Genomic DNA, 142,615 nt, shown 5'->3' with positions numbered 1-142,615 from the left:
ATAGCTGGAAGTGTGCAATAGGCTCAAAGCTACCTACTGTGGCTGAAAAACAGCTGCTGAGAGTGGCGAGTGTAAACCATCCATCCATCCATTATCTATCATTGCTTATGGATATGAATAGCCAGAGACACTGGATGAGACGTGGGCTACACCCTGGGCAAGTCACCAGTTCATCACAGGAGTGACATACAGAGACAAACAAACATCCATCAACAACAAACAAACATTCATCCTCACATTCAAACCTATGGGCAGTTTAGACTCACCAATTAACCTAACCTGCATGTCTTTAGAGTGTGGGAGGACCCGAGAACCTCCCTGCTGTGAAGGGACAGTGCTAACCGCTGTACCACCGTCCCGCCTGAGAGTGAACCAAGTACACAGTAAACTGACACTCACTGTAAAGCTCCGTAAAGCCGAGGGGAGTTGCAGATTCAGGTGCTAAGTCTCTGCAGGTTCATCACTATGAGTACCATTTTCTAAGTTGTCCCACTGTTTTCCCTTTATCAGTTGATCCATTATTATTATAAAAATATAGAGAGCAGCATTATTTATTTGTGTCTGTTTCTTAACATAAAATATGTCACTATTAGCAACAAAACGTGTCCTTCTGAACATAAAACACAGCTTCTCTGCGACAGGAAACAGAACTCTGATAAATGCAAAGAGAAATGAACTGTGAGATTTATGGGAGAAGTCACTGTATAATTTCCTCATCGACAAAATAGTTTTGCCTCAGACCAGCATGAAACCTTCAGGATATCTGAAGTGTTTATTTCCATGCAACCTTACTGAGTGAATCCATCATAAATCATTTCTTCTGAAAAACACGTGATGGAAGCTGTGCTGTTGAATATTCTCTTCTGAAGAAATATTTGCATGCAGTCTCCCTTATCGTTCTTGTAAAACCAAACCATAAATGTTCAGCTCAAGGACATGAATATTCTATGAAAAGAAAGCAAGACTGACAAAGCTATTTTCTATTTTTTACATTGTGTTTTCCTGGATTGCCTCAGATCTGTTTTGAGGGATGTGTTGAGCCAGTTAGAGGGACAGATGGATGATGGCTGCTATCTATGAAAACATTCTCATTTTTTTCTATCATCCTGCCACTTAATCTCTGTCTCTCACATGCATGAAGTCAAATTCACACATAAAAATTCCACAACAGTCGTCAGTGAGGTTCTTTTTCTTCAAATTATCAATCCGTTAGACTGTTTGTATTTTTAACTCTCATACGCATTTCTGCTTTATGCTTGCCTCGACTCCACCTGTTCCTCCATCTCATGGTCCATCTTGAGAAATCCTCAGCCATAACGGTCTGATAAGTCAAGGAGTAATGAAGCACTCATGGAGAAAAGTTCACATATTTGCTGTTTATTTGCGTGTGAGAGAAAAATGGAGGCCGAGTGTGAGTCTGTGTTTGTGAACATGTGAATGACTTTTTCCCTCTCCTCTCCTCCTCTTAGGGCTCTGGTTTTTATTGCCCACGGGGCTGGGGAGCACTGCGGACCGTATGATGAGATTGCACAGAGACTGAAGGAACTGTCCCTGCTCGTATTTGCACATGACCATGGTGAGTCATCAAGCACACTTCACATTGCAGTAAAGCATGCATACGTTTACATCTTGATTCGTCGTCGTGATGTTGTATGGGTTCTTTGTGTGACATTGCTCTGTGAGAGGTGCTATACTAAACTGAACTTAACGCACTTACTCATTCACGTTCAGCAGTTGCTCAAAAACTGAACAGCGTGTGCAGAGCTTCAAAGATCCCCCCCCCCATCTGATAGCAGTCTTTGTTAATCGCTGGGGGCTGTTTGTTAGGGAAAACTAATTAAGCTCAGTGGTACATTTCTGTGTTGCTCTGCAGCAGTGCCTCTGTAAGTGTGTAGGTGGTGAGCTTTTAATGCACTCTTCTCAAGTGTCGGTTTACCATGTGTGAATGAAACTTCCTGCTTTGCTCAGGTTTCAGTGAAACTTTGGCATGCTGACCCTTCAGCACTGAGAGAACCAGACAGTTCATTCACACATTTACCTGTAGTTTCTCATTTTAAATGGTTCTCATTTCCAAAACATAAAAAAAACATAAACAGGTAAAAATGAAATACAAGAAAAAATTGAGTGCATCATTAGCACAGATAGATTCAAAGGGGGCTTGAACACCACCTTTTGCCCCCAGACTCAACAGGTGCCCTCTTGGCTGGTGTTCATTTTTTAATGTGATTACTGTAGCGTTCTCATACAGGCTTACAACCCTTCTCGGGCTCTACGTTCAGCAAACGAACGTCGTCTGGCTCTGCCATCCCTTCACACAATGCACTCCCAAGCCAGACTTTTCTCCCACAACGTTCCACGCTGGTGGAGCAGCCTACCAGCCACAGTAAGAGCGGTGGCATCCCCCTCTTCCTTTAAAAAGCACATGAAAACTCATCTCTTCCAACTGCGCCTTCTCTTCTAACAACCCTAACCCTTTAACACCCCTTCACTCTCTCGTGTTCTCCTGCTTTCTTGCTCTTCTACTTAAGCACTTTTAGTTATGTTTTAACTCTATTTTTGCTTTTGTCTAATTCTATCTTACTGAAACTTGTGATTCTGTAAGTTGCTTTCTGTTAGCTTTGGAGCATTTCCACCCGTTTGGGATTTTTGCCTAAAGTAAATATGCCAGCGACCAGTGGAGTGTGTGTGTCATGCATATCAGTGACTCTGTCCAGTTTTGGTACCACCTCGGTGTTGAACTGGCACTAGATAAGTTTTTAGGAAGTAATTAATTAGCGCTCCTTCTATACTCATGGAGAACTTCTGTTGTGTTGACTGGATATGCAGTATTTTTCTGTTGCATTTGCTCCAGGCTGCTGTAGCCTATTGGTTAGCTACTGTAAATACAAAACTAATGATGTTTACATCAGCCTGCTGCTTGTTGAGTCGTCACATTAGAATTTACTGCAGCAGGGTGTGTTTTTCCATTGATATAATTAAGAAAACCTGCTGTGTTTCTCTGTTTCCCAACAACATGTGCACTTTGAGCAGAAAATGTGCGGTCAGAAAGAGGGATTAGATAGAAACTGAATAGGATACAGAGGCCTCAGACAAAGCTAGCTTGATAGTAAATAGTAATCAGGTAATGGCATGTATTTTCTGATACACACTCACACCTGCGCTGTTTTATTAAACAGAGCAAGTCTTAGATATAGCAGGAATATGTGAACTCATTTGACTATGCAGCAGGGCCTCACTTGTAAAAGAGCACCATGTGTGTTCACTAAAAGCTTCTACTGACAAACAGGAGAGACGGACACAGAGGAGGATGAGAAGACAAAGAAGTCAAGCCAGCTGTGAGTGGGGAAATATTTTCAGAAGCGAATATCTCAATAAAGAGATGGCAGAGATAATATAAAAGGGTGAAAAGCTCTCAGTAAAATGTCACACTGAATTGGAACAAGTCCCTGTAGACACTCATTTTTCATCTGTCTGTCACACACACACACAAACACACACACACACAAACACACACACACACAGCTCCAGGGTTTAACAGTTGAGCTCTTTCATTTATTCTTCCTCGCTCACACTTTCTTTCTTTTGTCTCTTGTGTATTTCTTTCTATCGATAGGACATTTAAGTCTTTTTCATTCACAGCCTGCAAAGACTGGAAGTTTCTTCCAGCTGGCGCACACTGAATCTGTTTACCAGAGAACAATCTCCAAATTTGGCTCAATGGCTGGTTAACTTCCAGCTGCTTAAAAGCTTATAGCTAACACACATAAACAATTGTGTGTTTTGTGCAATGTGGATGCACAAATATATGCATATCTCTTGATGTATATAAAAAGCATCCTGCATCAGTACTGACATTTTATCATCAGGCAGTGGTGAAATATTCATAAAGGACTTTTTGTGAGAGCAGCAGACAGGAATAACCTCATGCTGTTTGGTGCTCAAAGCATGTTTGCCTTGTCATTACTATAGAAAAATAATGGAATTTGGATATTTAATTACTTATCATCCCCAAAGTCAGAAAGGTCATTATCAGGAAAATTATTTGTTTTGTACTGTTTGTTTGAGGTTTTTTTTTTTTCCAGACATTAAAAATTCAACAAAAGATGAAAGATAAAATTGCATACACCATAAAACGGCCTTAATTTGAGACATTATGTACATCAAGTGCTCGAAACATCATGAAACACATTCCCTAACACACCTATTAAAAACACAGACTCCTGTGTCACAACTCTGAAGTGTATCCGGTGCAACATTTGTTAGGATTCAGCCGTGTTTCTGTGCCTGCAGGTTCAAGATGTTTGTGCAGCATCCATGTTTTAGAATTTGTAGTTTCTTTGCAGCAACATCCATATTTGAAGCAATGTAGTCTACCACAAACTCATTGGTTTTGATGATGTTTAGCTTCAGGTGCTTGTGGTCTACTGTGTCATGAAGCTCTCTATCAGTCACTTCATATACACAACATATACAAGCCTATAGACAAACACCTGACATGTGGTCACATCATGGTGAGTCTTTATAGTTCTATGAGATGTCGTGTTGCTCTGGCATCAGCCCACTTGTATGTAATTAGCAAGCACAACTGGTATTAGTCCTGCATGAGATAATACTGGATGAGTCAACTTTTAAAATTACCAAAAAAAAAAAGCAAAAAACAAAAACACTGATTAGTGTTCTTTCTTTCCACCTTCACCGCTGGCTTTGTGTTATAATCAATTGTCCAAAAAAAAGATTCAAATCACGATGGCTTTTTGCTGTTGCAGCTCTTTGCATGTCTGCTGCCTCAGCGGCTAACTGTGCTCATGTGTGAATATCTGAATACATCTGTGTGTGTGTGTGTGTGTGTGTGTGTGTGTGTTTGATTGAGTGCAATAGCAAAAGATGTGGATTCACTGGAGTGTGAGGTCATTGATCTGACATGGGTGGGAGGGGATACTGCGCTCATCGATTTCAAGTTTGCCGTGCTCCATCACTCGCTGCTGCAGTTATTGGACTTCCACGCTACGTTGATCGCTTCAGTATTGACGAGGAGAAAAACGCAATCCCCTCATTTATACATCACACACTTAATATTAAAGGATGAGAGGAGGAACGTGTGAGCTGTGCATGTGGTGAATGTTTAGGAGCTCAGAGGTGTTATTTGTTCGCTGGTCGCCATGGCAACCCGCCTCACCTCTCAGCCGCTGCTACGGAAAGCTTGAGAAAAACACACACACTACATATGAATGCATGCACACATACACATTCATGTATGTTTTTGTCCTCTGCTGCTGCCAGTCACTTTTTTTGTCCTGTCTTTCTTCTTTTGTGTTTCTCTCATCTTCTTTTGCATTACCTCCATTTTCTCTAAACTTCTCTCCTTATTTGTCTACACTCAGCCTGTCTTCTTCCCATCTCTCTTGACCCAGAAGTTGGTTGTGATTCTCTTATTTCCGCTCTGATGATGGAGAAGCAATCTCTGAGGAGACGCAAATGAGGATAAACTAGTTTGAGGAAATATTTTATCAGAGCGATACACCCAGTTATTGGAGATCTCTTTGTGGAAACTGCAACTGACGGCAGTTTTATATTCAGTTGGCCAGACAAATAAGAGAACCAACTCAGTGGTCCTAGCTTTTAGATGGTATTTGTTTTTGCATCTACTGGTAGTGGATCTAGGTCTGATTGACATAAGCACCAGAGACATCTTCTTTCATTCATTTCCTTTCAGTCACATTGTGTGAGGCTGAAAATCCCTGAGTGTTAGGTAGAGAAATAATTGAAGTAGAGATACGGTAACATAATTCACACTTTGTCCACATGAGACAAAAGACTCACTGAGGGAAAGGTGGAGGCAATTAAGGGAACTGGGATGTACTGGGGTGTATTTTCTCCTCTTTCTAGTTCACATCCCTCTCCTCTCTGCTACTTCTCCCTGCTTATCCTCACTGCTCTCTGTCCCCCCCCCCCCCCCCCCCCCCCCCCCCCCCCTTCGGCCAGGGCTTTAGAGAGGAGGTTGGATCAATGTTTGGAAATTACCACCACTGGGAGAGAATGGCCATTAAGCAGAGTATATCTTGCTAACAGAAGGAAGACACTATTTTTTTGTAATACAGACAAATGCTGGAAATATTGACAAGCTAAGAGTATTTTTTAAAAGCTATCTGGATTTGGCTGAAGGCTAAATAATTGTGTACAATTATTACAATTGTGTCTTTCTATGCAATTTTAAGAAAGTGTTTATGTGCCTGCTTTTTTGATTAATCTGTTTAGTAAACAGTTTCATTTGTTCAAATGTCATGTTTAATGTTTTTTAGGTTACAGAAATGTTTTCAAAGGCCTCTTCTTGTTCTTCCCCCTTTCCTCCACAGTTGGTCATGGTCAGAGTGAAGGCGACAGGATGAACATCAAAGACTTCCAGGTTTACATCAGAGACTCCCTGCAGCACATTGACCTGATTAAGTCCCGCCACCCTGACCTGCCTGTCTTCATTGTGGGTCACTCCATGGTGAGACACTTTCCATGCAGTACTTTGCTGTCAACTGCAAAAACTGTTTGTCTCAGAGCTCGTGGTACAGTATGCTTGACGCACAGGGACAGACAGCTGCAAGAAGCTGAAGGTTAAGTCCTGTTAAAGTGCAGGAAGGAAAAGTTCTGGGAACAATTTGAGGAGGTTTCCTTGAAATGACATGCACTCTTCTTTTAGTATGAAGTAGTTTTTTGTCCCAAAATAACCAGGCATTAATAATGAGGGCACACAGTGTTCTGCTCAGAACTGAATGGCATCTGGATGAGAAAGCCAATAGAATTAGGGTGTTATATTGAACTTTCAAGAAGGCACTGTATAATACCATTTTAATGACATTTTATTTGGATTGTCTTGGTCCTAGCACCTGATACATTACTTCTGCATTATGGACAAATGATCCCTTTCACATGTAAACTGTTCTGGAAGTTTTGCTAAGTTGGCTCTTCACAGAAAACCTCTGCTTACCTTTCACACAGTGACACAGATTCAGCACAACCTGCAGCTGCTCGCCGCTCGCTGAAAACATTCAGCAGAGCAGTTGCAGGTTCAGTGGCCCATTCAAGGGCATTCAAGCTGTATGCTGATGGGGAGAAAAAAGTGTGTTTTTATTCTTTGTCCCTAATATCTCTGAAAATGGCTTTCACAAGTATGAATAATTCTTGTACAAATGTTTTCTTCAGTGACAATAATGCAGCGCTGCAACGGAGGATTATTGTCATCATTCATTAATATGTTGACTACTTTTCACTAAATGGATTCATTATTTAGTCTGAAGGGAATAATTTGACATTATGGGACCTGCATTTATTCACTTTAGAGTTTTTAAGTTAAATACAAAGCAAAGTTCAGCCTATCATACAGGCTGGAAACAGATAGCCTGGCTTTTCACATTCTACATTCTCCTAAACAAATGAAGCAGGTGGGAACTTGTTTAAAAACATTAATCTACAACCCCACCAAAACCTAAAATGACTAAATACAGCTCAACCAGCATAATCCAAGTCTCTGGACACCTTGAGAGTTATTAATATATGTTTTTGCCCTCTCCTGCAGAGTCTGAAGATGTTGTTATTTCGACCATTTTATAAGTCAAAATCTTCACCGTAGCCCCTACACTAAAAGCATTGGCATGCACGTCATCTGAAGTGGGTGCATAAGCTCAAACATAAGTACATGGGGTGTAAGTACTGTTTTCAAATTAATTTGGGATCCCAAGGCTTTTGGAGATTTGGGTTGTGCCACATGACCTGTACGGAGCCATTTTATGTTTTCTTTTCCACACACACGCTGCCTAACATGAATTCTCACTGAGACAAATTACATAACTTCTGGACAGAGAAACATCAAGGCTTTGCAGAGAACTATTAATTCAGTTTTTCACAAAGAGGCTGCATTCAACATCTCTGTCTCTCACTTTTGTACTCTGTGACCCATGAACTCTTAATACAGCTAAGAGAACACAAACAGTAGTGATGAGTTATGCAATGAATGATTACTGTCAGTGTTTTGTAGGTCGAGTCATTGTTTATGCCCAGGCTGGATGAAAAAGAAGCTCAGACTCTTCCACCAAACGCATAAATGTTTGCATGTACGCTAACGTTATTTGCAATGTAATATCTTGTGTCATATAAGAAAGAAGCTGGGCTCATTGTCACAAGGCATGAGATTCTTTGAACAGGGTGCCTTCAGCACCACCTGTGAAAGTCAGAAAAATTTCAGGCCAAACACAAATACCCAGTTTTTAGTCTTGTAGCTCACAGCTGGAAGACTCGTTTCAAACAGGGAACACAGAAAATGAATGCAAGTTCTTTACAGCCTTGTTATCTCGCAGCGCAGCAGTGCTTCAGTGGGCATGTTGGATTCAGCTGAAAAAGCGGGTTGTTACAGAAGATGTGACGGGCTTTGTGGAAAGAAAGAGAGCTTCATTGTTTGAAAATATATATCTCTGTTTACAGTTTTTCAAGAAAAGTTAGAAGCAAAAGTACTTTATGTGCAGTAGGAACACTGTACACTGTACACTGAATCTTTCATGCTTTAAAGACAATGAGCGTTTCAAAGCACTTCAAAGGAATTCATTTGTACGTCGTAATTTGTGTCTTTATTAATATTCATAAATAATTCATGAATGCTTTAGCTTAGTGATAAGTCTTTTGGATTGCGGGAGAAATGCCTTTTTCTCCACATGCCACTAAAACACTAAATCAGCCACCCTGACCTGCCTGAGAGAAAAATGGTTTCTGTCAGAACCTATTTTACTAGTTAAGGTCAAATAAAAATCAAGCCTCCTTCTCCTGGGAGGGACTTTGATGTACTTCTCAAAGTTGCCGAAATCAAATGAGATCCCAGATGGGCTGTCTCAACATTTACATCTGCAGATGTGATGGCATATTTTAGTCAAGAACCCTTCATTGATGAATTATTAATACTTAAAGTTCCAGACCTGATGACTTACTGATAAACCCATAAGAATTCATGAATGATTTGTATCTGCAGAACTGTTGGCTTCTTAGAAAGTGAGAAAACTATGGGTGCTTAATGGATTCACCACGTTATCTTTTAATGATTTATTAAAAGACACTTCATATCGCTGCATATATTTGCTATCGCAGCATCTGTTTTCATGATAGAAAGCTCTCTCTTTGTTTCAGATGATCCAAAACTATGTTCAACATTGTTTTTTAATCCGCAAATGTTATTCAGAGCCCCCAGGCTGTGTGTTTTACATCACACTGTCCTCCATTTAACACAACAGCTTCTACTTATAAATGAGGTCACATTCAACATATTAAACAAGATCAGCTGGGCTTTTAGATTCTTTAAACAAGACCCTATGTAATTCATGGATCTGTTTTTGCACACATTTTATGGCTCATGTTTTAGCGACCGGCACTACTGTATTTATATAACGACTGAGGCAACGTTCAAAACAATGTGAGGATGCAGGAGCACAGACGCAAATAGTTTTGTGTAAATTAAACTGTGGTTTCCCAGACGGGGGCTGAGTGCCTGTTTAGAGAAACAGAGTCTGTAAATATTAAGGCATAGCTGACCAAAGCCAAAGTCTCTCATCCCTCTTCCCTCTTTTCTCTCTCTGAGCCTGTTCAGCCCTAGTATCAACATGCGTCCTGAGTGATCCAGTCACAAGTGGACCACTTTGAGTCTGTCAGTCCAAATTTACAAGAAAACCTAAATCATTAAGAACTTGTAATAGATGGTGTTTCACAAAGTTTATGCAGTTTCTCCGACCTCAATAGTTCACAGCACTGAGCAGTTATAATGGGGATCTGTCCCCAGACTCCCTTAAGAATTGCTTTCCCTTTTGACAACAAGTAGCCTGTATTGATTACTGTTTACTGTATTTATATATACCCAGACCACTTCTGAATGTGGTTTTAGTGATCTGGACTCAAATGTGTCCTCAATGTGTCTTGGGAGCAGTCAGACCTGTGCTTAGAGCTGTCCAAATGTGATTGGGTCATTCAGGACAGATGTTAATACCAGGGCTGAACAGGGTCACTGTTCTTTTTTATCTTCTGTCCATCTTTACATCTTCGATCTCTGCTGTCCTGTAAGCCGGAGCACCTGTGCTACCATTATCTGCTTTAGTTTTCTAAGCATCTCTTTCCTCAACAGCACCTTCTCTTTTCCTTCCTTTCATTTGCTTTGCTTAAATTTAATTTTCTCACTTTCTTTCTCCTTTTTTTGTCATAGCTGTCATAGCAAAAGTATCCAGACACATCTCTTTATGGGGTTGTTTTTCAGGGGCTGGTCTGGACCCCTTACTTTCAGTGAAGGGAAGTCTTAATGCTTCAGCATACCAAGACATTTTGGACAATGCTATGCTTCCAACTTTGTGGCAACAGTTTGGGGAAGGTCCTTTTCTATTCCTACATGACTGTGCCCCAGTGCAAAAAGCAAAGCTCCATAAAGACATGGTTGGATGAGTTTGGTGTGGAAGAACTTGACTGGCCCACACAGAGCCCTGACCTCAACCCCATCAAACACCTTTGGGATGAACTGGGATGGAGGCTATGAACCAGGACTTCATCAGTGCCTGACCTCACAAATGCTCCACTGCATGAATGGCCAAAAAGTCCCACCGAAACACTCCAGAAATCTTGTGGAAAGCCTTCTCAGAAGAGTAGAAGCTCTTATAGCTGCAAAGCTGTCTGTGTATTTAGGATGTGATGTCATTGAAGGTCATGTTGATTTAATGATAACGGGTCCCAATACTTTGGCTATATTGTGTATCTTTTCTTCCTTTTTATTTCCTTTCCTCTACTCTGCTTTCCTTGGAAACAAATAAAACCCAGACCTAAAGTTTGGCAGCCAAATGAAATGTTGTTTTGCTGTGTTTTTACAGGCCTCATTTCTCAGCTTCCCAGTGTTGTGATTCCTCATCCTGTTTCTATTGGCCTGGTCCTCTGTGTCTGTGTTTGTTTGAATCTCTGTTTGATGGGTCAGGGATGACGTAAAAACTACAAAACAATGGAAACCACCTGTGTATTCTACAATATGTGCAGAGACACTTATCTAAACATAACACCCCCAGGTTTCTGTGGAGCAGTTTCCAGAGTCCAGCCACATAGATTTAGTAAATATGTCCCACTCCTCACACATTACCTGCAGAAATCTCCTTTCTCTCCTTCTCCTTCAGAGTTGGTGGCTGAAGCCAATTTGTCCTAATGCCTGAGAGTTGAATTGCAATTGCTGGACTATTTAATTTAACACAGGGAACTGAACATCTTTGTCATAAACAATAAGTGTCTCTCAAACACGTTCGAAACTCCAGTCCAGTGAATTCAACTTTAAACTTTAAGAGACGTGTTGTTTAATCTAAAAATGGATTTTCTGCCTCAACCTGACAGAAATATTTATGTATATTTCCATAAGACCTCGTTCAAATTTTAACTTGGAGGGTTATTTATTTATTAATTTTTTTGGTGCTGACCTGTTGAATGTACTACTAGGTCATATAATGCCAAAGTGCTCACAATTGAGACCTTGCAATGTCAGTATGGTAGCTGCACAGCCTACATAATGTCACTATGTTAGCTCCTCAGGCAGTTTTTGACAGTTGAAGTCCACTGTCAGGGGGCATACAATACCCGCATTCATCCTCTCAAACAAAGTTCAGAGATAGAAAGTGTATTGAGGCCTCTGATCAGCTTCTTAAAGAGCTCCTCTGTCCTCTCTCTCTCTCTGTCTCTCTCTCTGTCTCTCTCTCTCTCTCTCTCTCTCTCTTTCTCTCTCTCTTTCTCTCTCTCTCTCTCTCTCAACCTCCCCCTCTGTGTGTGTGTGTGTGTGTGTTTGTGTGTGTAAGTGACCCACAATGGGCTTTTACATCAAATTGCATTCTGTCATCATGTTCTATTTAACCAGAAAGCAAATGTGTTGAACTGATCAATTAGTGTGAAGAGAATTTTTACCATTTGATTTGCACATGGTTGATTTACACATGGATATTTCAGTTGAGGCTTGCTTTTGAGTATGTGCTAGAGTGAGTGTGTAAGGGAGAGACATGAAAATGAGAAGAAACAAGAGATTGTGCCTTTTTTTTTCCTAACTCTGTGTGGGCATGCATGCAGGCAGCAGCGAGTGAGTGCTTTAGAAAGTGAGATTTTCTGGTGGGAAATGTTTTGTCTTTTAGTTCCCTCTTTCATGAAGCGAGCCTGTCGTTGGCCCCAACCCGATGAATATTCACAAAAGTGACAAAGAATGCTCACATGAGGTTGAAGCTAATTAGCTAGTCTCCAGAGAGAGAGAGAGAGAGAGAGAGAGAAGGAGAGCGAGGGAGAGTGAGAGAGAGAGAGAAGGAGAGCGAGGGAGAGAGAGAGAGATGTGAGGGGAGCAGATTCACCCATTCATAATCACTGTGCTCATGTGTCTGTATGACACTTGCACTTGTTGCATTTTATAAACCATTACAAAATGAACTATAGCCCACCACAGAGCTGCTGATTATTATGGCCCTACATCACAGGATTGAAATCACAGCCCTAAATGTCAGCATGGGTTCCAAGGTGTGGCCTTGCGTTGCTTGTGTAGCTACATGGTGCACGTCGTGTCCTGAAGGGCTCAGGGCTCACATTCACATTTCTCTCCTCCAGCAAAAGAGGAGGGTGGAAATTCACATCCGTCTAAACAAAAGACAGATTGTTTTAGGTTTGTCTTGACCTCTGAGAAGTTTTCCCATTGCTCCTTGTATCGCTACCTCTCACCTACTTTGCTGAGACCGTCCCACATCTGTCAGAGGAGAAATGACACTCCCTGTCTTTGGGTAGACATCATCGTCCTCTCACTGAAACATGTTTTTTATTCTTCTTTCCAACTATTCATGCTTTAATTTGTTTTATCTTTCAAAACTCCACCTCTTATCCATACCTCTTGTTTTAACATGATGTTATTTCTTTCTCCATCATCAGCCTAGATCATTGGAGTACTGTATTTCTGACCAATGGTTGCTTTTACCTGCATATAAATTCCACCAGTGTCCTCATTCCAAGCTGTACTGTCCGAGTGTCAGTTAGATTTTTACCATGTGATAATATAAGGTTAACAAAATTCATGCAGCCTTGTTTTATCAGCCATTAATTGAGTGAAAGGCTGCCAGAAACTTGACACTGAACTATTTGCAACACTATGCAAAATAGTCATGTGATACCAGGTCACATGACTACCAGGAGCAGAGCAGCAGCTATATCCATGGATCCACTGAAAGAATATCTCCATGATCGTAGATTAACTTGTAGATTGTAGATTAACACTCTGTTAAATCAGATTTACTGTTGTCTTCCTTCCAATAGAAAGTGTTTTGTTTGAAATGTTTGGACACACCTGATGCAACCAACATGAACAAAGTTGTGTAATGTCGTCCTGAAGTTTTTCATAATGTAATGTAAATGTGAAATCTCACTGTAATGAAAGTTATCTTCATTACTGGCGCATAGTACACTATACTTCATACTGTATGAAGTATACAGAGTTGTATCAATTTTGTTGTTCTGTGTATTCATGATTTGGCGATTTCAGATTTTCTTTCTTGCTTGCCTCTGAGGGCTTCCATAATTTTTGGTTAATTTCCAAAATATCTATTGCGTGCTTTTTCTTTACTCAGGGTGGTGCAATCTCCATCCTGACGGCCTGTGAGAGGCCCAGTGACTTTGCTGGAGTGGTTCTGATCGCCCCAATGGTTCAGATGAACCCGGACTCGGCCACTCCGTTCAAGGTACCACTTATTCTCTCTTCTGCTCATCAATTTTGCTTTCTGCTTCGCTTCCTAATTGGGTCACACTATTTAGTTAAGTTCTCAGTGAACCCAGCAGTCACTCGTCTCACTACACACAGCCCTGCTGTGTGTGATGACTGTAATACTGACACCTTTTATTCTCTGTGTTTTGAGCACCAGTGCAAGTACCACTTGAGCAGTATTAGCTGTCTCTTACTGAATCACAGATACAAGTGTGTCCAATTTTCATGGCCAAACACTGACAATGCTGCACTGCAAAAAGTCAGAACTCAAAAACAAGAAAATAAATGCAATGAAATGAAGGAACTATTGCTTAAAATAAGCAAAATAATCTGCCAACGGAGCAGGATTTTTTTTAATAGTTAAAATATAAACCCACCGATACCTCAGAACAGCCTTGAAACAAGGCATATATTACTAAATATATGCCCTGTATTACTAAAAGAAGTACATTTGTTTATTGGTTATCTTTAACCACTTATCTCTTGGCGTGTTACAGGTGGGTGGGTGAAAGAAATTAATTTCCGGCAATAATCAACTAATAAAGACTGTGCCTGTTTATGAAAGGATAGCAGTTTTGTACTATAGTACAAAACTGGAATACTGGTAAAAAATAAAATCTAAGTAAATATTAAATCTGCAGAGAAAAGCAGGAAGAAATGTGTTTTCACGGTCCTGCACTGACAATAACATACAATAGAAACACACTGGGTGCAAACAGGTGAATTATACAGTACACACTCAGTTTCAGGGCTGTGTCTCTTTGTAACACTAGGCAGATGGCGTAAAAAAAAATGAGAGCGGGAGAGAGAGAGAGAGAGAAACATTTGTCAGGGACGTGTTGATGTGTGAAAATAAACTGCAATGCTTTGATGTGTTTTTCGCTGTTTGCAGGTTTTCCTGGCGAAGGTCCTGAACCACATGCTGCCCAGCCTCACTCTTGGCTCCATCGAGTCCAAATGGGTCTCAAGGGACAAGAAGCAGGTGGGAGACAAATGTTGGTGGGAGCATGTTTGGCTGGGAGAACTGTATTGTGAATTGTGATTGAACAGCTGAAAATAGAATTTGCACGGTCCCAAAGGGTAAATGTGCGTGTGTGGATTATGTGTGCGTGTGTGAAGTCATGTACTAACTTTTTTTGGACAGTCCCAGGATGGAAGTCCATCCCACAGTACATACTTTGAACACTTTCCAAACTATAAGTAGTTTGTCATATCTCACCAAGTTTGTGCTGAATGGGTTGTATTGTGTTCTTTGTAATTATAAAAGTAGATTAATATAATACCTCACCTACAGATTGGTTGGGGTTTACAGTATTTCAACCAACAAACAAAGCTGTATTGTTTAGTTTGTCTTTTGTTGTGTGTGTGTTATGCATCCATGCACACACATTTCTTGTATAACCTGAAGATGAATCAAAGAAGAAACAAAAACACACACACAAGCAGGCACGTCTGCACATCTCTGTCAACACGTACTTGTGGTTTTCTACTGTTGGGGTTGTATGTGACCGTGCTTTGTATATATGTGTGTGTCTGCACATCAAAGCCAAAAGCCAGTCGTTCAGTCAGTAGCAGCAACAGTTTGTAGCAACAATAAGATCCCACATCCTGCTGCCTCTGCTTCCCACAGTGTGTTGGAGTAAGTAGTGTTCTCACATTACCCAGGTACAGGAATAGAAAGACTTAGTACTTAAAATATTTCTGACGGTAGTTAAAGATGGCATGTGACAAGGGTTGCTGACAGGATTCCTACTGTAGACACCTACAGTACGGTGTAGGTTTTGATTCAGTTCTATACAATACTAGATGGTTATATCATTCTTAAATGGACCAGATCATGTCCTAATTATATTCTGCACAGTAACAGTGTTTACAGTCTTTCATTTGGGATACTAACTACAGTCTAAAGGTTTTCCTTGTTTTATTATTGGATATGAGATTATTCTGGTCAGCCACCTTATTTGCCTTGTTTCATTCACTGTGATAGCAAGCGGGTGCGATTCCATCTCCGATCTTCTACCAAAAGAAGTAAAATCACCCAATATTCTGCAAAAGTGCAAAGATGAAAGTTTGTATTTTAGAATTGTTTCCCTCTCCCATTAATCAACTCACTACCCCTCACAAAACCATATCTCTACTTTTATTTTGATAGCTCAAGTGCAATTTCCTGATAATACTTGCGCTATATAGACAAAAGTATTGGGACACACACATTACACCAGTGGTACTTTTGTTTAAGTAAAGGGCCTGTGTACTATTAACTTCACTGATTAACTACAGGTATCAGAAATTTGTAGAAGAAAATACGAGAAGAACATCACCATCGATCACAGTTTTGTGGTCCTTGTGTGGCAACTTTATATCAATGTTGTCTACTTACTTTTTGAGGAGCAGACCATAGTCAGTCCCTGTCATGGAGAAGTATAAATGAAGCTTCATTGTGCATAAGGATATACTGTGCAACAACATCTATCAAAGCCACTAGGACGCGCAGCTGTCTTTTTATGAGGCAAATCACATATACTCAAATGTGGATGATACCGAAAAAATAACTCATCGCAAGACATTTTTGCAAGGCACTTCTAAACGTTCACTCCATGTTACTTGTATCGTATGTATTAACTTTACCTTTTCTCAAAGGTAAACTGTAAAACCATCAGCCCAGCAAAAAAAGAAAAAAGTTTATCTAAATCATTCCATCTGCCTTTTTATGATACAGTGTTATCTCAGTTTTGAAGGAAATCTCTCACCTCATGTTTTTGAGTGTAATGACTCCTCTGAGCTGCTGAACAGGTTGTGTTGTGTCAGCTCAACTTACAGTCATTCATTATTAAGGCAGAAGCTCGTGTGTGTGGAGAGAAGCTGCTTCTTCTTACATGTACTGGGGATGTGTATGTGACTTGTGTGAGAGCTTGAAAGTATTCATGTTTAATTTCACAGAAAAATAGTATGCCATCAGGCATTTCTGTTCTGATTCATACTAATGTAAACTGTAACATCTATTTTTGTCTTTCCCCTGTCTCTTATTTTTCTTTCCATAAAAGCCTCTCATCAATTTACTTACCATCCTCACTCCAGCTTGCCAACTCTCCTGGTTTTTCCCAGGAGTCTCCTCATTTTCAGTGCCCTCTTTTCTGCCATGGAGTCATTACTTCTCTTGACTTTATTCCATATTTGGGTTAAACTACAAGATTTATTGTGCTTGCTAATTATAGATCATCAAGGCCTTACACTGCCACTTTTTAAATGTTCAACAAAATATGTATGCGAAAATGTAGTTGCTATGGTTACATCATGAAAGAAATGGGACAACATGCAGAGTTTGAAGTAAAAAATATTTTTTTGCAAGTTTCAGATATTATTCAATGATAAGTTAACCTTTCAGACAGCTGTGAAGGAAGGTTTGGCCTTGTCCATTTGATTCTGTGATGAAGAAAAAGTCTGTGAACAACAAACAAACCAAAGAGTAGCAGGACTGAGTTCAAATGGATCAAATGGAGATGAGTGACCAACTTTGGCCCATAACTCTTGTCTTCTTCTCTCTCTCTCTCCTGTCAGGTGGAGGCATATGACACAGATGAGCTGAACTTCCATGGCGGCATGCGGGTGTCCTTTGGGATGCAGCTGATGGGGGCGGCAGCACGTATCGAGAGGGAGATCCCGTCCATCAGCTGGCCCTTCCTGCTGCTGCATGGAGACGCTGACAAGCTCTGCGACATCAGAGGCTCTGTGATGATGTACGAGAACTCTCTGAGCTCAGACAAGAAAATCAAGGTGGGGATGTCCTTTGTCATGTAATTTTTTTTTGGATTTTAAACAATCTTTATTTGAAATTATTTTTTTGTCTGACTAAATGTTACTGAATGGTAATATATGAAAAGGAAAATCAAGACAAAATAGTCTGAAGTAGCCACTCCTTTATTTTGACAGTGTTGTTTGTGTTTTTTTTCTAAACTCCATTTGTTCTGTACAATATTCAAACATTAGGGAATTATGTACTGCACTGCTGCCTTCTGAAATTTGAAAAATGCAGCTTGACCTGACTGTATGGAGATCATAAAAGTTGCTGACAGTTTTATGGCTGACTGATACTGAATCTGCAAGTGTTAAAATCTGAAAACTCAGTTTAACATGCTCAGCTTATGGGGAAAAAAAATAAAATCTATCTGTGTTGACTTGAAGATGAGTTTGGATGTACAGAGCAGTTTGAAATCAACAAACTGTACATTAAAACCTTTCAGCTAAAACTTTCTCACACACACCTAGAACTGACAGCAGGCTGCGTTCACTGAAGAACAGACTAGCTGTTTGACTAAGCTGTTCTATTTGTAAAGAAGGAAGTTCACACGCTGTTTGATCACATAGTTAATCACATGAGAGATGAGCAGGAGAAAAGAAACAAGCAAAGTCAGATGTGAGAGAAGGGAAAAGAAAGAAGATCACGTGGTGATCATGAGGTTCAAGAACCTCTTTTCCACACATCTTATCAAAGATATGTTGGTGTACTAGAACTAGAACAATAGTATCAGGAAATCAGTTGAATTTCTTTCAACTTTGTCTCTTGGTAACAGGAACTACATTGTGTTTAGAAGTGGATTATTATTATTATTTATTTAGTGGATTAGTGAGTTAAATAAAACTGTTTCCAGCAACTTCTTCATTGCATGCATCCTGTTTCTCTGACCCTCTCTCTCATTGTTCCTGATCAGGTCTATGAGGGAGGCTACCATGCCCTTCACCATGACCTTCCAGAGGTGGCTCAGTCCGTATTGAAGGAGGTCACCAGCTGGATCACAGAGCGCCTCCCTGCAGCGACATCACAACAGCTGCAAGACTCTTAGAAACGTGACTTGGTCAATCCCCGTCAACTCGCGCTCCAAGGCAACTCCCAACTTCGACCCAAGAGGCCTGCTCACTTCCAGTAGTCTGTCAGGAATAACAATACTACTATACTCTCTGGTCTGGGAACTACATTTGGCTATATAGACTGAAATTACTATCTTTGTATAAAAGGTTTACTGAATATATCCTCTGGGCATTTACTATACAATATATCCACCTCTGCTCTGTGCTTATCAACCAGTCCAGGTTACACTGATTTAAATTGGATGATGGGGTCAGAAACCACTGCTTACTATAGATAATCAGCAGCAGTGGTCAGTTTCCCTACAAAATTTCCGATCAGGGATGTGTGGGGTTATTTGGTTACCTTCTTCATTAGACCTCAGTTTAAGCTACAGTATGCTGGGGTTCAAAGTGCAATAATTAAGCCTCCATCTCCTTGTTTATATACACAGGCCAGATATTTTCATGACAAAAGTAATGTGATACATTCTTGATCTGCACAGGGCCATTTCCTTTTGCTCATCCATCAGGCAGGTCAGAGGTCAGGATCAGCTAGAGGACAGGGCTTCTGGAGCTGCTGTAGGTTCAGTGCAGGGTCAAAACTTAATAGCAAGGTCCTCACTGCTTCATCATTCCATTTCTGAGCCATCTGATGGCTCAGGAGAAAGTGTCATCTTCTCAAAAAGCATCCTCTCTTCAAAATCTCCACTGCCTCCCCCCGAAATATATGTGACTCTGACTCCCTCTAAGTCCAGTCTGAAATCTACTTTCAAGTCTAGTCCTAATAGTTGTATTAATTTGGCATTTTGTTTTACAAATTAAGTGAATAGTGCAATGGATATTTTAAGTTTTATTTTCTTATTATAGCCAAGGAAAAACTCGATGTATTGACAAAGGGACCAGATGACATAATAACTCTCCATATAAAGTAATGTTCGATGAGCTTACTTATGAGTGTAGGGCAATGAGGCAAACTCCGCAGGTGGGAATTAGAGGTCTCTCTTCTATGTGACCCTTGATCTTTAGGACCACAGATGACTTCACTGTTAGAATCTTTTTCTGGAGCCATAACTTAAGCTGACAGGGGCTGGGCTGGAAAATGGGGAGAACACGTTGCTCTGTGGACAAAAGAGTAGATCTTCTCTGTTTACATCCGCTATTTGGTGGACACATTTCAGCCAGACACACCGTGAAATGATATGGCTGCATGCATTTCTAGCGTGAGTGGACACACTGAGGACTGCACCTAAGCTCATGTTAAAAAATCTTCCAGTTTAAATAATAGATATACTGTATGCAGGATAATTACTGCCTTCTTTAAGGTGATGTGCTTTGCAGCATTTCTGAGACTCAGTATTGAAATTACTTTTGACCTCAGTATCTCGCTACTATTCTGTGTGCAGCAACTAAAATACAGGAATAGTGCATCACAAGCATCCTGATTCCCACCATATCCCACCGTGACTAAAGCAGTGGTCAGGCACACACTGCACTTTTTCACTCTGTCTTCAAAGTACATTCTCACAGTGTTAACAGCTGTGTTCAGTATGTGAGGTCAAGCCTGAATTCAAATAGGTTTTCAGCAAAACAGTAGCAATAATGTCGCAGTAGCATATATTTTTGGTAGCTGTTAATTATAAGCCAGACAGAAGTGCACTGAGCTCACACTTTTATATTGTCAGGTAGACTGTAATTAGCCTGTAATGCTACACACATTAAGCTTTTTCCACCTGTCCCTCAAGCATGAGAAAATTTCAGCAGCAGTCAAGAGTTGCATGTGTTCATCCACCCCCAACATTAAACATGGAAAGGGATCAAACATTGTGATGTTTGTGGCAGTTCAGACATCCAGCATGTTGACTTCAGACATTATTCATGTCCTATATAAAATGCATCTAGTGTGGGGCTCTTGCAAAATTCTCATTATCCGTCAAAGGGACTTGTACAGAGAAGAAGCATGAAGCCTTTTCCACCTTAAGTCACGGGTAACCACAGCAGCAGGCCGGCAGCTCGAACAGTTTTACATGTGTAGTAACCAGGGTGATCTCATTGACTCTGATAGAATGAGATGAACTTCTGGCTTCATGCCTGCTCTGTCTTTCCTTCTAGTATTCTGTTTCCTCTCTCTTACCCTCTCTTATTCTCCCTTTCTCACCCCGTGTCACCCTGTTGCACCACCCTTTTCATTTTTTATTTATTTTTTTTTTTTTTTAGTTGCTGGGGTGACCAGTAGTCTTTGTTCTGTCCATCACAGAGCCTTTTGTTCTGTTACAGATTCAAGCATCTTGTAATGTCAGCCACCCACATTGCCCCAAGTGGTCAATTATCAGAACAGCAACAGTTGCATTACATATGTTGTTTACATACATGGATGTGTTTTTCCCTGATCCATTGGATAGAGCTGCCATTAGCTCTGCTCAGCTTAAGGCTGTATTGTGTCTATGAAATGGCTTCAGGAATGCAAAAAAGCTGACGTTTCTGAATATGTATGCAAGACTGTGACCTAAACTGGCTTGCCTGCTGACAATTTCCAGCGCTGATATGTTTTACTATTTTTATTTTTATAGTCTCTGATGTTTGCAAACTGTTCCCTGATCTTGGTACCGAGGGAACCTGCTGGGTTACATGCAAACATGAGATATTAATGAAGTGAGATCAACAGGGAAAGAACAGCAAGGCAGGTTTAGCAGTTTATTTTATCCCTTAAAAAATGCAATTCATATATATATATATATATATATATATATATATATATAGGAGATATACTATAAGATGAGAAAACATAGAAACACACAGCTCAATCAAATAAAAGAAAACAAAACAGAAATAAATTGAAAGGAGTTCATGATGTAAGTGCATTCTCTGTTTTCTCAGGCATCAAAAATCATTTTCCCTGACCAAATATCAGGTCACATTGCCACTTGTTCACACATAGATTGAGATGTGTTCATCAGTACCAGTGGGAGTCAGACCCTTAAAATCAACCAGAACTGCAGGGGTTTATATCACAAGCACAGCACAATGGACTCCTGATTGGACTGCAGGAGGCACCACACACAGAAGGGCTGCACAGTCCCAGCTGTATTCAGTCTGCTAATAGCACCCCTTCTGCGTAACAGTGAATTTCAAAAGCTTTACCTGACAGACTACATGAGTGCATATTACTGCTATAGCTAGCTATGGGGGTGGAGTGAGGGAAGAGAGAGAAAAAGACAGGAGAGAAGTTGTCAGTAACCATGGCAGCACTTCTTTCAGCCAGTGAAAAGTGTGTATTTGTTAATGTTGTAGGACGTAAAGCAGACGATGCTGCACTTTCAGAGCAGGTTGTCCATTGTGCTGCTCTATGGATTCTCTTTTGTGTGAGCAATGAGATAAGAGAGCAAACAATTATTGTCATCAGTTCACAGTGAATAATAAGATCTACACACACTCACTGAATTCAGATCAGGCTGGTCTGCTGTTTGTATTGAAAACCCACTATTTTTCATTGTGACAAAGTAGGATTTCTCTGAAATTTTAAAGCCAAAATATACATATGTATTTTTTTGTGAGTTTGTACGTATTTGACCCCATCCAGGCCTATCCCTTGTCTTGATTAAAAAGTGATGGAGAAGTGAATGTAATTAAGGAGCAGTCCACCACCTTTTCAAGAGATTTCATTCCTACTCACTTGTCTTAAAGGGGTGTTCTCCCTGGCACAATCCTCATATCGTGTAAAGCCTTGTCCTGTAAGCCTCCCCTGTCTATACCAGTATCCTTCTCTATTGGCTCGTATACTTCTACAAACATGAATTGCATCTGCCATGCTGAGAGATAGCCATGTACCGATGCATTGCTCTGTTAATATGTAATACTCTACTCTGTTCTGACTGTTAATCTTTTTTTTTTATTTAGGACAGAAGTTCTACATTAAGTCAGGGAGAGAAAATAACAGACAACCACTGAATCTAATTGGGTTGTAGCTTTTCTGACAAAGCGAAATTCAGTTGGCTTGTCTTTGTCAGTGGGACCTTTTTTTAAATCTTGACTTTACGACTGTTTATAAGGAAAGAGCTGGTATATGTAATGGTGGACTAATGGGTACCGGCCAGTCTTTCTGAAGTTCTATGAGATTAAAGTGCACTGGAAATATTCAGTGCAGAGTTTGCATGAATGAAGTGTCAAGTCAGTGCTGAAGTGTACAGCAAGAATTGAATAAGTCTCTCCACAATGCTGTAAATGCATGAAAAAAAAAACCTCATTGTACATTAATTCCATCATCCTATCTGTAAAACATAGAAGATCCAGGTTGTTCAAGTTTCACGCTAAAATGTTCTATTGATATTGCATTTTGGAACAAAACCCCAATTCAAATCTTGCTGGTTGCTAATGGTGTTGATTGATTTGATTTATTTCTAATGGCCAGACTGCTTGATTACTGAACATAATTGTAATACACTGTTTAATAGCATAGCATTGCTAACAACACTTGATAGAAATACAAAAATCAGTATTTTACAAATCTTTTATTTATCGTGTTTAGAGTATTTATAGGAATTAATTTTATGTATAGGCTACTATATATTGATTATACATCAAGACAAGGCACTTTTTTTTAACCATAAACCAGTCATATTGTGTAATTTTCACTGTTGATTCTCAGTTACATTAAGCTCCATATTCCTTTTTTGAGATGGAAACTGACTCAAGGTTGTATGTTTGTACAGCAGCCCCAAAAGTGTATGACGATGTTTCTGATATGGTTTTGCACAGAGAGTATCTTACTGCTGTCTGTTTAAGTTGGTATTGTGTTGAAAAAAGTCTTGTTGCAGTTTGTCAGAGAACTATGAATGTTTAAACCACCTGATAATGAAAAGTTCAAGAGATTTAATGAAGCTATTTCCATTCATAAACCCTCTGTTACATTTCAGAAAGACAGTTTGGTTAAAATATGTTGGAGTAGTAAATTGCAGGTATCAGTTTTAATAAGCCTTGGATTCATTTGACTAAGAATGCCACTCAATTTTAGAGATTTTCTATTGAAATATATATGCTTTATTTTTGGATTGTGGTCCAGTGTTGTTTGTGCCTTATTATGACAAATGCGTATCTGAGTGTATTTGTGCATGTGTGCGGGTGATTGATGTAGATGACCTGTGCAGAGCCGCAGATCCGTGATCCTGTTACTCTAATTTCTGGCTGGCTGTCATCACATCTGTTTCTGGTTCAGTAATTGTGTCTATCTGCTTGTCTTCCTCCTGTCTGTCTCTTCCTATTTATGCCTGTCTGTTCGAAATTTATGTCCAATCAGGGCTCTAAGTGGACTTGAGTCAAAAACAGTTTCTAAATCTTAAGGCATTGACAATATGACATATCTACCATCTCTTTTGATTTAGTTTGCCTAAAGACACCCACAATATCAATAAACACAATACATTACATTAGCACTGCTTGGATCACTATAATGGCAGAATGACTGTATAACATTTGGAACTTTTTTCCGAATTGATTTCCAACAGAAAACAGGGAGCTCAGTCCATCACATGATAATAACGGTAGGATTTGTAATACAACAAGAAATAGATGTTTTTTCTGAGTCCACCCAGATTGTTCTGTTGAATGTTTTCATTATTCATCCTTGTTGTTATTTGTGCATGTTGAGATGGTGGGAGGCTTTTGTAAAAATGACAATACATTTCAGACTTCAGAGATAACTTTTTTAAACTACCCAGAAAACAAAAAAAGCTGTATATGTACTTTGTCTGTGGTTATTCAGTTTTGAAACTATGATTTAGATTTCTTCCAAGCAAAAACGATACAATTAACATCCTGAACAATGAGATCTACATCTTATTTGTCTGAGAAAAATCAGAATGCATCGTCATTTAAGGATTTTCAATCAGCTGAAGCAGGAAACTCAGCTATGTGATGTAGAAACTCAGAAAATGCAATGTGAATTATTGTCAGGAAAAGCAATGCTCATGCCAATGCACATATACAGTAAACATGTAATGGAGAAAAGGATGATACTTTTTTCATTATATTATGAGAAAACAATGCATATCAAATTCCAATATGTCAAGTGGAGTGTTTATAGGCAGCACATAATGGACCACATAATGTTTGGTGAAGCATCACATTCTTGAGTCTTCCTTGTAAAGCAATGTGTTGTTCATTTAAACAGTTCACCATATAAACTGTCTGACAGTTGAATAGCCCATTACTGACCCTCAACTGTCAAGTGACGAAAAGGAAATGTTAAATTTAACTCAAATGTGTATATAATAAACATTGTCAGAACACTACATTTTTCACTGATGCATTTCAGTCGCATCATAACAAGCTGACTATTTACTTTGGACAATTAAATTTAAGTATGAGAAAATATTGTTTATAAGATGTATATAAAATGTAATAATGAAATTATGTCCGAATCACTGAAAGTCGAACTACTTGTCACTAGAATGTTCATAATGTCCATAATCTCTTATAGAATAAACTGCGTGACTGTTTAACTGTACAGTCTGACTGGAATACTTTCACATCTTCTAAAAATAAAACAATTAAAAAAGTTATTATTATTTGCAACATCTACCCTGACATTTTTCTTTTCACCATGATTTCCAGCTAATTATTGAAGCACTACCTTTGTGATATTAGAGGAAACTATTAACAGTAATAACAGTCATTAAAACAAACCAGCTGCATACAGTACAGACATACAGACATATCAGCCAGTAGGTGGTGCTATTACATCACAAAACTCATTCAACGTGGCCAAGGTGACACGAATGTGGTGTTTATAGATGAATGCATACACATGGTATGAGACTAATGTGGATTAGATACTAATATTCACAAGGTACACAATATGTACACACATCCACATACAGTACATACTATCATTTTCCACTCTATCTCTGTCTCCCTAGGTTTCTCTTTTCTCTGCCCCATTTTTTCCTCAGCTCCCTCATCTCTTCCTCTCTGAAAATGTAGGCTGACAGCTCTCCTTGAGACATTTTTAGAGATTGCTGGAACCACATTAGTGGCAACTCTCAAAGGATTGCCCTTCTAAGAAAGCTGAGATCAGAGTCTTGACTGTAAATGTGAATATTCATCTGTCACTTTCAGTAACAGTTGTGCTGCCACTTGTTCATGTTCCTGTGGGTCCAGTGGGAAATCCTTCCACAGAAAAATGCACTCCCATGGGGGACACACATGAGTTTTGTTGCGGGGAATGTGGAGTGCAACACATACAGCTGTAATTATTCATGACAAGGGAGAATAGTAAGGTTCACTGCAAATTGATTACAGTAGTGTAACCAATCTCTGTCATACTGATGATGTGTGATAAGTTTTTTAAAAATTGAAGAATGTGTAAAGTTTATGTTCCCAGCAGAGGGAGCCTGGTGGTCTGTTTTCCCTCTGTGATAATTGGACACAAAGACCTAAGCCAATCACAGACTGATTCGAGGAATTAAATCCGGGCTCGCTGTGGCCATGGCAACGGCTTTACCTCTGTGACAGCTGAGGAATGTAAATGGAGGCAAGGAGATGCTACATGGACTGTGGTAGTAAACCTGTCAGAAAAGGTACCTATAGATCCAACCTCAGTGACCCCGCTCCACATTTACCGATTCATTTCTGCAGGGGAAACTGACTATGGACCTGGGTTAAAATAAAGTAGACAAGAGTTGAAAGAAGGATGGATAGTGATGGTAAGAAACTGTGTGTACAAAAATAGAGGAAGAAAAGGAAAAAAGAAAAACAGATTAATGAATTTACTTTGACCAAATTCAAATTAGAGGGTTCCATGAAGATTTGATCTAGAAGCTCAGAGGATAAGAGCAGAGTGTCCTGTTTTATCTTAACAGACCTAAGAGCCTTGAAAGACTGGAAGGAAGGAAGGCATAGATGATGGACAGATGGCATGTAAGGGAAGGGAGTGAGTGAGTGATAAGGGCAAAGAAAGAAACTGGCATAGAAGAAAATCTGAGGTCTTGAGTCTTTTTATACTTAATACCAACATTCTGTCTGTTTGATGTGTGTTATAATGTAATTACAACACATATCAATAATTCAGTCAATATATAAAGGAAACAAAACATCAGTGATGGATTCCCCAGGTTACAGTGCAACAAAGTTGACCATTTTCATTTTATATGTTAGTTATAAAATTTCTCCATATAACTTGACAGGTATATTTTCAAAGAGACATCCCACTAATTGCTGCACAAATGCAACTACTGTGAACACATTTTAGAATTTTGTACTTGGCGGGAATTTGTTTGAGCTCTTATATTTTTCTGACGATTTAAATATACATATATAGATCTCTACCAAATCCACTTTTGTGGGTGTGGTCCTGTCTTGGCTGTACAAATGTGGTTCTTCCTCTACTTACAAAGCTATATCCAATTGGCTTGTATATTCAGAACTTCTATTTTGATTGGACCTGCTTTCTGTCAATCAATGTCAATCGCTTTCTGCCCATTGGGTAACCACGCCTGCTTACGCTTGTTAGAGCCAGGTCCAATCGTGCGTGTAGAATTGGGGAGTACCTCACCGGGCTGGAGTAATCGTGCTTTCGGTTATTATTATTTTTTGCAGGTTTCTTCCGTTTTGTTTAGTAGCAATACTGCTGGAGGAACGTTAAAAGGGGTTTTCGTCGGTACTTCGGGTTTTACTTAACGGCGGTGTGGCGCAACGCTGTAAACGCTGAGTTTAGGATTTGTCACCTTGGCCGCAGCAGCTGACTTAGCTACTTGTGTCTTGAGGAGAGTGGTGTCGCTAGGTAGTTGCCAATCGAAAACAGGCATTTGCTAACAAGTAGTTAGCAAGTCAGTCAGTTAGCCAGTCAGCTAGCCACCTCTCCCTACTGCCACAGCAAGTCCCACCCTCACTAAGTGCGTGGACGTCGTAAGAAGCTGCAGCGGTGAAGTCGAGTGCTTTTTCCTCTTTATTTAGCCAGCATCGCTGTACAGCTGGCTGGCGAGCTAAAATAGCCCTCTAAAACGTTAGCTAGGTGACGCCAACGTAACATTGTTGGCTTTAACGGTGGACGAGTGTGTTCTGTGGCAGGATACGGTCGCTACACTGGCAAAGAGACTGGCTAAAAAGAAGAGACGAAATAAGAGCGAACAAGGAAGACACCGAGAAGGAGGGGACTGGCTAGTTTAGCCGGGGAGACAGAATCTCATGTAAGTGACACACAGTTGGTAACGTTAAGTTAGCTTCCCAAACAGCTTACCGGTACTGTGCAACTTGCATGGCAACGTTTATCCAGCCAGCCACTTAGCGTCATCTGTGGCTTAACGTTAGCTTCCACATCCAGTGCGCCATACTACAGCATAAGCTAACGGTAAAGGCTTCCTTGAAGGTGGCACGCTAGCAAGCAAAATAGCTAATGCCTGATAGGTAGGAAGTGAGACTGCGTTTGAATCACACCTGGACCACGTTTGCTGCGCTCATTCGTTTTTTGTTAAGTTAGATAACTTTAGTTGAGTGGGAAACTCGTCTGTTTGTGGATTGAACAACGCAGCAAAGCAGTTGTCACGAGTATTAGCGTATTAGCTGCTTTGCTTGCTAGTTCCAGCGGCCACCCACCCAAGTTAATAGTTCAGTTTCTGACGATTTCAAGTAGTAACCTTAATGTTACTGAAACTAGTCGCTGGTTATCTTTTTCCCCCATAGCAAATGTTGGGCTCATATCTGTTTAGTAAAGCTGCTGGAACTGTGTGTTCCCTAACTCAGCCCTAGATAAAGTGGCTTCTCACTGACAATGTCACAGCAACACTTCTAGTACGGTGTTACAAGCGGCAGTGTAGTATCTGTTGAGCCGCCAAACCTGATGGTTATTGCTTCAGTTAGCCTGGCCATCCCGGTATTTTTCAGTTGCCATGTAGAGCTGTCATCAGCTGCTTAACATTCTCTGGCTGCACACAGTGTACTACTGTCATAGTAAAAGTCAAAGTCAGCTGTTCAGATCAACAATATAGACAATACTTACATGGCAGCCCATTACTCTCAACACACATACTATTAACATAAGTATGTCTCTTTACCAAAGCAATTTCTGACTCATTTTCTATCTTTCTGCAGACAGACAGCCAACGCCGCCACTGAGCCAGGCACAGCCATGAGTATTGAGATACCGGTGGGGTTGACAGAACTGCTGCAGGGCTATACTGTGGAGGTGCTGCGACAAAGGCCGTCAGACCTGGTGGATTTTGCAGTACAGTACTTCACCCGTTTGCGGGACACCAGAAGTCAGGATGGGGCCGGTGCTGGTGGCAAAGCGGGGAAAGGAGTGATGTTTGATGGGGAGCCAATGCAAACAGAATCTAATGGAGAGGATGATGAAGATGATGATTCCGACTTTGAGCGTAAGTCAATGTTCTTTTCTTATGCTTTTCAGCTGATGTGTTGAACATGCTTGTGTGGATGAGATGGGACAGAATGAAAGACTGTGGGAGTTTCATGTGAAAGGGTTGGACAATGTGATGGTAAGGCTTGGAGGTTTGTCACTGATGTGGTCAGAATCTTTATCATCTCTTCTATAAGGAAAGATTTCTTTTTTGTGTATGGGGACTGTTATATTTGCGTACACACACTCTTATCCAGAAAATCCATTAGAGCAGACAGTTCAGCTAGGCAGCCTTCACCTGCCACTCATCTAATTTAGGTCTTCTCCTTTCTCATTATCTCTCTGCCTGTCAGGGTCTAAAATAGCACTTTACCTATTTGAACTATCAAGTTTCAATGCCTTTTAAAGGTCTCATGTTTTTAAATATAGTTTTTTAGTTGTTTCAGAAACTGTTAAAATATAATACTGTGAAAGGTGAAAATTATGCCCTTACTTTCACTTTTACCCTCAAGTTAAGTAAGCGTCTTACATTCCATCGGCACATACACAGTATAAAAAAGATCAAGGACAGCAAATACACTATCTTCACCACTTGACACATGTACCATCTTTAAAAGACACACAGCCAGAAAAATATAATATTCCCATTATTACAAAATGTCTTTTCTTAGCTGTATATGTAAGTATTTAAATTTACAGTTCAGCGAAAACCATGTGTATGCCTCTTTCACATCACTCTCCTGTGTTTGACAGACTGGCACAAGATGTAAGCTGCTCCACAGCTCGGTTTTTCACTGTGCTGCTGAGAGCAGCGTGGCCTAGATCACATCAGTGTGCTGTGTAGCCAGGGATTGCTATCATCTGAATGGAGGTTCTGTGTTTTCTCAATGAGTTTAGCTATTGTGATGACCTCTCAGTCCACTGTAGGTCTGTCCTCTAAAATTTGCTGATGTACAAATACATTTTTTAAATTTATGACAGAATTTTACAGTGCTTGTGGTGAGTGGGAAAAGAAAAATTACCACAATCAAAGTTATGTTTATGGCACTTACTGTCTTTCTCCCCATTACGTACCAAAGCAGTGGTGGAGTGCCACATCTAGGCCTGCTAGGTAAAATAGTACATGTCCTTGTAAGTTTTGGAATCCATCTGATTTGTTTATAGGTTAACCATATTTATTATGCCCCGCATGCACATGTTCATCTCTGCTGAAAGCAATGTTGGCCAACCTTGTAGACTGGTACAAGCTGGGTCAGGGTAAAAGTGGGATTACAGTTTTTGTTTAGAAGCCCACATTAGAGGAGTTTGTCTGTTGTCAGACAGCTGTGACCTGAGCTGTGGGAGCGGTATGTGTGTGCGCATGCAGATGTTGTGTCTCTGGGTGTGTGAATATCTGCATCCTTGTTAAGGCAATCGGTGTCAAGATTTCATCCCCATTCAAATTCCAGCCTGGTGAAGCAATAATTCATAGCACATTCTGATTAGCAAATAGTTGTTAAGTATTTAACACACCTCAATCAGTGTAGTAATAAAGGACACGGAACTGAATTGTTGAGCTTGAGGGAGAAGGTTTTGCCTGGATGCTTTGGGTCACGCACATGACATCCATGACAGATTATCCAGCCACTCTCGTATTCACTGCCCCCAGGGGACATTCGTTTCTGAGGGAAACAACACAGGCCTGTATGCTGAAAGACATCATGTGCTCATGCCTGACCAGTTTTGTAGCCTATAGGTATAAAGAGTACTATAGAGCTGCTCGTTCAACAACACATGCTCCAAAACAATTTGATCTTGTGAAGAAAACACCAGAATAACTTTTCAAACTCGGGACTGCAAATCTGGGATGGTTAGTCTTAGTTATTTCCACAAGTGACACAACCTAGTTGTGTTAGTTTTAACTCTTGTGACACTGAACAATCTACAGAGAAGAAGGCATCATGGCCACATTATTTGGGCCATTGCTGCTGGAGTGCAAATGGTGTACCTCTGTAACTTAAAGTGAAGCAGAGGACTAATAGTTTTACTAAGTGTTCTGGTTGTGGCTGTGGATTTTAAAATGTTTGATATAATCACAATTTCTCTGGTTTGAGTGCAGCCCTGTGTTGGATGTTATCACAGTCCTGCTCTCAGCTGTCTACTGGACACTACCCTTTAAAGGAAAAAAATGCCCATATGTGCTTAAAATAATTTTGGTTTGAATTATAAAATATTGTTTTATTTTTCAGTATTATACTGTCAAGACCGAGTACATTCTCGATGGTCAGACCTTGGAAAAAAAATTACTTCAGAGAAAATCATTTTATCACTTTTTTAGAGTGCAGCACATTAAAACATAATAATGCAGTAAGTATGCCAATGACTCCTTTTGGGTGTTGATTCCTTGATTAAGAAATACAGCCATTGTGAAATATAGTAGTGACCTGAGAGGTGCAGTCTTTGAACGTGAGAAGTCGTTTTATTGGACCTGTAATAAGGACTGAATTTTTTCAAAAAAGCTAAACAGCTTCAAGGTGAAATGCCAATTGTGTAACTTGAGTATGATCTGTAACTGATGTATCTGTTGTATATATAAAAAAGTTCTTGACACCATTGTCATTGTCTTTTATTATGCTATGTGCAGTTATGATGATTCATCAGTGTGCTCTCAACTTTTCATTTGTGCTGCAGGAAATCACTGTGTATGAGTGGTCCGGCTAAACGCCTAAAATGTAAATGAGTTAGTCGGCAATATATTCCCATGGACAGTACAGTATAGTTCTAAAGCATGACGTCCTATTTTACGTGCCTTGTTTTTCTAATTCTTACTGTCTAAACCCACAGTGGGATCACTACACAGACATAAGCTGCTTAACAAAAGGACATTCTGTTTTGAATACAAACTTGTACCTCCATCATATGGAGTGGTGATGGGACAAAGATTTTTCAGTAACCCTTTCTGTGTTGAGACTGAGCTTCACTGAAGGTCCAGTGTGGGATTTAGTGCCATGTAGCAGTGAGGTTGCCGTTTGCAAAAAACTGAATACCTCTCGACTCAACCTCTCTTTTCTAGCGTGTATGAGAACCTACGATGGGACTCCAAAGCGTTAAAGGAAGTGATTCTCTATGTAGTTATGAAAGGCTGATTCCAAGGTAATCAAAACATGATTCGAATTTTCATGTGATTATACACTAATTAAAAACATACAGTAATTCTAAATATTATATGCTATTTCTGCCACTAGATCCCCTTAAATCCTACACACTGGATTTTTAAGAAATGCTATTTTGATCGATTGAAATAAACATTTAATTCACAGATGCTGTGTCTTGCCAAACAGTTGACTTGGAGGCTACTGTATGTAGGCTGTGCAAGAAACTGAAAATTTAGTACTCTAAACATCAAGATTCCCTGCTCTCTTCTTTAAGTAAGATTAGCCTGTGAATCCATGTGAAATGTGTAAAGCTTTTTTTTTTTTTTTCAAGCAAATATGTCAAACTCTTACTTAAGATTTTGGTGTTTTCCTCATTGTCATTTATGAGTCTTTGGATTTTGGACTGTTGGTTTAACAAAGACGCAATTTGAAGACATCACTTTGGGGAAACTGCAGACCATTTTTCATATTTTTTTATATTTTAAGGATTAAACGCTTAGCCATGAAATCAGTCAGTAGATTAATTATAATCACTGGCTGCTGCCCTATAAATGTGTGATCTTTCCATTTTACTCAGTATTCACTTGAGGAAAGAAGAAGAGATTTAATGCAAAAAAAAAATAAGACAAACATGTCCTAATCTGTTCATGTTTTTTTTTTCTTATTTCAAGCTGGTTGGTCTAGTGTCAGTTTGGTTGCGTGTTTGTGTGTGTTCACAGAGAAAAAGAGGAGGGGATGAATGGCTGCATCTGTGACTGAAATAAGAGGGTCTTTTTATTAAAAGATGGATTGAGGGACAGATGAGTCCCAGAGACGATGATAGAAGTGAACTAGATGTGTTTTTATAGGGAAGACAGGAGGGATTAAGCAGAGGTTATATGAAAAAGTGATTGAAGGAAGAGACTTTTAGAAAAAAATCTGTTCATGCTAACTCAACACAACCTAGCAAGGTTTTGTAACTATATGATAAATCACTTGGATGCGTAACAGGTCTCATGCTCAGCTCTTATTCGTTCTTGATAGGATGGTTTTTACCATGTGACCTAGGCATGTTATTATTTATAGGTGTTAATAATTTGAAAGACATATAACATCAATAGAAGCCAGTGAAGTGTTTCTTTCTTATTACAGCAGTCCTTTTGAGTGCAGTTTTTTCCCAGATAGTGAGTATTCATTTTGGATTTCAGTTGTAAATGCTCCAGTAAATTATGACATAAGACCCGTTCAGTGATTTCCACTGGTTTAGAACTTACTTGTGATAGTAGCAATTTGACATCAGCTTAAAATTAACCTGCTATCATTGACATTTCCTTAATTGTCCATTATTTCCCCATGTTTTCATTGTCAGCCCCGACTATGGTTTTGCTGACCTGTGTTCTGATTGGCTGGGACACTTCCAGGGGTCTCTACACTAATGGTCGCCAGTCATTCATTATCATTTTAAGAAACCAATTATTGGCCATTGGCAACCACTTTTTAGCTTAAACTTAGCTTTGAGCTTAAAGAAAAACATAGGGACGTTGAAAGAAAAACAAAAAGGAAACTCATGAAATTTTGGGGGTGTGATGTCTTTATCCAAACTTATTCATATGCTATGGTTTTCATGTGTAGCTTTCCTCTGGTGACAAATTATGTATGACCTAAGTTGTTTTCTTTTTCCTCATTGATTAAAAATGTTTTTTTTCTTTCAAGTGAACTGAAGAATGGTAGCTTGTGAAATTGTTACCTATGTGCTAACCGCCCCCGTACATGGGTTTATGTACATAAGAGAACACAGAAAAAAACCTGTCTCTGTCTCCATAATGTGTGAGCATGTCCTTGTACACAGATGACAGTGTGTGTGTGTGGAGCAGATGAATATTCTTGCGTGTTCGGTTGTTGTTAAGCTTGGGGTAAATGTGGCTCGGGTCATGATTACAGACAACCTGGTGAAATTCTGCCTCTCTGACCTCTTTGTGTCTCCTTGCTCTTGCTCTATAACCTCCTCATTGTTGTGCTCTCTCAATTTGTTTCTGTTACCCTGACTCCTGCACTCTGTCCCTCCCTTTGCCCTTTGCTTCAGTCTCTTGCTCTCTAAATTTCCTCTTCCTTTCTCTCACTGATATCTGCGTTACCTCCCTAGTTTAGTAATGATTAGGCTGTTAGGTGTTTAGTGGATCATCCCTAACTGTCATAACATAACACAGAAAATTAGTGTGCACTATTTTTTGTGTTGTCTGAAATCATTGTACCTTATTCTTTAATAATTCACATGTGTGCTTTTAAGTTTATTATTCTCTACTACTTTGTTCATCAAACTTTTTTTTTTGTGATATTTTCCTTTCAGTTGGGCTTGATAAATGGACATTATACTGAGCCATTATAGGCACAGGTAATTAGTGCAATAAGCAGAGCTGAGATGTCCGTATTCATTATCCTGTGTGTGTGTGTGTGTGTGTATGTGTGTTCATGGTTGTCTGAGCAATTAAAAGGGAGAGGAAGTGCGTGGTTGCATGGATGCCTCTCACCAAGTGTGTACATTTGTATGTCTGTATAGATGTGTGCGTGTAGCAGGTCTCAGTGCAGTGCTGTGCAACAGGTGACCTGATTAATAGGCTGCAGTGTGTGTCCAGTGTACTTTTAGCCTGCAGGCAAATCTAATGGAGCCTAGCATCCCCACTGAGACCTGCTGGACTGGCTGACTGACAGCACTAAGTGGAAAAGCCCTTAGACGGCTCATGCTAGTCAGTCTGGCTTTCTGACTGTTTTTAATACGGTACCTGTCTGTGGATGCACAGGAGAGTCAGGACAAAGAATAAATCTGTAAAAGTATAAGAAAAATGTTGGATGTAAAGAGGAATAAATTAAATAAAAAAGAAAAAAATAACAACATGTTGTTTAGAAACATTTCTACATTAACTTGTTCATTTAATTCTACATATATGTTTTTATATATTTAAAAAAAGTTTTGTTCAGCTATCACGATGTGCACCCTAAGTAGACTTTTTGCTCTTTATACCATGCGCTAGGTAATACTCAATTCTGACCGGCTGCAGGGTGTCCATTAAATCCTGATAATGGACACCCTTCTAACTTAACCTGTATCTAAAACGAGTAACCATAGCAACAGAGTTGCAGTGAAAGCCTCCATTTACAACTTAGAATACTAAGTGTAGCCCTTTGGTTCCTTATTTTGTGGATGCCACAATATGGTGACTCTTATCACACAAACTGTAATACATTGCCCTTCAGACTTAGTGAAACTTGATCACATAAGTGATTATCTCAAGTTTCATTTGCTGTTAAACTCACTGCTTCAGGCTCTGGCCGACAGAATGTTACACACGGCCTGGTATTTGTTAGTGAAAATCTTGATATTGGTTTGGGGACAATGGAATGACTGAATAGCAGCTAGCCTTTTTTAAAAACATACTGTCAACTTTTATTCACTCTTTTTCCAGTGGTTCACAGTGATACTGACTTTCGATCTTGGTAATGTAACATTATCTTTTGGCTCATAGCTGAGTCAAAGGGCTCTGTGAGCTGAGTAGACAGGAAATATCTCTCTTTGCCAAGTTCTGTTCTTTTCAAGTTCATTCTATTGACTGGATTAATGAACAGTGTTTCTGTTGCATAAGAACCTGATGGAATGGTAGTCATTGTTCCGGGTATTATTCAATCTGACAGGTGGTACCTGGGAAATAGAGTTATGGCTTGTGAAAAAACTTGAGATTTTTTTAAGTGTTTATAATTGCACAGGCCTGGCTGACAGGAAGGAATACTCATTTGTTCCATCCTTTGTTTAGGCATTTTATTTATTAGTTTGTTTTCTTTCCCTCATCCTCTCTGTTATGTGTTTAGCATCATTAGCGATGCAGAAGTAACTGACAGTGTAAATTGTAATGGGACTGCTACAAGATCTCTATATTTCGTGATGGTGCACCGTCTATCGCTGTAATGTCAGTAAAGACTTGCCGAATGGCTTTAGAAAGTCTGGTGCTGTAGAATAAAGAGTGATAGTCTGCCTTAGGAGGCAGTAGGGAAAGCAATAGAGAAAAGAACAAGGAAAAATAAGGAGATTAAAATTATTAAATTACATTATTATGTAAAAATGTAAAGAAAGTTAATTTATTTTTAATTTAATTTTTTTTAAATAATTTATTTGCAAATATATATTTTTAAAAATATATAAATAATGTCCAGAAATAAATGTGAAAATAAATGAAAATGCTTGTATCTATTCTTTTTATTGTGTTTTATGCTAATTTATTTCCACACTTGTTTATCATTCTATTTGATTTGATGAAGCTTTCCTCATTTGGTAATTTAATTATTTATTAATTGACTGTCCTATGTCTCTATACTTACCTTGCTCTCTGTCTTGCTTTGTGTATGTGTTTAGCACTTTTTTTCTGTGTTAAGTACATTTGTCATGTTTTCCTATGCCTGTCATCCTCTATAATAATTGAATATTTTTTTTGCGTCATTCCTGTGAAAGCCAGTCTGCTGGTTTGTCTACTTTCCTGCCTATCTGTCTGCTGTCAACCTCCTTTTTGTTTTTTTATCATTTGGAGTCTTTTTCTTTGAATCTCTCTACAGCCTTATCTTTCTGCTTCTTGGTACTTGGTTGTCCACCCCCTGCCTCTTATTTATATTTTTCTGTCAGATTTTTTTACATCTACATCTTTATGGAAGAACATTTCTATGCATGACTCTGGATTACTTTGTGTTTTTCTGTGTCTAGAAATTATAAAACATTAATAGTAATGGCTAGAGACATTATGTGTATTATGCAACCTAGATACCACTGTAGATAAGGCAAAAACAACTTGAAACAATGCAGTGTAGCAGTTGAGGAAATGTATTTATCAATACTTAGGCCACAGTTCAAGTCACAAAGTCACACGTGTGAGCAAGGCATTGAAAGTTTGTGTCAATATGTGGTCATCATTTTCATGTCTGTGCATCCACTAGTGCATTTTGTGGTTGATGAAAGGATGGAAAACAGAGTGGCAAATATATTTGTTCTATTAGAATGACATAGTGGCATTTTCCTTTGCAGTATAATAGAAAGGGAAAAAATAAAAGGAAGGAAAAAAACAAAAATGCATAAGGATATCTGAGCCAGAGAAACAACAAATAGAAATGGAAAAAATACAAAAAGAGAAAAATGAGAAACTAGGAAAGACAGGTGAAGCAGTGGCAGAGCAGGCTGTTGTACAACCTGGTTTGCTTGCATAACTGATAGACATCATTTGGTACTTCCTCATTCTCTGTCCACCAGCCATCATTAGTGGTACTGGAGAAAAATGAGGAAATGGAGGCCCTAACTGGTGACTGTACATTCTCATCCACTGCCCCTGTTTAGAGTTCACACGCCCTCCCTTTGCTCCAACTCACAGTTATAATGTTGTCTGACCACTGCCTTCCCAGTGCATTTTAATGCCTTTTCTCACATACCACTTACTGGACCAGATGGAGGTCCTGATGACTGTCTGAAAACAATTTCAGCAAGTGACCAACACAATCCAAAACATTGTTGTAAATTTGTTAATATCCTACACTGTTATGTATAGAATAGCTAGGGTATGTTGCGCTGCTTTTCTGCCCTTATGTTTCTGAATTTATAAACGATTGTAAGTTACCTCTCACCTCAGACTGCATTGCTAGTTGGCAACAATAGGGGCATGGGATAAAAGCCAAATGTCCCATACACAGAGGCACCAAATAATACAACTAAAACATTACTGGTCACATGTGAGGCTGAAACCATTGGAGAAAAATATGTGGGAATCAGAGTGCCAAACATCTGAGGCATCCTACATTCAGATAGAAAATTGCAAGTTTGATGTTGATGTGTTAAAACAAGAGGTGACAAAACAAGCAAGTTTAAAGAGAAGCACTCAGTGGTTGTGGACCCAGACTGACCCCTGATCCTCTTTGTGCAGAGAGAGGGACATTTATGGTTGGGGAATGAGAATATGAGGGAACAAGAAGGGTCACGTTGAAAGACATTTTTATAAAGGGAGAGGGCATAATAATTTTACAAACTAATTTTTAATTCTAAAGCGGATATCAGCGTTTGTCAATTCGACCTATTGTTCAAAGTTCAGGTGTTGCTAATTTGAAGACTGCATTAAGTGAAATACTTACAGGCAATAATATTCCAAAAATGCAATTTCCCTGGTTGTCCAAATAGCGGTTGTAAAATGAACACTGGGCCAAAATAACACTGTTACAATCCTGGTACTGGAAGCTATGCCCATGTCTTGATGCTTCTCTTGGGAGTACAGTGTGGGAGTACAGATAGGGTGAAGAGAGAGGGGCATGGGATAGGAACAAAGTCAGGGAGGGAGATGAAGAGAGAACAAATAAGAAAAAACTCAAAACAGAAAAAGAGGAGGAGGAAGAGGACCTGCAGTGAGAGTGGTTAAATTACAGAGGATGTGGGAATCAGTCTTCCAGGGATCAATGTTGAGACTGGCTCCTTATTAAGCTCAGAGGGCTGTAATGGGGACTTCACGAGAGCGAGTTTAGAATCCTTGGTCATTCCTGAGAATGTTTTTTTTTTGTTTACTACCGTGTTTTACAAATGACTTTGTTTACATGTTACACGTTGTGGAAGTTGTGTTTTCATGTATACCAGCTGTAGTAATATCCTAGTATCCAATTAGGCCAATGCATTTGCCAAACTAAGGATGTATTCTGTGTTTGAGGTTTCACAGCATTTTGTCACACATACGGCAGTCTAACTGACATCAATCTGTATATCTTTCCTTGTTTTGTCATTTACAAGCTCTCTTGCCACTACTTCATTCTCTGCAAACATGCTTCCTATGTGGCCATATTCCAAGTGCTGTGTCTCTCTGCAGGGCAACCATGTTAATGCTCCAGCTCCCAGCTGAATCTGCTCCTGTATATATGTGTTTAAATAAGGTGCTTGGAGCAGTGTTTTTGCATAATTTGCATGGGAGGGCATAAATCATAATAGGAAAAAATAATGGGAGCGTAGGGTTTGTAGCTGAATACTGGTTGGAAACTGTACTGTAATGTAGAGATGGTAGCCTCATTCATCAGGCTATACTCATGAGCATGAATATGCATTAAATAGTTCTCCAAGAAAACTATGCAGCTTAAAAACAAGCAGTACGAATATAGGAAGTGATTGGATTCAAACATTCATCAGCCCTATATCCTGCTTTATCAGGCCACTAGATGTTTTCAAATACAACAGTGGTTGGTTACTCAACATGGTGGCTGTAAGAGTAGATAAATCTAGCACCTACAGTTCTTGAACAGTTCTTGCTGTCAGTGTTTCCCAGCATAGCAATGTGAAATAAGGATGATTTGGAACAGTGGTTTACCCAGTGTTCTCTTTTAATCATATTCTATTCTATACTTGCACAAGAAAGCCTCATGCAAACAGGTTGCAGTAACACATTCACTTTGTCCTCCACTGTGGGGTTGGTTTTAAATATGGTCTTAAACTTGGTTAGAATAACAGAATGATGAATTGTGTCATGATTTTGTCTCTCTTTTTCGCTGTCACCCAGATTCAGTTCAATGACCACATCTCATCTTTGGTTTTAATTTGTCTCAGTCTGTCATTATATACCAACTGTCACTCTCTCATCCTGTTTTCTCTGAGCCTACTCTGTCATCCTCTCAATCCCCCTGTCTCCCTCGCTCTGCATGTGTTGGTCTCAGTGCACAGGCCCAATCTCATTAGACAAGATGGCTTAGAGGGGAGAAGGGGTTACAAGGGCAGTTTAGCAGAACTGTCTTTGGCACGGTAAGAAAGAGAATTAACAAGGAGGACAAGTGTAGAGAAAGAGGGAAAACATGAATGAGACAAGACTGAATGAGAGGGAGACTAGTGGGTTAGAGCCAACATTAAATACCAGCCAAATGCAATTGATTTTTGACTATGGCTGCTGGGTCTACCCTTTCAACTACTGCGACAGACGGGATATAGATATTGTTAATGGGTATGCCAAAATAGTTTTGTCTTGTTAACTGTGAGAAGTGGTTGTTATTTTGTGGAATCCTTCTTAACTTGCTTCGATATTCACTCCTTCACTTCAAACATTGCAATAAAAACATGCAGACAGACAGGTGAGAGGCAGTCAACCAGTCACTCCAACCAATTGCGGTTATCCATGTCCCTCAAGTATCTGCAGAGCAAAACATGACAATGTATTGAACTTCTGTGTAAAGAGAAATGTGACTTTGACTTCACCTGTTCAGAGTAACCTTAGACTGTGTGAGTGATAAATGTACTTGAGTATTCACCTGTGATTGTGTTGTGTGAACAAAAGCGGCCTCCTGCCAGAATGAGTTTTAGAAACGGGATGATGGTTGGTTTTCTGCCAAATTGGCTGTTAGAGCAGACAGCTGAACAGACAAAGACCAGACGCTGTCGCTCGTGGCTGCATCACACCCTGCCTTAGGCATTATTCTGTCAACTGAACAGTCAAGCATACATGTGAAAATGAGGTTTATTTTATGAATTATGTGCTGTTGCTGTAATCTTTTTTGTTACTGTCATATGTATATGATTTAGGTCATACAGAAGATCGTAATGAACCTAAATCTGTGTGTGGATCTGGAAAGTAGTGTATGGCCATTTTTTCCAACAAAAATATAGAATTTGTTGGTACATTTTTGAGGTAGATATGTATTTGTTTTGTGTATCTTGATAATAAACAAAAACAAACACAAACATCATAAGTCAGGTATGAGGAATGACTGGGTCTGTCTGTAACTGAAAAGGAGAAACATTGGGAGTGATAATAGCTGATGGTCTTTGATTTAAAAAAAAAAAAAAAAAAACAAATAAAAAGAAAAAAAACAGATTCCCAAACCTACTCGACACATTATTACCCCTGTTGGGTCTGACAGCATATCCACTCTACATGGAAATGTAACCTTTTTGTTGGAGGCAGTGAGAGGTTTCACTTCTTCTCATTTAATTTCATTAATGTGGGTTAGACATAGCAAAGAAAACATCTTTTCAGTTACTGATGGATTCCAAAACAGCTGTTTCCACTGTTAACCAGCCAGCAAACAGGCCAAATAAGATTCATTTGGGGGGCATTTTAATACTGTGTAGATTGTGTGTTGAACATGGTGTCCAAAAGAGGCACTGCCATGGTCACCATAGAAACCACTGACATTGAAACTGCTCTCAGCCAATCGCTGCTTGAAGTGACAGTGATGGGCAGTGGCCTCGCTTAATCGTGAGCCAGATAAAGAAAGTCAGGAGGTCACTAATAGTTCACAACCCTCTGCTTTTTTACAAGTTTATCAGTGTATTTGCATGGCCTTGATATGGCAGACTTCCATATCACTGTCTTGTATTGCAGTACTGATAATGTGTGTTTGTGTAACCCTCTTATTTACCTTCTTAAATGGCAGCTGCACTGTTTGCTGTCCATCGTTGAGGGATAAAATTGAGAGAGAGCTGTCATTTTCTGCCCCTGTTGTTTAGGTTGTATATTTCTAATTGTATAAACTGCCTCTTTTTTCCTGTGCCTAAAACTATTTTTTATGGCAGAGTGCTGAGGATGAATTGAGGCGTCTCACAGCCAAAGGAAAGGAACTGCTCTGTAGTGTGGTAGTACGGCAGCGAAAACTTCTGTATAGCCAGATGACAGAAGGACAACTGACTTATGATGTAAGCCAGCTTTCGTGTTGGCCTTGCCACCATGCTGTATTTTGCTGCTGGCTTTTTATTATAATGACATAACATTGCTGGTAAATGTTGATAACTAAATAAAATTACTGCAACATAATCTGTTATCATTACATTTAACCTAGTTATATGACAGTTTATTTTGTTTCACCATTTTAGTATTCGAGTATCATAGCCACAAATAAATAATTTAGCTCATCTCTGTCCATCTCGCAAAGAGCTGGGTTAAAAAAGAAATATAGTATTAAATATTGTTATTACTTTTTTTTCTCTCCCTTCACAACAAGACACAGAAGGTGGTGGGAACACTGCCGCGTAGGTGCTTAAAGCAAGCGTACAAGTGTATATGTTTAGGTTCCATGGGACTGCAAGTAGTATCACAAGCTCCAAGTCAAATGGTTTTGCATTTAATGACCTAACTCTAAACATAGGCTTGAGAATGTGGCAGTTTGGAGTTCTTTTGTGACTGTAAATGGTCACGTAATGGGAGACCATATTGGCCTTGTTTACGTTACACCCCAGTGATTTGATGAGAGCGTATTGCACTCTCTTACCCGCAAGCTGGCCTCTAATGTTATTCTGCAGTTTGACGTTTTACCACCACACAGGACTACTGGCTGATATTGTGCTGTACTTAAGTGTTAAAGCCATTCTACCCCACTGATTTTTTTTTTGTTGTAAACTTTAACTCAAGAAGCAAAAATAAATAAATCGAGCATTATCCTAGGGATAAGAAAACATGTTGCTGTCGTCATGTGGAGACTTGATGCTTTAGACCCAGATATAAATTATTAATGTCTCTGAGCTTGCCTTTGGAGTACACAGGGTTTGCCACATCCCTAGGTTACTGGGACAATGCTGGTTCATGTTATTTCTCGAGGGTCTCACCTCTCAGACTGTGAGTTAGAAACCCAAATAATTATAGGTCCATCTTATATGGGTTTTCCTCATGGCAAAAAATTTCAATGTGCTTTAATGAAACAAGCTCTATGGGGTTGATCAGAGTCAGTCAGTTATGTATGCATGTACTTTCATAAACTCAGGACCAGATAAGATCAGAAAAAGGATTCCTTTCACCCACATTCTGCAGTGTCACATTCTACAGGTATCATTCCTCAGGTACTGCATGTTTACAATCATACAAACGGTCATTGATAACAGGGTGGACTTTGTAAGCAGAACCTGGGTGAAAATTTAAACTCCATCAAAGGAGTGCATGCTACACATACTAGACCTGCATAGTAACGTTTCAACACATTAGGGTTATTTTCACAGTTTGACTAAAGATCAAGTTTTCTTGTTAAACTGTGCACCATTTTTAATGCAAGCACAAAACAAAAAAAAAAAGACTATCAGTGCCTGCTGGTTCTTTTCACAAATGTGTTGTTTCCAAGCTGCTTACTGCCCACCCTCCAGCTGTAAAAAGAGGTCTGAGAAAGGCAACCCATAAACAATCTAGTGTTATTGAAGTCTGTCTCTCCCACAGTCATAAGTCAGAGCAGTTCTGTCACTTCTGAAGAAATGCATTGTTACCCTCTTTCAGAAATTAAACAGGAATTTTCTCAGAGCTGGTGTACAGTTTTAGAGTTTTTTTTCCCTATTTACACCAAAGTCATGATTACATTTCATTATGTTGTTTTATTTATTTACTTATATTTTATCATTTTATTCTTTTCTTTTTTCATTTTTTGGATAGGATTAAAACTGGATAAGCATACAAAACATTATTTTGTCATAGGCCTATTTTATCAGATGATGTTTAAATGCTGTAGTCTTTAAAATACTCTTTTGAGTAAGATATGTAGTCCTCAGTGAACTGTGACCTTATGTGGTTCACTCTCAGAGCAGTATGTTCTCTATAGGAGAATATAACTGTCAGGTCAGGAATTGACACAGTACAGCACTTTGACACTTAAAAGCTGTTCAGTCATCCTTCCATGCAGCATGGCTTGTCTCTGTGCCTTGTTTTTTGATGTGTCCCATTAATTTAAAAAATATCACACTTGTGGGATTTATAAAACAGTCGCTTATCTTTCTTTCTCTGCAGCTTTCTCTGGCCTGTGTAACTTAGAAAAAAGCAGATTGTTAACTCTGCCAGGGTCATGGGGGATTTCCACAAACACTAAATCAGCTCTTTCTCATGGTGCTCTGAGATACTTTGAAAAAGCGTCTGCTAAATGCCGTATGCATGCATGCACTGCTACTACTAAAGTATCAAACAGTAGCTGCTGGACTGATAATGCATGGGGTGTACAACCTGTGAAAGTTTGTTCGAAAACTGATTCAAGCAAACACTTAAATCGGATTACATTATTCCTAATCAGCATAATCAATATAAACACAAGTTATTTCATTTGGATTTTTAGAAATATAATCATAATTACATTTTCATTAGTGTATTTATGTACTTGAAACAAAGATTCTCTGTGTTTTCATTACCCTGGGGGAGCCTTGTGTCGACATAAGGAGTGAGTCTGTCATGGTTCTGCAGTAGCCCAAAATGTACAAATCAAACACTGGCAGAGAGGGCCTCATTTTTCACAACCATAGTAGTTTTTCCTATATTGTCGTAAAGGGAGGGTAAGGTGAGGAGCATTCAGCTGATTGCAGCCTGAAACCTGCTAGATACCACTAAATCCTATACTCAGGACACATTTGTTGAGCTGAAATTAAGATAAGTTCATCTGTTGATGTTAGTGTGATGTATATCCTTGACAATCAGTAGCTTGGAAACATAAACAGATGGGATATCCACTTTTTAATAATTACCTAGCAAATTATAAATTTATTGGTGGGTTACTTAAGAAGTTGGGTTACTGCAGATACTTTGATTATAGTGCTATTTTTTGTGGTAATTAAGAATTGAACATTATTTCTGCTAATGATGTCACCCTGTGCTTGTAACATGCTGAAGCATAGTCCTTGATAAACATTTGAAAAGTGTTGTAAGGCCATGTCAGGCTTAAAGGGGTGGCGTGAGCAAACCTGGTGATGCTGGCAAAGGGTTAATTCCAGTACAGCTTTAAACAGGACATGGCTACTTCCTTTTAAGGACTTAAGTCCTCTGAAGAGCGCAATAGACAGAGAGAGTTGGGAAAGAGAGAGGGTGAGACACTGGGAGAAGGACAGTCAGACATGGAACAAGGGGAGAAAGAGAATGTGAGCAAAAGTGCAAAGAAAAGAGTGGGAGGGAAATATGGTTAAAGAAGAGTAACAAAAAGTTTTTGTGTTGAAAAGCATTGTTAAATAGGGAAAGACAACATAATGTAGGAGAGGAAAAGCAGGACAGACAGAACCAAAAAAAAGTGCTCCACCAGAAAGACAAGCTGTGACGTGAGAAATCTATCAATCAATCATTTAGAGGCTATTTGTATAGCACTTTTCATATAAGAGCATTGTAGCCCAAAGTGCTTTACAAATCCACTGGACCCCCTGCTTTCCATCGATCACAGAGGAAACCCCAAGTGTGTGTCTCTGTGTGCTTGTTTTGTGGTTTAGGCATATGTGACATGTAAATATTATTTCCCTTCTGCAAGGTTATAGATATCCTGTAAACCCATATCTCCTTTTAGTTTACAACTTCTATCAAATAAATTCAACTTTCAGACAGGTTCTCCGTACCATAAAATACAGCTGGGAAACTGTAAATTGGTACAGCGAACTTGCTAATTCAACTCATGTATGCTCTCTGTGTGTTTACTTACACTCCTTATATCATACTTGGCCTCTGCTTACGGGTTCAGTCGTATATGTCCACATGTTTGTGTCACAGTGAGAGAGTGACAAATTTCTACTCCTATTGGTTAAAGTGATAATTCATGAGGGAGTGTAAGGAATGCAGTAACCTAATAACACGTTAGTCTGTTATTTTATTTGACACTACCAGATCATGTCTATCATGGCTGTCTATAAAACAAAAATGAGTGTCACCATAGGAGAGGTAATGTCCTCTGTTGTAAAATATCTGCACATGTCAAGAAGAATCTTTCCTGATCACAGAGCCTGTTGTGTCTCATGGTCATGCAGTTCACCAGAGGGCTGTTTTCCCCCAATATTGGTTTATTTTGATCAACTTAACAGTATTTGATATGAAATTGTTATCCAGCTACTCAGTATAACCACAAGACTTTAAGAAGCTCCACTGAATGTAGTGTCTTGCTCTAAGCAGCCTCACAGCTAGTTGCCATAATGTGTCCTGCTTGTTTCAGGATTCAGGTCAGAATAAGGTCAGGAGCTTGCTTTCTGTAATCTCTACTCCACTGCAATCCACATTACAATGTATTGTTTCTTAACAGTCGAATCCATTGATATGTCATGTATTTTTCCATCTGATGCTCACATGATACAGTAGCTGGCATGAAACAGCCAGTACTGATGACACAAGAACTCCTTGTGTGTATGATTAAAAATGAATTCCACCATGAAATATAATCTTGTTGGTATTCATATATTCTACAGGTTTAATATTCATTATTTGCAGCTTGTCCCCTATCCATTTGGTTAGGGCCCAATTAGCTGGAAGCAATAATTGACATGTTGTTTCACACTCATAATTTGGCTCTGGTGTGATGCACCACAGCCTGCAGACATGATGCGTCAGCTGCTTTGATACCTGCATTGCACTACATATTTTACCTGGAACTTCACAAAGGATGTCATTATTATGTTAATGTTTATAATTTGCTGTCTGCCTCCTGTCTTTGGTTATAAGCTACATCAGAGTGTTCAGAGTATGTCTCTACCTTATCAAACGAAGAAGTTTGGGTTTGGAAATAAACTTCTTTGTTAGATTCTAGAACGATTTGGTAACACATATGCACATTAGCACCTGATTGATACGTCGAAAGCTGTTGTGCTTGTATCCTTCAACTGTTGTACATGTTGTACTTGGTCAGTAAAACGTGTCTGATAGTGATCCCAGCGTGATAAGTCCTGAATTATTACTATGTAAGATGAAAAAACCAAACCAGAACTAAAATACCATAATGCATCATTTTTTCGAACAGAACTATGGGTTTGAATAGACTCAAAGCAAAATATGTCACTATCAGTTAAACAATGTTTTCGTTTTTGTAATAGTAATTTTGTCTCAGTTGCCGACGTGCCACAACTGTTTTGGGGTGGACAGTCTTGTTTAAAGAAAGAGTTCATACACTGTGATGATATTGTGTGTGTTTATGAATTAGACTGTGGTGCCTCTGCTTTTTATTGTGCGTCTCCTCACATACACTGCAAGTTTGCTTCCTGCATGTGTAATTGTGCAGTTGTGTGCTAATTTATATAACTTGTAATGTATTGCAGATATGTGCTTTTTGATTAGATTTCCGCATTAACCTGGTATTGTGGCTGTTGAGCCTGCAGCTAGTGCTGCTTAAGTCAGCACTTCAGCATGCACTGACTGCTAACATACAGAGCCAGACTGCATATATCTTCTTTAGGGAGGAGGACATGCAGGGTAGGATTTATGTTAGTTCCTCTCACTATGGATCTTGGGGAGAGGAAACATGGCAGAAAAATTAAAGAGAGAGATTTGGAAAGATGAATGATATATTGATAATGGTCATGTTGGAAAAACACTCACTCAAAGACAGGAGAACATAAAGTAGTCGTTAGATTTTGTGTAGCCGTTAGTAGGTGATGCTACATCTGCTAATTTCAACAGTAGTACATAAGCTGTTTTCAGGGGAAGTTATTAATGATCTTATTTTTATTTTTTGTTTGCTATGTTTGTTTATCACTTTCAGCCACTGTTAAATATAGTAGAGGAACCACTTCACAAAATCCTCGCTCCTCTGTACAGGCTGCACGTGTGCATTTTGAAGGCATGATTCTGGAGGGATTTCTGTGTATACGTGGGTGTGCAGTAGGAGACTGGAGCTGATGATGTGCTTTATTGAGTCTGCTTTCGAGCTTGCCAATTGTTGTATGCCTTCCACCTCCTGTGTGTGTGTGTGTGTGTGGATGAGTGAGTGAGTGAGTGTGAGTGCTTGTATGTGACTGTATGAGGTTGTACATGTGGACATGTACTGTACATATGTGTTTGGCTCTTCCTGTCTTATTGTGTGCTCAAATGCATGATTAAGCCTCTGTGTGAGTGCATGCCAGTAGAGGCTGACAATGACGTCTGAGGCTGCTAGCTCTGGAGGAGATGGCAACACGTGAGGGGAAGCTCCCTGCTTCACATCTGACCCTGTTTTTATCAATCAGACCTTGAGAGGAGAAGAGAGTCACAGAGAGGGGAAGAGGCGTAAGTAGGAGGGAGAGGGGCTGAAAATAAAGGAGGGAAAGAAATGGAGAGACAGAGTGGGAGGATAGAAGAGCTGGAACAGATAGTGGGGGCTGTTTTTGAGAAAGAGAAATGTGGGGAAAAAATGGGGAGATACTGTGGGTGAGGGGAGAGAAAGGTGGAGGAAAGGAGAGATAACTTGGTGACTGTTTCCTGCTTCGTTTATCATTTAGTCTTAAAAATGTATGGAATAACATATCAAAATATATGTCTTGAGAAAGCAAAGAAATATTTATAAGAAGAATCAGCTTTATTGGCTTTATTGCCCCCTAAATTGCTATAACAATATGAATTAGGGACAGTAAAAGTTTACATTTATAAAAGTGTAACTTTTTTGTAAACAACTAAAATGGTGATCAATTATAGAAATTTCTGTTGAGCAGAATGTTGGTCAACCTGTTGAATTAATCAACACTAAACTATTTCAAAGCACTATGTTTGTTGTATTCGCTATGAAATTTTCATATTGTACTTAACATGCACAATTTATTTTTCTAAATAAAAATGCCACTGTGCTATAAACTGTGACTTAGAAACAGAAAGATTGAAGAACAATAAATGGCTGGGGATCTTGTCAGCTACTCTCTGATACTTGAAATGGACACAAATTGGCCATTTAAGTGACAGAAGTGTCACTGAGTCAGATGCTATAACAATGGGAGAGTGCTTCACTCATCACAGGCTTGTGTGTAAGATATTTGCCGTTTAAAATGAATTGTTCTCACAAAAGAATCCTCATGTGTACTGAAATTTTAGAATTGGGATGTCTACCTCACCCTCTACATCTTAATGCAGCAAATGAATAGGAAGGAATCAGTCATAGTCATCATGACTATTTTCAGTGATGGGCTGAAACACTGCCAACAGCATACCCATCCCCAAAGATGATCTAGCCCCTGTCACTATTTTATTCTGCCAAATTCATCCTGTCACAGAGATTAAAGACACCAAATGGTGGTTGACTCACTGCCAAAGTGGCTCATGTAATGGACAGACTTGTCCTTTTAAAAGCCAAAATTCTCTGCATTTTTTTCTGTTTCTATTCCAGGAAGCACAATGTTAAGACAAACCAGGAGGTGTTAGCACCAACAGGTGGGCGGACAAAAAACAGACCTGTCCAAGCTTTGTTTATGTCACTTATTTTCATTTAATTCTCCCATTTGAAAGCCAACCTTTGCTTCTGCAGTTTAGGTTGGGGTTCATTTAATCCTTACTGACTGTGTCACCAGATCCGTCTTTCTGTCATGTATTTTTTTCTTTCTGTTTCTCCCTATCTCATCCATCTTACCAGTCTAACCACTCTAGCCATTTTGACGGAGAAACAAAAAAGCCAGTGAAAATGTTAAAATTTGAAATGTCTGAGACAGAGTGGCCCCATTGATGCTTTGGCCTCCCCTCCAGCTAACTGGCTGATGTATTGATGGGCTAGGCAGACAGTCGCATACTGAGAATGGCTGTTAGCAAAATCAATGGAAAACACCAGACTGGGATGGATGAATTGCTCCTTTTTCTCCTTCTTATTCACTCAATGGGCACTCTCTGCCCCTTTGTCTGCCTCACTGATTATCTCTCTCTCTCTCATCCTTTTTATTGTTTCTCCACGTGATTTTCTGAATTACCAGTTATCACATGCTATCGTCAGCCTCTCATCTTCTAATCCTTTGTTTATCCACCTCTTTCTGTATATATACACACACATAACAAATCTGTAGCTAGTTTGCTTCCTGTTCATTTTTTTTCTTCTCCTCTTTCCTTTTTCACTATATCAGCAAGTCTGTACAGAAGGTTACTGCTCATTACTGCCATCATATTCATATTTGCTATCATGTCTTTGTTTTTTCCTCCTCTATATTTCTCACTGTATCTGTCTGCTGCTTTTATCACATCACAGTAGACCTGTCCCTGTCACCCATTCTGGTCTGTGTTTTTGTTTGTTCCCCTCTGGTTCTCCCTCTGTCAACCCCCTTGCCCGCCCGCCCTGCCCGCCCGCCCGCCCATCCCATCTCTCTCCTCTCTCCATCTGTTAATACTGTTATGGCAATGAGTGGGTGTATAAGGAGGGATGGAGAGAGATCGAAAGAGAATGTGAAAGGGGGGGAGGGGGGGTTCTGCCACTTGGATAGAGGAGAAGGGATCGCAGTTTAGGAGGGAGGGAAGAAGGGTGAAGGGGGTAGAGTTGTTATGGTGATGAGATCTTCTTTGTGTTAGGTTGCCAAGGCAACTTCAGGCGTATACTTGATACAGCCACCATCACCACCACCATCAACCCCCACCCCCCCAAGCCACATGACTGTAGGGAGAGCACTTCACACATTGTACACTCAGACTTACGCACCCACGCATCGGAACACACATAAGCACGTGCACGCACACACACTTTTTTTATTATGTGCACCTGCTCTTGACAGACAAAACCACATTTCATCTGACCATTTTAGACAATACATGATTCATTTTCAAATTGTTCAAAACACTGGGATTAAACACGTGATGATCAAGCTGCTTTATTTGTCCTTTTGATTTAAAAAGACCCCAAAAAACTGCTGCCCAAACAAGTACACTGGTGTTAATCCTATTTTAATGACTTTATTTATTAATTGATTGATTGATTTCCTACAGATGTGGGGCTAATATGTCAGGTAATTCACTAGTTGTATAATATGTGCTTAAGTAAAATGTGAGAACTACAAATTGTAAGCTAACTTGTTCAAATGGAACCAAAGAATGTTGCCACAAATAGTAATACTTCAGATATAAAGAAGTAGGGTCCATAACAGTATAAAGAATAATAAAAAAGGAGCAAACACCAACAGTTGTATACATTGTAGGTACAAAGCAAAACATTAACATGAACCAAGTATAGCAAATAGCAGTAAGATTGGTGGTATTACACCTTTACACTGAATCTTAACAACTTATTGTCCCCATGCATGACCTGCTTTGTTCACATCTATGTGTAGATCTTCAATTCTTTGTGTATGTGTGTGTTTTTGTTGGTCTTTGTGCCTCCTTGCTGCGGTACCTGCAGCGATTTGACCTGTTCATGAGTTTGATTTGGATCAAAACAAATCATTTTAAGCAGTCTGGAATGTGCCCTCCTTGGGAGGTGGTTTTGTTGTACATAATGGAGTTTTGGATGAGAGGGTGGGTTGTGCTGGATGAAACAAAGTGCAATTAGGGGAGAGTAAAAATGAAACAGCTGAAATGATGATTTTTGTTATTTTTCCAGGTGGTATTATGATTTCTGTGAATGAACCTCTGTAAAGGACGTTGGAGGAAGATATAGAATTGATAATTGTGATTTCATACTTTCCAAATTCTCTTTTCAGCTGTTCAGCTAAGCAAAAACTGAAAGATATCAGGCTGGAAAGGTCAAGGTCAAGAAGAGGATGACATATACACAAAAATACGATGATTGATATCAGTTTCATGATATCAGCTCATGCGAATGAATACACAATATAAATAAAATTTCTGGCAGTGAAAGAGGAAGAAGGAATTAGGTTTAAACGGGAGTCATGGGGAATAGGCATCAGGGAATAGATAGTGGATGATTAATATGTGAAAAGTTTGGTAATGCTGTATATGTTTTAGAACACATGACTCATTCATTTTCCCATGGAAATCATAGCTATATCAATATTTGTCTGTTGCTGCTTTTTTTGTGCTAAACACAGATCAAGTCAAATGTGAGACATTTAGGGTGTGGTTTAAACAAACTTACTACCTCTTTTATTATTTTGTTCTGTCCGTTTTATAATTTCTCTTGTTAAGTGCCAGGTTTAGGAAGGTCAGAGGTCAGAGCTATAACCTGGTGACAGAGGCTCTGGCTAAATCTGATGTTTGTTCCATGAAAATGTGTAAATAGAATTTACTTTACCAGACATAACAGTCACAATTTTGGCACCACATAGCTCAGCTGGGCATTAACATAGAGCACAACAAAACACATGGGAGGAAAGCTGTATAAAGATAGATGATTTGATTGCGATTTGGGAAGAAGCTTTGGTTCAATCTTCATTCAAAGACCTAAACTATCATTAGAAATAAAAGAAGTGATTTTTCTGTAATTGTTGCTCTAGTCATTGCTTTGTTGTTGTTCATTCCTATTGATGTCCCATCATCACATAAGTAAATAACACAGTGTCACCTGAGAAAATATGTGAGTACCATTTTGTAGTGTTTAGCAGAGTAATCAACCTTTGTATGCATTAAAAACAAGAACAGTATCAGTTAACCACTGCTATTTGGATGTTGACCTTTGTCTCTATCATAAACTGGTCAAAACAGCCAGGAAATACGCCACAGCCTCTATTTTGCATCAGTCATATTGTTACCTTCCCCAACCACCAACTTCAAAGGGCCCACCTATGTTTTGAGGTTGAGAAGATCAAGTAAGAAACCAAACTCAATGCAAAACAGGAGGTGGAGGAGGGGAGCAGAGTCAAGAAGATTTGGGAGCAATACGGGGGAGGAAGGTCTGTTTCTTTGAGACAGCTGAGGGGGCGAGGTATATAATAAATGACAGAATGTAGGAGGCTAAAGAAACTGAGAATAGTGTTGTACTCATGGGAGTGTGTTACTACAATTGTATTTCTTTGTAGAAAGAGGATTGAAATTGACACATTAGTGGAAAGAAGAAGCTGAGATTTTCGATATTTCGATACTCTGTTGTCATGTTGGATTCCTCTCGGCTAGTCTCCAGGGAGAGATTATGTATGAAATTAGTGTAGATCCAAATGAAAAAAAGGGAGGGGAGGAAGTAGGGTATTGTGGGCTGTAACAGTCCTACTGCCAGGTGATAGGTAGCTGATTTGTAAAGGTGCATACTGTCTACTGGGATTTAACCTACTATGGCATCTGTACTTATAGCGCACCATCATTGATCTTACACCATGCTGGTTTTGCTCCACTGCATGTGTTATGAATGAATCATGTTTTTAAGCCAGCCATATCGGTGTTTCACCTATGAGTGTTACAGGCCTGGTGTGCCAACAACCTTTGGCAGGCTAAAAACTTTTTTTTTTTTTTGTTAAGAATAATTAAAAATTCATTCATTCATTCATTCAGTCCTTTTCTTTATTTTGAAACAAATGTTGAAGTTTGTTTCTACTTCCTTCTTAGCAGTGCAAAGATGTATACAACACAATAACTTGAATCTCTCTCTGTATTTCATACTGTTGCACTATTTAGTTAATGCCCTATGTATTTATTGTACCAATGCAATGTTGTTAAAGATTTCTTTCCAATTTTGGCTGTGGCTTGTCTGTCTGCCCTGTCTTGTTGGCAGGCACCCAAACATAGTTCTGAGGTTGTTTCTATCCTTAAAAATCAGTTGAATAGTTGAAAGTGAGGATAACAAACCTGTTTCTTGAGACATGGTTTATAGATGCATAGTTATAGACACCATGCAGATGAATGGACTGTTGTGAATGAAAATATCTCATTAGAAGAGCTCCTGTAAGTAGAGACGGTCAAGCAAAGTGAAGAAGAAACTAGTGTGTACAAGTGTACTTAATTGAAGTGACACTCGTATCTTTGTGCCATGATTTTATGTCCATCTTATATTGACTATATAATTCACTGCACACTTGCAGCATCCAGTACTGACAGGATTAGAATGCTTCCTCTGTTTCTTTTTTTCAACTGTTCATTAACATTAACCATCCACCTTCTGAAACACAGAGACATCAAATGCCACTACTTTCTATAAAGCAATTCTAACAGGCTTCCATGTTGGACCTTGTTTAATAAAGCCATGGTTTTGCTTTGTTCTGATTGGTTAATAGCCAGAATGTACCCGTTCCTGCAAGGAAATCATTATCTGCTGAGGACAAGTTTAGCTGCTGTATAGGACCTTTATGGGACTCATTATTGCATGTCATGTTGTGAATTGTGACCCTGTGCTTAAAGATCATTAAAACCTAATATGTGGGCAGGCAGAATGACAGCAGTTTAGTTTGGTGCTGCAGATGAACTATGGTTTTTATGTACATGTAAAACGGAGTGTTTGGGAAGTCTTCATTCATATGAAGCAACAATAACTGTGGATTGCTGGATTTTTATTTATTTATTTTTTTTAAGTTTGATTAGCAATGCTAGGCCACATATCAGAAAGGTGTTAAACAAATAAAGGCAAAGGTACAAGTCTCATGTAACTATAATTAAAGACAAAAAATATCTGCTTGTGTTTGTGTATATGTATATATTAGACAGAGGGGGAAATATCCATGTAGAAAAATATATGTATACATATAAACAAGACCCCTGAATGTATGGTATGTATGTGAGAGTTAACCCGTGCATACAGATAGAGTTGAAATGCAGAAGTCATTCTTCATGCAGTTTTCCTGTGTGCTGAAAAAAACAAAAAGCAAAATTCCTTTCAAACAATTGCTGGACTATTGTAAGTAATTCCCTAAATTGAGACAAATGTTTTTTTGTAAAATATTCCCTTGTAGACCCTATAAATATCAGTGTGGCATTAGCTGAGATCATCATGATAGCAAGAGTGGTTTCCACAGAGAGTAGAGTGTTGAACTCTGTCCATCTCCCCAGGTGACCATGCGAAAGTGGCGTATATGTGTGAGTTTCCCCAGGCTCCCATCTTCACAGTTTAGATCTAATGGACTCTGACGGGGTGGTAATAAGGTAGCAATGGACGCATACTGTGTGTGTGTGTGTGTGTGTGTGTGTGTGTGTGTGTGTGTGTGTGTGTGAGTAGTGAGCCATGTCCATGCTGGTAAGTAACAACTCAGCGTTAGAAAGCAGGTGTTTAGAACCCTGACCTCACCCTCTGTGTGCGTAAATTATAACACCCTATTATACACATTCGCATTTCACACACATTCACGGGGAGACCCATAGATGTGTGCGAATGTAGCACAAGGCCAGAATCCATACCCAAAGAATGCAGACATACACTGATAATTGTACAATCACATCGCACATACACACTCACTCATGGTATGCACACACATTCTTTTTTTCCCTTGTGCCCATGGTTTGTTCCCTCTTGCCCTGTAACTTTATCAGGCCTGATGCATTATCACACGCCATCACACTGTACAATAACAGCTGAACTCTGGTCATAACATACAGTCACTAGGCACTTTATATGTTTTACTCACTCACCTTACATTCTACTGGCACCTTACACTCTACCTCTACGTTATTTTGCACTACATTACACTGTTTACTGTTGTATATATACTTTTCTTATATTGCCTTGTATATATATTTTATATATGCCACTTTTTATTTTGCTATTTTTAACATTTTGTTTAGCTTGTTGTGTGTATTGCCACTGCTGCACTGCAATTCCCCAGCCTGAGATCAATAAAGTATATCTATCTATATTTCCAGATTACTTTGATGAATACTGCCTAGTGTTCAATGCACAGCACTGAAATCATGACCAGAAATTAAACTCGATTACAGTTGCTGTTTAAACATTTCCAGGAAGCATCCTCTGCCTTGGACAGGATGTTTTTCCTGTGTTTGCTTTGATGTTGTTACGAACGTTAGTTGTAGCTGGGTTCTGTCATCGTCATCATCATCTGGCAAAATGTTGCATCAATAAAAAATATTAAACTATTTAAAAAAAACCTATGAAACACAAAATGACTGCTGACATAAACATTACCATTGTATATCCCCAGCTCCTGCCTGGAGTTAAGTATGCAGAAAGCTTGCAGGCAGACACCTGGCGGCTTGACCTGTACTCATGGGGCTCAGTTGGTCAAAGCTTGAAAAAAAACAAAATAGAACTGAAGCCATGTGGGCCCAACATCAACAAAAGAAAGTGGTAGCCCTGCATTAGCCTGGAAAAGCAAGAAGAAATGGGTGGATGGAACTAGACCTTTTAACAACACAGGATTGGTTGCCCACTAACATAAATAAAAATGCATATGCCAGCAAACATTTGCATTGGGTGTGGGTATTTTTACCTTTTAATGCTTATGTTGGGTTAGGCTGTTAATCAGCTTAATATACTTACAAACTTCCCTGTGTTTTGTATATTTCCATAGAACCATTGCTCTGTTAATAGGATAATAAATTTAGGGTATGTGCTGTACCCTCCTCGCTAATATAAATGTTTCTCACCAGTTACATTTTTACATCACATCACATAATCTCACCCCTCTGGCCTGGTGAGGCACGTGGCGTTCTCATGGGCCAACTCTTAAATGGATTAGAATCTCAAACAATATGTGTGTGTTAATGGGAACACAAACACATTCATTGACACAATGTTTGCATTCTGAACTAGCTGAACAGTGTGAGTGTCTATGGTCTATAGTTAGAAAAGACATTTAATTTTTTAATTACAGGATCTGACCTAGATAAAAGGTGTCAAATGTAGCAGGGCTCAGTAATGACAGGCAAACACATGATGCCTCTGTGTAAAAAACACAGAGGCATCATGTGTGACAATATTTTACTTCATATGAATGTATTTGTAATACTAGTAATCTCTGGCCAAAAATCTACAAAAGGGGTCAGAGATATGGGTCAGCCACTCAGCGGCTCTCCAGGTTACATGTTTTGCGAAAAGAAAGTCTTGGACAGGTGCCTGCTGTTGTGACTCATTGAATGGTGAATTTTAAAGCTGAGAGACATCAGATGCACCATCCTTGTGGTTCAGGAACCTTAACAGTTTCTCAACAGCATCTGTGTATCCAAAAAGTGCCTTGCAACAGCTCGAGGCTGGCAGATCTGCTTGTTGAATCGCAGTTGACACTGGCATAATGGCAAATGAAGACAGGGTTTCTGTCAATATTTGGTGAAAGAAATGTGTTGCTGTTTCAGACAGCCTAGTGGATTGTATGTAATTGGAGTTGTTGAATCATAACTGTCATTACCCTTTCAGCCTTTCTCTCTCCTAATACATTATTCCTTATATCATACTTGTAAACATGTAACAGTGAGGGTTCTTATGAAGTTATTTGTTAATCCCCTCATATCTGTCTGGCTTCAGGCAATCATTGTGTGACTATTGCTGCTGAGTTTTATCTCATTTTGTTTGATTAGCTTTGGATTAATAATCATGAAAAACATATGCCACAATTTGTTGGAGAGAATGTGTGTGTGTGTCTCATGATAATGCTGGAGGCTGTAGCTACCACTCACAATAGAATTAATGTGTATAAAGAAAATATTAACTTTGCAATACTGAAAAAACTCTTTAGGGATGCACAAAATGGATTTTTTTCAGCCACTACCAATAACCAATAAATAACCAGTTCTCATAGCCGATAATCAACAATAATTTCACATTTTTGTATTTTAAAAAGAAGTTTATAAACTGTAATTTATGCACACTTAAGAGTAAGAATGATTGTGAATTAGGATGATTTAATATTCCATAGCTTTGCTGTGTTAAGTCTCAGACTTCTTCTGCCTGAACCCTTATAGAACTTGTACTTCAATTACAGTTGTGTTGTCTTACTCTGAAACTGTAAAATGTGTCTATACTAGTGACATGTTTGTGTCTGTAGTCTACACTGTGTGGATCTGCACAGGTACAGCAATTAGGCTTTGTGAGCACAACAACAGCATGTTGCAGTTGTTGTTATTGTTGTTCTCCTTCTGTGTTTATTGATAGATTGCAAACTGACTGCTATACTGGAGTGTGTAGACTCTGTCTTTGTTCAGTCAATTAAAGAAATTTGATTTTGTTTTGCTGGCTCCATTTATCATTTATTTTTTCATTTTTCAATAATATAAATTTCCCATTGCTGGGCATATCATTTATCAATGATATGATTTGTAATATGCATCTCCACTTTTTTTCTTTTTCAATTCATCTCTTAGTTCATGTCCTCTTTCCTGCTTATGTGTCTCTGTCTGTTTTTTTTTATATCTTTGAGCATGTCCTACTTTTTATCTTTTCACCTCTTGTTGCCTTTATCCGTCTGTCTGTATCTTTCTCCAATGCTGTCACTCTGACTCACTGTCTGCCCTTTTGTCCCTTCTTCCACTTCAAAATCCACTTCTTTTAATTCAGTTATTGATACGAACACCATCTGTTTAGAGCAAATAATGATAATGAGGATTTCAAAGCAATGCCAAAATCATATTAAACCTCTGTATGTACAAACACCGATGTTAATTTCACCTCTGTCTCTCTGTCCACAGCACCACCACCACCCAGCAGATTCAACAGGAGAGTGTCAGGTAAGGGGTGTGTGTGTGTGTGTGTGTGTGTGTGTTTGTGCGTGCAGGTGCGGGTGCGTGCGCGCCTTTGACGTCATGCTCCTTAAGTGTAATCCACACCAGGCAAAACATTACATACATCACTACCTAAGTGTCTCACCAGCAGCTTGTATGTGCGTTGTTGTGTGTGTCATACACATTGAGGCTAAGTGGTAGACTGACTGATTTGTGTCTGTCTGTGTCATTGATGTCAAACACTGTTCATGCAGTGTTCATAATGAGTGTATTTGTGTATGTCAAGCATGTAAAACAGCGTTAAGAAGCATCACTGCGGTGTGTTTTGGTTTGGTGTGCGTCTGTGTTCTCTGTTTCTGTGTTGGCGTCTGTGGTCTTGGGTGTACTGTGCTCTTGTTTTCTCACGCTTGGTTTTACCCGTGTAGTGTTTACATATGAGTAATTGAATGTCGTCAGCCGTCACAGAGCACTGCACTTTGATTAGGCTCTGGGTGTGTCAACCGATGTTTATCTTTACTGCTGTCCTACTGTCGTGTTGATCCTGCTGTCCAAACTACAGCGCCTTAAAGGTTTGATGTGGAGGATGTGGTGTTAATCTGTTTTTGTTTTTTGTGGTTTGTTTTTTTTTTTTAACTTTGTTATACTGTTTTATAGCTTCAACATCCAGTTGTATGGAGTTCCTTGTTGTTCCAATGTGGTAAAAAGTTGACAAAAATGTTGTATGGTAGTCCTTCTTTGTAGTGGTAATGTTGTAAGACATAATGATCCATTTTGAGCCCTGAAAAGAAATTGTGTTAATACAACAACAAAGATAGAGAAACACTCTGATGCTCTTTCTTTCCCAGAGATGTTTCTACAAAGGGCCTTTTTCATTTATTTTGAAAAAGATTCTCGTTTGTAACTTGTAAGTTGTAGCACTTATGCAGGTGTTTTGTGTGTGTGTGTGGTGTTTGATCAGGGATAAACATTTAAACCTCTCCAGAGAAGAACAGGCTTATTAAAGGTTAAAAAATTAGCTTGCGTTTTGGGGACATAAAGACGTAAACTATCATGCATGGCATGATGGGAAATGACAGCTCTAACTTTGATCAAACTTGGCGCAAAAGTGACTGTCGAGAGAGCCTCACACTTTGATCTGTCTGGTTTGCTAAATGTTGACAAATACATTTATTCAGTTATAAGGCATCAAAATTAAATTATGTTATGCAAACTATGTGTGCATAGTCAAAAATAAAAACAGATGTGAAGCAAAAATAAGCACTCCAGGTTGCAGTTAGGTTGCCTATCAGACACAGACAGACACAGTTGAATGAGACACAGGTAAAATGCAAGCCCACATGGAGTCTGGTGCTAACAGCTGCATAGATTAAAATGAGAGCAGATCTGTTGCATTAAAAAACACAATATCATAATCAAGATCATATCCATAATGCTAACTATGCTAAATGAAGAGCAGTGTTTTGGTGAGCAGGTATGTGGAGAACAGAGATGCAGGGTGTCAGATATCATTATTATTGATATTATTATTATCATTAATTATTTCTTCTTACTATTATGCATTTTATTTAAAGGTGCCTTTCAAATTGCTCAAGGTCACCGTAAATCAACAACAATAGATAACAATTCCAATAAACATTGGAAAATTAAAACAACAGATTAAAACATGACAGCAGTAAGTAGAACAAGAGAACAGAAATTAAGGATAAACTAGATTAGAGTGCAGGCAGTAGTCACAAGGAATAACTTGCTCTGAATGAATTTGGCTGTAAATTAGGCTAAAGATTCTGAGTTATGGATGACAACTAGGAGAGAATTCCAGAGGGGAAGAGCAGTACAATCCATGAAAAAGATATGACAAACTGGTTTGTAATTACGGATTTACAATTCACTCATGCTGATTAATAGGGCTCAGCAGGTGGGCGTATCGCTCCAGCAGAAACGTCTCAAAATGCACAATAGACTGCAGATTTTACTTTTACTGTTAAAAAGTAGAACCATCTTTGTTCTGATAGTAAATGCAACTGGGAAAAAAAAGATAATCACATAATTAAATCATGTGCAGACTATTAAAGGAGTATATCACAGTAAACTGAAGCTTTAAAAAAGTTACTCAGCACCGTTTCCATTGCCCTCTCCGACTGAATATTTCGTGCCTCTTTTACCTCAAACCACAGCCATTGTCATTGTTGGGTTGAGTGTCGTCAAAACTGAAAGTGATGTCACAGGATCCTGGAGTACACCTGTACATCACTGCAGTGAGATGAGAGGTTGAAACTTTGGCTGTCAGCAAAAAACAAAATTCTGAGGTGTCTTTAAGTGTCTCTTCAAAGTGGGGTGGTATTAAATGCGGGGCTTCTCTTTTGAATAACATTATTCAGGTTTTTCTGTTTTCTGTTCGCTCAGCAAGAGCAGGACATTTTAAACATCTATGTAACTGTTAAGAATTATGTTCAACAATTATACAAGTTAAAACCTGTTGTATCAAAGACAAAGTGACATGTCAGGTTACTGTTAGAAAGGACAAAATATGGTAGAGGTACACCGATTTTTCTTGGCCAATTCCTTTCTTTTTTGGAGTGTGATCAGATTTTTGCCACTTTGTCTTTCTGAGAACTATAATTGACAGTATATATTAACAAAATCAACTTTTCTTCAATGCAAATTTTTTATTTTCATAATAAAATAAATTATTAAGCCTTACATTTCCCTCTCAAAATCAAGGGAAGGAGCCAAGCATAGCAATTACCTGAAGCTGTTCAACTTTATCTGACATATTTTACTTTACCAAGTAGAAGCAGGTGCAACAGATTTATAAAACAAAACAAATGTCAGTTACTTATCTCATTTTACAGTATGCCGACTGACTGTGACTCGCACTGGACACTTACAGTCAACTCAAACTTTTCGCTAACTCTGCGTACACTTCTGCTTTGTTGCACACGTCATCAAATGGGCTGATAAAGCAGAAAAATTGCTGATTCCGCTCTCTGACCAGATCTGTGCATCTCTAATATATAGCTACTGAAATATGTTTGCTCCTCTCCAATAGCCTTTCAAGAATTTTAGGAAAGCAGTAACTGAATTTATAGACAAGACAAGTTAAGAGAAAGTTTTGTTATGCAGGTATTAATAACAACTGCAGATAGCTCCATGAAATCTTTCAAATTCACGACGCCTTAAAACATCAGCTTATGTTTAGGATATTCCTTTTTTTCCCCCACTGCTCTTGTGGTGTTGTGGCCCACTGGCACAGTTGAGATCCTGATCTATAGTTAAAATCACTTAAGGTGTTGCCAAGGTTACACTAGGTTTTTGGTTTTTCAGGTTTTATATATTTTTTATATTTTTGAGTTATTTGAATGTTAATAGCTAAACTTGAGATTGCTCTTGCGAGGGTAACACAGGACTAATTATTGACACATTTAGAGAATGAATATGTTTACAGTCAAAATATGCATACAGCACCCAGGAAGGAGGACAGCATCAACGTCACTGGGAATCAGTGTTTTCTAACATCAGAAACATAAGACCAAAATCACATCCACAATTTATTTTCTTTGGCCAACTACAGGGTGTAAATGATGACTTGATTACATATTTGCATTAGATTTGATCACTTTGCCCTCTTACAAGACAACTTAGGCTTGTAAACAAAAGCATGCTTTTGGCCAGTGTTTTGATATCCTGTCATCCTGCCAGTTATAGATAGACATTTTGGCAGCATGCAAGAACAACAAATCTGACTCATGCAACTTAAGCATGGTGAACCTGCCTGCACTCCCTGCCTTATCTGATTTTTAGTGGCATTTGCACCAGCAAAGAACATGCTGAATATTAATACTAACATCTATGTTTTCATACTCATAAAACCCTTGTGTTTTGGGGTTGTGGCTTGTCATTGGTTGAAATTATATTCTCGCTCCCAGTTAACCGCATCCCATTCTCGTTGGCAGAGCACTGAGGCTCACAGTTTAACTGCTTTTTGCATGGTTCGTTGTATTTACCTGCCCAGTCAATCTGAACCAAAGGAGTTAAAACACTGACGCTCCTCAGGTCACACTGCTCTCCAAACATGATTGGTATGAATGCTGAGAGATAAGATGTTACACTCATGATTACGCACGCACACAGGCACATATACTTGGAGACTTCCATGCATTTTGTGTCAAATATCATGTGAGAAGTAGAGTACATCTCTGCAGTGTTAGAGGAAATACAGATACGTTGTGACAATTTAAAAATGACCTTGTCAGTGTTTGTCATGCATTGTGGTGAAACATGTCGTTGTGCATGTGTCATTTCCTCACTTCTGGGCTCCTTCAGTGTCCTGTTGTAATGATGTCCTCCCTCCCCTTCTCCTGCAGGCCATCGCCTCATTTTTTGTTATACAATATCTTCTTCTCTGCTTGTGTGTGTCACATCTTACCTTTCACTGTGTGTGTGTGTGTGTGCAGAAACATTTAACAAACATGAAATGAATACAATGTCTTCATTGGCATCTCTGTGGTTCATCTCATCTGCTCATCTGTTCGTGTGTGTTGAAAATGTAACATGACTCCTTGACTCCCTTTTTCACCTTTTGCATCTTGCGCTTACATTGTGTTTAGTTATGATTTAAATTAGAAATGGACAGATTGACAGGCCAGACACCAGCCCAGATGTATCTCCAACTTCGCATGTGCCACACATCATATGCACAGCGGCACAGCAGTAATTTGCAGCTGCATGCTAACAAGTTCTTCACCATAAGTGAGGAAGACTCAAGCAAAGGAAAAGTGGCTAAAACTAAAGCTAGCTAGAGCTCAGTGCCAGACAGCAGCCTCTCCTATCTTTCCTTGGTATGAGCAGTGAAAAGATTAAAGCCATCACAAGGAAAATGATGGATTTCATGACCCTGGATGATCGGCTGTTCCATTGCTGAGAATAGAGCGTTACCAGAGAGGCGAGTCAACTGTTGCTTGTGGCTCTTTCCAGTTGCTTGATTTTGAGAGGGAAATGTAAGGTTTAGTAATTTCTTTTATTATGAAAGTAAAATTTTGCATTGAAGGAAAGCTGATTTTTGTTAATATATGCTGTCAATTATAGCTCTCAGAAAGACAAAGTGGCAAAAATCTGTGAAATCAGATCAAGAAGCAAGTTACTTATATCATTTTACAGTATGCCGACTGACTGTGACTTGCACTGGACACTTACAGTCAACTTCAAGCAAGAAAAATCAGTGCACCTCTACCATATTGTGGTGTCCTTTCTAACAGTAAAGAAACAAAGAAAAGTTTTTTTTTATATATACGCTGTCAGCAAAAATCTGTATCAGCAGATCACACTTCTGAAAGAATTTGAAATCGGAATCGATGCACCTCTAATTTAAATTTCAGGTCTCCACACGTATTGAAATTGTTCATCAGTGTTATGATTATTAGTTGTGCGGAATCAGGAGGAGTGGTATTAATTACAAAATTGTTTGTCGGATGACAAAATATATTGTAAACAGCTACCTAATATCAATTTTAAAGTCATTACTGACTTTGATTCAACATCTGTGTCTGCCTAAGGTGAAGTTAGTAGGGAAAAACACCTTTACCATTACCATTAATGATGTAAGTGCTATGGAAATGAGCATTAGTTTGTGCTTCAACAACTGCAATGAACATTTTGTATTTTGTATTGTAAGTATAATGGTAGTGCAGAGCTAACTGTAATCTTTTTGCTGGCTTGTTTTTTTTTTTCTTTATTCTTTTTGTTAAGGTTATTTGCAGTTTTTCATTACACTCTCTGAATGTTTCAATAGTATACTTTCTTTCCTAGATTACTTGCTTTCTCTAATGGTTACAGTATAATCACACAGGGCATGTTAATGCAATATGTAAAATTAGTTTACATGTCTTCCCTCCAGTGTGTGCCGAGGCGTTCAACCCAGACGAGGACGATGAGGACACGGAGCCCAGGGTGGTTCATCCAAAAACAGATGAACAGCGCTGCAGACTGCAGGAGGCCTGCCGAGACATCCTTCTCTTCAAAACACTAGATCAGGTAAACAAAATGTACACATGTACACATCAACATATCAGTGCACAAAACAATTAGAAAGTTGAGGTTAGCAAGTCATACTATTGGTTTCTGTAACTTAACAGTTAATTACCTAGCCCTCCCCTGCAAAATGTAGTACATGTTTATTATACAGATGGTTTTTACATCTACTTATGGTGGAGAAAAAATATTTGATATGCCTATGAAGCTCCACAAACTACATGTCTAATGTCAAGGGAAAGTTCCATGTTTCATTCAAGTAGTATTTATTGCAGAACTGCTGCATGGAATTTGCTTACAGTTTAAGTACAGTTTCTGTTCTGTTAGCTCAGTATATAAAATCATTTTACTCTCCTCAGGAACCACACACAGAGCAACTGCTGTTGTGGGAGGTCAGATGGTAAATATGTGGTGGAAAAATGAGCAGAAATAGAGTGAAGTACATGAACTGCAGAGAAAAGAGACAAAGAACTAATTGTTAAATATTGTTACATGTGTAAATTATATATCAAATATCAAAACGGTCTCTATTCTGTGCATTTGCTTGATTTTTGTTTGTGTAGTAAAACTGCTTGACTTAAACCGCTCTGTATTAGGGCACTGGTAGTTTCTCTCACCCATTGTCCAGAAATCGTATTTGTGTGATGTCACTTTATTTGATTTATCCATGTTTGTTTTGGCTGAGAAAACACACTTCAAGTAAATTTGATATTTTTAAAACATATTTCTGTTCCCATTGTGAACCATGTAGCACTTGGCATCTACTGTGATAAATCTGTGACATTATGATGTACTCAAACCCCAGAGACAATATTATCCAGATATTTCATATCCTGATAAAACATGGAGAAATTGTCATGATATGAAAAGAAATGTCCCCTCTTCTTTCTGCTGTGCACTTTCTCACAGTTTACCCACTGGGATAACTCATTTTGATTTCATCTTCCTTCAGGAGCTGCACTCACATGAGCTAGATGCCATTTTTAGCCGCTAGTTGAACTCCTCATACAATTCACCATTGTTGCTCATCCACCTCATCCTGTGTCTGACATACTTCGCCTCAACTCCCCATTCAGGAGCAGTTTTCAGAGGTGCTGGACGCCATGTTTGAGTTGAGGGTTCAGCCCCAGGAGCATGTCATCGACCAAGGAGATGACGGAGACAATTTCTACGTCATAGAGAGGTACGAGGCAGACACTTGGGTCATTAAAGAGTAATTAAACGCCTAAGCCTCTTTTTTTCTGCTGAAAATCAATTTAAATAGATATTTAGTTGTGTTACTGGTTGATTCAGGTCCAAATCTTGACATTTAAGTGCATAGTATTTGAATTTTACATTTTGTTTTATAAAAATTTATCGCGACTGCCCTCAGAAGGTTAAAACCCAACTATTGCAGTTGAATTTTGTGAGTGGCTGATTTGGAGGCAGGTGACATTTTGGAGCCAGTCTGCATCACCAAGCACTGCCTGCCCCCACTCCCACCCTCCCTCCCCATCACATAAAACCGATGTCTCACCACTGTGTCAACCGTGGAGAGTCAGAAGCTGTTTAAGCGAATTACGTGAATTTATTATAGTGACTGACTTGTTTCATTGTACTATTTTTGTGTTAATTTTACAGTTAGTTTTATGTTTCTAGTATTTGGTTAGTGATTTTAGACAGTAGTTAGGTTGTTAGATTTTAGTATATGCAGATTCGCTTTAGCTCATAGTTGAACTTTGTGTGTGTTAGAGAGTTGTTTGTTGTAGCATCAGTTAGTTTTAGTTTCAGTATTTATTAGTTAGTGGCCAGAATGGGTCGACACTGTTGCTTTCCCTGCTGAAAAAACACCACTGGACTGCAGAGCTCTCCAACTCCGCACCGCCCATCCAAGTTGATACTTTCACATTCTAGATGCATTTTTGAGTTTTCAGTATAGAGGAAGTCAGTTCAAGACTCTGGTCTTTAGCTTGGTTTAGTGTTTAGTTTCACTACATCAATTCATTAGTCAGCTTAGCTGTTATTTTGGTTGAGGCTGGAGTTGTATAGCATGGGGAGGGTATTTACAGTAATGGAGATAAGTAAAGATATATGAAACAACTACAGCTCATAATACCATACAGTTGCATCTATTAAAAAATATGTTTTTCTTAATTACAGGTCTGTTATATTTAAAAGCAGTAAATAAAGATGGAACAATAGTGTGGATCACTAAAAAGTTTAGGGTTTACAACAGTGCAGCCATTTTGCTGGTCATTACAATTGTGTTTACACTACACTGTTTACGATTCTGGTAGTGTGTAGGTCTGTGTCCATGTATCCATGAAAGGTGAATGTAATTTTCCTGCCGTGTTGCTCATGTAAACTGCTGCTGTGTACACAAGCCTACGTGACAGATTTTGTTGTCTGTGGTTGGGATAAAGGGTTAGGTTGTTGGAACACTGAAATGGGTCAATGTACATGGTGTGATCAATAACACATTTTGACTGGAACACTATTGCTATGCGTCATGCTGCAGGTGGTGGTGTTAATAACTACAATAATATTCTCAGGTCATAGTGAAAAAATGTAACTTGAAACATCTGTGGGTTTGAATGTTGGATTTATCTTTAAATAATAGATGTAACTTTGATTATTTGTGAGACTGTACTGCACTGTGAGATAACCAGATCAGCTACAGTCTTTTACACTGTTTTCCTCGCCCAGGTGATTACTTGGCATAGAAAAATTCCTCACGATGGCAGTGTTTAACCTCTGCCAACAAAGAAAGAACAGACCTGCCAGTGTTTGGCTGGCCATTGTTTACCCGACCCTGGCCTCTATTCATTCTTGACATGGCTCATAATCAGTCCAGCACAGTGGTTTAGTTCTGCTTGTTGTGTGCTATCTTTCCATCCACATACACACGTTTTTTAACACAGTGTGCTTCCTGTACAAGAGACATGTGATGACCTTTAAGAGCAGCACGCCTCCCTGGTCATATACTATCCCGGGGTTTTCCCTGTCCTGTAAAAAGCGTAGGTGGTAGCTAATGGCACCAGCAGGGTGGTGTGTGAGCATGGATACACACAGAGATGGAGGGATAAACAGAAACCAAAAAACAAAAGCAGGAAAGAAAACAGGACAGAGTAACACATTGTTTAAATGTTTCCTAGTAGGGCTGGATGCCATTTTTTTAACATTAACTTCTCTTGAGGTTTTCAAATGAAGCTTCGAATGTCTGTCGTCAACACCCTAAAAAAAACAAAATCCTTAAACAAAATTCTTAATTTGAATAAGGTGATTCTTCACATTAAATGAGCTAGTTTTTTGTAATGTTTTACAAAACATTGTTAGGTAACAACATAGATAAACTTGTTTGTATTTAAGGCTCTGATACAGTGGCCTCTTTCTCTCAGTTTAACGATCTACTGGAAGTTGATTTAGGATGTTAATGTTCATGTTTGAAGTATTCAGGACAGTTGTTTCTTTTTTTTAATTGTTATATTGTGCAACTGAACAGTATGTATTCAGTACATCTCTACTCCGTTCCTGTTAGCATACTGTAGTGCTAGCCATTCATTTACATTGACAAAAATGTCACATCTTGGCCATTTTTGAGGCACAAAATAAGATTTAAAACATAGCTGCAGGGTCTTGTGTGCTACTACATGGATACTATAAGGAGCAGAACTCGTCACAAGCAAATGCTTAACAAACCTGTCTTGAAGCCTTGAAGACAGAAAGTAACTAAACATCTTCCAGCTCTCAGAGATGAGAGGCAAATATATAATTGGAAAATTGATGTTTATGATGTGAACAGGGTCATTGTTGTCTTTAGTTCCGATTGACTGAAACATGTTTGAAGCAACTTTAATTATTGAATTGAATTGTTGCCTGCCATGGTTTAGTTTTACATTCCTTGTGGCCTGGCTACCTCACAGTTTTGTTTACTTGTAATAGTGCACTTTTCAAAGGCTTGGTATAATTTTAATTAGGTGTAAATGTTGCTCCTATGGACTTGAGTTATTAGCTGCCATGATTTATTTTTACTTTACATTTTGTTCACGATACTGCACTTTTAAAAGGTTTGTGTTTGCACTGTTTCAATAAATGAAACAAATTTTCCCATCACATCTTTGATTTATTTTGTCCAACATTTGCAAGCTGTAGACTCTCTGTCCAGTCAGAGCTGTATATTGCGTAATTGATCGATGCTTTCAGTTTGCAGTTCAATTAATTCACTCACACTGTTCCTTCAAAACCTTTCAGAAAATGATGCAAGTGTATCGAATTGTATCAAATCGCAGACTGTCCTCTTCCTGGCTGCTTCCAGGTCGTCTGGGGGGAACACCGAGGCATTCCCAGGCCAGGCAAGAGACATAGTACCTCCACATGTGCTGGGCCTGCCCCCGGGCACTCCTCCCAGATGGACATGCCCGAAACAACTCCCTAGGGAGACGTCTGTGAGGCATTCTAACCAGAACTACCTCAACTGACTCCTCTCGATGCGCAGGAGCAGCGGCTCTACTTTGAGCCCCTCCCAGATGTCCCAGCCCCTCATCCTATCTCTAAGGCTGAGGGAACTCATTTCAGCCCCTTGTATTCATGATCTTATTCTTTCGGTCACTACCCACAGCTCGTGACCATAGGTTAGGTTAGGGTTGGAACGTAGATTGACTGGTAAATCGAGAGCCTTGCCTTTCAGCTCAGCTCTCTCTTCATCACAACAGCAGTACAGCGTCCACATCACAGCGAACCTCCATCTCCCACTCCGTTTTTCCCTTGCTAATGAGCAAGACCCCAAGATACTTGCTGCCCCAAGTGGAGGAGTTCAAGATACAAGATACAAGATAGGTTTATTTGTCACATACACAATCATACACGGTACAATGTGCAGTGAAATTCTTTGTGTCCCTGCTACCAAAAAAAAATAGGTAAATAAAAAAATAAAATAAAATAAAATATAAAATAAGTAATAAAATTAAAATTAAATTTTTTAAAAAAAAAGTGAAAATGTGCATTATTTACATCAGTGGTATTTACAACTAGTGCATGTAGTGCAGGTGGGAGTGAGATTGTCCAGATTAGCGCTCACTGTTGAGCAGACGGATGGCCTGGGGGAAGAAGCTTCTCCTCATCCTCTCAGTGTTGGTTCTCAGGCAGCGGAACCGACGGCCTGATGGCAACAGGGAGAAGAGTGAGTGTCCGGGGTGATGGGGCTGCCTGAGGATCTTCTCGGCTCTCGACCTGCATCGTTTGATGTAAATGTCCTGCAGGTCGGGTAAGGTTGTTCTGATTGTCCGCTCAGCTGAGCGGACTACCCTCCTAAGGGCCGAGAGGTCCTGCTTTGTGCAGCTGCCCATCCATGTGGTGATGCTCCCACTCAAGATGCTCTCAGTGGTGCAGGTGTAAAAGTTCCTGAGCACCTTGAGGGGGAGCCTGAAGTCTCTGAGGCGTCTGAGGTGGAAGAGACGCTGCCTGGCCTTCTTAACAGTCCTATGAATGTGCAGTGACCAGGACAGGTCCCGTGTGATGGTCACACCGAGGTATTTAAAACTGTCCACCCTTTCCACCTCAGACCCGCCGATGCAGAGTGGACGGATGTCCTTCTGCTGCTTCTTCCTGTAGTCCACAATCAGCTCCTTAGTTTTGCTGACGTTCAGCAGGAGGTTATTCTCCTGGCACCAGCTCTCCAGGTGGGTGACCTCCTTCCTGTAGGCCTCCTCCTTGTTGTGGGAGATTAACCCCACGATGGCTGTGTCGTCAGCAAACTTTATAATGGTGTTACTGTCTGATGTGGACACACAGTCGTGTGTTCAACTGTCCTGGAGTGGGCAATCCACCCTCTTCCGGCTGAAAACCATGGCCTCAGACCTAGAAGTGGCTCTTCACACTCGGCTACAAACCGCCCCAGTGCAAGCTGGAGGTCATTGTTCGATGACGCTAATAGAACCACATCATCTGCAAAAAGCAGAGATGGAAACCTAAGGTCACCGCACCCGACACCCTCCACCACTTGGCTGCGCCTAGAACTTCTGTCCATAAAGATTGTGAACAGAGCCGGTGACAAAGGGCAGCCCCGGCAGAGTCCAACCCTAACTGGGAACAAGTTTGACTTATTGCCGGAAACATGAACCAAGCTCTCGCTCTGACAATACAGAGATTGGATGGCCCGTGTAAAAATGGTTATTAGAAGATTCTTGGCTGTTTCTTTTTCATGAGTCCTTTTTGGCTCAAGTAGATTTATTGTGTGAAATTTATCAATGATTACAGCCTCCACACCTGCTTAGTTTGTTTAATAATTAAGTCCAAGCAGGACATTATTTTAGACAGTGCATATATTGGCTTGCTTAACTGTGCTCAGGTAGACGACAACACCAGTGATAATCACCCTCATGGTCATGGTAATCCAGTCAACCCACGTTAATACTCCTCTAGCAACAAGGGTTTTAGCCCCACTACGCAGCCAATGGGAGGACAGGCTATCAGTCAAAATGACTGGTTAATCCTGCCGAGCAACAACGCTGCAAATTACCTTCCCCAGGTTTAATCCTCATACAGAGAGTGGGGTAGGGAGGGAGGGAGGGGGAGACAGAGCTGCTCTTCTGAAGTATTACTGTTTGTTGGAAATACATACAAACCATGTCAAACATTATCTGATACTATACATGCTGATATACAGCAGTGTTCACAGAGAAGAAAAATTTCTCTCACCACTGCGTATTGTTGCAATTAAGCATAAACTAATCACACTCTAAGGGTTGACAACCTGATTTCCCTCCAGGGGTTAATAAATTTATCTTATCTCATCATTCTCAGCAGTTATGAACATTTGAAAAACATTGGCTTAAACACATCTGTACACACCAGTGAACCCACATAAACGCAGTGAGAGGTTTGCTTACCAAAATAACACAGGGCCCTGTCCAGAGGCTACAGATAGTCTGTAATGAGATGTCTATTTAAATCAGTCAGTATGTCAGTTAACAAAACACTGACCACCTCTTAAGTTCTGGCTCAATTAAATAAAACAAAGTCACTCAATTTCATGGATTTCTTTTCTTTTCTCTTTCCACGTTTGCTGTTAATTTGTTTCTCTCTTTCCCTAACGCTGTCTGCCACTGCTCTCTCTCCCTCTGCAGGGGTGTGTATGACATCGTGGTATCGGGAACATGCGTGGGTCAGTATAACAATAAGGGCAGCTTCGGGGAACTGGCACTCATGTACAACACGCCACGTGCCGCCACCATCATCGCCACCCAGGAGGGGGCGCTATGGGGACTGGTAAGAACATTAAAATGGATAATGGGATGGTATGTGTTTTACTTGTGTGCATTCTTTTTTATAATCATCATGAGTTAAAGTTACAACACCATGTAGCCATTTTTGTCAAAGTAATCAATTGCTTAATTACCTGAAGGTGGCTTTCAAATAAAAATTATGATTATAAATGAAAAAATGTGTCAACTAGGTTTATTCAGTTACCTTAAAATCAGTACCATATTTTTAATGTTGCTTTGTCAGTGAGTTTCTAACTGCAGTTGTCACCACTGTTGAAACTTAAAAGCTTACTTTTAAACTCATGTTCCCTGTTGTTTCTAAGAATTGTGTTGCGATCAGCTTACATTTTCTCTTACAAAATACAGTACATTGTGCTGTGACGCTCAGACTTGTTAAGAATGGAGTTGTGTTATCTATGAATGGAACCGGTTTTGTGCTCTTATGGTTTATGCTGCTGCAGCTCCTCCCAGTGGCCAAGCAGAGGAGGACCAGTCTTTGAGAATTTGCCTTCAGGAGATGTTTGTTTACTTGCATATGTTTTCCCTAGGACCGCGCCACTTTCCGTAGACTCATTGTGAAGAACAACGCCAAGAAGAGGAAGATGTACGAGTGTTTCATTGAGTCTGTGCCCTTACTCAAATCACTGGAGGTGAGTTTAGTGGTTGTAGGTCTTTTTGAAAAGCTATTTTTTTTAATTCTTTTCCCTCACCCTCTCTCGTTCAGCTTTACTACACAGTGAAGGCAATAGTATCACCTGTGAAACTAGCTGTCAATCTAAGAGCAGCAAGGCTGTTTTTCATGAGAAATTTGTTCATGGAAAAAGTTTCATTCTACGCTGAATAGTTCACAATAGCTTAAAAAACATTTTTATTGGACATCCTACTTCTACAACACTTCCCCCACAACATTGGCTTTCAGGACAGTCACCCACCCCCAGACTTTAAATGTACAGTTCCCAAAATAAATGAATGAATGGACCATCACTGTAGAGAAGATGAAGTGACTGAGGAAAGGAAGTCTGTTGTAAAGGAGTTTACATGGACATAATCTGCACCAGTCAGTGACTGTTTCTGCCTGCATTTTTCCCCGTCTTTTCTGTCCAGGCAACAGAGAGGATGAAGATAGTGGACGTATTAGGAATGAAGCAGTTCACAGATGGTGAGCGCATCATCACGCAGGTAAGACTGTAGTTGATATGGTTACATATAGTGTGACCGTAGCATTTAGGATTTTATCATACAATCATCATTACAGTATATTAACTACTTTTAAATATATTTAGAGGTGATCTCTTTTCTCTCTCCTCAGGGTGACAAGGCTGACTGCTTCTATATTGTAGAATCTGGGGAGGTCAAGATCATGATGAAGAGTAAAGTAAGACACTCCTGCTCACCTTCTTCATTTTCTGTTTCACTTCTTCAGAGTTTTACTGTGGTTGAATTTACAATATATAGACAAAAGTATCGGGACACACCTCTTTATTACTGAATACAGGTGTGATATGGGACTGTTTTTCGGGGATTGGACAGGGTCCCTCACTTCCAGTGAAGGGAAATTTTAATGCTTCAGCATACCAACACATTTTGGACAATGCTATGCTATGCTTTTGCTTTGTGGCAACAGTTTGGGAAAGGCCCTTTTCTATTCCAGCATGACTGTGTCCCAGTGCACAAAGCAAAGCTCCATAAAGACATGGCTGGGTGAGTTTGGTGTGGAAGAACTTGACTGGCCCACACGTAGCCCTGACCCCATTGAAAACACCTGGGACAAACCGGAACGGAGACTACAATCCAGTCCTCTCATCTAACAACAGCGCCTGACCCCACAAACGCTCCACTTCATTAACAGGCAAAAATCCACAGAGAAACACTTTAAAATGTGGCAGAAAGCCTTCTCAGAATTGCAGAATCTTCCACAGTCACAAACGGGGGGACCAACTCCACACCAGTGTCTATGCGCTTAGAATGTGATATCACCAAAATCCTCTTTGTTACAGTGATCAGTTGGTCCATTATTTTTGTCTTTCAAATGTATTTTACCTTATGTCCCCCAGAGACCCATGTAGGTGGATACATTTTTCCTCTCCAGTTCCACTCGACATGAACCCAGCAGTCACCTTACTAAAGATTCAGCTATAATGTAAAGACCCAGTGTGTTAAAACGAAACGGCAGATCACATTAATGTAATGCAAAAAATGATTCAGCCACTCTCACAGATATTTTTTTACCAGGTAGTTTCTATGCAGAACATTTAGACAGTGACAACCCACACTCCTCAGTAAAAACCACCAGAGTGTTTCCTGGTTTTGCCTAGCAACAGTGGGAATCGTAGTTGTCTTCTGAGGAGCTGAGTGCTTCTGGGGGAGTGGAGGGGGGGACGAGGCGCTCAATGGTTCCAAAGCTTTAATCCTCCTCTCTTCTTTCTTCCTCTCTGTGCTCTCGTTGCCTCCCTGCAGACGAAAGCGGACCATGCAGACAATGCGGAGGTGGAGATAGCGCGCTGTAGCAGGGGTCAGTACTTTGGGGAACTGGCCTTGGTCACCAACAAGCCCCGGGCCGCCTCAGCCTACGCGTTGGGCGATGTCAAGTGTTTGGGTAAGCTGATATGCAATGATGCTAATGCTGCTCACAAGGAAAACAATAACGAAGGCTGCATCTTACTTTTTAATAAATTGTTCTGTGCCATAAGTTTTTCTTGAGTTCCTGTTTTCAGCCATTTCATTGTCAAGGAATTTAATCCCAACTTCTTTATGAAGCTATAATACAAACTATTTAATAAATGCCTGGTATATAGTTTGTAAAAATAAAAGCAGGTTAATAAACAATATATCAGTCACTTGGCCTTACCTCATTGTCTGTGGTATTCATTTTCCCCAAACAAACAGTTTGTCATGAGATATCAAGTGGTGTTTGAGTTTTGTTTCATTCACGATCGGTGTGAGGCACTTCATCCCGGCTGTCGTTATCTTGTATTTTTTGTTGATGTAAAGGCCGTTGAGTAGGTATTTTTGCCTTTCAAGTGGGTTCACTAATTCAGGCTATAAATGGATACACGCAGCTCTTCGCTTTTGAAAATGGACACAGGATTTTTAACAGCTTTAACAACACTCTTCTCGCTGTAGTGAAGGCTACTTAAAGCTTTTTTTAATATAGCACTAATTGCTTTTTCACTGTAGATGCAGTGTCAGTCACTCACACTCTTTGTGCTCCCCCGTGTTGTCCTTTTCATGATTAACTACGCACACACTGTCAGTATTCTCACCTGCCTGTCTGGTCTTTCTGTTTGCTGTACTTGCACTACAACAGCCTGTCTGAAACAGCTGATCAGCTTTGAAGCAGCCAAACCGTAGCCGTAGTAGTGCAAAAACAGATTGTCCGTTCTGCCATCCTTTCCTTCTGTTATGGCTGTAAAAGATGACCGGGACTTTAAATATCCAGTGTGTAGAACTTTAAAAACATCTTACTGTTTATTTATATCGTTGCCTCGATTACCAAATTATCAAAGACCTGGGCAATTGTTCTGACAAAGGACAGATGTTTGGAAGGTGGTGTTATTTTCATATTTCTTGTAACATTTTTAAAGCCATTAACAATGAGTCCAGTGGACTGTTTGAGCAACTGAGATGATGCTAAAACCGCCCCCTCTCTCCCTCCCTCCAGTAATAGATGTGCAGGCGTTTGAGCGCCTCCTGGGCTCCTGTAAGGAGATCATGAAGAGAAACATCGCTCACTATGAGGAGCAGCTGGTGGCCCTGTTCGGCTCGAGCATGGACCTGAGAGACTGAGCCTCCCACACCACCCTCCGTGCCTTCTACCACACACACACACACACACACACACACATACACACATACACACATACACAGACTTACATGTGTCCTCTCTAACATCATGCAGTGGCTTCACAGAGTTGTAGTAAACTTGACACAGGCCGTGCAAACAGTACAAATTGGCTCACCTGCAAGTACTTAAAGGGCCACACAGTATGAACACACACACACATATAGATGAAGACTGACACTTAGGTAGGCACTGAGAGACGGCCACTTCAATTAGTTCGCTCACCCTCGTGCACATACTAGCTCAACACACTCCTTGATAAGCTCACTTTATGGATGCGCACACAGCTAGTCTCATATCTTGTTTGAGCCAGCTTCAACTTCTCAGTATGAATGTCTTTGCTGCACTGACCATAAGACAGGTAATGCAGTGTAAGGACATAAAATACACACACACACACACACAGATACGTGCACGCACTGCATACACATGTTTAAAAACACATCATCGTACTTCATTTGTGCAGGCTTTGCATTCACATGAGCACTTAAACAACTCATAGTTGTTCCAACAAGCCTCAGTAAAGGACAGACACACACATACACACACACACAGAGGAGTACAGATACAGATACAGATAATCACAAACACATAGGTTACCACACTTGCAAAAACAAGACACATTGTGGTAAAATGGAGACGAAAAACTTTAAAATCTCAGAAAAGGAAAATGAATCAAAAATGCAAAAAAAGAGAAAAGTTTAAAGAAGACATACGTTTTAGAAACATTTTATGAAGATAAAAAAAGAGAAGCTTTGATAAAATATTATTTAAATAAAAAAAGTGTTTCCTCTTTGGGAGGCCGGGGTGCAGAACTTTGTGGGCGCGCTCCATTTCTTCCTCTACTGTTGTTGATTGAGTTGAGTTGAGTTAGTGCTGGTGATTATTGCAGTATCGCAGAAGAAGCAGTGAAAACAATAACAACCCTATGTTTTCTGGGCCATTGTTATTCTATCATTGACGCCACACTTCATTGTATTGAATTAATTATTAATGTATTGTTATTATATATTCATTTATTATTTTTTTTTTGTTTTACTTTGACCAATTCTGATAAAATTCACCATCCATCTCTGACAAAATGTAAAAACATAAAAAAATTCTAATAAAAACAGTAGTGCTTATTTCTCCTTGATTATCCTTGAATGAGTTGTCCTGGATTTAAAAATAATAATAAAAAAAAAAAACTGAAAAAAAAATAAAACATTTTGTTAAAAATGTTGTCTTGTCTGCTCAAAATCGGCTAACAACTTTACAGCGACAGTGTAAAATGTTGTGAAACTGTTGACTCTGATGATTCAGCCATATACTGTACACTCATACACAAGGCATGGATAAAACACCTTACCTTGCAGTAAATACAGCTTGCTAGTTTTATTAATGGTGCATATTATGTGTTACAGAGGTGGCAAGGGCAAGCATTGTGAACATCCTCGTTTTTAATACTCTGTTGAAGAAGTTGCAAAGTTTTGATGAGTCAAAAGCGACAATGATAAAATGTCATTCATTAGAAATATTTGCACACGAAATAAGACCCGATAGAATACCACATCATATGGATTATAGATCAGGGAATATGTATGGATACACAGCCAGAAATTAATCAACTTAGTTATTTTTTAAAGTAACTAGTTTCCGCCGTTGTCATACCACGCATGTGCGAAAGAGACCCGACGACAAATCACGTTATTTCAATGAGTGAAATATGTTAAATTCGGAATAACTTTGTCGAAAGAAAAGTATATTGTGATCCGGGGAAATGAACATGACAAATTTCAATCAAATGTGTGCTACTAGTTCGAAAAGAAGTTTTCGCGAATGCGGCAGGGAGGGTGATCACTCTCTTGTTACGTTGTTGTCTTTGGAGCGTTCAACGGTGCTGGTGTCCAGTTTTAGCGCAGTAGAAACGGAAGTGTTATTCTGTCTGGTAACACGTCACATCATTGCTTCATGCAAACGTCACAAGATCAACAATGTTTTTTTTTCTTTAAATCGACAAATGGAGATTTTTAAAACAGAAGAGCCATGTTCACGCTTTGAGGCGTGGCCAAGAGCCTCATGGCCCCACAATGCACAGCATGCGTAAAGTAATTGCCGCATAAGTTAAATTACTTATTCTCATTTTACACTGAAATCTTTATAGTGCGATTTAAATAGTAATAGTAAGTACTAATTGTAAAAGTATGTGTCTGAATTACACAATTTAATTTTTATTTACTTCTTAAGGTGTATCCCTGAACCTTAACCGAGGTAGCTAAGGCGGAGAATGGGTTGGGGCACTCAGCTTGTTGTTAGTCACGCTCCTGTTTCTCTTCATATCGTATAAATCTTTCGCCTTTTACTAAAGATTTCCGTGGAGAGGAGCTGTAAGAGTTTCTACAAATTTTTTGATGCCCTGCAGCAATGTGGGGCTTTCTGAGAATGTGAAAATAAAAATGTCGCTCCTGGGAGTATACAGTATACAGTATGTTCTGTGTAGTACTTTGTGTAATCGCTATGTCGCTAATAACTGTAAGTGGGTAGAATCGTGATTAATTATACCGAAATGCCCGTCTGATGTGACGTTTTGGGAAATGGTTCACCAGACTTTTAAAACACACATAATTCTTAAATGTTGTGTTAGGAAATGAGTAATTAACTAACCTGAATTTCAACTTTTTTTTAAATAAGGAAAGCTTAAAAGTAGTCTATGCTTTACTGAAATAGTAAATGTATGTAACCAGTGTATCTGAAGTGTCAGTTTTTGATTCAGCCATATACTGTACACTCATCCACAAGGCATGGATAAAACACCTTACCTTGCAGTGCAAGAGTCTTGCAGTAAATACAGCTTGTTAATTTTATTAATGGTGCATATTATGTGTTACAGAGGTGATGACTGAACTTATGATATTTGTGATGCGCCAATTTGCAATACTATAAAGCAAATATCCTGTTAAATGTGTTTCATTGTTGGTGAGGGTCAACTATGCTGTTTTATTGTATGTGCTACCAGGTCAGCTGCTCAGACATAGCTCATTGTAGAATACTTATTAATGCAGCTGCACGCGTGACACCTTTTAGTAAAATTGCGTTTGAGCAGTGTGTTTCACCTTTAACAAAGGTCTTATGATTTCCGTGTTTTGTAAATACATAACACTTCACCTCAACATTTACTGCAGGCTGTAATTTATTGTGCAGTATCAACAGGTAGGTAGCGCCATCTTATTTTATGCAATAACACTCCTATCCGCAGGGTGGCACAATGGCTGCTTAGACCAATGAGAAGATCAACAGCAACATTTCCTTCTGTAACATACCAGGCCGTATTGACGTCCAAAACTGATCGGAGAGCAGCTGTCGTTGACGGTCATCAGTATTTATTTCACGTTGTAAGATTTAAACCTGGTCGTAGATCAGCTGTGGTTCAAACACCCCCTCTGTTCAGGAAGACGAGCACCGGCGAGGAACCGCGAGAATAAAAATGTAGGTAACGTAGCAATGTGATAAACGACCAAGAGTGTTGCGTGTTATTCACTAATAAGCAGCAAACTTATGATCTGCCATAACATCTAACAAATGCCACGTGAGTGCATGTATGTCTTATCAACTGTCCGAAACGGAGAAGTAGATGAGCTAGCTAACATGCAGGACCGACTTCAGTCACTTTTCAAGTCTTGCCTTATATAGAATTTGATGCCTAGAAAGGAGGAGGGCTAACGATTTACAAGTGTTGTCTGTTGTGTGCAGAGGATCCTATATATTGTTTTTTTCATCTAGTAAAGGAAGCCTACGAGCCCACACACGAGTACCAATCTCTGAAGAAGATAATTTGATACCCCATACATTCAAAGCCACCAAAATGCATGTGTGCAGCCGAGCAGTTTCTGCCAATCGGAAATACGTTCCCTGACATGCTGGCCATGAACTAAGTAACTATTTAGATCACACCATGCTTGTATCTCACTGACCGCCCACTTAGCACTTGCTTACTACAAAGGTTGTGTGGAAAACTGGCAAGAGCAATCCTCGTTTATAATACTCTGTTGAAGAAGTTGCAAAGTTTTGATGAGTCAAACGCGACAATGACAAAATGTCTTTCATTAGAAATATTTGCACACGAAATAAGACCCGATAGAATACCACATCATATGGATTATAGATCGGGGAATATGTATGGATACACAGCAAGAAATTAATCAACTTAATCAAATTAATCAACAAAATTAGTTTTGAGAGTGTTATTCTGTCTGGTAAGACGTCACATCATTGCTTCATCCAAACGTCACAAGATCAACAATGTTTTTTTTCTTTAAATCGACAAATGGAGGTTTTTAAAACAGAAGAGCCATGTTCACGCTTTGAGGCGTGGCCAAGAGCCTCATGGCCCCACAATGCACAGCATGTGTAAAGTAATTGTCGCATAAGTTAAATTAATTATTCTCATTTTACACTGAAATCTTTATAGTGCGATTTAAATAGTAATAGTAAGTACTAATTGTAAAAGTAGGTGTCTGAATTACACAATTTAATTTTTATTTACTTCTTCAGGTGTATCCCTGAACCTTAACCGAGGTAGCTAAGGCGGAGAATGGGTTGGGGCACTCAGCTTGTTGTTAGTCACGCTCCTGTTTCTCTTCATATCGTATAAATCTTTCGCCTTTTACTAAAGATTTCCGTGGAGAGGAGCTGCAAGAGTTTCTACCAATTTTCTGATGCCCTGCAGCAATGTGGGGCTTTCTGAGAATGTGAAAATCAAAATGTCGCTCCTGGGAGTATACAGTATACAGTATGTTCTGTGTAGTACTTTGTGTAATCGCTATGTCACTAATAACTTTAAGTGGGTAGAATCGTGATTAATTATACCGAAATGCCCGTCTGATGTGACGTTTTGGGAAATGGTTCACCAGACTCCTAAAAGTCTCTTAAAACACACATAATTCTTAAATGTTGTGTTAGGAAATAAGTAATTAATTAACCTGAATTTCAACTTTTTTTTTTATTATTATTATTTTTTTTTTTTAAATAAGGAAAGCTTAAAAGTAGTCTATGCTTTACTGAAATAGTAAATGTATGTAACCAGTGTATCTGAAGTGTCAGTTTTCAAAAAAAAAGTGTCATGGTGAAGTGGCCATTGGACTGTCATTTTCTTTGTGTCTTCTGCGTTATCATCACTGCCAGTTTCCTGTTGCCTCTTTGTAACATCCCTTTTTGTTTGTATGTGAAATTGTACTGAGTGGGCAGTTCATAGCAGTTCATAGCTGTTTGACAGTCGTTTGGCTTTTCGCGCTTGGTGAGTTAGCTTTTTTTAAAATGTTGCTGTGTTTTTCTTTTTTTAAAATTTATTTATTTAATTTTATTCTATTTCTGCTATACTAAAATGAATCCCAGATTATTTGGACCACTGCAATTTTTATAAACATTTTAGACATGCATTGATTCTATTTTTAATTTACAGACACTGAAACTGGATAAACTCTCCTGTGCTTATTCACAGCTTTGAAAAGTAGCTGACCTGTCTGCTGCTGTCTGTTTGATGATTGAAAAGGAAGATGATTTTAATGGCGAATAGAGTCTGAACTTTAATATTAAAAAACGAATGCACTCGTAAACAGCTGCTGACACCTTAGTGATGTATGATAACTTTAACTGCCACAATACAGCTATCTCCTGCCATTTGTTGCTCACTTTGTGATACCAAATGCCTGCTTTCGATTGACATGGTGATATGATGTGAGAGTATGAGGCCACAGTGCAAATCTGTCAGTGTAGACTTTTGAGGGATGCTGTTAATGTACTAAAATTACACAAACAGACATAGATGGAAAACTAGAACACTGATTAAGCCAAATAAGTAGCAGAAAAGCAGTTCAGCTTTTTCAACAAACTGGGTGGCAAGATGTGTCAGCTAAAGGTCCACTTCCCCATTCATGATGGCAGCACTGAAACATTATATGATTGTTCAAGGAACACTCAAAGATCTGTAGGAGACGTCAACTGAACGACACATATAAGAAGAGGTGCGCGACACGGTATATGAGTAAACTTATAATATTACTTTAAATGCAGTGAACTTAAATGTACTGTAAATACAGTACAAGTGTAATACATCAACCAACTGGACATGGTTTCATCAGTTTACTTTAAAGTCTCTCAGTATGTCACTGTGTTAGAAAGGTTTCATTTTCATTCTTGAGTTCGTAGTGGACACCATCTTTCCACCTAATCCATCTAGTCCAGTCCAGTTGAGTCCTGCCAAAGCTAACATGATGCCACAGTGGTCAATGATAGAACTACAAGGGGAAAAATACAGAAAATTCCACTTTAAACTGTTAATTAAGGCACCTTCTGTGCTCACCCTCTCAGTGTACCATCCCGTTGCAGTTACATTGTGAACAACAGGATGGAGCTGTGTGACCGGAGCAAATGATGATTTTCCTTTAGTTTGGACTGTATGAGAGGTGATTAATAACACTGGACGTTGTATCTCCAGTCATCGAGTCTGTCAGTTCTTTCTGCTGTGGCAACACTTGAACATATGCACACCCACACTGTTAAATGTAGCAGCCTGAGAGTGTGAGTGTGAGTTGGTCCTAAAAACAGCTGTGGTTATCAGTAAAGGAAGGATGCTGGTTCACATTAATGAATCAACAGGCAGACAACAAATATCTCACAGACATGTCCCTGTACATGTCCTCATCTCATTACACGCCAGAAAACAACACCGATGGATGAATAAAAATATTAGACCTCTTTGTATAAGTCTGTACCAGTGCTGCAAAAATATAAAATGTTTGGCTTGAGCATGACACCAAAAGAAAGGCCATGTTTTCCTCTAACTGAGTACATCACAAGGGTTTGTCCTCTGTACGGTGGGCACTTTGGGATCAGTCTGAGTAGGCTCAATTTCTACCAGGCTCAGCTTTCTCATTGTTAGCTGCGTTGGACTCAGCGTAATTTTGTTGGCTTGCAGGGTACGTGTACATGCTCACTGTGCGTGAAAATCGATGTGTAAAATGTTTATCAATGATGCACCCAGTGTTTTTCAAAATACTGCTGAATTCTTCTTAATACTCAATAAGAAATCCCTAGAAAGTCGTGACTTGAAGGGATTTGTCAGTTGGGAGAATGCTAATCTACAGTCTAAGGAATTGGTGCCACTACTGTGGTTCTAGCCTCTAAATGGGATTATATGGTCACAACTGAGTGCTTCTTCTTTTGCCACTGATGAAGTGTTCGTGAGCAAGGCGCACAACTCCCAGCAATCTACTCGCCGTCTGCTGCAGAAGCAGGAGAGGCGGGCAGTAAAGGTTGCAGTGGAAACATGGAGTACAGACAGATTACAAAGAGATCAACACTCTCGTTTTATCCTCCTGCATGCTTCTCCTCTGACAGCAGATTACACATCTGATCCCAGTGTGCTCCTTTCAGCATGATGAACGTCTGGCTCTGTGAGATTTGTTGTATCTTAGAGTGCATCTTTGATTAATTAGACTTGTGGGCTCAGACTACCAGGTGTGTAATACAGACTGTGACGTGATTAGACTAACCTCGAAATTCATTAACTGCTTGATGAAAACATTTTCTAATTTCTGTTTTCTAACATTTTACACTCAGCACAAGGAGAATGATTGATGACTGACTTTAGTTAAAAACTGATCACCACAGGTCTGAAATGTTAACATCAACGAATTCCAAACTGGAGAGCGGTGGGGAGCTGAGCGCTGATCTGTGCTTCATCTCGACATCTGACAGTCAGACGCAACATGTTGACAAAGACTCTGAACTCCCAGAGAAGATGCGCGTGGTTCCGATCCATCGGCGTCCGGATCTGTTGGTGCCCTGCGCTGACCTGGTCAACTCTGAGTGGCAGAGGAGCCAGGCCGCTCGGGTTCACTCTCTCCAGAAGTCCTGTCCAGAGTTCCCCATCTGCCTGGTTCTCCTGCAGGGCCACAGAGAGACAGAGCGGCTCCTCGGCCACGCCCGGCTGTCCCGGGTCGTAGGCCACAGCGGCAGCCTGTTTGTCGAGTCTGTGGTTGTATCCAAGGCGGAGAGAGGGAAGGGCTATGGCCGGACTCTGATGGAGGAGACCGAGCGCTATGCAAAAAGCAGAGGGTTCAAGCGCCTGTGCCTGACCACACACGATAAGCAGCACTTCTACGCCCACATCGGCTACGTGCTGTCAACGCCGGTGCAGAACGCAGGTGCCATGACAGCATTTGTTCCCATGGAGATGCTTCTAAGGTTCTCTAGAATGCCAAATGAAGAGGCTGAGACGCAGAAACAAACAGGGACGAAGATGGATGCTCGAGTACCACCAGGAGACAGAAACTCAAGAGTTGCCAGTGTTGAAGGATCAACTCCACCTTCTGGTTTACATCCTCTTTCCATCCCTCCTCCACCACCTCCCTGTATCCCTCCAACTCCTTCCATCCCTCCTCCACCACCACCACCTCCCTCTGTCCCTCCTCCACCAACTCCTCCCTGCATCCCTCCTCCACCTCCTCCGCCTCAACCTGCAGGGCACCTTGTAGTTCAGACTCTGACCGAAACTCCCTACAGAGATGCCAAAGGAGTTCCCATCTATTGGATGCACAAAGACATTTGACGAACCCATATTCAGATACACTTGTGAATGCGTTTGCAAAAGGACAGAGACAAGAAAGCTGTAAAGGACACACTGCATTAGTGGTCTCTTAGAGGATGAGGAATCGAGGAAATACAGAGTGTGGAAAACTTCAGAGAGGGACAGAAAAGTTCGAACCAAAGAGAACCAAACAAAAACTGAAAACATCCATACATTTACACATTCATTCACTGCTGGTACACATTCAGTCACACTCAGTTTCATTCTTTAAAGGCTTTGTAGCTTGGGCTGACATAAGTACAGAATCACTGACGCCAGAAAACAGCACTACGTACAGCCAGAGACATATCATAAGCTTTGAAACAAAGATCATGTAATGCTTCAGTTGACTTGAGCTGGTCTTTTACTGTGGGACATCATTTGTGTTGGATATTCATGAAATGAAGGAGATGAAAGTGCTTGTCAGTGGCAATTTGGATACACCCAAGCTTTGTTTTGACTTCAAACTAAACTGGTTTAGATAATTACATAAAACTGCACATTGAAACAAACTAATGGCTGTCCTGGGCCCAGTGTGTCTCTGTGCAACAAAGCAGTGGGTAAAATAAAAAATGGTGGCCAACACTATGACAGTTAGGAACAGGTTGTGATATGAGAGAGACTTGGTGAAATACCTTAGTGTGAATTTTTTGTATTTATTGTAACTTGAGTGAGATGCTTGACCTTCACTGTGCCGAATGACGTGTGTGCGCTTTGACACCATAAGACGTGTATGTAAGACATGATTCTGTGACATGCAGTTTACCCAAATGTGATGTGTCACAAACACTGAGAATGAACTTGTGTTCAGTGAAGTGGCAGACATCTTGCTCAGTAAGGGAGCAGGAATCGATAAAGAATTTAACCTAGCTAATTGAATATCAGACAAATTATTATCCACAGAAGGGTACATATATTATAATGTCTGGAGCTGAAGATGGTGTTTGACTGAAAGCTCAATAAAGATAATATGGAAACAAACTATTTTGTCTCATCCAAGCAACTCAAGCTGCTAATAAATTACACTATATGGACAAGAGTACTGGGGCTCCATTGCACCAATAGGGATTTTAATGGCATCACAATCTAAATACACAGACAGCTATGTGGCTATAACAGCTTCCACTCTTCTGGAAAGGTTTACAGTTTAAGTTATTAAGACGTGTTATTTAAGGAAAATGTTGCATACTTTTATATCTGATGTTTCGATTCTGAAAAATAGGGAAAATAAAGAGAATCCATTCAAATATTCCTTTGATTTGTGTTCATTTTCATTTTAATAACTATCAGGATTTTTAATAATTAAATATAAGTTACATTGTGGTAGAAATATTCCAGAGTGCAAACAATCAATTAATGGCTGACTTGTAAATGTGTGTATTTCCTGTGACAACACTTTGTGTCCCAGTGCGGAAAACTTCCCCATCAATAAATCTTACCAGCACATTTCTCTCCTGTCTCCTGTCAGGAAAGATACGTCAGAGGGTGAACATCCATGGTGCTATCTCACCTCCCTCTCCCCTTTCTCCCCTTCTTGCTGCTCTCTCACATCCTCTGCTCCTCTCTGTCACAAGTCTCCACCCATGGAGCGGACCTCCCCCACAGCCCCCCACCCGCTGTGTCTGCAGCACCTCCCGTCCTGCAGAGGCAGCCCTTCGTCGTGGTGTGGAACATACCCACGGCACGCTGTCAGAAACGCTACAATGTTGAGCTGGACCTGGGAGACTTTGATATTGTGGAGAACAGACAGCAACGCTTCCAGGGACAGGTGATTGATCTGAGTGCGTCTGTTGTATTTGTGTGTGTTTCAGGTGTATCTCAGCTGTGTTTTAATAATTTCAAATTTGTCACAAGTTTAAAAAATCAAAACAACAAGCTAAAAGAGGAGTTTGGTAATAATTTTTTGATGGGTGAATATTGAAATTTTCCAGAAAATGACCATATTTTACCGAGACCGCCTGGGGAAATATCCATACCTCTCCCGAGAGGGCACCCGGGTGAACGGAGGGATACCACAGCTTGGTGACCTGTCAGCTCACCTTTCCCTTGCTGCGACACAGATGTCCTACTTGCTGCAGCCAAACTTCACCGGTTTAGCTGTTATTGACTGGGAAGAGTGGTGGCCACTGTGGGAGAGGAACTTTGGAACCAAGATGGCGTACCGGAGGCTGTCCAACCTGCTGGTGAGACAGGAGAGGCCAGATTTGTCAGACAGGGACATTACATTGTTGGCAAGGCAAAAGTTTGAGGAGAGCGCTCGAAAGTTCATGGAGGAGACACTGCAGTTGGCGGTCAGAGGTCATCCAAAGGGACTCTGGGGGTTTTATAGTTTTCCTGCCTGCTTAAACGAGCATAAGAGAAAAACAGGTAGGACAAACACTGACTGTGTGTTAAACATTTTGGTTCATAGGCTTTATCCTCCATTCTAGAAAGTGAGCTAATCTCTGTCATAAGATATTTTAAGAGATTACACAAACATGATGAGAAGCTGTAGGTACAGAGCTATAAAGCTCTCAAAGGCCATAAAAAAAATTAAGAGCTATTTAATGTTTAAAATGCAAATTCCTGAGCATAAAATTTGTAATAACTGAAGGTAAAAATTGTCTTGTTTCACGTGTGTAATCAGATAAAAGCTACACGGGATGCTGCAACAAGGGGACCAAAAGGAACAATGACCGGCTGTCCTGGCTTTGGCGTCAGTCAACAGCTCTCTATCCCAGTATCTACCTGCCACAAAGGCTCGCAGGATCCATGGATGCAGCGCTGATGATGAGGTACAAAAAATGAGAAACGCAACGAAATGTTCACCCACGTTAAGCTGCTTCACCCAGAACAACAGAGCACCAAACCTCCATGACACCAAGGACAACACTTACTGTCTATTTTCCACATGGTGGGCACACACGATGTTAAAGGTGTTACTGATGGACATTTCTGTCTCTTCACTCAGACACAGGCTGCTGGAGGCTTTGAGGGTGGCATCAGTTTGGCGCCATAGCAACACCTCCAGCCATGCCACACCAGTCCTTCCTTACGCCAGGATTGCATTCATACACACCCTCACCTTTCTTAATAAGGTGTGCTTCATTGCAAAAAAAGGATACACACTCATACAAACACTGCCAATTTACAATAGGCAAATATGTCATTCAAACCAGCTACTGTGTGTGTGTTGTGTGCAGACAGACCTGGAGCACACACTAGGGGAGAGTGCAGCGCTGGGAGCTGCTGGAGTGGTGCTGTGGGGAGAGCTGAAATTTGCCAAATCCAAGGTCTGTACTGTTTGTGAGCAAGCCTTATTCATGTGTAATGTTTGTGTGTAACCCTCTTCCCTCCTCTCACCCTCTAGCATCAGTGCATCCTTCTCAGAGACTACATACACGCTGTTCTGGGTCCTTACATCCGCTCACTGAGGTCTCACACCGACCGCTGCAGCCTCCAACTTTGCCACAGCAACGGACGCTGCACCAGGCGACGCCGCGGCTCTGGTCATATGGTCTCCTCAGGTCCAGCTATTACCGCCCACCCCAATGAAATCAGCCTCCTCACGTACTCCTCTACTAGCAAACCTTTTCACAACCACTTCATGTGTCAGTGCTACCCAGGCTGGACTGGGCAGGAGTGTCAAGTAAAGGTGGACGAAAACGGACAGAAGAACAAATGACCCAAACTTCAAGTGTTCAAAGTGTTCATGGAGAACAAAGGACATGTTTGTAGATTTGAGGCCTCCTAACATCACAAACAAACTTTAATAGCTGGTCCCAGGGACATTAAATCTGTGGGTTGTTTCATCAAAAAAGAAGAAAATGAGGATACAAAGAGGCTACCTGGTACATGCTTCTAAAACAGTATTATTCCATTTATTTATTTGTGCTTGTGATCAAAAGCAGGTTTACTTTTCGTCAGCGTACTGCACTGACATAATGGTATGGTGTTCCATGTGTTACTTTTACAGTGTTGCACAAAGTTAAATGAATGACAGTGGCACCTTCCCACACAACGTGACTGGCAGTACAAAACAGACTCGAGCCACTCATTACTTTGAGCAGTAATGCTGAATAATCACTTTGCTAAAGACATTCATTATGCCATGTAATGTTAGGAGATGATATACTGCCTGTGTTCATTTAATCTGACCTGTTATGCTGATTTTACGACATTGCTAACAGAGACCAAACATATCTGAGTTCGTTTAAAAGTCCTTTTCAAATCACACAGAGAGTGGAGGAGTTCTCACAAACCTCCAGTCTCTTAACAGCAGGGTTAAGTGACATTTCATTTTGAAACACAGAGAACATTTAAAAACAGTTTGATTCATCTTCATGCAAAAATCCAATGTAAAAAACACAGTTTTACTATACTTTGGTGCATTTTATTTCCAATATTAAAGGTGTATCTGCGTGTATGTGTACATGTGCTATGTGTTATTTTTCTGTGTTCTCATGTCCCTCCTCTCATGGCTGTCAGGTTGTGTCTCAGAGCCTGCAGTTCTTGGATCAGCAGTGACAGCTCTGTGGCTGCGGCCTCTTTCTCCCTCAGTGCCTCAGTCAGCATCCTGACTGTGCCGCCCTGTTGGACTGGAGGAGAAACGGAAACAAAGACATATCGTCTGTCTGTCGGTCAATCTTGAGTTACCTTCAGCAATATTGTTTACAAGTATCTAATGTCTCCATGCCATAGATTGAAGGAGAAATCTGTAAACAAGACATTTGGGAAGAAACGGGCTGAAAAATAGAAAATATCATTGGACACAAACGACAGTGACAGAATATATTATATCTCACCCAAGAAGTAGAAGATGAGTAAGACTGTTAGCAGAAGCAAAGTGATAATAGCACAGCCCATGGCATAGGCGCGTGATGAACTGGGGGTCAACATATCCTGCAGGCGGCTCTGCCATTTCCTGCTGACTGGACGACCTCTTTGATTGGCAGCTGTCACGTCACATGTGAGATTCCCATTCGGGGAGGGTGTGTAAGCAGGTCGGGGAGGCCTTGTCCCTGAATTCAAATACAGCAGAGTCCATCAGTGTCAATATGTGTGTACTTTTGTGACTTTTTTTTTGTGGCTGCGTTTGGGGTGTGTGTACCTTTCTGGCTGTGTTCGTGGTGTGTTCGGTGCAGGTCGTTGATGGAGTCCACAGAGTGGAGTTCGATCTCTGTGAGATCTTTGTCGCTGACCCTGTAGAACTGAGGGGTGGTCTGGGAGGAAGGAGGCCTCGACATCTCGCCTCCTCTTGACAGATGAACAGGTGACTAACAGATGGTTCAAGTACTCCTCAAGTCAAAATCTTCTTTCCAGTGAATATATCCACAGTATTAGTTTGGAGCTCGTGTCAGTAAACAGCACATATGATGATACCAAGAAATGCAAAGGGCCTATGAGTGGCTCTACAAAAGCAATGATGCATTTATCAAGACGTGGTCGTAAAAAGGATGATTGAGCAGTTTGTCACAGGGAGATCAGCCATGCAAAATAACTCGAGAGTCCCTTTGATTTTTGATGTTAGTGCTGTTTTTCATTTTTAGCCATTCTAAGAGCGAGATGCAAAGTAAAGGGAGAGAGTGAGTGATTTGATTTATCAAGAGCTGGCAGCTTTTTATGATGTGTTGATAATACACAGTCAGTCCTGTGGAAATCACTTTCTGTTCAAGCACTTGCTTCATAAGAAGCACCGTGATAGCAACTGCAGATGCTTTTTATCTGTGATTTAAACACCTCAGCTTAGTAAACGGATTTGTTTGTTCTGTTGGGATCTAATTTCAAATATCACTGTGATAATTAATAGGGACAAGGATATGGTGGGTTGTCTGTGAAAGTGAAACTGAATGGAAGAAAGTAACAATAAATAGAGCTGTAGGTCAGCATGTATTGTGTGAGAGGGCAAGAAAACAGATCAGTGTGTGTACGTGAAGACAAAACAAAGAGGCCATACGCGTGGCTGATTTATCAGAGCTATTAATAGAGCTGGTTGTCAAATCCATAAAGTGTTGGTGGAATTTGAATCAAGGACCAAAGGACGCCACAGACTCCTAACTAATGACTGACTGAATGGATGATTAACTTCATTACTGCCTGAGAGCCTTGTTTACAGACCACCTGACTGTACTCCAGACATTGTGCTGCCAGATCAGATGTGTTTTATTGGATAAAAGCCTAAAAAATGCTTTTTTCCTCTGCCCTCTTACCTCCTCAGACCTTGTTATGTCTGCTTGTTTGATCTTGACAATCTGTTGCTCTTCTTGTCCACCCTTACACTCAGACACCTGATTGCCAAAACATGTTTCTACACCCACAGGAACAGCGATGAGCTATGTTGAATATCCACACTGGGTCATCTGGGAGCCATACTGTGAAAAAGTAATCCAGCCAAAATCAAATGAATGAAATGAAATCCCAATGATGAATATGTGATTCTAGCACAATCCTTGACGTGTGAAAACAAACGAGGTCCTACTCTTCCTCTGGAACATGTGCGTGCGAGCGACTGTGGGACACCCCAGTGCCCACCCCTCCTGCCATGTTCCGATTTAGCCCATCATAGCAATGCCATGAGAGGGGTAGAGAGAGAGGGAGTAGAAGTCTTCTCAGCCCTGTCATCCCCCTCCAAATATGCTCACGCACATGCCCAACCCTGCAGGCCCTCAGGGCCGAAAATAGCAGCAGAGACACGGTGGTATTATTAGTTTCTCAGGCCATAGGATGACTTAATGGTCTGCGTGGAGGGCATGAAGGGAATAAATAAGCACAAACAGTCACATGAACAAATATCATTGCGTACACAGTCAAGAGGGCAATGATATCGGACCAAAAACACCTTCTCAGTTGTCAGGACCTTCAAAATCAGCACAGTTTTCTTCAGACCAGACAGAACTGAAATGTCTACATAATAAGAACGGTGCAACTGACAAATTCCAACGCCTATTCATATCATTTCCAATTCACTAAGACAATATTTGAAAAGAAAAAAAAGGTTCAATATGCATAAGACTTATGGTCTTATAGCACTTGTGTTGATGTTAAGTTCCTCTGTGTTCACAGCACAGCTTGACGAAACCACTAAACCACACTCTTTTAGTGGTCTTTGGACAAGTTGTCCAAAAATATAATGTGTGAGGACTGTTTCGGCTCAGCGATCGAAGACACATGATGTTCCCTTTCTCTCCCCACTTTTGAACGGATGCAAAATATCCACAGTGTGCAAAATACTTCTGCTTTTCGTCTGGTAAATTAGCAGCTGGGATGAAGAAGTAATTTGTTGATTGCTATTGCCCTGATGCAGAATACATTACCAAATGAAATAGGACACCTGTGAAATGAAGTACAAAAAAACTTATTGGTCCTATTATTTACTCAGTTTACTTCGTCCATCATCACATACGCAGAAGTCATGATGGAGTCCATCTAATTGCAACCGCGATTTGCTTTCATCCAAAGCACGCAGCCATCCATCTGCTTCCCACCTTTTCCATTTTTTGGTGATGAATTCATACAGCCTTACATTATGAGGAGCTGCCATATTATGCCTGAGAGCAATTTAAAAAAAACACCACATTCGTCTGAGTTGTCTGATATGAAAAGGCACAGATCGAGTTATTGCAGCATCAACCTGTGAACCCCCGCAGGGCAAACCCACTCATCAACTACATTTCCCACAAGTCGTTGCTCCTTCCTCTGTCGCTTTATGTGTTTTTGCCAGGAAAGCAGGAATTCCAGCGGAGTCCTTGGAGTTTTAGTAACAGGGCGGAAGTGTTACCCGTAAGGAGTGTGTGAGAGTGTGTTTGGGGGACTTCAGCGGGGACGCAGGTGACATGATGTGGGCTCGGTTGATGGTTGGGGTCGGGGGGTCGGGGCTCGGGCTGCGGGCTTCCAGGGACACCTGGCTGCGGGTCGCTGGAGCTGGATGTGCGGGGCAGCAGCAGCTGCAGCAGCAGAGGCTCGCTTCAAGCGCAGAGGTAAGCGAGACATGGAGAGCCGCTGCACGGTAAACTTCTGTCGCTACGAGTGAGCCAGAGCGCTGTTGCAAAACTTTTTGCACAGTTTGCTCACTGGACGAGCACTTTTATATTATTCTTTTTACGTCTAAAGTGGTAATTGCCCTCAGTAGGCGGATTAACATAAATGAATCATGTGCTTTCTGTTTTATATTTTCCTGGATCGTATTTGACATCCTGGTAGCACAGAGTTTTCAGGATACAGTCAAGTGTTTTTGGAATCTGTGCGGGAGCTGTTTGGGCCGTCATATTTGAATCACTTTATTGGTGCTACTGCATATTACAATAATAACATCAAAGTGTGTCACAGCAGCCGTCAGTTCATGCAGACATAATTTGCGTCTGTGCCAGCAGACCGACACCCTCCCTCCCTCTGCCCCACTTCACTGAGCTGCACAACGTGGTTTTATTAAAACCACGAGTGACTGACTCTACTGTCCTGTCAGCACCGTCTCAGCCTCTGGCCTTACCCACATTCATCCATTCAAAGGAAGTTATCTATCAAATCATCTTTAATTCATCAGGCTGCTATGGTAAAAACTCTAAGCTGTGGGAACCTCCAGATTAATATGTCCCCTATAAGGTATCAGATTAATGTTTGAGTGTTGCACAAAGTAAAGGGGGTAAAAGACTGAAGTCCTAAACACAGGGAGTGTCCTAATTTGTAGTGGTTCACTCAGTGTATGTACTCAGTGTGTGTATATGCACATATTACAACCAGAACGAGCACCCCTTCTCTGTTCAGGGAAATTAATAGCTTACTTTGGACTTGAGCACTTTTGTCACAAGCAATTGAGTCTTATGTAAAGTGCAGACAAACTCGTGTCCCACAATGCATTTCTGCCGCTGCGCTGATAAGCCCCCTTCACCGTCTGGTTCAAAGGTCAGGCATGAGGGTAGAGAGAACATTCAGCCATTCGACCGTCTGATAGATCAGTCTGGAATCAGAGCTTCATAAAGATGTGTTATTCTGTACATAAACACTGTGGGATTTGCACAACATACTGTTGCTGAATGCCCAGCTTACTGAAGGAGAAAGAAGTCTTTCCAGACATGCTGCCTCTTGTCTGGTACTGGTTTGATTGTTGAAAAGTACTACACAACAATTAGAGAGTCATATCTTTGGAATCACATTTATGAACATCATCCATAATATTTCAACATTGTAATGATATTTCTAATCTTAACTGTAGGACTTTAAGATGCATAATTTCAGGAACCATTTAGTATTTGATAAACCAACTTCACCTGCCACACTTCACCAGTGGTTCTTCCCTTTGTTGCACACTCACTATAGGGTTTTATTTTCTCCAGGCTTCCTTGAAGAAGACTGCGCTGTTTGACTTCCACAGGGGACAGGGTGGAAAGATGGTGGAGTTTGCAGGCTGGAGTATGCCTGTCCAGTACAAAGACAGTCACATCACCTCACACATGCACACCAGAGGGCACTGCTCCATCTTTGATGTCAGCCACATGCTGCAGGTGAGATGAATGTGCAGAAATATGTACAGCAAAGCCCTGAACACGTGTAAACAAACACACAGATACAAACTCACACATGTTGATAGGGAAACATTGCTATTGTTTTGATCCATTAAACAACCCACCAGAAAAACAATATGCTATGCTTTGTTTAAGAACCTCTTTTTCCCTTTTTTTTTCTGTCAGACCAAAGTCCATGGAAGAGACAGGGTGAAGTTCATGGAGTCTCTTGTGGTTGCAGATATTGCAGAACTCAAAGACAACCAGGTGAGATGAAAGGTTGTTCAACCTGCAATAACTGATTTTTGTGTCCACTTATAGGAATGAAACTGATATTATTATCATAATATCGAGTGTAGCTGGTGAACTTATCTGCACTTGCATACTTACACATCTTGTAGTTCTGGGGAAATATAAGAACTAATTTGGAGTCATTCTCGACAGCGCTTGCGATTCCACCAAATACGTTGCATGATGCCTCAGAAGCTTCCCAGAGGCAACTCTTCACTCTGCTCTGTTCAAAAATATGGAATTTTTACTATATTTTTTGGATGGGAGCCTCGTCTTGCTACACATTGCAGATCAAGCTGTGGGGCCGTGGGGGCATAGAGCCACTGCAGGCAGGTGTGGATGACCAGTGCATAAATATGGAGAGTAACAAAGTTGAATCAATATGGTTTATGCAGGGAAAATGAGAAATGGGTTTGCTGATGCTGACACTGAGTGTGTTCATATGGAGCAGCTAAGTGGGAGTAGTTTGACCAAATGAACTGTGTCCCAAACACATATGCAACATTTACCTACAAATCCTCACACACTCATCTTGTTCTCTCCCCTCCCTCACCTTCCAGGGTACATTGACCCTCTTCACCAATGAGAAAGGAGGAATTATTGATGACCTCATAGTGACAAAGACAGACCAGGGCTACCTCTATGTCGTCTCCAACGCTGGCTGCGCCGATAAAGACTCGGCTCATATGAAGGTGAATACACACAGAGAGTGTGTACGGAGGTCGGTAGACTGATAGAAAGTGTCTGATGTGAGTGTGTGTCTGTTTGATCTTTAGGCCAGACTGGCAGAGTTCAAAGCTTCAGGTTCTGATGTGGACCTTGAGTTCCTTGACGAAGCGTTGATTGCTGTGCAAGGTAAGATATTATTCCTCTTACATTCGTCCTTCTTACTCCTGTCCACCGCCAGTCCATTCTGTTGTTCTTTCCTTTTTTCCATTTTTTCTCTTTTTCTGCCTTTCTTCCTTCTGTGTCTTACCTCTTTTTCCTCCTGTGTTCACCCTTCAATCTTTCCCTTTCTTCTTTCATCCTGCTATCCTCTCTCCGTCTTGTTTTCCTCCCTCTATCTTCCTTCTATTTAATTTCTGCCAGTATTTCTCTTATCATTTCATATATCTGTTGCGCTTGGTTTAACTTTCTTCCATCAGTTCTTTTCACTCTTTTTCACTACTTCCTTGTGGCATCCTTTTTTTGACCTTCTTTGACTCCCCACGTCTTAGTTTACATAGATAGTTTATCAGTTGTTGTGATGCGTGTTGTCAGGTCCGTCCATGTCTCGGGTGCTCCAGGAGGGGCTGAAGGACGACCTCAGCAAGTTGACCTTCATGACCTCCACGCTGGCCACTGTATTCGGTATTCCTGGCTGCAGGGTCACCCGCTGTGGATACACTGGAGAGGATGGGGTGGAGGTCAGCATCTCTCACTCTTTCTGTCTTCCTCTTTCGACTTTTTTTTCCCTTTTCCAGCGGTGACCTTGAGCAAAAATTTGTATTCAGGTTTCCAATTTCACACGTTTGTGGCTTTCTCCTGAGGCCATGCAAAACCTTCAGTGACTAGATGTAGAAAGTGGTTAACAACAGTTTTGATGTAGACATGGAAAATCTTAATTTCTGATTGGTTGGTAAGTGTCTTGTAAGGTCATAAAACAGGACACTGATATATAGATAGATGTTATAAACTGGTAATCTTGTCTACACTGTTAAACCAAGTGTTCTGTGTAGTGAGGAACCTGCGGCCTGATAGCAATGGTTTACTACATGGTTTTATCTATTTGTCTCTCTGTCGGGACACTGTGCAGAGCAGCAGTGATGTGGGTGGGTTTTGCTCTTTACAGAGAGAATGTGGGCGTTTGCTTCTTTGTTTTGCTTTTTCTTTCATATCAACTCTTTTCATTACTTTCTCCATCATTGCTAAGACTCACAGAAATACACTACATAAGCTCTGTATAATTCAGTGTTTTCCTCATCTGCTTAATACTAATTAAGCACACACACACAGAAATTTGTATTTTTATTTCAATATAATTAGTTACAATGAGCTGTTTCTCTGTGTCTCTGTTTCCCAGATCTCTGTACCTCAGTCACGAGTGGTGGAGCTGACCGAGAAGCTGCTGGCTAACAGTGAGGTGAAGTTGGCTGGTCTGGGTGCCAGAGACAGTCTGCGGCTGGAGGCGGGGCTTTGTCTCTATGGCAACGACATAGATGAGACCACCACGCCTGTGGAGGCCACCCTAGTCTGGACCATAGGTTAGATTTGACAATGACAGTTTGCCGAAAAATCCAAGAAATACTTTCATAAACAAAGAAATGAGATGTCACATGCTAAATCAAAAATGTTTAAGTTCGACACACTCAGCATTTTTGTAAACAGCATAAATACAAAGTTAGTGAATAGTTGTTGAACTTTGGCAGATAAGAGACCGTAAACAGAGCTAAAACAGACAACAACTTCAAATGAATGATAATGTTGGATCAGACAGGCAGTGATGTATGGGCTGCATGTTGAGAGTCATTTGTAAATTGAACTGAATAACTCCACGGCTTTGTCTTCTAACGCACAGGAAAGCGTCGGCGGCAGACCAAGGATTTCCCAGGAGCTGATATTATTGTACCTCAGATCAAAACCAAGACAGCCAGGAAGAGAGTTGGTCTGGTGTCCACTGGCCCCCCCGTCAGACAACACACACCCATACTCGATCCTGATGGAAAGGTCATAGGTGAGAAAGCAAACTCTGTGGGAGTGGTAGACAGAGTGGTATGTGGTACCACTATACTTCAATTAAGAGATAAATAAATCTGAAGCCAAGAGTAAGACAAGCTCAACATGCCGACCATACAGATTTATTCTGGCTCGTAATCCATTTTTTCCAAAGATGTAGCCATAAACTCTGTCAGACAGAGATTCCCAAGACCTGTTCTTTGCTGTTTTATTTAGGTGAGGTGACCAGTGGCTGCCCCTCTCCCTGTCTGAAAAAGAATGTTGCCATGGGTTACGTGGATGCGGCATTTGCTAAGAATGGAACAGCCATCCAGGTGGAGGTCAGGAAAAAAGCAGTGCCTGCCACCGTCAGCAAGATGCCCTTCGTCCCCACCAACTACTATTCTGGATAGGAGGGGCACACACTGTCATGCACACACATACAGAGTGCACACACTGAGACTGGACCATTTCACTACTCTGTCCCTTAGTTATATGTGCTGCCGCCATTTGTTTACCTTCAGCAATGCAGCACCTGTATAAGAATGAAGACCTAATGATTAGTGAGTCCTCTGAGAGAAAATGAGCAAAAATGATAAGCATTTATACAGTACAATAGGTGTTCTGGTTTAATGTCATCAGTTCATTATTAAGCAGTGCATTTCCTGTGTGTGTTTAAGCACCACAGTGTCCAGTATTGTGGTTTCACCTGTGGATGGGTGTGCATGACATAAATTACAAACAGTATTGTTTAGTCCAGTAATGTGTATTTAATGAGATGGGGCTAGATGCTGTTAACACGGTTCATAGACCAAGTTTTTTCTTTTTCTATTTTGCAAGTGGACAGCAGATTGAACTGAATGAACTTACTGCACGTTCAGTAAGAACAAAAACAGTGAGGGCTGTGTGGATCCATGAGGCAAAAGTATTTAATTAACTTTTTCTTGTAGAATAATTGTTTTGTTAATGAAACATGACGACATTTCCTTTACACTGGACCAAAACAAAGAGATTCCAAATGGTTCTTTTGACATTAAAGCACTACATGTCTTCAGTTTTTTTTTAAGGTCTTTCAAATAACAGAGCCAAATTTCCATTCATATTGTGGTTACTCTTAAACTGCTTTATGAAGGGAGGTCAAAAGGGACCAGCTCATAATGCCTCCAACACAAAAGTGCTAGCTGAAATATGCCATTTAACACAAATTTGCCAGTTTGTAGATTTTTTTTCTTAATCAACAGATTTTTCAACAGAAATTCTTCTCTGGGGGGATTTCGAGGGAGTTCTGGTTCTTTCTGTTGATATGGTCAGTAACCTGATCTCCACATCAGATCATGATGAAGATATTTACACTACATGAGGTGCGATGATGACCTAACTTGAAAGATGTTAAATATCATTATGTTTGTTCGGTCTGGCGACTGATTAAATGAAATTTCCATGTTAAACTAGGACGTTGTCCTTAGTTTTTGTAGAGTTTTGAATGTCTTATTTTACAAAAACAATAACACAAGTAACATAGAACTAAAACTACTGATTAACAGGTTGTCATTTCTTGTCACCTTTGTGCATTACTGTGGATTTTAATTTTTAACTGAATTGCCATGTAAACATTTTAAATAGAATTGTTTATTTGGTTATAAAATATCTTCTCTTTGTTAAAGACAACTTCTTTTTCATTTCCTCACGACTCAGTGTTATTTTGCTATTGAAATGGCTTCAGATTTCTAATTCAAAAGTAAATGTTTTTATTAATTTTGGTTAAATAATTCCTGACTGTACTTCCACTGCTATTATTCTGACATATTTGACAGACCCTTTGGGTTAGAGCCTGATTTAGTAGAGTTTAAGTCTTACACATATACGGGAATCGGGGGATGAGAACAGAAAAAATCTGGCAACCCCCGCTGCCGGTCTGTTCGGCAGTTACTGAGAGGAAGATGGTGGACTTGGCGACAGCGGCGTGCTCCAAACTCCATCCTAAACACTTTGGGAAATACTTACCGTCTCAATTTAGTATTATATATAGATTGCATGGTGACAATTATAGATAATACATTGTGAAAGCCGTTGAAGAAAGATAATTTTTGGCGCCGGACAACTGTTTATTTCACGACAGAAGAAAGCGGGGAGTTGTTGAGCGTGGTTGTAGTGGCTGGTACTCGTAAAGGACGCTAGTCAACATTAGCCAAAGTGTCAACAAAAGTGTGAAAGAAGGTGGAATTGTGGGAATTTTTTACCCAGCTGTCGACATAAACCACGGAGACCATCCAGCCCTTTACTGCTGTTGCCTTCACACCAACTGTCAAATCTGTGAGGAGCGGACTTGACAGTTGGGTTGAAAACAGGCTAACTTTAGCTAGCTAAGCTCAGCTAGCTTTGTTGTGAAGTGTGGATCAAAGAGCTACTCAAAATGCCACGGAGTAAAAAGGGGAAACGTGGCTCCAGCAAGCCGGGTAAGTAGTAGCAGCAGCAGCAGCAGCACCAGCCATGCTAACGCTCTATCCAGCTTCTGGCAAGAAACCAAATGTTATGACTGAATTTGATAGATGAAAGTGTTATTACACAGCCACACCTTAAACGTGTTCTAGATTAACAGTAGCCATTTGGAATAACTTAATGTTCTTCCAGATGGCATGTATGATATCAAAGCGAGACAGTGTGTTGCTCTTTTTGACTTAGACTACCTGACATGTGGTCTATAATTAGTGCTACAGCTGAGCAATTGCAGTCTGCACGTGTTTGTGACATTTTATCTCGTAGCCACTCACTTTTATGCGTCTCTACTATACATGTGTAGAAAGTCAGAAAGAAAGTGTGATTCACTGGTTCACTGAAGAGCTCTGCTAACGTTATGGATCTCGGCTAGCCAAGGCTGTACTTTTAGGGTTAAGGTTAACCGCGTGTTATTTTTAGCAGCAAAGCCATGTCACTTAAAACAGGTAGATGAAAGCTATGTAGAACATACACAACCCGTGTAACAAGTGCAACAGGATTCCTCAGAACTTTTGATGAATTGAGTGCATTTATATGCATTTTATTGGCTGCTGGCAAGACGCAGCCACATGGCTAGTTACATGTACAATAATGGTGCAGACCATACATGTGCTTATAGTAGTGTTACATCCCCCTCACGTTTTATGGAGTGACGTTGCCCTGGAAGCACACACGTGCCAGCACCTAAAAGCACACTCACACTCGTTCTTGTGGAATATTGATATTCGCCTAAGATTAAACAGAGAGAGTGGAGGACAGGGTGATAAAGATAGAGCTCATGTGTTTTATTTCCATTATATTTGCCAGTCTTTGTCAATCGTACTTCATGGCTTCTGAGTTGTGCCTCAGTGTTTTGCAATGCAAAACATAAATGGGAAAATGGAGCTCACTTTTGATTTTTTTTTTTTTCCTTCTTCTCCATCATGGTCAATCCTGCATTTCACCTATTTTATTCATGCATCTGTCTGCCATTCTTCCTTCAATACACACTTCCTTTATTTCATCCATCCATTCCTCCATTCTTACGTCATCTTCAGGCTCTCTTCGTCAGGAGGTTCTTCAGCTGCAGCTGTCGGCTAAAGCTTCGCTGAAAGGTAACTCCTCTGACCCTGACCTCAGCTTCATGTCCCGCTCAAGGCTTGTCCAGAGACTCTTGAACCCTACTACAGTGCATGCAGTAAACCCAGTAGCCATTTTTATGCTGCACTGAAAAGTTTCAACTCCCTCATGTATTACATGCCCAGGCTGTGTACTGTATTGAATGACTGGCAGACTGTACCACAGCCTTTCTCTTTCTTGACTGAGTTTCTTCAGCACTCCATGCATGTCATGCTTGAACACCACAAGTTGATGGCTTTTTAAAAGTCAGACAGCATAGAACTGTGAAGAAGGTTTATCCACATCTGACCTATTCACTCACCTACTGGCTGCTAACATCAGCACTTGCTTCATCACTGTTTGCCTGATTGTGAGTGTGCTTCCATCACGGCATTAATTTATGTGAATTTCCCAATGTGGGACTAATAAAGGTCCATCTCATCTAACTTGGTTGAAACCTCTCTGATCAGCCAATCTCTTCTTCTTTGTTATAACCATGTTTTACCGATGGGTTGATTGAGAGTTGAAATCCACAATTTTCCAGAAGTTTTTACAATCTGATGATAAATTGGTGAGGTTGTAGTGAGGCAACTAGCTTGAGTGCTGTTTGTTTTTTGTTTCACCACAGGAACATCCTATCCCCCAAAGTAAATGGTTTCTCATACAGTAGAACTGTTACCGGTTAAGTTCCTTTATTTCCAAGACCTGTTCAAGGAGTTTTTCCAGTTTCCAATTACAGCATGAAAAAAAGAGCAAATGGCAACAAGAACAATTATTGATGCCAAAATATGAGTTTTGTTGCATAAGTTTCCTATCTATGAGGGTAATATTCATCAGCAGAATACTTGTTGAGAGAAGACAGATTAATTCAGTCTTGCATTTAAAACTTGTACTACCAGGCCAAGGCTAGGGGGATCAAGCACATTCCCACCACTTTGGCTCTGAGTTCTGATTTTCTGGTCAGTTGAGTCTCTTCCTCAGGGATTGACTGACTGCTGGTGCAGTGTTTGAGTTATTGCTATGTAAGCACAAAGTAGCAAAGTGGAGACAACACGTGAGTTGTGGCCGGGAGCTCACACTTGCCTTGAGTTAGCTGAGTGTGAGCAGGCCTGCGTGGGAAGGTGTGTAGCTGTGTGTCTGTGTGTGTGTGTGTGTGCATGTGCATGCGTGTGTGGTTACGGGGGAGTAGATTGAACAGGGGTTCAGGGACGATGACTGGGAAGTAACTCACTGATAAAGGCTCATAAGGTGTGTTGTATCTGCTGTGAACAGGAGCTGTGTGAGCGAGAGAGCCCACAGGCTGTTCTGTCAAAGAAATCAGAATATTACCTAAGGAATACAGGGTTATCAGGGCTGCATACAGAATTGTCTCCTAACAGTGAAATGAAAAGATGGATTTTGTATGAGATTATCTGTTTAATCAGTGAATGTGTTTAACCTCTAAAAAAAAGTCCCTGAATCTCATTCAGACATGTTAGCACAGTACCACTGCCAGTCATCATCCATTATGACTATGAAATCGTTGAAAATATTGATATAAGATGCAAAGTGTCATTTTTATCTACTAGAGTTGTTTATCCATGTAAATGTGACAGAATGTGTTTCTGCGTTGTGACACTTGAACATTTTACTCTGACTGAGGACTTTCAGTTTCCCATATGTCCCCAGTGTGTTTACCTAGAAAGAGCATTTTTTTTTAATGATTTCCAAGTAGGACAGGAGGATTTACTTTGCATTACCAGATCAGCTCTATAAATACTTAAACAACCAGTTTCGCAACGGAGTGTGTAATACATTGACACATTTTTAAAGGTAGCTAATAATAAGAAGGTAACATGCAATTTTTTTTGTTGTTATTGTGAAGCACAGCTTTGATGCTGAATAATTATCCAGCTGTTATATAGTCAGCCTTACTGTAACATTTCAGCAGACCTAAAGTTTACCATATTACTGCTGCTGTCACCATTCTGCCACGAAATAGCAAATTCAGAAAAATGGAGAAAAGCCTTTAAATGACAGTCTGGTACATTGTGGTACATTTGTCAGCCACAGCAGACATTCAGCAACGTGTGGCTGAAGAAGAAGACTTCCACTCTAAATGCGTCATGTCTGCAGTGTTAATAAAAAGCAGAATAGCAGATCAGAAAACAACCATGCTACAATTGGGTCTGTACAGGTCAATTGGCTGAACTTTTCCCCAATATAGTCCTTGATCTAATTACTCATTTAGCTGCATTTGAATTTTCTTATCAGACTGAGCACAGGTGGAAACAGCTGAATTATATCAGAAAATGCTTAATGTACAGTGTAGGCATTGAACACTTAAAAGCAGAGTGGAGTGAACAGAACTTACTTAGATACTGTTGCAGGTAGTCTGCTTATAATAACATAAAAAATTGTAACTACAACTTCCATGTTTTATTTCTGCAACAGTAAATGTGACCTTGAGGTTATCTCGACTGTCCTGGTTGACCTGCACAAGAGCACACACACCCACACACGCAGTCTGACCATTCTGGATCGTACACACTCAATGAATAAATGAATGGCCACTCTGGTCTCCAGTAATCCCACAAACAGTAGAAAGTCCTGAGCCAGCAGGAACCTGAGGGTTAGCTTAGCTTAGCTCGCTGGCTCTTGTTCTGTTCAGGCTCTGTGTTACAAACTGTCCCACTCCTTCACACACACCCAGGGCTGAGCTGTGCTGAAACACTAAAATATTCATTACCTCTTGGTAGTAATAAAGACATAAAAGGTGACCAAGTATTGCAAATTCCTTCTGTTTTCTGCTGTTTTCTATTATTATTTAAGAAAACATCAGCTGCTATGTGGGTGAGATTGGTAATAAAATAGTGACTGTGGCATATTGGAGATTGTGTGTGTGTGCGTCAGAACTGTGTGCAGTTACTTACAGAGAACGACAGCTGAACAGAGTAAGCCTACAGTCGGCCTTCTTAAACCTGCTGGGGAATCCTGACAACTTCTGGTTAATTTTGGGATGCTTCTGGCACTTTTTATTTCCCTTTCACAGTTAACAAGCTGTAATCCTGAGTTGTTGTTTACTATTTATAGAAAAGACAGTATGGAACGAGCCAACACTTTGGGCAATAAAGGAAGGAAGTAGCAGTTGTTGCCCAACTGCAAGTAGTGAACTTGTCATCATACCTGTCACAATCGAAATGCTCAGGATCTTCAAGATCCGTTTACTTTGTTCTGTTGAAGTCACCTTGTACCCAGCAACAGTCACGCAGCACAACGTGGCTGCCACTGAAAACAACATTCAAACTTGTGTTTGTTAATTCATGTCTGTGATGATTCATTCACATTTGCTCCATTGACACATCCCAAAAATATCAGAGCTTACATCCTGAAACTCCCAAGTGCTTTGAGTTGAAGTGTTATGCATATAAATATAACACACCCCTTGCTCTCTCCTTTCTTTTTCATTCATCTCACTATTTCAACATCCATCTTTTTAGGTATCAAAAATGGGGTAAAGGGAGAGTCGGGTGCCAGTGATGATGAGCTGACATCTGATGTTCTCAGCCATTACAGCAGTGCCAGCGAAAGCACCTCTGTGCTGGAAGAGGGCACAGGTATGTACACAAATGCAGACAATAATCCACAGGCTTTTTAAATTTGGTTTTATTTTGGTCAACAGCCTAAGTACTGCTCACATACATTAAAAAAAATTAATGCAGCCAACGTTTTGTTGTCATCACTGTGATTCCCATTCATAATTTATTCCTGTGTGTGTTGACTGGCCAAACACAGGAGGGGAGCAGGTGGATGAGCAGACGGCACAGGAGGAAACAGAAGACAAACTCAAGCAATGTATAGACAACCTGATGGATAAGAGGTGGTTGTTTCTTTTTTTTCCTTTCATTCAGTCGCTAAGTGATGATGAAATACTAGACTATAGTAGATATTGCGGGAAGAGATACAACTACAATACAAATATTAACCTTGTTCACCTCTCTTTCTCCTTGTGTCTGTTTGTGTCACTTTCTCTCAGTGCTAAGACACGTCTTGCAGGTCTCGAGTCATTGCGACAGGCCTTCTCCTCCAGAGTGCTGTTCGACTTCCTGACAGAGAGACGCTTCACAGTCAGCGACTGCCTGGAAAGGAGCCTGAAAAAAGGCAAGACGAAACGGATGACTGATACTCTAATCCCGCTATATTATTTGAATATATGGATCTCATCCTCTGTTTCTCAAGAAGGAATGGAAATGCAGTCAGCAACAGCTGCAGTTACTGATAACCAAATAGTAACTTTGTGTTGCCTCCAGGCAGCGGGGAGGAGCAGGCTGCAGCAGCCACAGTCTTCGCCCTGCTCTGTATTCAGCTGGGAGGTGGAGACCAGGCAGAGGAGGGCTTCAAGATGCTTCGTCCCATCCTCACCTCCATTCTGATGGACAGCAGTGCCAGCATGGGAGCCCGCCAGAGTGTGAGTAACAACATAAACCTTCTGTGATGTTGTGAAAAACTGCAACTTGAAACTCTGTCAGACACGTGACAATAAATGTTGCACAACAACAAATCCATTAACATCTGGCTCAGCAACGAGTTCACTGAGTGCAACGTTTGCAATGCATTTCTCCCGCCCGGTTGACCTCACTCTCACCTCCATTGTTGTACAATAGTCAAGTGAGTCATGGGTCAGACATTAAAGGAAGGCTCCACTTCAAAAATATGACCAATTCCCTTGTTTTGATCTTCAGCAACTTCAGCTGTAAGGTGGGGACAGTACACTGGAGAATTTCACAGCCTGTCAAGGTATTAGCTTTGTTCTAAGTGTCACAACTCCTTTCAGCAGCTTTTCAACCAAACCAGTGGGTTCATTTTGGAAACAAACAGAAGAGAGGAAAACACATGACAGTGTTTAGGGCACTCTTGAGGACTACTCCCACTATGTGCCATTAACAGCATCCATCTTGAACTCTCAGGGTTTTGGAAAATGTTTGGAGAAGTAAATACAGACCAACCACGATTGATATGCCTACAAATACACGTTATACAATTTCAATACCAGGTTATTTACCAGCAGTTTTTCTTAACTGAAAACATTAGGAAACAGTGACAGAATTGTTATTTTGGAAAAAAAAAAACAAAGCCTCATTAGGACCCGAGTGCAATGGTTATTTGACTTGGTGGTTTTGCATTTGTCTCCCATCAGTGTGCCAGAGCTTTGGGGATGTGCTGCTACGTCTCTGCTGCTGAAGACGGAGAGGTGAGAACAGCTTTCTCTGAAAGGCTGTTATACATCTGCAGTCTGTCCTTTCCATATTTCTTTACATTTTCTTGGTTTTTTCCCCTCTAACATCCCCACTGAACCCTCCCAGGACTTGATCAAATCGTTGGCCCTTCTGGAGAGCGTTTTCATGTCTTCGTACCCCAACAGAGAGGGAACACTGCCTGTGCCCAAACCCGGCGGTTCAGGCCTTCACAGTGCTGCCCTGCAGGCCTGGTCACTGCTGGTCACACTCTGTCCTGCATCCAGACTGACTGAGCTGCTTGAACTGTGAGTGAAACAAACTCAAAAAAATCCATCTCAGTGTGGACTAGAGGGTAATCTCCTTCTGTTAATCTCCCTGTAGTCACCTCCCCAAACTGCAGGCCTGTCTGCAGAGCAGTGACGTCAACTACAGAATCGCAGTGGGTGAGACCATCGCCCTGCTGGTGGAGCTGGGACGAGATATAGATGAGGTAAACTCACGCACACAGCTGAAACAAATTCATTAACGCATCTCTCCAGTTTAAAGGTTTTTTTATGGTTTTATGTAATATATTGTGCTGCAATTATGTCACTGGTGTGTGCAGGAATTCGAGGTGGAGGACAGTGAAAGTCTGTGTCAGTGTCTGAAGAGTTTAGCCACAGATGGCAACAAGCACCGAGCCAAGAACGACAGGCGGAAACAACGCTCCATCTTCAGAGAGGTGCTGCATTACATAGAGGTATGTTTTATAGCTGCAACCATAATATTTATTTATGTTCTTTGTAAATTAGTGACTGAACAAGTGGTCTTTTCTTTTTTGAGTTGAGCACATCTGCCCTGATTTTTGTCAGCAGTGTGAACATCACTGGCTTTGACTTTTTGATGCTTCTTCTCCTGCAGAACGAAGACTTCTCGGAGGATACGATCGCATTCGGGGTGGAGAGACTTTACATCGACAGCTGGATGAGGAGAAGAATCTACGATGCCTTCAAAGAGATCATGGAGTCCGGAGTCAGACACCATCTGCAGGTCGGTAAAACACACAGAAGCCAGTTGTGGACTTCAAATAGACTTTGTGTTTGTGTTCTCACAGGAATAACGTTTGAGGCCCAGTAGTGCTGCATGTGGATCAAATTGCCACAGTTTTCTCAGGCAGGCAAAAAGAAGTTGTTTGCACCACCTCGTTCATGACCAGCTGATTTTCTGTTGCTTGCACCCTTTTCAACAGCGATTGCTTTATTGCCACATATTTTCTGTGTTGCTCCTGTAGAATATTACTGCTTGTAGTTTTGCATCTAGTTTACAATGATGGTATTAAGCAAACACCTGAAGCTGAACCTGAGTAAGAAAACTGGAATTTGCCTGCAGTGCCAATGTCAGCAGCAGGCCGTGAGCCCGGCAAATGAAACTCACAATGAACATACCGACTCTTAAGTATAAATAAGCTGAGCAACAATGCACAAACACTCTAAAATGAGACATGGAGTACTTTAGCAAAGTGGTACTTGTGCTGCAAAATGTAACCAATAATGGCTCATTGAAAATGAAATGCTAACTGAGGTCTTTGATAGGTGAGATACTGAATTTAATTCAGTTACTCTACAGATGGACATTCATGTGTTGTCAATTTTGGTGTTTGCTTTTAACTTTGGTGCAGTTCAACTCACTGCTGAGAGACATCTTCGGCCTCGGCCCTCCCCTCATCCTGGATGCTACCGTCAAAGGCAACAAGATCTCTCGCTTTGAGAAGGTAACAGCTTCACATTTGTCTTGCATTTATGCTGCACCCTTGTGGAGAGCTGCTGAAAGTTCAGCTATAAATACTTTCAAAAAATAAAAGGGGGGGAGGGGGGGGGTCATCCCTTGTGATTTCACCTTGAGAAATATTAATATCTAAATTTTGTTGCCTTCATGTCTGTATATTTTTTCTTGGACAGCATCTTTTCAACTCAGCTGCCTTCAAGGCCAGGACTAAACAGAGGAGCAAAGTCAGGGACAAACGGGCAGACGTCATGTGAGAGAAGGACGAGGACGGAGTGAATTTATGAGTAATGGAGGAACTCCTCGGGCTGTGTCGAGATGGATACAAAAGGATGCCTTCAGCTGTCACACACACACAGACTAAAACTCTTTAACAGGGCTTTTTCACTTGTGCTCTTCACCTGCTATTTAATTTACCAAGATTCAAGAGGCCAACATTTATTCTTATTTCCATCAGGCAAAGGCAATCTCACTAAGGAACAGATTTACTGCTCCTCCTCACGGGCATGTGCTTTTCACTTATTTTTACATCAGAATGGACACCAACTGCAGAACAACGCTAAACCTCTTTTATGTGGGATTAAACTGACTCAATCACACAGGAGAGTACATTATTGGTGCACACAAGAAATGTGATTTTCAGATAAAGGTATTTTATTCATTTTATCAATACAAGTACTGAGAAATTGAAGTATTAAGTCTCATTGATGGAGGTAAAGATTTTTAAGGCTTTATTTAAAGCTTCCATGCTATACTCACTAAACCGCTGTTTGGTGCTGATGGGTATTGTTATTGATACTCATTTTGATGCTCTCTGTGGTTTGACAGTCAAGTCTTTTAAATCCTAATTTCAGACTTAAGTTTTCACGTAAAGCCACTTTTTCAGGACGTAACCAGTCCTGGTTAATCTCGAAGTTTCATGTCTGAGCATCCATCTCTGTGACAAAAAGTAAAAATAAACAAGGAGGAGCTGCAGAAATATGCTGGCAGAACTCAGCTCTACTCTGGGATGATGATTCCTTGTTAGTCCCCGTTTTCACCCTGTGTTTCCCCTCCCAGAGTGGAATATTCAGCTGCCAAACCAGAAACTGACTTTACAAACAATGCAACACAAGAGAAAATGCGTGTGGTGTTTTTGCGTGAGTGTGTTTTATTTGAATTTTATTCAACATCATGAAATAAAACACTTAAAATATATAAACAGGAAGATGCCTAATTAAAATATGAAATCAAAGAGTTCATATTGTCAACATTGTATTAATAATTTTGAGAGGAAAAATACATTTTAACCATTTCAGGTGGATAATTGTATTTTACTTTCTAATTTATTAAAAGAGTACTGTGTGATTTCTAAGATAATGAAAATGCTAAGAACTGTTTACAGACAATTACAGGATGACAAGAAGAATTTCTAGTTTTTTTTCCATGCATATTTTTAATGCGGGTTGGTGGGTCATACAGTTTTTCCATGTGTATGTACTGCAGATAGACTGTATATAGGGATTTACAGTCACATGTGTACTTGAATTATTAGATGCATTTGAATGATTTTCCCTCTGATGAGCAGTAAATACGCAAAAGGGCACTAATCAGAACTGGGTGTAAAGGTGATCAGGTTCACATCTAAAGTTCAGTGTTAACTCCTGATCCTGACAGCAGCGTCAGCATTGTAAGTGTTTTTGATTACATTGAAGTTTTAAAGCACTCTTTACTGCTGCCTGTAAATTTCGTTGGTGAAAACTTCTCATCTGCTTACAGTCTCCTGTGGCCTCACCAAACTGTCTTATCTGTGGTTCTCATCTTGCAGCACATGGACAGAAAATGGATCAAATGAAATAAAGATTTGTTGAGCACTCTGTGTCTGATTTGTAATTCCCAAACGTCTAGTGGACGTCTGCTGCCCCCCTGTGGCCACTATCGCCCACTACACCCCTCCAACCTGAACCAAAGTGGTATCGTCCATTCATGAATTCAACATGGAGGCGCTGGTGCTGTACAAAACAATTTTGTGAAATGTTGAATCGGCTCCAGGGGAGGCGGTAAAATCATTGAGAGACTAATGTATTTAATTCATGAACGGAGCTTCAGTAAAACCGAGCCTGTCGACCAGGCCTAATTTAAACTTCCGCTAACAGGAAACGGTTTGCGCGTGTGTAAGAGCAGCTGGTGTTGACCGTACTAGTCTGACAAGTTGACGATTTAAATGTGAGCTCTGTGTGTGTGCGTGTGGCAGCAAGACACACATGGACCCGGGACAAATCACCGGGGTGTACGCAGAGATCAGCGGCCTCCCTGCCCCTGTTTCTGCCCATGTGAGCGGGGAGCAGCTCCCAGAGCTCCGGATCTACACTGTGGCTGCAGGTGAGACACACGATTAGCGGCACTGCTGATGAACGATTTTGCAAAGCGTTCACGAAACAGTAACCGTTCTGTTTGTAAGTTTGCGTGCTCGTCATTATGACCACATATCACTGATGGAAGATCAGCGCGGATTAGGACTGGGACAAGGTGCAGCTGTATGCTAATTCATTGTTTACTATTCTGGAAATCAATGGAAAGCAAAAAATAGACAAATTCGGAAATACGCGCAATACACGATTTAGTTTAGCTTTTTTTTTAGATGTGAGCTTAAACTTTTCTAAATAGTCGATACAAACCTCGAACATGACAAAAGACAAGAATTGTCCACTTTTTTGGGGCGGGGGGCTACAGATGAGAAAATGCCTTAAGGACAAACAGTATTCTTTGAGTCTTGCCAGTAGTGTCCTGAGGGTGGCACTGTAGGAAAGGCCATGGAGTCACTTGAATATCAGTTTGCTCTGATGATCGCACACGAAGAAAACTCATGTCTGACATAAAAAACCAAACAAAACAAAACTGACTCTTTACCTAAGAATGTCCACAGTAAACTTCCGGGACATATTTACATTTGTTTATAAATGTGTGAATTTGTTAATATGTCCATTCAAATGCACATGCGAAGACTTGACCTGAAAAGTCAAACGGTCTTTGGAAATCATCGTTCAAGAACAAAAACCCTCCACATCAAATTTGTTGACAGTCTGGCCAGCAGTCATCGAGGTGTCTCTTTTCTTAGGATGGACTCTGATTGGCTCGTATTATTGTCTCTGTTGGTTAGGTTTAGGCATGAGCAGCAATGATTGGTTAACAATGTCAGGGTAAGCCAATCAGTGGCAGAGTAGGGCAGGTCATTCCTTTGCCATCCTAGGAAAGAAATGGTTACCTGAATCAGCAGGTAAATAAAGCAGAGAATTAAAGCCATCCTGCCAGCATCGAAAAAGGTCTTCCAACAATGGCTGGAGATTTTTTATTTATTTGTTTTTCATTGTATTTGGATTTCCAGCTGGTCAAAGGTTCTCCAGGACTGTCACCAGTGATCTGGGCTTAAGGATTTAAAAAGGTTTACGGACTAAACCCATCTGTGGGTCTGGTAGAATACCTTTCAACCAGACTGTAGTTTAGTGGATGTTGTACGGCGCATCAGATTGCGGGGATAAGAATAAGGGTTGTCATTCAGCTGCTTAAAAGGCCCTTGACATAACACCAACAAAATATTATAATTATATAATATTAAATAATTATGTTAGAATTTTTGCAAGCATTCTCAGGTTATTAAAGAGGTGCCATGATGACACATCTACAGCAAATTATTTTAAAGTTGAACAATAAACATTCTTATCAAAGAAAGCAAATTTAAGTCAGTGTTGCTGAAAGTTTTGTTATTCACAGTAACGCAGTAAAGTGTGCTGCAGTTTCTTTTTGCACGTCTGCCAACACAAATATACTGCATCTGTGATCAGCTAATCGTCTTTTAAACCAGGAAACTTGCATCTTCTGATCAAGATCCCGGAATAGATAAAGGTCCAAGATTTTGTCTTTTCATGTTTGTATTGCACAGATCTGGATAATTGAAATAAATGATTTAAACCAACATTGGAAAACTCATTGTGTTAACATTCAGAGTGGAGTCAGAGCGACTTGGTCCGAGGCTGCAGACGTCGCTACTCACAGCAGTGGACTCTGATCACAGACAACAGCAGCCCCAAGACCATCAAGACCGTCCTCCCACCAGGACCCTGTGTACCTGTGTCTGGAGAGTGAGTACACACACACACACACACTCACGTTTTGTGAGTATGATATAGGAACGTTTGGTCATATCATTGATGACCAAAGCAGTGCTCATGCATCCTCACTCACTGTTTTCGCGCATTGAATTCATCATAAATTTGTAATGTAAAAACACGGTCACCGTTTTCAGAAGTCTGTCAGAAAACATTACATAATAAAATAGTAATCTACTGTCCATTTTGAGGGTTAAAGTAAAGTAAATAACTTTGCTCACCTCGCCGCAGTAATGCCAAAGCGTGACATCACTGTGGGTGTGGTTACAGGTGCAGCAGACTGTTAAACCTTTACTTTCTCTTTAACTGAGAGCTTTTATTTCTCTTCTGCTCTTCAGGTTACTGAGTGGACTGTCTCCCGTCCAAGGCCTGAGGGCCGTTGTCAGGGAAACAGGCGGCCAGCAGTTTCTTGAGGTGAGAAAAGCAGGCTGAATTATCCTCTGTAAGATCAGCGTTTGAGTATTTTGACAGACCGTGTTGTTGTTCAGATATGGGACTGCCACGGCCTCAGAAAATGCCTCAACCTGACTGCTCTCAACAAACACGGCAGAGTGTACGATGACAGTAAGGCGCAATGTTATGTTTTCTTATTTTCTCCTTTCAGCAAAAGTCAGCATCACTGACCCAGTCAAATCTCCCTGTGTGTGCTTGTTGTGCCCTTGTATTGTTGTCTGTTCATGTGCGTGTGTGTGTTTTTAGCTCAGTTTGGCTGTCTGTCGTGGTCGGATTGTGAGAACAAACTGTTGTATGTAGCTGAGAAGAAGAACACGTTATTAGATCCACATGATGGCGAGTCTGCAAGCGGGAAGGTATGGCAGGGCACACACAAAATCCAAGATTCCGTTTATTTTGTGTCATTAATGACACAGAGAAGAGTTTGTGTGTGTGTTTTTGCTCAAACAGGACAGGAGTGTGTACTGCGAGGACTGGGGGGAGGCTCTGAGCAATAAGAGCCTTCCGGTGATTTGTGTGGTGAATCTGCAGAGTGGCTGCGTCAGCGTTCTGCAGGGCGTCCCCCCTGACGTCTCACCTGGACAGGTGAGGACAGACGGGGCTTTCAGTTACCTCATGTGACTCGACACAGCAGGCTTTAGATGTTTTTGGACTGTTAGTGTTTGCAGGTCAAGTGTGAGTTCAGTGTCGCAGTGTGCCTTTGTGATTTATTCGTTGATTGATTGATATCTTTAATTATGCTGCGGGTACAAACTCTTCTTGGCTTTTTACTCACACTAGTTAAACTTTTGATTGTTTTTAACTTCTGTTCTCCAGGCTCTGTGGGCTCCCAGCGGTCAGTCTGTGTTTTTTGTCGGCTGGTATCACGAACCCTTCAGACTCGGACTGAAGTTCTGCTCCAACCGCAGGTGCGGTAGCTGCCTCTGCATGAAGAACATCAGCAGAATTTAGTGAATCTTGTAGAGCTCATTTGTATCAGGGTCAGACTAAACAGTGGAAGTTAAATTCTCTCCAAATTTCGTTTCAGGTCGGCGTTATTCAAGCTGGACCTGGATGGAAACTGTGGTGAGCAGATTGTCTTTGTCTGTTTGTTAATGAGCTAAAGTCCCAGCCTCTGTCTGCTCGGCTCATCCGATCCATGTGCATCCTCCTCCCTGCAAACCAGAGTGCCTGTCTGGGGCTAACCTGTCAGTGTCCTGTCCCAGGCTGAGTCCAGATGGGTCCACACTGATTCACCTGCAGGGTCAAGTGTTTGGTCCTCACAACCAGTGCCTCAGTCTGCAGCAGGTACACACACACACACACACTCACTCTCTCTGTGTTCATGTACTTGTGCATGTGTGTGTATCTGTGTTTTCCTTCTGTTAACTCCGACTGTTGATCCTCCACAGTTGGACCTGAAGAGCAGGAAGACATCCACACTGTTGGATGTTGTTAGCAGACCACAGCCTGGTAAGTTACATACAGCACTGTTAACTTTTAGCCACACTAGCGATGTGGCACGAGGGATGGAAGTGTTTGTTCTTTTTGTTTGTCTTAGATGATCCACTGACTTTTCCTCCAGCATCACCATGAGGTTGAAATTTGCAGGTTTTGGCTGAAATGTAACTATTGGATGGATTGATGTGGAATTTGGTGCAGACATTCATGGTTCCCTCAGAATGGACTGTAATGTCTTTGCTGATCCTCTGAGCTTTCATCATGTGGCATCGTCAGGTCAAAATTTTAATTAGCGTGCTCAGTGGACTACAGTAAATAAAGAAAAAAGTGTATAAAGTGAGTTCTCTCCTTGTTTCTGTTTCAGGTGAGTTTGCAGGTGTGTATGAAGCTTTGGCACCGTGCTGCTGGTCAGCAGACAGTGAGAGAGTGGTGTTCAGCAGCGCTTGCCGAAACTGGAAGGTAACAACCACCCACTTAATGAGTAGTTTGGTATCAGTAATGGACATGTTTTATCACATTTCTGTAATCTGCACACAAGTCAGAGTGCAAACACCACAACTTGTGGTGAGCTGTTCTCTGACCTGCTGGCTTCAAATCTTTATGCTAAGCTAAGACAATCAATACACAGACATGACAGTGGCATCAAACCTAGCAATGTCTCTAAATAAAAACACCAAACAATTTTTGTAAATATTTATTTTGTGCTTGTTGCATCACCCTACAAAGATTTCCATGGCATGTTTACGCTCTCTCTCTCTTTCTCAGGATCTTTTCGTGGTCAACAGAAGATCAAACAAAGTTACTTTCCTCTCCGATAGTAAGAGTCCATCCTCTCCTCCACCTCCTTCTCCTCTCTCTCTTCTGTCCTCATCTCCATCAACTATTTTCCCTCCTCCTCCTTTCTCTCCTCTGCTTCCACCTCCTCCTTCCCCATGTTTGCCTCCCCAGTCTGCTGCTTTTCTTCCTTCTCCTCCTCCTCTTCCTCCTACTCCCCTCTCCCCTCCCCTTCCACCGCCCCCTTCTCCTTTTCCTCTACTTCCTGGTCCTCCTCTTTCTTACTCTCACTTTCCTCTTCCTCCTGCAGACCCTTTTCCTGATCCTCCTCTCTTCCCTCCTCCCCAACCTCTTCATCTTCATCATCAGGAGCAAAAAAGAGAACATGAAGGTATGACAAGACCAGCAGGCTTGATGTTGCCACCATCAACCTATGGGGGAATTTCATAATAAAAGTCAAAAACTGCAGAAGCACCATAGGAGCACTGAGCACCAAAGATGACACAAAAATTAGATTAGATGACACAAAAGATTTGTTTTAAAGAAGTGGTCAGATGAGCATTACTGCAGTGTGATACACTTAACAGTATCATTTCACCATTCAAAATAAAATTACTTCATTTCAAATGCATTTTCTGCATGTTATCTTCATCTCTGAATTGGATAGTCAGGGTGGACATAATATGATCAACACCTGTACATTTTCCTCTTTAATCTTACCTTTGTTGTCTCTCTCTCCTCTGCAGATCTGTCTGATCTCCCTAAACTTTATGGCAGCTGGAAGCTGCTGACGGTCCAGAAGGACCTGATTGTCATCTGCTGCTCCAGCCCCAACACACCTCCCACTCTGGTCAGACAACACACACTCACACACACGAGAGACACAATGCCCAACACAATGGAAAAAAAATGTTTACTGCATTGTTTAAGGAGATAAACTAGATTAAAAACAATTGTTATTTTTTGTATCATGGATCATGTGTGGTTTTCGTGTGTGTATGCAGAGGGTGGGGTTTCTTCCCCCAGCAGGTGAGGCTGTGGCCTGGCAAACCCTGCAGCAGCCCCTTGTGACCTTTGACTTTAACTGGACAGTTCTAGATGTTACACCTCAGCCAGACGAGGACAACACACACTACTGTGAGCATGAGGCACACACACAGACGTTTAGCGGAGAAAAATGATCAAGATCAATCACTTCTTCAATATAAACTCTGCTGTGATCTCTCTCTCTCTTTCATATCAGCTGGTTTAGACTTTGGGGCTGTCCTGGTGAAACCCTCTCGTCCCTTCCATGAAGCCAAGATACCTCTCGTTGTCTTCATCCATGGTCTGTGCTCACCTGTTTGTACAGTCACTGTTTTTTCTATTTAAAGGGTGGAAACATATTGAAACATTTTACTTGACTGTTTTATATATTTCCTGTTTGTTTGCTCCCCCAGGTGGCCCTCACTCACAGTTTCCAGCGGAGTGGAACAGCACCACAGCTGGACTGGTTAAACTGGGCTACGCTGTGCTCATGGGTGAGACACCTCCGTTTGTCTCAGACACACATGCAACACACACAAACACTGACAGACTTACATAGTCAGTTGATGTTTTGTCAATAAGCAGCTGACTCGCCCTGTTGTGTTTCTCCACCTAGTTAACTACAGAGGATCCACAGGGTTCGGCCAGGACAGCATTTTGTCCCTGATCGGTCAGATCGGAAGCCAGGATGTGAAAGATGTGCAGGTACTGACTGGGGCAAAGTCCTGGAGGATGACAACAAACCTTAGAGTAAATTTGAAAAAAGAAAAAGTGAAATGTTTAGTGAAGAAAAATGGAATGGATGCTAATGGAAATGATTTGGCCTGTGTCTTTAACCAGAGGGCCGTGCTTACTGCCCTGCGGACAGATCTCACCCTTGACCCCAAACGCTTGGCTGTGATTGGTGGTTCTCACGGGGGGTTCCTGTCTTGTCATCTGGTTGGTCAGTATCCAGAGTTCTACAGAGCGTGTGCTGTCAGGAACCCTGTCATTAACACTGCAACTTTGTTGGGCACCAGTGACATAGTAGACTGGTGAGACACATGCACGTATGCAGCAGCTCGTCCACACACTGCAACACATCCAAACAACTTTAAAGTTTAAATGCTATCCTCGCTCTGTATCTCCAGGCGTTACACCAGTGTGGGGTTTCAGTACTCGTATGACCAGATTCCCACTGCTGAAGCCCTGACTGCTATGTTGGAGAAGTCACCCATCGCACATGCTGCTCAGGTCAGACATGCAGACTTTAATAAATACAGTCTTTTCATCATAATGCACAAATAACCCGCATATTATTCATTTCTGATAGGCAATTTATAAAGCTGTTTGAAGAGTGATCCCGGAAATCTAAAGGCTAACTGGCAGTTCCTAGCAAATGCAATGCTCATTAGACCCCAACGTTTGAAAGCTAATGTTGGAAAGCTGTTATGACAAACTCTGACATTTCCTACACTGACATGAAACCAAGTATGTGTTGGTGTTTACCTGTTTGTAGATCAGGACTCCCGTGCTGCTGATGCTGGGGGGCAGAGACAGGCGAGTGTCTCCTCACCAAGGTCTGGAGCTCTACAAAGCACTGAAGAGCAGAGCTTTACCTGTCAGGTACAACAGAGCACAACAGAGGTTTTTAGTTCTGTTCAAGAATATCCTGTTATGTTACCCCAAACCTGTATGTCATCAAGACCCATTATTCCGTTTGTCCATGCAGATTGTTATGGTTTCCAGAAGACGGACATTCTCTGTCCAGAGTAGACACACAGGCCGACTGCTTCGTCAACATAGTGCTGTGGCTGCAGCAGCATCTCTGAGAACACACACACACACACACACACTCTGTGAAATGTTGCTGAATGAGATCTGCTGCTGCTGAACACCACATAAAAAGGATAAAGTTGTGTATTGTCTCAGCAGTTGACAACCTTGAACACACCACTGCCTTTTTAGCGATATAAACACATTCTGTATTTTACAGTAAACTTGAATTTGGAAAAACATTTTCAATTCATAGCTTGTAAGAAAGAGAATTATACAAACCCGTATTGATGTACAAGTTTTGTCATGTTTGATTACTTTACTGCACTACCAAAAAAGTGTCTAAAACTGTTTTTGTCACATATATTTATTATTTTTTCCTCACAGTGTTTAAAAATTCACCCCACTTATCTGCCAAACCCAGTAATCATCCTTATGCCTATTGAGAGTCTGCAGTTTTAAAACATTTTTCTTCAAATGTGGTGAATGCATGCAGTAAATGTAATCTGCACAATATCCAGCAGATGGCAGTTTCTGTCTGTCATAAGTTTTCTTTACCTCTGACCACTTCTCCCATTAAAAATTAAACTTTCATCAAACCAACCTTATGACTGTTTTAGATCTCTTTAACAAATATCATGTACATGAATGCATCAGTTTAAATGCATATGATCAACCGCACATCAACCTTTATCATTACTAGCTACTATTCAAAATAGAGTGTAGAAGAAGAATATGAATGTCATCACCAGACAGTTTTTCTGCCCTCCATTTGGCACTGGGCAGGTCAAATTCAAGGGTTAACATTTCAAATTTTAATTCTTTACCAGCTAGCCAACCAACCCCCATAAGAACAAAATGTGCAGACATCTGAGCCAGGACAAAATGATAAGAAGTGCAGCTGCAAATGAAAACACGTCTGTTTGTCGGTACGTTGGTGGCCTTGCTGAGACTTAATCGTGGCCTTGAACAGTCCCACCACTTTCATTTCCTCCGCAACACAAGTGGGCATTCCTTCAGCTAATACTGGCGACAAATGAAATTCACAGATGTAGATTTTGTCTGAGATGATATCTTCCAGGAATTTCCTCTCAGCAGTCTCACCCTGTTGCTGGAGACATGGTGGCGGTATTAATTGTCCGCTCCACCAACACTTTGTTGTGTGGCCTTGAATACAGCTGCGGCCTGATGAAGTCACTGCAATGTGGGTGTTGGGTGAGGTCACCAATTTGAGAGATGGAGGGACAAAGGGATGGGGAGAAATAGACTGTGCCGATGAGGAAGCGTCACACAGAGAAAAGACGAGGGAGACAGAGACGACTGGGTGTCAGTTAGAGGGTTCACGGTGCCCCGTTGTGGTATTCTGGTGTGTGGGCTGGGACACAGAAATGAAGCATTGTTGAAAGCTGAAGACTGGGGAAAGACTCATGCTCATGTTGGGTGTATGTAGGAGGTAGGCAGACAAAGGAAGGAAAGTGTACAAGTGTACTTTCTGCCACTGGGGGACAAAGAGCCTTTTGGAGTTGGTTTGTTCTGCTGCTTCCCCTCAGAGGACAACGGAAAAGAGCAGAACAGAATAAGACACGGGGGAGCCGGGACAGGTTAAACTGGAGTGAAGGCTTCATTCTCGAGAGAGCATGAATTCACTCAGCAAATTTCATGCCAAATCTTTCTATTAGAAGACATTTTGGCCTGGGGATGTTGCTAAAGCGAAGCTTATGAAGAAGTAAATGGAAAGTGTTAAGTCTTTGAACAATATGAAGTGCTTGGAGTATTTTATGACAATCTGTAAATTAGATTTTCATTCCTGTTCAGTGCAATCAGCATTCATCATCTAGTACTAGTATGTATATATCCATTAAACATTGCTTGTCTGTCTGGCTAGTACTTTGGTTGAAGCTCTCATTCCCGTTCATTTAAAGGAATAGTTCGACTCTTTCTTGCCAAGAGCTAGATAAGAAGACTAATACCTCCTGCTCAATGTGAGGCTACTACCAGCAGTCACTTAGCTTAGCACAAAGACTGGAAATGGGGAAAACAACTAGCCAGGCTACATCCAAGTGTCACAAAATCTGATCACCAGCATCGCACATGTCCTCTGTGTCATCGACGCAAACAGAGTGGTAAACATTACAGAGTATGTGTTTTTAACAGGGTATTTTTACATGAGTTTACCTCACAGTGATAAACTTATTTAACTGTCAGCAAAAAAGTGAACAAGTATTTTTTACAACACGCTCAAACCATCTAAAATGACCTTTAAATGCACTGAAGACAGGTTGATAATATTTAATAATTCAATAATTCAATGGAAGTATCCTTTAAAATAAAAGAATGTTTTTGCTGTTGTTTAGCAGACGAAATGAAACAGAGAGACGGACAGTTACGAGTGTACACACTGATACTTACCTTAATCTGAACATTACAATTGTTGATCAGGTTGTTGGAGTGTGATCTTGAGTAGGATGCGGATATGACCTGTAAAAGTAACAGTGGACATTTCTGTCAGTACTTGAGGGCTCAAACCCACAGCAGACAAGGCATGGCTGAGCTTTACTCCTTTGTGTGCTGTCTTGTCAGAGGAAATGGTCCTTGAATACCTCATCATGTTACCAGATTGAGAAAGTAATGCACTGGACTTATGGAGTCTGATGAACTTTAAAGTCCAGAGCATAAAGACAAAAACTGCCCTCTATGTATGACTGGAATGAATTGAACTTGGATTTGGAAGGGCTTTGAGGGTGTATGACTTCTTTTCAAGCTGTAAATGGCTGTTCAAACTTCCATTTCCTGGTTAACAAATGTGAATATTTGTTTTATAGGGCAAATAAATCTAACATTCAACTGTAACATTCAGACGTCTGCATCCCTCCACATTTTGTAATGGCTACTTCCCCTCTTCTCATTCACACCCTTGAGTCATGACCTTCATCTGTGGGTAGTGTGTGTGACGTTGTCTTTACATGAACGTGTGGTTTTGAAAAGACGTAGTATACAAAATGCTTCTTTTACAGTCTGACTTCACTCTATTCATGAAACTGTGGCCCTTACCTTCTTGTAGCTCATTGCATTTTCCCTTTGTCCCCCTGCTCTGTACTCTCTCCCACCCTTCAGCCTCGTTACTTTCTTTGTCTCTGTGTTTTTACTATGAAACAGCATTTGTCTGTGTACAGTGTTCATTCACAAGCTTGTGAACACAGGCCTTAACGGGGGGGAAGCAGCATTTTTACCATCTCCCTTTTGATTCACCCATTGACTGTTAATAGTTGTTTGAATAGCGAGGGCCCCGTTCAGGAAGGGACGGGACGTGCCTTTATGTAAGTGCTACGTGTGCTGTGACCTTTCACTTTTTTCTTCTCATTCTTTCTCTCTGATCCATTCCTTCACTGGTCGTCTGTTTCCCCCACTTCAAATATCTTTTTTTTTTGGAAATCTGCCATTTGCTTTGTTAAATGCTGATGAATCACAACAGACTGGAGGGTTTGTGATTCAAACGGTTTTACATCACAGCTGGTAGTGGCTATGACGACTCTGACTTTGACTTAGTCACCTATAACAGGTGGAGCTATTGTCTGTGTAGTTAGGGAGGTGGAGTGTGTTGGTGGTTATGAGGATGCTGTAAAGCAGGTCTAGTTAACTACTTACTTTCAGAAGGGCTGGATTTGGAAAAGGGAAAAAAAGTGAAGTGGCCATGTATGTAAAGCTAGGGATTTAACACTAAATTCTAACAAGTTGAATTTACTTAAAGAAATTTAGGAAACCGATTACCTTAGTAAAAGTGAGTAAACGAACTTAATTGTGTGAAGTAGTGTGAAATTATTATATTTAAGTGAGCTTTACTTGTTTTTGAAGTTGTAAGAACCAAATGTATCTCAGTACAGTTAAATTCAAATCAAGTTGTTGCAACTCAAATACTCTGTGTCACATTAACTTAATATATTCTGCCAAAACAAGCGGACATCACTTTGTAATATACCTCACTTGAGGTATCTTAGTGTAATCCAAATTTAACAGAAACTCAATAAAGATAAGTCACATTAACTTACGGTAATATACTGCGCCAAAGTAAGTGAGCAGTACTTATTTTTGAGGTTTACCAAATTTGTCCTCTATCAAAAAAATACATATACTGTAATTTGAATAATCAGAATCAGAATCAGAATTCCTTTAATAATAGTACTATAATAGTAAAATCCCTCCTTATAGTTTGCTGATTGCTTCAGATTCCTGCTAAGTTATGCCTTTCTCTAAATTATTTCCTCAATATTGTGTTTGGGAGAGAGACTGAGTGTATGAGCGTGCATATGAGTGAGACAGAAAGTGTATGTCAGTATGAGTGAAAATCAGTATGTGATGTATGAGTGAGACTTAAAAGTGAGAATGAGTGAGGTGTGCTGACTGGTCTGGCTATACGCTAACAGAAGGCCCTTGATTCACAATGGACACTTTTTTGAATGTCTCACAGCAACAACCAGACTTGGCAACATTTAGTCTGTAAAAATTTTAAATCTGAATAAAACCTGATAATTAAAACTGGATTCTTATATAGAATTATACTTGTACATACACCTTCAAAGCAGCAAAATGTAAGTCAGCTCTTTAACAACTTTGATATATTCAACATTTGTTGCAGAAGCACACTACACTCTAATACTAAACATCATATACTGTTCAATAAGGTTCAATAATATCTTCTGGATGAACTCAAAGGTGTTCTTCATACCTTTGGAGTAATCCAGATGGGGTGCATACATTAAGCTGAACAGAAGACAAAGTGCTTGAGAGGTTATGGGAATCTCATCCATGACAATGTTTCCTTCAAGGATGACTGCAATGCTGTTAATCAAGGGTGGCGTGTCCTCAGTCATGATTCTAAGAGCCCCAACAGGCACCTGAGTGAAGTCACATGCAGAGTCTGAATCCTGCATTAAAAATAAGAGAACACAAATAAATTGAGGTAGTTCACTCTTATGATGCACAACATCACATAGAAGAAACAAGCACTCTGGAACACTGTCTTAGAGAGCTCTTTAGATTATGAGCAGGTAGAAATGGCTGCATTTCAGCACCAAGTCTTAACAAAAAGAATAAAAAAAATAAAAAAAGGCTATAAACCTTCAACTGGGAAGCTCAGATTTGGCTCAAACTTTAAATGCACTGAAAATTATATAAAACATAGATGTGTTGTTGCAATTTAGTGATATAACCTTCTAAACACAATTCTGTATTGGGCAGAAATTGAAATGAAACATTTTCACCATAGACTAAGATGGAAAATTACTTTCCTTCAGCATCGCATGTGAGGCATCAAATTCGCTTGTAACTCCCAACTGATTAAAAATATGTCATCAAAAAAATGTCTGTTTAATGTTGTGACATCCCCACTTAAATATGTTTGGTTTGCAAAGTGTGAATACAGGCCTGAGGTCTGATGATATCCTAAAATGTGCACTGTGCGATGGTCAATCATTATCATTATAAATGTACTTACTGAGCAGCTGAGGAAGAATTTCTTTGGAATAATCTCCAAGATACAGGGGCAGACATTGCAGGACAGCAGTGCGTGCTGTGGTGATGTCATTGGTCTCATGGAAAAGATGACAAAAAAAGAATAAGCAGAAGACTATATGAAAGTAAACTTATTTGGAAAAAAGAAATTCTGCGGATATGTGTGCTCAAGTTACAAAGTTGGATTCTAAAGAATTACTTGTACTGTAGTAGCAGCTGGAGGCCTAGTTGAAGTTTGCAAGCACACTACCATAAGGTGGGAATGATGAAGAATCTGAAATAACACTTACTTGTGAGGAGGCGATTGAGCGATTGACACCAAACAGTTGTCTATATTCTATAAGACAATACCAAAAAAGCATCTGTCACATTTATCATCGTTTTTTAAACAAAGGTTTTTAATGTAATAATTTTGCAATGGTGAATCAAACTAAGACACAAAAATAAACATGAAATAAAAATTACTAAGAGTGACAATACCGTTTCGGAAGGATTTTGGTCCAGTCTACTGAGAAAGCTTCTTGGAGCAGCAGTGAGGTCTTGGTGACCGAGGGTACCGCTTTTCCAACTGCCACCAACTTCACTGTCACAGACACCACCTAAGGTAGGGTATATGGAGAAAAAAATAAAAAATGTATTAAATCAGTATAATATTAACCATCATGTGATACCATATTCTCGTGTCATTCATATCTAAGATTAAATGATAAACTGGTTATTGTTTCACTAATGTTTACAGATTAGTGTATTAAAACAGACTGCAGTGTGTATGAAAACGTCCTTATTCAGACAAAATGTATTATTTAAGGATGAGCATCACTAATTAATGTCTAAATGAAAGCAGTACCCACCTTGCCTCCTTTCTTCTGCGTTGGTTTGTTGGTTTTAGTATTTAGGGTCTCACACCACCTGCATGAAATAAACCAAACTGGGTAAAGTCACTAGTCAGCATAAAGTCAGCATTTATCAAAATACTGTAGTTATAAATAAGTGTAAAAATTACTGAGTGTAATGTACGGTTGTGACGGCTATGATAACATGATATTTTAGAAAGTACGACTTCTGTGCTCATCGCGGCTCCAGTTGCCGGCGACGGCCGTGGATCGGCCCGCTGCTCCAGTGCTTCACTCGGCCTCATTTCCCTTTCTCTACTGGGTCAGTTATGACCGCTGTCTGGAGCAGCGGACGTGTACTGAGCCCGAGAAGAAGCGCTCAATTTGAATGTTCTGTTTACAAACTGCGACGAACTAACCTTAACTGACGTTACACACACACACACACGCCGTTTGGACTGACCTTAGCTAATGTTTACGTCCCAGCACGAGCATGACTGCACCCTGACACACTGAAGCACGGAGCCGCCGCCGCCGACCATAGCCTGTTAAGCTAACTGTTTAACTCATACAGCTAAATTAGCAGCTCGTCATAATCCAGCAGCTAACAGACAGAAACCGGCGTAGACATGATAAATGTTAACACTACACTGGGACTCGCTCCAGACAGAGTCAAAACACTTTTAATCGGATTCGCTCATGCTGAACTGCTGCTAACCTCAGCTCTGTGAACCCGCACAGACACACACAAGCTAACATGCCAACAGAAAGTCGGAAAGTCAGAGATGTCAGCTTTCTTTGAACAATTCTCATTCCAAACATTAAATTATACTGACAAGATTACAAACAAAAGCTTTAAACTTACCGAAATCAACGCTGGAGTCAGCCTGCGGTGGGAGCACTGGGGCCTGGTGCACGACTTTGACCTCTTGCGTTTGAATGAGTTTGGCGGTAGCGGTGGGATGCGCGCTAACCGGAAATGGACATGCGCACTGGGGTGCACAGCTCATAAGTCTCATAACACAAACCATGCTACACACTCAGAAAAAAACAAGTTTGTATAACTTAACTTAACAAGGATGCGGGTAAAAAGTGCAGAAAAGTCAATGAGAGAAAGTAAACTTAAAAAACTAGTATGAATTAAGTTAAATACATTATTTCATCTTAAGTCAGGACATTGTTTGCATTTACAGTGAAGTGTTAAAACAATGTACCTTTGTCTTTTTTAATATATTTTTCAGGATTCAGTAGGTGTGTTTCCGTCCACCTATTTTTGTCCACGTTTTCAATTTATGCATAAAAAACAAAAAAAACAAATAAACTATCACACAACTTTTATGCTTACAGAGGTGGAAAAGTTGGTTTATTGCTTTAAGAGAGATGCAACAAAATGCAGACGTAAGAAATCATGAAATTCATGAAGCATAAAGACTGAAAACAGTGGTCAGATCAGACATCCTTATTGGCCCAAACACATCACATATGTGGCTGGGCCAATAAGGGGACCATAATGTCCCTGAATATGTTGATTAATAACATTTCCTGAAATATGTTAAACGTCCAATACACTAAAGTTATGGTAGACATTTCAGTTTTTATTGGTCGAAAACTCTGTATAAACTCTTCAGCGTGCTGTAACTCAAGTGGTGTGAGAGAAAACTTGACTTCTTGGTTGTATCAGAGTTATGTTAGGAGACTTTTGCCAGTCACAGTCACGTCAAATACAAATACTTCCAAAGAAAAGAAGAAGCAACCAGCTCTCCTCTAAAATCTCTTACTGCACCTTTAATCATTATTATTTTCCATTGCAACTACAATAAATAAAGCAGTATAATTAACATGCTTGGCATATTAATTATTGTACTGTATTAATACTTTACTTACTTAAGTCCACAATACACAGCAGATCATGGGAATATTCCCTCTTTTTAGCTGTGGGAACTGAATGCCACCTCTCTCTTTCAAATACACACACACACACACACACACACCTTTCATCTCTGCTTTTGGCTCACCTCCATCTTTCTTTTGTCGCATTTATTTATCTCCCTATTCCCATGCTGTGTCCTAAGCCATTTTTGCACTAGTGCCATGCAGGGTATTATGGTGGGAGACATTTCTTGGCTCCCATTTACAGCTAAAGCTTTAAGCATGACGCTCTTATCCAGAGAACAACTTAGACCACAAGAAGTACAAGACAGCTGCAGACCCCTCACCCTAGTGACCTACTGATATCTTCTGACCTCTTTGTTAATGATCTTGTTGTTGAGGTTACTAGGTGATGCAAATGTAGAATGAGAGAAGGGTGAGAAGAGGTGAGAATTTGTGATAGTCATTTATTTAGATGCAACATTCTCTCAACTTAATTTGACGAGGAGTTATCTATTAGATAGAATTAAAGGTGCACACCACTGAATTTACTCACGTGGATCAGCTTACTCACCTGGGGATCCGGAGGGAATTGTCTTATCCAAGCTTGACTTTCATAACTTGAAGCTGTGTTACAAAGTGAGGGGGTGGAGTTTGAGAGAAGTGTGTTTACTGTACAGAGCTGGTCTGATGACAGATGCTATTGTGCGATGAAAATTGTAGGTTTTTGTTGTTTGACCCGTGCCAGGGACTGAAAGTCATAATATGTCGGAACCTGCTGGTCTGGTGACTGTCGACTGTTACTTTTTCATCTGTTTCACACAAGCTTCCAAACTTTATAGAGGTGCCAGTCTGAATTGCTGGACGGCCCCTTTGACTGCTTGCACATTATAAAAGTGTGTTCTTTGCTAATATGTCTGTTACAACATGGAAAACAGCAGACAAAAGACAATATTGTAACACAGGGTTTCATGTAACTCAGTCTAGTCATATTAGAGACTTAGAGACATCAAAATATTGCTAAGTAGTCCATAAGGTTATTTTATGTCTCAAATGCAAAGATGGTGAGTTCCTTTTTTGTGAGGGAGAGACTCTTTAGGCTTTCCACCAGATTTTGGAGTGTTTCCCGTGGGAATTTTTGACCAGTCGTGCAGTGGAGCATTTGTGAGGTCAGACACTGATGTTGGATAAAAAGGCCTGGCTCGCAATCTCCATTCCTCCGTTCATCTCAAAGGTGTTTGATGGGGTTGAGGTCAGGGCTCTGTGTGAGCCAGTCAAGTTCTTCCACACCAAACTCATCCAGTCATGTCTTTATGGACTTTGCTTTGTGCACTGGAACACAGTCATACTGGAATAAAAAAGAGCCTTCCCTAAACTGTTGCCATAAAGTTGGAAGCATAGCATTGTCCAAAATGTCTTGGTATGCTGAAGCATTAAGACTTTCCTTCACTGGAAATAACACTTGAAAAACAGTCTCATAAAGAGGTGTGTCTGCATACTTTTGTCTATACAGTGTAAAAACAGTAAACAAAGGCAAACAGGGCAGTCATATTCAATAAATCCAAACATAAACCCAACCAAAACTTCAGCTGCAGAACACCTATTTGATTTTACAGCAGGTGCTCTAAGACATTCAAAGTTACCAAATCTTTCTTGACTGTAATGAATTGACCATTTACTGTCATTGCTTTGTCTCTTGTGTTGCAGTTTCTCTGAAAACAAGTGTGACTTGTGACCGCTAGATTTAGAGACTGCAGCCATGATTTTGCTGTTGGGCAATAAATTTGCATCTCCAAAATGTCAGTGTGAGGACTCAGGAATGACAAGAATTCAGATTAACAGCAGTGAGTGTTTTCTGTGGCTCATGGAGTTACTGAGATTCCTTCATCAGTGAAACTTTAAAATCAGAAAATAAAAGAAGTTCTCACCCTTGCTCATCAACAGATAAATCTTTGTCCAATTGATATAGGCACTGTAGGACTCAACATTAACTACAAATACATTTTTTTAATCTCTGACTCATGTTTTACCACAATCGTTTTTCACTTGTAACCTTCCTAATAATAAGGTTTGTCTGCACTCAAACTCTCACCTTCAATCAAACATGCATCTACTGTTTTGAACAAAGTTCACTCCAAACTCATCTGATGTACAATCTAACACAAAGTTCAAACATCATAGCACCTGTAACTGTAGAAAAGCAACACTCCACTTTGAGTTCAGAGAGTCTAACAATGTTTGAGTGATGGAGAAGCCACAGAGTCATTCTGTTCTGACCTTCTGACGTTGTTGTCAGATGTTGCGCCAATAAGCAGAAAACTGTCACTTTGACTAAACAGTTTAAACCCCTATAAACATTGTGAGCCTGGTTTTCCTCTCTGCCACTGTAGTATTTTCCAATGTTATGACCGTTCATTATTACCACAGACAGAAAGCATTCACCTCATGCACATAGCATAGATGGCTGTATGCGTTCTCTGCTCAAAGTCTTTAATTGCTTCAGTGTCTCAACATGTATTTGGCTTTTCTTAAACTCAACCCACGTTGCCATCTGTTGAAAACTACTGAAAACTAATAAACATGTCCCCAAACACTCATAAAAATACTTCACAGCAGCTGTGCAGATGAAGCTGCACTTTATTGTAGAGTTTAAGCTGTCTTACATGACACACTTTGCTGACTGCTTTGTTATTTCATATTATTTTTCATTTCGTCTATCAGTTGAAGTTGACCTGGAGGTGGAATACTTTCCATTAGTCTGTCCATTAGGCTTATCTTCCTGTACTCTCCACTGCAGAGCAGAGTGAATATTCACAAAGTGTATTTACTTACATTAGCTTAGCTCTTCTGGTTAGCAGCTGCTTTGTTGTTACAACTTTGTTGTCCTAATTTTCAGTGGAATTTTGGAGAAATTTAGCTCATTAACGTGTTCCTCTTCTCTTTCCAAGAGGATGTAACATCTCCAGCAGAGAGATTATTGAGGGAAAGATGTTGCTTAAATGTGTAGTATGTGTGTATGGAGATAATAAATAAATCATCTTGTGAGGACACACACAGGCACTTTTTATTGTCCTGTAGATACACACAGAGAGAAATATTAACATTGATCTGTCTTTTGACATTATTTTTACCACTTAATTGCAATGGATTTTGTTATATGTAATTTTACTTCATTTTTATTTAGTGATATTGATTTGGTATATTGTTTGCACAGTTTCGTAACTGTTTTCAAATTCAAACCACATCTGGACATTTTGAATGATATATGTAAACTGCTCTGTGTCTGACTTTATCTTAAAGGATCAATAGAGATGATAAAAATGGTAACAACTCCTGCTCAAGTACTTAAACCTGCTCTGTTTTCATACAAATTATTGCAGGTATTCACTTTCTGTTCTTCTTGAACCCTTCTTATGTCAGCAGGTCAGTGAACATCTGTATAGCATGCTGGGACTCATCACAGATTTTGTACATGAAAACACATCTTTCATGTGTCCCTTCTGACCTTTGTGCTACATAAGAGAAAAGTTGAGTCTTGCTTTCTTCAGCCTAATGATTTATCACAAATTACAATATAGCAACTACAAAATAAAAATAAAAAAAGATAACAAAAAATCAGCAAGCGTTTGGAACAGGTTCAGCAAATGTATGAGCAGCAGAGTGGATTGTGTAGTAGCAGTGGTAAAGTTTTTGATTAGTTGCGGTGGCAGTTGTTTTTTAACTGTGTATCCTGCTCAGCTTAATGTTTTTCCTGCAGTCTGGAGCCTTCAGTGTCATTTGTGTGATGACTGAGAACTGATGTAGTATTTTGAATAAAAACTTTATCTAGTGCAGATATATGAATATAGAAGAAACATTACATCCTGCACAGCATACATATTCATTGTTGTATGATGCAGAGAACCTATGAAATGTGTCTTACTGTAAGTTCAGTTAAATGATGCTTTTTTGTCATCATGTTCATCATCATAGATATTGTCACAATCCCTGCAGTAGCACAATTGGTCCTGTATACAGGAATTACAGATTCCTGTCTCACGGACAGCCTGAACAGTTTGAGAAAAAAAAATGCTGTATGATGTATGGAGTGAAATAATATGTTTTAGCACTGAATGTCTGAAGGATTTGCTGTTGTGGTCAGCACATCTAGTCGTCTTTGATTTGGATGGTTGACCTGGATGACTAAACCCTGAAGTATCTGACCTTCATTTTCTTGTGCAATTTTCTTCAATTTTCAAAGTGTTGTGTAATTATTATTATTATTTTTAGTATTTTTTAGCTTATCCTTGCTTCTAGCCCAGCTAAATAGGTGCAGAACACTCAGAAGTTGAGCAAGCTGTATTTCTAATTATCTCAAACCCTTCATTTTTAAAGGTTTTTTGTTGTTTGTGCATGTTTTCTCATGAGTTTTTTGTTTGTTTCAGCATTTTGTGTCAGCATGTGTGCGTGTCTGTCTATCCATGTTTGCAGAATGTGGGTGTTTTTATTAATAATCTATGCACTGGAGCTTTTGTAATATGCGCAATGCATAATTCATAAGAGATGGGATGCTCTTTCATTAGTCAAACCAATCGGGATACCATCCTGGACACACCTATCATTACACTGCTCAGTGATTTAGAATGTGTGTGTGTGTGTGTGTGTGTGTGTGTGTGTGTGTGTGTTGGGATGTATAGAATTTTGTCTTTAACCATGCAAAAGATGTTAAAAGCATCATAAAAGCTGTTGTTGTTTTAAGGATCATGCAGATACTTTAAATGGTTTATGGCTTTTATCTAATGTACTGTGGTGACGCCAAAAAAGAATCCTAAAATCAATGCCTTGCTCAGAGACTGAGATCACATCATTTTAAATCTAGACAAACATGGATGAAAATAGATTGTGAACATGCATGGGATGCAAAGTGTAACAAAAATTTTCAACCTGTGGACTTGAGGCAATGCCACCCGCCTTTCAGGAGCCCGATGGAGTGCTACACAGCAGCATGCTTGGCAATGCCACAAAATGTAGTTTGTTTTCTTTGCTCACAGCTTTCTCCAGGCCAGAGTCCAGCCACCACTCTAACTGATATCCACTATTGCCTGCAAGGTTGGTGAAGGGGTTAGGCTCTGCAGTACAGACTGATTTTGCTTTCCTAAACTTTGGATTCTGCTACTGTCTCTCTTGCCACCATTTTTTCTACACAATTTTTTTCTCTCTCTCTCTTCTTCTCCCTCTTAGCATAATACATCTTTTGTTTGGTCTGACTGGAGATTAACCTGCTATTGGCTGCTGAAATCCATAACTCTTTATCCATCAGCGCAATGTTTGCCAAAGGCTTCCTCTGCTCCTGATGGAGGTGGAGGGGTGGGATGGGAGAGGGGCATTTATGTGAGTCTGTTAGGGCGTGTGTGTGTGTGTGTGTGTGTGTGCATTTCATTAAGAGGGGCTCAGCTCCTGCCTGTTTGTCTTTGTGCAGAAAGGGGCAACAGGGTAATCCTGCATTTATGAAAGACACACACTCACACACCCTCACTGTCTGAAACCCACCCTGGATGAGCTGACGTACGCCAGACAAAGTGGAGGTACACACACACACACTATGCCTGCCACGTTTCTTATTTTGTTGGCCATTTTTTAAAAATGTGTATAAATGTGCACTGACTGTGACTGTGAATATATCCTAAAATAACATGTTGACCCTTACACTGTATGTGTGTATGTGTGTGTGTGTGTGTATGTATGTGTCTTTTTTCATCACTCTGCACTGCTGTTAAAATTTAGCAGGCAGCACGCGTGCAGCAGAAGCCGCAGCGTTTATGTACTCTCCACTGTTGTTAAAGGGGTGTGTGTATGTGTGCGTTGCATAAATGTCCCTCCACATGTTTATTCATCAGCTGCTGAAACTTCACTGCAGTGTTCGTCATCTCTCCACACTTTGATCTCAGGATCACTCAAACAGCTGAGTCAGAGGAAAAACTAAGGACACACACAAACACACCGCTGAATACATGCGCTTAACATGGACACATTCGACTGCTACCGTTATAATGACACACACACACACACACACACACAGGCACTTACTGTGGAATTTAAAACACACAGCCATGTCCACAAGGCAATGTGCAAATATGTAAAAGTTACACACACACATATGGGGGCACACACAATTCAACACTGACTAGAACTGCTGACTTGTGATAAAGTAAAACTATTCCAAACTGAATATCTAATCTAACTTAAGTGAAAATATCTGGATTTAGAAAATAGAAAATGAAGTTAAAATATTTTCTTTATTTATTTTTTTCTTACATTTAGAGTATTTTTCTTCACATTTTGACTTTTGCTTTGTGTTTCCAGCACTGTCTTAGTAGGTGGATATACTATGGCTTCCTCCTCATGTAAGCGCATGACTGTCATGTGTGTCATTTTTATCAGAGTTTTGGCACGATGAGTCTGTTTGTGGGTCAGTCAGTCAGTCATCCTCACTGAAATATCACTAACTATTTGATGAATACTGACACTGTCAGTGTGAACGTGTTAACATGCTGACGTTATGCACTTAATTCACCGTAGTTTAGTCTTGTTTTTTGAAAGAAGTGCACGCTTGTACTCACATATTACTGCACTAAGTTATTAAATCAGTTGGAGTGGGTGAAAGAATGCATGAAATGTTTTATCTAGGAATTAATAACTCTGGTTCCACAAGCAGTGTGCATTGAAATATGCATAAACTTGCCTATTTTGGCTCAGTAGTAAGACAGGGCTGTAGAAAGGTATTTCACTATGTTTAGTGAGACACTGCCCACACCATTACCTGCAACTTTTGGTGACCTCCTACAAATCATAGTGCTTAAAGAATAATATTTTAATTTTCTTGGAATACTTTCTGAGCTTGAAGTGTTACAGCTCATGGCCTTCCATTACTGTAGTTATGTAACTGACGTATATTTAAGTGAAACTCCCAAGTGGGTATTTCTTCAGTTTTCTCACTATTCCCCTTTTATAATCTGGTAGAGTTGAGTCAATAAAATCATGTGATTTACAAAATATCTTAGAGTGATTTCAGAAGTATATATGTTTATTGTTGAAGAGTTGTTGTCTTGGTGCCTTTCCTCTTCAGTATATTTAATCTTTTTTTTTTTTTTTTTTTTAAGTTTATCCTATTGGTTAAAAATGTTTGAACCAGTATTGCAATGATTTTCTAAATCCCTCCTGTTATTGTTACTGGAATCTGTGTTCTTAACCTTATTCAATATATAAGCAGGGGCGATGTTTTCTCTGAAGGTGGGTTTATCGTGTAAATAAAGATCAGGGTTAGAGGATCAGATAAAGTTCGCTCATGTTCTTGCCTTTGGCGCACCATACTGCTCATAACTTTTTCACTGAATTGGACATGGACTGGACATTTTTGACACACACACATCAATATAAAGACAAAACCAAAGAGAGCAACATTTCTTTGAAAGTAAAGGTGAAATCAAAACTAAAAAAAGGCAGTCTGTCAGTCTGAACGGAGGACACATAAGAGCCAAGAATCTGATAGTAGGGGGAAATAGAAAAATGCAGACAAATTGTGTTTTCTTAACACAACTTCAATCTGAGTTACCGAAAATATTATTAATTTTACCGTTTTTAAAGGCATATAATTGGCAATCTTTAAAGTAATCTTTAAAGTAATTCAATATAACATTATTAAGCATGTTGGATGTCAATACATTTCCCCGTCATCTGAATTTGTGATGTATTTAATTTTTGCCCAGGCTTTTTTTTGCCCAGCCCCCTACGTTGGAATAAATAATAGATTGGAATTCATCCAAGAAAAGAGCCAACCATAACCTTTTACTTATTAAAATTGAGCACGCTTCTCAATTATGTTTAGTATTAAAGGAAATCCCATGCATGCATGAACTTGGGAAATTTGTTAACTCTTTCACCAGTTAATAGAACATAAACCTAGAATTAACATTAATGACAAAAGTCATTAATGTAAATTTTTCTGCACAGACTGTCAAATTGCTGTAAATTAGTAAATGATCCCTGGGAGAAGATCTGATTTAATAATGCAATTTTGCTGTGTGACCTATATCCAGTCTAATAGTAACTTATATTATGAATAACTTGATGTTTGCAATATATATAATTAAATGTTTTTGCACTGTCAAATTTTTTACTTTGACACATGTCCATATGCCTTTCTGGAAAAACTCACATCTGCTATATGGATTCACATCATTTGTACATGTTTTTGGGTGATACAAAAGTGTGCATTCGTGTGTGTGTTTCTCAGCATGCAAGTGTGTTTGTGTGGGAGGACAGTGTTTCTCTGTAGTGGGCCATGTTGGATTTATTTTTAGTCAAAAATTGCATGGTTGTCCAGTCAGCAGGGTGGTCAAAACTAATGAACTAAGAGCAACAGAAGCACTCACTGATGCTGACAACACTGCATGTGTGCTTTTGTGTAGGTGTTTGTCTGTGCTTATTCATGTACAGTCCTTGAAGAAGTGTCCTCTACAGAATGAGAGAGAGACTCCTTACCTGGTCTGCTATTGGACTACAAACTCCATGGGGGCGTTCTGCCATCTTTACCACGTGACAAAAACAAAGTGAAAGTCCTTCATTTATTTATTTATTTATTTGGAAGATTTTGTCAGGTTTGATCACGTGCATGCATGCTCAAGTACTGATTTTGAAAATAAAAAAATGCAAATTTTTGAAACTGACAAACTTGACTGTGGTACAAGATGAAAGGTCAGTTTTATTGGCTGAGATACATGGCAACAATTAGAGAGACATTGGCTTCCCTGCTGTTCTTCCAGAGTGACTCACACAGGCACAATGTGAGAGTGTGCAGCCTTATGTGTCTTCCCTGCCCTCTGAGCCAGCAAGAAGACAGTGAAAATGATTTCTCTTTGCATTTATTGAAATGCCCAACATAATTCCTTCAAGCTTTTATTTGCAGTTGCAGTTGATTTGATGTTACTGTTAGCCATTTGTGCGTACGCATGTCATATGAAACTATGTACGGAGATGGACACACTCAATGGTCGAGGTTATGATAGACCCCTGTCAGCTGGCATGAGAGGCCCTGTGTCGTCAGAATTTTGGTGCGGGTTTCATCTTTTTGGGTGTTCGTTGTGCTTGGCAAACGCTCACGCCAGCACCATCAAATAGACTCTCTTGCTTATTCTTTCTGAAGGAATCTCATGGATCACGGAATTTATGGAATATCATGGGGTTTTCAGTCCAAACATGGAAAGTCGGAGAGTTTAAGAAACATGAGAAAACTAATTAACTTCAAATTTGTAGGGATTTTTTTTATGGTGATTTTTGAGTTGTCATTGAACAAGGTGGTTAACACTCAACTACTCCAGTAGAAAACATCAGCTGCAGCATGTTGATATGTTTTGCTAAATGAATGTGATAGACTCCAGAGAACATATGGTTGTATTCGATGCCCATTTGTGTCACAAATGGATGCGTTGTCCTCTTTTCTCCTGAAAGATGCTTGTTGGTTACACCTGGCAGCACTGTGTCTCTCTGGGCGTCAACTGAAATGAGCAATAAATATTGACACAGGAGAGATTAATGCAGTATAATGGAGAGTTATCAATCTGCTCAAGTTCTTTGTCCCTTTCTTTTTTCTCCCTTTTAAATTGTTATTTCACCCACATTTATAAGTTAGATTTGTGCTTCTAAATCCTGATGTCACATCTGGTTATTATAGTTTCTAAAAGAAATCCCACAACATGAAAACAATAAAGGAGCTTTTACGAGGATTTATCTGGTTTTTGTGTTTCGTTATTCATATTTCTAAGATGGTGGTATTTTACTTACCATTAGAAGCAGCCAACAGTAAGAAGAACAAGGGTCAAAACAACAGGGCTCGCTGTAAAAGAAAAGAAAAAATAAAAACTTTAAAAAAGTACTTCTGTGCCAGGAATATCCTTTTAAGAAGACATAATAAATGGAATGGAAACAAAACCCACAAAGAATATTTTCTTCTCAAACAGTCCAGAGTTATGAAGTTGAACAAATAAGTATGGTATACTCAGGGGCATTTAAGGATGATGATATTATTACAGGTATTAGGCTACTTTTTTTCTTTTGCTGGCACATTCTTCTGGAGCACTGGCCCATGCTTTTGAACGTTCGTCAGGCCTAAAGCGAAATCTGTCCTCTGCTGCTGCACAGACTCTCTGTTCTACAAGTGCGATTGTCCGGTTTTCTGTGCTTTGTTAGTGGGTCTGTGTGTGTGTTTCAAAAAGAGAAAGAAAGAGAGATGAGTAAGTTCACATAACAAGAGATAATAGCCCCTGAGGCAGCCTCTCTTGTAGCTTGTTTAAAAGAATTCTTGTTGAAAGAAACCCGTTTCACATGAAATAACAGGAGTTGTGTTTCAGTCAGCTGATTCAGCCAAAGTCTTCAGTGTCAGGATGTTTCTTTATGTTCATCTGCTTTTTAAAGGGTATCCTTGCAGGTTCTTGCAGATAGCGAAATAAAACATCTAAACATTTGGTAATATGAAAAATTAAAGTGTGAAATCTAATCTGAACTGCTCTCCTGAGAGCTGATGTAGATGAGAAACCTGTGATGGCTCATCTTGATAAGATGCAGGTTTCTTAAAGGGAGACTATAAGTTTGTATCCAACAGTCATTATATCTCAGTAATATTACATCAGCACCGTTCAAGTTAGTTTTTAATTAAGATTCCGCTGGAACTACAGAGTTCCATATTGCATTTTGCCTATTTTAAACAGCAATGTTTTAGCCTTTGATTTGTTTTGCTATATCAAAAATAAAATATTTTAATGAACCTCATGAGGTGTGACCTGGGTTTTTCAGAGACTCCTGTCAACACTTAAGACTTGGGCTGGGTGACTTACTCAAGTGTGATTGCGTCTCCCAGTGATTATGTAAACAATATATTCGAGATAAAACCATAATTGTGTAGCATTCTGCTTATCAGTATCCACTGCAAACCTCTTCTTTAATTCAGCATACTGCGGTTAAGTGAGCTGCTGTTTGTGAAAGGCTGGTCAAGCCAGCTGTCACTTGGATTTTGATGCACGTTTATCCATGCCGTTACGGTACCAGTACTTAATAAGGAAAGAGATATTTATAATTTATTATTTTACAGTTTAAATGGATTTCTATTGTATTGTATTTGTTTTTCAATTAATGCATGATGTTGCCAAAGTCGAGCACCCCTGCTTCAGACTAGTGACTTCAAACAGACTCACTGGGCCCCTTAACTGTGTGTTTTATGTGTATCTTGCCTGCGTGTTTAGGTTTGGAGTTATGGCTTCAAAAATGACTTTTGTGGTGCAAATTGCTCCAGTTGGGTACACATGGTTTCGACATTATTATGAGCTCATGCGCTGCGATATGCTCCTGCACCTGCATGCACCTGTCCCTTTCAGCTCATGTCTTTGCCCCACATCTTTCCCTCCGTGGCTCCTCTTAACTCTCATGCAACCCCATGACAAGGTTTAAAGTTATTGGGGTCAAATATGGAATAACAGTGACAGCCCCAAGATGCCGTACCATCAACCTTTCATCAAACACAACATGTCATCTGATATGACCAGCATTTTTTGGCAACAAGTTTCAGTGATTTTTATTTTTCTGTCAGCACTTTGGACATTTACAAATTGCATTTGAAATTCTGCTTTGCCACCATAAACAAAATATCCTGCTTCCACTTTTTGCCCTTGAGTCAGTTTTCTTTTTCCTAACTGGTGTTTGTGGAACGCATGACCTTATCCTCCAATCTACTTTTCTCTCTTTGCTCCATCCATCACATCTTTCTTTCCTCTGTCAGTTCAATGAGCTGTGAAGAGATTTACTGCTGACAGCCACAAATATGTTTTTCAGCATCATCCATATCCACATCCATCCATGCCATTGTCCGCTGGGCTGGTTTCTTGTATTTTCTGCATGAAGAACGAGAAACATAGTTTAGAGATTTCATATGCCTTGACAGTAACACTCCGAAGGTGCCAGCTGTTTTCTTAATTAGCACCTCTAATTAGCCTAGAAAACCCATCACATTCACATTTGACAAACTGAAGTGGAAGAAGCACAACTTTGCCTCAGAGGAAACTACTTTTTGTATTGATATTATGGGTTCAATCAATATGCTTACACTTGCTTTGCTAGCCTGAGCTGTGCAGTAAACGCAGTTAGCAATAAAAATCCTTATGGCAGTAACAATTTTAATTCAAGGACAATGACTTGGATGTGCTGTTTTAACGTGTTCTCACCCCAGATTGTCACATACCAATCGCTGACGATATGACATGAAACGTCACTTTGGTTAAGGAGCTAAAACTCCACTCAGCCTACCTGTAGCTTTATAATCTTCATCAGTCCACATCTGTGAACTAATAAAAAAGGTTTTCTCTCTCGTCTGTCACTTAGCTATAATATACAACATATAGTGATAAAGATACTGATTTAAAGGAAACACTACAACAGAATTATTTGCTCTCAAAGCTTAAGAAAATATCAGTGCTACTGTAGAGGTTATGATTTATGACTTGCCAGGTATGTGGAAACGGACCGTCGACTGACGTAATGTGTAACAGAAGGATTTATTGGCTCAGAGGAAACATAGAAATGAAGAAAAATTACATTTAAGTGGACAAAAAGAAGAACTTCTCTCTCCCTCTGGAGTGGTATGTTAATTCCTTCATAGAAACGTAATGACACTGCATGTACCAGGTTATTTATCTTTTCATAGCCCTCAGAGAACTGACAGTTATTACTCAGAAATGCATAACAGCTCTGTGCGGTGCAGACAAAAAACGGTCCCTAAAGGATGTGCTTTCTCACACGCTGAACAACACAGCTGCTATTTGTGCTTGTAGGCCTACATATTTTTTGTGAGTTATAACTACTAGAGATGGAGGCTTGTTTGGATGTGTGGGGACAGAAAAATATTGTCTTCAGGATAAGCTCAAAGAACAAAAGTCTCTTCCCTTGCTGTTGTTCCATAACCTGCTTTTTCAAGGGGCATTAAAGAGATAATATAGTTAAAACCCTACTAACTACTAACCCTGCATATGCACTACAAATGTGCTGAATGAATGCACCCTGGCTCATAAGCCTATCATATCCCTTGATAATGAAGCATGCTACAAGTGGCATACAAACAGACAGTCATTTAACAAACAAACCCCAAGCAACCTACTATATCTCTTGATCCTCAAGTGACACTCTAATAGGTGTGTTGTTCAGTGAGAAGGGTCAAGCTGCTGATGGTGGGGACATTGTTGATAAAGAAGAAAAAAAGCACATGTCAATAAAAGCTCATCCTTAAACTGAAGACAGAACTTCAGTCTTTTTTTTTTGTTGTTGCTGTTTTTTGTATTTTTAACAGTTAGATGTGATAATGAAATCTGTCACAGAGGACACAAGAAAAAGCCTAAATGTGCTGTATAACTTGGATTTGAATGTTTTTTTTACCCACACAGCTTTCTTTCTGTGGTTGTTTGTTTGCACAAAGGAAAGTCTTCAGTGGATTTCCATGATTGCGCTATACATGGTTTATAGGAGATTTGTGACACAAAGTGGAAAGCCTTAATGTGGTGCTTACGTCTCTCATATACACCGTGTGATTAAGTAAATCCTATTTAGACTGAGGCATGGAGGTGAGAGGGCCTGCCTGGACCTGCCTCTCAGCACGCCCCAGTGGATGGTGACCACAGGAAGGGGGCTCTTGGATGGATGGATGGATGGATGGAAAGAATGAGAAAAAAGGGTGAAGTAATAGACAGAAATGGAACAATGTTAGAGTGAAAGGCTTGGAGCTGTGATGAGACTGAATGACAGCAGAGGACAGATAAACTGAGGAGTTAAGTGAAAAGTCCTCACTCTTCATTTTCTCCACTCGCCTCTCAGCTTATTATCTAAAAGGCTACAGATTTATGTGACAGTTTCCCTGCACCTCCCTCCTTGCCTCTTGCTCTCATGATGTCCTCTCCCTCTAAATTTAATTTAGCTGTTGTTCTTGTACAACTCGTGCTTAGCTTTATACCCTATGCTCCTTTTCACATTGCCCCCCCCTGTTCACTCCCTTCTTTCTCCCTATGACCTTTCTCTGCAGATGATAAGAATTAAGCCTGGAGTGTGATAGCTATGAACCACAATTTCAGCCCATATGGTCTTATCATAGACTTTGCAAGAGTGTAGAAGAAGACAAACTTCACTTTAAGACTTTAAGGAACAGCTTTTTTTTTTACCTGGCACTCCCAAATTGCAGTTTTATTTTTCAGGCTTTTATTGATATTTCTTTTGCAGGTTTGAATTCATCTTTTTACAAGCATCTCATAAAAAAGCAACTAATTTTTGCACATGAAAAAGCAAAATAGGTTCCTTGTAGTCACTTTACATTTGTTACTGGTAAATCCGGGGTTTCTAAAGGATGCAATAAGTTTTGACCCTTTCTTGAACAGTCCCCCTGGGTGTTGCAGATAATGTGTTTAAATGCATCAGAGGGTGTATCTGTATCTTTCATCTTGTCAGTGTCAGAGATTATGTGGAGTGTTGGAAAGCTGGTGATAAGAATCAGGGTGAGGAAATGCAGGTAATCCTCCATCCCACATCCACAGTAAACTTAACATCAGCACCTTTAGCCAAGGCTGAGTTTGATAACAAACTTGATACACAAACACACACACACACACAGATGGACTCTCACAAACACACACAGGAAGACAACTGGGCACGTACACATGTTGAGATTTGTTTGTAAGATGAACTTTATGCAGGTTTTTACATCTGTGGACAACTGTACAGGGTTTTGTATTACACATGGATGGGAGTAAACAATCAGTAAAACTAAGTATCTGAAGTTTAAACCAATGCAATGATTTATGAAAAGATCAGTTCTACCGATAATAAAACCTGTTAACTAGGTAGATCTACTACATATGAAAAATCACAGCGATATGAAATGTGTTGCACTCATGTAGAAATAACAATAAAAATGGCAAACCTAATGTTGACATACAAATTCTCAGTAACTCTAAAACAGCACAGATGGGACATATTTACTGAAGGATACAAAAGCAGACTTATGGCTAAACAAACAAAAGAACATATAACTACTATTAGGGTTGGGCACTGCTTTTGAACAGAAATAAGTGTACTCTCTGTATTACTCTCTGTAATAACAACAACACAATTTCAGTTGTAAAAATAACATTAAATAACTCCAGCATTGCTTCAAAGAAGGAAGCTGTTCAAAGACATAGGAATAGTTGGAGAAATTGTTTTCACTACATCTTTGGATAATTAGCCTGATATGAAGAAACTGAAGGAATATCAGCACAGCATTGGACCATACAGGAAAATATAAATAAATGTCAAAAGGAATAATAAGCAACACAGGGTAGCAATACACCATTACAGCATTCAGTTCACCTTATCCAAAACTGTCAAGTCCAGTCAAGAGTCAAGTCAAGAGGTTTTACTGTCATTTCAGCTGTTTACAGTAGTGAACAGGAAATTGAGACAGCGTTCCTCCAGGGACTACACTAGAAATGAAATACAATACTGTACATAGTGCAAACCGACACAAGACATAATGCACAGAACTCTATATAGTGCACAAGGATTGTGCAGATTATACACACTGCACAGAGACTATACAGACTGCACAAAGACTAAAAATACAAAGTAGCAGCACCGACCGGGACATGGTCCTGTTGTGGATTGTTTGAGACAGCCATATAGTGCAGGTAGGGACAGGGAAGGGAGGAAGAAGGGACTTTCCTCATCTTCCCCATGAAGTGGAGTTGCTGCTGGGCTTTCTTGATACTGGATACTGTCTTTCACCAAGTGAACACCAAAGAACTTGGTTCTCTTGATGATCTCCACAGTGGAGCCATCAATGCTCAGCGGAGAATGATCCATCTGTGCTCTTTTGGAGTCCACAACCATCTCTTTGGTCTTGTTGACATTCAGGGACAAGTTGTTGACTTTGCACCAGCCCATTAGATGTTGCACCTCCTCTCAGTGTGCGCACTTTCATAGTCATCCATGGCTTCTAGACAAAGATGAGCGGCGAGTGAGCAAGCGTAGTCACTCTTGCCAGGGAGACATAACCTTGGTCTTACTCTCTCTCTTTAGATATTCTTTCACCCAGATGTGCCTCCAGGTACCGAAGTTTGGCACTGATTGATTTATTGTGAATTGGTATACTGACACAAGTTGGTTGGTACTATTAAAAGTAAGCTACTGAAGTACCCAACCCTAGCTACTATATGGTGCAAGGTTGCAAGTAGTGCATAACAATGCTGGAATAAATATTTACGGATAAGTCAATCTATACCAAGGTGGTTTCTTGTGGCAGTATTTCAAGTATATGTACACAGTTTGTTTAGGCTTAAGGATGACAATGAGCAACTGTTGCAAGAGTGATGACTCGTGGAAAGTATTCCTGCATTAGGCTGTTTTGGTATACAGTGTTCTGTAGCACCTACCAGAGGGGAGAAGTTAGAACAGGTTGTGTCCATGGTTTGAGGGGTCTGCAGTGATGGCTTCTTCCTTCTTCAGGATGTCCACTGCAGCCTCATTCTCCTGATCCAGATGAGACAGTGACTGATGTGCACAGGACAGACTCAGTAACTGTGTACAACTGGATTAACACCACTTGCAGCAGGTTGAAGTTCTCCAGCCGCCACAGGGAGCACATCCTCTGCAGGGTGTTTTTTAAGAAGGAGCCTGTGTTGCACTTTCAATTCAGGTCCTGGGAGACTGTGGTTCCCAGAAAATTGAAGGTTTCCACAGTACACAGCAACAACAAAATCAAAAAGAATGTAAAAATTAAAGAACTGGTTTCAACTTTGGTCATATGTGAAGTGTTTCTTCCCTCAGGTTAGTTTGTAGCTCCTTTCAGTGGCAGATTATGCTGTCATTCACAGCCACAATTTAATTTTGTTGTTTCCAGACATTTTAAGTTGCAGAATAACAATCATATAGACATGAAAGGTCAGTGCACATAGGTTGACACACAGATAAGCAGGTACACACATAAACACACAGAGATACACCCACACACACCCTGCAGGCTCACCCACATGCTAATCACAGCTGACTGTAACAGAAGGGGAATGTGATGCTGGACTGTAATCAGGATGTTGACCCACATACTGATTACAACACTGCAGCTCAAACCACAGCAAAAATACTATGCACCTTTGCTACTGTTTTTCATTACTTGTGCACTTTTCATCCAGAAATTAATCAGACATCCAATATATATTTAAGGTACACATTTAAGATATGTCCAGTGTTTTATTGTTAGCTTTGACTCATTCCTTTGGCTTCCTATAGAAAACATCAGTAACTACCAGATGTTTAAAGCCTTTCTATTGAACCTTGATCCCCATTTGCTGTCCTGAGCTTTTTTTTTTTTTATCATTCTCTGTGTAATTAGCCATTCATTCTCACATTTTCATAGATCTCAGTTTGAACATACACTAGCATGACAGTTTAATGTATTTTATCTGTTTGCAGCTTCTCACAACACTTTGATTTTAACATCAAAGCCTGTCTAAACCATCTCCGCCTGCATTTCCGCCTTTGACGGTGTGCCAAGAGAAACCTGTTGGTATGTGTGAGCTTTCTGCATACCATGTAGGATTTTATTTATTGTCAAACCCAGTTAACAGATTCAGATTCTCCAGTCCTTCCTGTAAAGTCAGACTCTTGCATGTTATAATACACGTGTCCCCTTTTCTTAAACAGCAGTTCCACTTTATTTGTCCTGCCAGCATGATAAATGGAGGGGTGTGTTGTTTGGTCATGTCTGCGCACACACACACACACACACACACACACACACACACACAGGGGC

The 142,615-nt window shown here is 40.1% G+C and overlaps 8 protein-coding genes, 2 long non-coding RNA genes and 2 other non-coding genes across 23 annotated transcripts in view; 9 read left to right on the top strand and 3 right to left on the bottom strand.

Annotated features, from left to right (window-relative positions):
* Positions 1-25,106, top strand: part of mgll (monoglyceride lipase) — a 37,497-nt gene extending 12,391 nt beyond the window's left edge. For all 3 annotated transcript variants that reach the window (XM_046397681.1, XM_046397679.1, XM_046397680.1), the window contains 6 exons: positions 1,470-1,576; positions 6,354-6,490; positions 13,629-13,739; positions 14,655-14,744; positions 17,321-17,536; positions 18,472-25,106. In XM_046397681.1, coding sequence (XP_046253637.1) covers positions 1,470-1,576; positions 6,354-6,490; positions 13,629-13,739; positions 14,655-14,744; positions 17,321-17,536; positions 18,472-18,603 — 793 coding nt within the window. In that variant the 3' untranslated portion in view covers positions 18,604-25,106. The remainder of the gene's footprint in view (positions 1-1,469; positions 1,577-6,353; positions 6,491-13,628; positions 13,740-14,654; positions 14,745-17,320; positions 17,537-18,471) is intronic.
* A 1,995-nt stretch (positions 25,107-27,101) lies between these two features.
* prkar2aa (protein kinase, cAMP-dependent, regulatory, type II, alpha A) lies at positions 27,102-76,554 on the top strand. The gene is made up of 11 exons (XM_046397678.1): positions 27,102-27,786; positions 28,688-28,971; positions 58,186-58,224; positions 64,112-64,248; positions 65,322-65,428; positions 71,349-71,490; positions 72,035-72,136; positions 72,591-72,665; positions 72,796-72,861; positions 73,944-74,082; positions 75,148-76,554. Exons 2-11 carry the CDS (start codon positions 28,725-28,727, stop codon positions 75,270-75,272), a joined length of 1,179 nt encoding a protein of 392 aa, XP_046253634.1. The 5' UTR covers positions 27,102-27,786; positions 28,688-28,724; the 3' UTR covers positions 75,273-76,554.
* A 1,070-nt stretch (positions 76,555-77,624) lies between these two features.
* LOC124064055 lies at positions 77,625-77,740 on the top strand. The gene has a single exon (XR_006844214.1). It is a non-coding gene; the product is annotated as a U5 spliceosomal RNA (small nuclear RNA).
* Positions 77,741-77,975: 235 nt separating this feature from the next.
* Positions 77,976-87,670, top strand: hyal3 (hyaluronidase 3). 3 transcript variants are annotated; one of them, XM_046397671.1, is made up of 7 exons: positions 77,976-78,792; positions 85,401-85,700; positions 85,864-86,299; positions 86,559-86,706; positions 86,883-87,009; positions 87,115-87,204; positions 87,282-87,670. In XM_046397671.1, the coding sequence occupies exons 2-7, from the start codon at positions 85,428-85,430 to the stop codon at positions 87,594-87,596; spliced, it is 1,389 nt and encodes a 462-aa protein (XP_046253627.1). In that variant the 5' UTR covers positions 77,976-78,792; positions 85,401-85,427; the 3' UTR covers positions 87,597-87,670. The 3 variants fall into 3 exon arrangements, with proteins under 3 accessions (XP_046253627.1, XP_046253628.1, XP_046253629.1); XM_046397672.1 differs by having other exon boundaries at positions 77,976-78,892; XM_046397673.1 differs by lacking the exon at positions 77,976-78,792 and adding an exon at positions 80,342-80,599.
* Positions 79,929-80,044, top strand: LOC124064056. Its single transcript, XR_006844215.1, has one exon. It is a non-coding gene; the product is annotated as a U5 spliceosomal RNA (small nuclear RNA).
* On the top strand, positions 80,627-85,181 carry LOC124063731 (N-alpha-acetyltransferase 80). The gene has a single exon (XM_046397682.1). It carries the CDS (start codon positions 82,982-82,984, stop codon positions 83,912-83,914), a length of 933 nt encoding a protein of 310 aa, XP_046253638.1. The 5' UTR covers positions 80,627-82,981; the 3' UTR covers positions 83,915-85,181.
* Positions 87,671-88,372: 702 nt separating the features above from the next.
* Positions 88,373-90,640, bottom strand: si:dkey-20d21.12 (uncharacterized protein LOC556245 homolog). 4 transcript variants are annotated; one of them, XM_046397690.1, is made up of 4 exons: positions 90,121-90,640; positions 89,022-89,165; positions 88,717-88,932; positions 88,373-88,509 (listed from the first exon to the last, which is right to left on the bottom strand). In XM_046397690.1, exons 2-4 carry the CDS (start codon positions 89,155-89,157, stop codon positions 88,373-88,375), a joined length of 489 nt encoding a protein of 162 aa, XP_046253646.1. In that variant the 5' UTR covers positions 89,158-89,165; positions 90,121-90,640. The 4 variants fall into 4 exon arrangements, with proteins under 4 accessions (XP_046253646.1, XP_046253645.1, XP_046253644.1 ...); XM_046397689.1 differs by having other exon boundaries at positions 89,022-89,187; positions 90,121-90,639; XM_046397688.1 differs by having other exon boundaries at positions 89,022-89,222; positions 90,121-90,638.
* A 969-nt stretch (positions 90,641-91,609) lies between these two features.
* On the top strand, positions 91,610-98,076 carry amt (aminomethyltransferase). Its single transcript, XM_046397676.1, has 9 exons — positions 91,610-91,887; positions 93,241-93,408; positions 93,595-93,675; positions 94,260-94,391; positions 94,476-94,554; positions 94,960-95,105; positions 95,762-95,942; positions 96,257-96,412; positions 96,631-98,076. Exons 1-9 carry the CDS (start codon positions 91,744-91,746, stop codon positions 96,804-96,806), a joined length of 1,263 nt encoding a protein of 420 aa, XP_046253632.1. The 5' UTR covers positions 91,610-91,743; the 3' UTR covers positions 96,807-98,076.
* Positions 98,077-98,298: 222 nt separating this feature from the next.
* On the top strand, positions 98,299-108,817 carry ifrd2 (interferon-related developmental regulator 2). Of its 2 annotated transcripts, XM_046397674.1 has the most exons (13): positions 98,299-98,849; positions 99,927-99,983; positions 103,467-103,583; positions 103,762-103,846; positions 104,003-104,127; positions 104,277-104,434; positions 105,164-105,217; positions 105,330-105,508; positions 105,585-105,693; positions 105,808-105,942; positions 106,104-106,232; positions 106,861-106,953; positions 107,141-108,817. In XM_046397674.1, exons 1-13 carry the CDS (start codon positions 98,807-98,809, stop codon positions 107,219-107,221), a joined length of 1,365 nt encoding a protein of 454 aa, XP_046253630.1. In that variant the 5' UTR covers positions 98,299-98,806; the 3' UTR covers positions 107,222-108,817. The 2 variants fall into 2 exon arrangements, with proteins under 2 accessions (XP_046253630.1, XP_046253631.1); XM_046397675.1 differs by lacking the exon at positions 99,927-99,983 and having other exon boundaries at positions 98,300-98,849.
* An 84-nt stretch (positions 108,818-108,901) lies between these two features.
* zgc:136971 (S9 family peptidase) lies at positions 108,902-117,165 on the top strand. Of its 4 annotated transcripts, XM_046397659.1 has the most exons (22): positions 108,904-109,325; positions 110,947-111,082; positions 111,448-111,523; positions 111,598-111,673; positions 111,809-111,918; positions 112,013-112,147; positions 112,379-112,470; positions 112,590-112,627; positions 112,728-112,849; positions 112,954-113,014; positions 113,367-113,461; positions 113,768-113,819; positions 114,087-114,167; positions 114,523-114,626; positions 114,781-114,913; positions 115,020-115,103; positions 115,216-115,296; positions 115,419-115,507; positions 115,643-115,836; positions 115,933-116,035; positions 116,301-116,407; positions 116,514-117,165. In XM_046397659.1, exons 1-22 carry the CDS (start codon positions 109,208-109,210, stop codon positions 116,611-116,613), a joined length of 2,187 nt encoding a protein of 728 aa, XP_046253615.1. In that variant the 5' UTR covers positions 108,904-109,207; the 3' UTR covers positions 116,614-117,165. The 4 variants fall into 4 exon arrangements, with proteins under 4 accessions (XP_046253613.1, XP_046253614.1, XP_046253615.1 ...); XM_046397657.1 differs by having other exon boundaries at positions 108,902-109,325; positions 116,301-117,165; XM_046397661.1 differs by lacking the exon at positions 114,087-114,167 and having other exon boundaries at positions 108,905-109,325.
* LOC124063721 lies at positions 115,831-122,603 on the bottom strand. The gene is made up of 7 exons (XR_006844139.1): positions 122,546-122,603; positions 122,356-122,402; positions 122,049-122,142; positions 121,281-121,479; positions 118,967-119,035; positions 116,466-116,609; positions 115,831-116,381 (listed from the first exon to the last, which is right to left on the bottom strand). It is a non-coding gene; the product is annotated as an uncharacterized LOC124063721 (long non-coding RNA).
* Positions 122,604-122,929: 326 nt separating this feature from the next.
* Positions 122,930-123,885, bottom strand: LOC124063719. The gene is made up of 2 exons (XR_006844138.1): positions 123,764-123,885; positions 122,930-122,974 (listed from the first exon to the last, which is right to left on the bottom strand). It is a non-coding gene; the product is annotated as an uncharacterized LOC124063719 (long non-coding RNA).
* Between the last annotated feature and the right edge of the window lie 18,730 nt (positions 123,886-142,615).

The sequence above is a fragment of the Scatophagus argus genome, chromosome 8 (assembly GCF_020382885.2).
Source record: "Scatophagus argus isolate fScaArg1 chromosome 8, fScaArg1.pri, whole genome shotgun sequence".
In the NCBI taxonomy this organism is placed as follows: domain Eukaryota; kingdom Metazoa; phylum Chordata; class Actinopteri; family Scatophagidae; genus Scatophagus; species Scatophagus argus.
Note: the sequence above shows the minus strand (reverse complement) of the source record. Positions and strands in the feature narration are given on the sequence as shown.

Excerpts from the sequence above, each read along its gene's own strand:
- prkar2aa (XM_046397678.1), top strand. The coding sequence starts at position 28,725 with ATGAGTATTGAGATACCGGTGGGGTTGACAGAACTGCTGCAGGGCTAT. Across the intron at positions 28,972-58,185 it reads TGATGATTCCGACTTTGAGC|CACCACCACCACCCAGCAGA; the intron begins GTAAGTCAATGT and ends CTCTGTCCACAG. Across the intron at positions 72,862-73,943 it reads AGATCATGATGAAGAGTAAA|ACGAAAGCGGACCATGCAGA; the intron begins GTAAGACACTCC and ends GCCTCCCTGCAG.
- LOC124063731 (XM_046397682.1), top strand. The coding sequence starts at position 82,982 with ATGTTAACATCAACGAATTCCAAACTGGAGAGCGGTGGGGAGCTGAGC.
- hyal3 (XM_046397671.1), top strand. The coding sequence starts at position 85,428 with ATGGTGCTATCTCACCTCCCTCTCCCCTTTCTCCCCTTCTTGCTGCTC. Across the intron at positions 87,010-87,114 it reads CCCTCACCTTTCTTAATAAG|ACAGACCTGGAGCACACACT; the intron begins GTGTGCTTCATT and ends TGTTGTGTGCAG. Across the intron at positions 87,205-87,281 it reads TGAAATTTGCCAAATCCAAG|CATCAGTGCATCCTTCTCAG; the intron begins GTCTGTACTGTT and ends CTCACCCTCTAG.
- si:dkey-20d21.12 (XM_046397690.1), bottom strand. The coding sequence starts at position 89,157 with ATGTCGAGGCCTCCTTCCTCCCAGACCACCCCTCAGTTCTACAGGGTC. Across the intron at positions 88,933-89,021 it reads CCACGAACACAGCCAGAAAG|GGACAAGGCCTCCCCGACCT; the intron begins GTACACACACCC and ends ATTTGAATTCAG. Across the intron at positions 88,510-88,716 it reads ACTCATCTTCTACTTCTTGG|TCCAACAGGGCGGCACAGTC; the intron begins GTGAGATATAAT and ends TTTCTCCTCCAG.
- amt (XM_046397676.1), top strand. The coding sequence starts at position 91,744 with ATGATGTGGGCTCGGTTGATGGTTGGGGTCGGGGGGTCGGGGCTCGGG. Across the intron at positions 94,555-94,959 it reads AGCGTTGATTGCTGTGCAAG|GTCCGTCCATGTCTCGGGTG; the intron begins GTAAGATATTAT and ends GCGTGTTGTCAG. Across the intron at positions 95,943-96,256 it reads CACCCTAGTCTGGACCATAG|GAAAGCGTCGGCGGCAGACC; the intron begins GTTAGATTTGAC and ends TCTAACGCACAG.
- ifrd2 (XM_046397674.1), top strand. The coding sequence starts at position 98,807 with ATGCCACGGAGTAAAAAGGGGAAACGTGGCTCCAGCAAGCCGG. Across the intron at positions 99,984-103,466 it reads GGCTAAAGCTTCGCTGAAAG|GTATCAAAAATGGGGTAAAG; the intron begins GTAACTCCTCTG and ends CCATCTTTTTAG. Across the intron at positions 104,435-105,163 it reads GCATGGGAGCCCGCCAGAGT|TGTGCCAGAGCTTTGGGGAT; the intron begins GTGAGTAACAAC and ends GTCTCCCATCAG.
- zgc:136971 (XM_046397657.1), top strand. The coding sequence starts at position 109,208 with ATGGACCCGGGACAAATCACCGGGGTGTACGCAGAGATCAGCGGCCTC. Across the intron at positions 115,297-115,418 it reads GGGCTACGCTGTGCTCATGG|TTAACTACAGAGGATCCACA; the intron begins GTGAGACACCTC and ends TTCTCCACCTAG. Across the intron at positions 115,837-115,932 it reads ACCAGTGACATAGTAGACTG|GCGTTACACCAGTGTGGGGT; the intron begins GTGAGACACATG and ends CTGTATCTCCAG.